The following is a 121896-nucleotide window of genomic DNA, read 5'->3' on the forward strand; positions in this document are numbered from 1 at the left end:
ATTTCATCTGAAAATATTGTTGTATATATGTCTAAAAGATAAGGGCTTTTAAATATCTATTATCATACAGAAAGTAATTTCTTAATATCATAAAATACCCAATCAGTATTAAATTTTCCAATTATCTGACAAATGTAACTTTTTTTATGTTTATTTCAATCAAGATCCAGGTAAGTTCTCTCTGTAGTCATTCATTGATATTTCTTTTAAGTCATAAAAAGAAGCCTTTTAAACTATAGTTTCCCTAGTCCATCTCACTCTTTCTCTTGATCTGCATTTAATAATCGCTTGATATATTTTAATTTACAAAGATCTGGCTAAATCTAATGCTAATTACATTCTTCCTTTGAGTCACGCAATTTATAACCTAGGATTGATCCAGCGCTTTAATATGATTTCTTCTTTTCTGCAGACTAATGGTAGAAAGCTTTATTTATGTCTGGGAAGGCATTCTCAAAATGTACGTTCTTAGGAATTCCCGTCCTGACTCAGCAATAATGAACGCACCTAGTTCCATGAGGATGCAGGTTCAATCCCTGGCTTTGTTCAGTGGGTTAAGGATCCAGCGTTGCCATGAGCTGTGGTGTAGGTTGCAGACTCAGCTGGGATCTGGAGTTGCTGTGGCTGTGGTGTAGGTTGGCAGCTATAGCTCCAATTCAACCCCTAGCCCAGGAACTTCCATATGCTGCGGGTATGGCCCTAAAAAAGGACAAGGAAAAAAAATGTAAATGCTTAGAGGCTGTGGAAACAGACATATGTATATGAAAGTAAAATCAGGAGCTCTCAAAAGCTGGGTAAGAGAATGAGAAAGCCAACAACAAGTGCCAAATTACTTTTTAAATCTAGAAATCGATCATGTCACTTTCTCTGCTTAAAATGTTGCTGTGATTTTCCATCACACTGAAAATAAATTCAAAACTCCTTACCCTGCCCTGTGTGATTTGGACCTGCCTTTGCAGTCTCACTGTGTTAGCTCTCACATCTTACGACAATTCAATCAGATGGCCTTCGCTCCAAACCTTTCCCCTTGGTAGGATTGATGCGCTTGCTTTGTCCTCTGTCTGGGTAGCACCTTAGCCTGACTTTAAACAAGTCAGCTCAGGATGGAGGACCAAATAGATGGAGACCACTCCCCAAGTTTAAAAACATTTAGCCAAACCTGAAAACAAAGACGCAGTGTTTCTGTGGCCACCAGGGTAGCTTAGCCCCGGTAATAAGTGGAAATCAAAACTGTGTGGCCCGGGAGTGCAAAATGGTACAGCCACTTTGGTAGACGTTTGGCAGTTTCTTACAAAACTAAACATGTTCTTACCATATGATCCAGACTCCTTGGTATTTACTCAGAGGAACTGAAAATATGTCCACACAAAAACCTGCATATAGATGTTTACAGCAGCTTTATTTATAATTCCCAAAACTTGGAAGCAACCAATACATCTTTCAGTAGGTAAATGGATAAATAAACTGGTACATCCAAACAATGGAATATTATTCAGAGCTAAGAAAAAAATGAGCTATCAAGCCATGAAAAGACATGGAGGAAACTTAAATGCAGATTACTGTGTGAAAGAAGCCAATCTGAAAAGGCTGCATACTGTATGATTATAATTCTGTGACGTCCTGGAAAAGGCAATACTATGAAGACAGTAAAAATATAATTGGTTACAGGGGGTGGGGGTATTGGGGGGATAGATGAGTAGGCAAAGCACAGATTTTTTTTAGTCAGTGAAATTACTCTCTGAATATCTGTCATTATACATTTATCCAAACCCTTAAGAGTATGTAACACCAAGAGTGAAGCCTAAGGCACATTCTGAACTTTGGGTGATTATAATGTATCACTGTAGGTTCATCACTTGTAACAAATGTACCACTGTGTTGGGGATGTTGGTTGTGGAGGAGGCTATGCACATGTGGGTATAGGAGAGATCTTTGTAATCTCCCAATTTTGCTGTGAACCGAAAACTTCTTTTTTAAAATGTGTTTTTTAAAAAATGGATGACTCATGTGAGACTATATAAGAAAATTCTTTTGGGATTTGAACTCATGCTTAGAAGTGGAATAATCACTCTTGTGTGTAGGTGGGTGGGTGTATGTGCGTGGGTGGTTTAAGACAAGAGAAATTGATTCTTTCTCCATTTTGGAGGCCCCAAGTCCAAAATGAAGGTGTCAGCAGGGCTGAGCACCTTCAGAGGCTCACCAGGCAGCTCTCTTCCTTGCCTTCTCCAGCTTCTGTTGGCTGCCTACAATCCTGCAGTGGGGACATAGCATGGAATCACTATTGTTGATAGTTCATTTGAGTATAGAGGTCTAGATTGAAATTTATTGTCACAAACCCAGAGACCAAGAGCTATTATTCTTCCCTCCCTTAAAAAAATATCAAAGAATAGGAGTTCCCGTCGTGGCGCAGTGGTTAACGAATCCGACTAGGAACCATGAGGTTGCGGGTTCGGTCCCTGCCCTTGCTCAGTGGGTTAACTATCCAGCGTTGCCATGAGCTGTGGTGTAGGTTGCAGACGCGGCTCGGATCCCGCGTTGCTGTGGCTCTGGCATAGGCCGGTGGCTACAGCTCCGATTTGACCCCTAGCCTGGGAACCTCCATATGCCGCGGGAGTGGCCCAAGAAATAGCAACAACAACAATAACAACAACAACCAAAAAAAAAAAAAGTCAAAGAATAGACAGGAAAATTAAATATGCATTGATCGTAAATAGCCTAATTACCTGGTTTAAACAATAATACCAGAAAAAAGATAACGTGAAAGTTGGGGAAGGGAGTTGATTTTTAAAGTATAACTTCAAGTGTTTGAGTTAAAATTTTGACTAACCACTAAATGAATATGGTCAAGTGAAAAATAGGAGATCAAAAATAAAAGACAAGAGAGTTCCTGTTGTGGCTCAGAGGAAACTAACCCGACAAGGATTTGGGTTTCATCCTTGCTCAGTGGGTTAACGATCCACCATTGCCTCGAGCTGCGGTGCAGGTCACAGACGTTGCTGTGGCTGTGGTGTAGGCCTGCAGTTATAGCTCCAATTAGACCCCTAGCCTGGGAACGTCCATACACCACAGGTGTGGCCCTAAAAATTAATTAATTAAAATAAATAAAAGAAAAGGGAATAAAAAGCATATGTCATTGGCATAAAATAGACAAATAGATCAGTGGAATAGAGGAGAACCCAGAAATAGACCCACATCTACAGGATCAGTAAATTTCTAACAAAATGTGATAGCAATTCAATGAGGAAGGTAAAGTCTTTTCAACAAGCAGTTAAGGAACAACTGGATGTCTGTATGGAGAGAGACATTAACCTGTATCTCTACTCCCACCAGCATGGGCTACTCATTGAGCCATGAGCTTAAGGGGTGTGTGTGTGTGTGTGTGTGTGTTTCTTGTACATGAAATAATGCTCAATTTTTAAAAGTCTCTATTATGGAGTTCTCTGGTGGCTCAGTGGGTTCAGGATCCAGTGTTGTCACTTCTGTGGCGCAGGTTCGATCCCTGGCCTGGGAACTTCTGTGCGCCATGGCAATACACACACACACACATATTAGAAATGATTGTGTCCACTAATTATGTCCACTAATTCCTTTGCTCTCAGCCCAAATGCCACCTCCTCCAAGAGGTCCTCCATAAGCACTCAAGACCTTCAGCACCTTCAGCTTCTGGATTTGCACTGACTTGCACCTGAAAAAAGGTAAAATGTTATCCAGCTAAGATTCCTCACCCTCCTGCTCTACCTCCATGCCCCCTGCTCACTCTCTCTTCTTTTTTTTGTTGAACCCCTTCTCATATACGTTTGCCCCACTCCCTCCCACTATCTCCAGCCTCAGCTCCACCCACTGTCTCCCTGCCTTCCCATCCCCATCTCTTCATCTTCCTCCACTAGAAATGCTTTCCAGGCTGCCTCCTCCAAGATGTTGAGGATGGCAAGGCGAGAGGTAATAACAACCACTCCTGGTGGGAAGCTTGGTCTTTGGGACCCCAAACTTGCCCTGCCTTCTGGGTGTCCTAGCAGAGTCTCTGGTTATTCAGAACCTGAAGCATTGCTGCTTAGGACCCAAAATCATTTCTGGTGACCCTGCAACAGAAGGCTTCACCAGGGAAGTGGAACGAAAGCTGAATTCCTACCTTTTCTTCTCCAATTGCTACCTGCTCATCCGCTGGGGTCTGGTGCTAACTTTGCCCTTGTGGGGTGCATTTTAAGGAAGGATAATAGAAACTGTCCTTGAAGATTGTAAAGCTCAGCAAGGCTGACACATGCGGTTGTACCGGTTGTACATTTCACGACACATTCTGCTACGGCAGCAATGACCTTCAATGGCCTTCAGTGACCACTCACTCCCTGACCAAGCCATGCATCCTTGGAACTGTGTCTAGTGGACAATTAGTAAAATTCTGTAGTAATCTGTAATAGGGACTGGAGTCTAGCATCCACCCTGAAACATAGTCTGGGGAGGACAGGAAGGGACACTGCCTTCGCTGGATTCAAGAGCCCTGCAGCCATTCAGGACCCTGATTTACAGGCTGCTCTGAGTAGGTGTGAAAGAAGGCAACCTAAAGGCATGAGCCAGTTTTCAATGAGGTCTGTTATCTGATATACAGCAAGCTCAACAGTATAAAAGCAGCCTCAGCCCCTGCCCAGCGGTTTCCATCCATCTGCTCAGCTTGGCCAGAGAGGCCCTCACACCCTCTTGAGCCTCTGCCACCTGGCCTGTGCCTAGAAGTTTTAAAATCACTTATCAGAACAAACTAATTCTGCAGTTTGTCACCTCAAACCAGAACCCAGGCTCCTCCTTGTAGTCCCAGGGCCTGTGGATCTGGGTGCTGAGTCCCCACTTTGGGGCTGACTTTACAGTCAGGCCGGGGCAGAACTGTGCTTCCCCCACAGGCGTCAGCTGGGGATGGGAGTCATACCTCTAGAATTTAGGAGCAGCAGCATCTGAGTTAGAGTGATTTGGAACATCAAGCAGCTATTCAGGGGAGGGCTGTTACCTCCTTTCACCTCCTAGGACCGAGTGTAAAGGGTTTCATCTTCTACTGGCTCCTTTTTTTTTTTTTTTTTTTTTTGGCCATACCCACAGCATGCAGAAGTTCCTGGACCAGGGATAAAACCCACACCACAGCAGTGACCTTGAGCCACAGCAGTGACAATGTCAGATCCTTAACCCACTGAGCCACCAGGGAACTCCTCTACTGGCTTCTTTTCAGAAGAGCCAGTGGTGATTGGAGCCCTGGTGGGAACCAGCTAAAATCAGGAACCCCTTGTGATAGGTCTGTCGAGCTTCCCACATAATAGCACTGATCACACGTTTACCCCCAACTCTTCATTTAGTTGCTGCATGTTTGTCTTCCTCATTATATCGTCAGTTCCTAGGAGAGCAGGGATCCATCTGTCTTGTTCCCAGATGTACCTGGCACAAGGCGGGAACTCAGGAAAAACTTGCTGAGCAGGAGACAGGGTTGGGAATGCAGCAGTTGAGAGATGAAAGCGAACACCCAAGGTTGAGCGGGGAGGGAAGACTCCCTCCTTTCAGCAGTGTCAGCCGGATGGGCCAAGTAGACAGCCCTGATCTGCCTTGACGTCGACACCCCAGGACGGATCAGAGAAGGCAGGGTGGCCAGGAATCACAGAGCAGAAGCATTTGGGCTCCAGGTGGCATGTGCAGGACATATAATGTGTGAAACCCTTCGAGTCTATTTTGTCTGGCATTGGTATAACTGTGCCAACTTTGTTCTGATCAGTAATTGTGTGATACATGTTTTTAGTCCTCTTACCTACAACCGTAGGATGTTTCTCTCGTTGACACTTTCTAGTTTCAAGGTCCTTGTGGATGCTGACCCTCAGAAGGCTGAGGAAAGCCTTGGTGTATTCCCGACACCGACACAGTGAGTTCTGGGAGGGCAAGGATGCCTTCTTGGCTTTGGGCCCACTCCTCCCTCCTCCGGCTTCTTACTTCATGGTCAGTGAAGTGGGGTTGTTTCTCACCTCTCAGCAAGGTAGCCATTTCCCTCTTAAGGACAGTGAAGCAGAAGTCACGAGATACCAAGACTCAGAGATGGGTCACGTCTTCCACTTTCCCTTTACTGCATAAAAATCATGATGCCAGGTGTCACCTGCTCAGCTTCCAGCCTCTGCCTCATGTTTTCTTATGCTTTTTCCCCAACTGACCATTCACAGCGGCCTGAGAGCGAACATTTCCTGTCTCTTCTTATTTTCTCTCAGGACAGAAATGAAACCCCGTGATGACACTGAATTAGTGTTCTCTTATCTTATTTGAAACACTGATGAACCATCTTCTCCCCAATTTTGCGTAGATATATAAATGTCAAGTGTAATTTTCAGGTAGGAGACTTTGTTGACAATTTAAACACTGTAATTATAAGAACAAACATTCCAACAAAGGGCCCTTGAACACTTTTTCATCCTTCTTCCTGCTGCACACAGACCTGCCTTTGTGGGCAGAGGCTCACAGGCCCTGGCGTAGCTCACAGAGGAAGCTTGTTATATGGTAGCATCTCGTGGCCTTTCTAGGGGAGAGACTCAGTAAATGAACTTGAGTAGAGCCTGGCACACAGTAGTGGTTGAAGGATGATTGCTTCTCCTCAGGAGCCTAATCTTCCCATTTCTCCTGATTGCAGCAGGTCCGTTCACTGGATGGATGGACCGCACACTGTGTAAATTTGCTGGCAGCACCTGCCGTAACTAAGAACAAAGCTCCCACCCCCTTCCAAGCGCCTCACCCATTTAACACAACTTTCTACACTGTTAACAGTCAAAACATTCCCATCAGTGTGAAATAAATGGCTCTGAAGCCACATAGCTTATCTATGAAATCCTGATCTAGGAAGAACAAGTGAACATGAGGGATGGAAAAACATTTGTTTCCTTTGACCTCTCACCTTTCAGTGAAAGATGATGCTTCTTTAGGTCTTTCGTCATGGCTAAGCCAGAGCACTAAGGCATTGGAATATGCTCAGCCAGCTGTGGGAGCAGCTTTCTGGAACTTCTAAACCATCCACCATTGTCATCAAGGGCTGTCCCGCAGATCCGGTTCCTCCTTTGCATCAGTCCTCATCAACTGGTCCTGGAAAAGCATCTGAGGCCTTTTCTAAAGCTTGGCAGAAAAGAATTTCTGATTGCTTAGCCATCCCTACCTTGCTTATTGTTACCAAAAAAATCACCCAGAACTTGGAGAAAAGACAAAAAGACATCTCTGATCTTTTTTGTATCACGTCAGCTCATTGTCTCAAAGCCCTTTAAGAACCACCCAACTCAAAGGAAATATGAATTTATATATTGACTAGGGATCCAGCATTGCAAGGGTAAATGGCAACTTGGGGAAAACTTGGTATAGACTATGTTTATGCAGTAGAGACGTGAATGATTTCTGATCAGCAGAGAATATAGACCCAAACAGTATGGGTATATTCTTGTTATAGAAGCTTAACCAGCTTTGTAGTTTTATAACTCATTTAGCAATCCAATTGTAGCATCCTTCTATTATTTTTAAGAGCACTGTTGTTTTATATATCACTTCTCACATCCTCTCTAAAGCCAGATCTGCCATCCCACTGGTTCTTTCATTAATCAGTCATATAAAACATTGGTGCATGCTCACTGTACATTTGTTTGAGATTTTAATCTTTTCTGTAAATTCTTCCTTGGTGGTATGGAAGGAGGAGGGAAGTGGCCTGGAAGTTGTGAGCTTTTTGTTTCTGGCCTGGAGTCCAGAGGACGAGAGGGGTCTGAGGATGTTGCTTTCACAGGCTTCTGTTCTGCAGTTCATCCCAGGCTCTCTATCTGCCAGGGACCCATCTCTGTAGGTAAAGATGCACATGTGTGTTATCAGTTGTCTGCTTAGGGCACCCAGTTATCTAGTGATTGGGGGGATCATGTTGCCTTTCAGCATCAGAGGAGATTTTACAGACCTAATGAAATCCCATCAACCTGCTGCAAGGAAGTAATGTATCACCTCAAGCCCACCTCAAAGTGAGCTTGAATAAAAGTTTATGTGGTCCAACGCCTTCTCCACATCCTCCACATCATAACATCTTTCCTGACGCTCTCATGTTCCAGCTTTCCTCCCATCAATACCATAGCACCTATGATTAGCACTATGGAGTAATTGCTAATGTTTGTTGTGTGCCTCTTGCTTCCCAGGTAAATTGTAAGTACTTAATCTAGATTAAATTATGTAATATGATAATCACTCTGTAAGATAGGCACCATTAATTGTCATCCTTTCCAGATGAAGATATTAGAAAAATGAAGTAACTTGCCCCAGGATCTCATAGCTCATTAATCACAGAGCTGAAATTTGAACCCATGAAGAATTTATGCTGTAACCACTGCAGAATAGGCTCCTTTCACAAATTAGAAGTTGCACAAACTCAGCTTCAAGGCTTAACTCTTGGGATGATGAAAAAGTTCTGGAAACGGATAATGGGGATAATTGCACAGCATTGTGAATGGGTACCTTATATGCCCCTGAATTATAGACTTTAAAGTGGTTAAAAAGGCAAATTAGTATGTTATATATATTTTACCACAATTTTTAAAAAGCCTCAGTTCTGCTACATACTGGTTGTGTGGCTTTGGGCGAGTTAATTAGATTTCTAAGCCTGATTTCTTATCTAAAAATGGAGCTGATAATAGTACGTGTGTCATGGGGTTGTCACAAGGATTGAATTGGTTAATTCATGTCAATTGCAGAGTTCCTTGCACATAGGAAGATATAAGTGATTGTTAGCTTAAAAAAAAAAAAAAGGCAGTAGCGATTGTTATTAGGAAGAGGAGGAGGTGTGAACTTCATTGTTTGTCCATGAAAGACTACCTTTCGCTCTTGTGGGAGGGAGAAGCATTAACCAGTCACTGTCCAGCACACCATCCAATCTCAACCTAGAAAGGACACACCAAGGTAACCTTATCTCCAGAGCAAACATGCTGAGATAGAAAGAAGAAAATACCAAAGGCTATTATCCTGTGTGTTTGGGGGTCCTCATTAAATGCTAGGCACTGGCTAATCCCTTTGCATTACTATGCTATCACCAGAGTAAACTTATGAGATTAGCATTACCACTGTTTTTAGAGGAAAAAGAAGAAAATGCCTTAGATGCAGAGAAGTTAAACAGCTTGCTTCAGGTCCCCCAGCTGTGGAAGAGCAGGCCCAAGATTCAAGGCCAAGTCTATGCGTTTTAGTCAGTTCTGGCTTTGATAACAAATTCCCTTACACGAGATGGCTTCCCCAACAAACATTTATTTCTCACAATTCTGCAGTGTGACAAGTCCAGGATCAAGCTGCCAGCAGATGTGGTGCCTGGAGAGGACTCACTTCCTGACTTGCAGATGGCCACCTTCTTGTATCTTCACATGGCGGAGACAGAAAAGCAAGCTCTCCCCATTCTCTTCTTCCTAGGGCACTAATCCCATCAGGAGGGCTCCACCCTTAAGACCTGATGTCTTCCCAGTGGTTCCACATCCTAATACCATCGCATTGCAGGGTAGGTTTTCACCATAGGAATTTGGAAGGGATGCATTCAGTCCATAATACTCGGTACCTCCAAAATACCCCTACTATACCACCTGGCTGCTCTGCCACCAAATATGTGACAGGTTTGGAGCCATATTAACCACAATTCAAACACAAAACCAAAATCATGGTGCAGGAAGCGGAGAGAGTGGTCCTTTGATCTTACAATGGAAGAGACTAGTAAAGTCTCCCCAGTTCTTATAAGCCTCCCTGGAAAAGTGTTCCTTCAAACACCCCTCCCCCTTACGTCTCCCACCTTGCCAGGTCAAATCTGAGTCTCACCCCTTGGTTTTAACCTGGAGCCTTCTGTCCAGCGGAGGCCACCCCACCACTTGGGGTTATGAAATTGTTTCTCACTGAAACCAGGAAGAAGAGATGAGAATCCAGAGCCTGCCTGAGTCCCCATCCTACCGCCTCCTTGCAGGTGGAGCAAAGTCCTAGACACAGCAAGAGAGGAGGAGAGAGCCACTGGGATGGTACCCAAGGGGAAATGCACACTCCATCCTTCCTTGTAGAGGGTGCATCCTTCTCGGAGCCATTCACCCAGGGACCCATGAAGCTGTGGGAGTGGGCCTTTGAAAACACTTTGTTGAGGAGGAAGAGGAGGAGATAAAATACTTGTGGTTGCAAGTAACAGAAAATGGGTTCCAACTCCGAACAAAATGGGAGTTATTTGAAGATGGAGAGATAGACGGATGGATGGATGATACACCGAATCAAGGCAAGCCTGGAAGACTAAGTTTGAGAAATAGAATTGATGGGGCCAAGTGTCTCCAAGGGTCAAGAAACAGGAAACACAACGACTGCCGTTTGTGGGAGACGCCCACCGTCGCTCTTCATATCCCTCAGTCACCATTTCATGTCCCAGGAAGGCCATGATGTTCAGGATGCTCAAGGCCCAGAGGCTAAGATGCTGGGAGAGGCTGGCTTCTGTAGTTGGAGAAAAGGCATTGCTTTCTACCAAGAATTCACACCTGGGGAATGACTTCCAGATGAGAAGGTCAGTGGGTGCTGGGCCACAAGACACCCCTCCCACCCCACCACCCCTGCCAAAAAAAATTATAGCCATTGGGATGGCAATGGCAGATATTGACCTGATCCTTTCGTAGCTTTTTTTAGTTACAATTTGCTACTCATCAAGGGTATTCAAGATGAAACTGTGAATTTCGTGTTATCCGTGAAAGTTTCTTGCACAGACATTTAAGTCTTACCTGAAAATCATACCCAGTTCAAAAAACAGGATCTTTCCAGGTAAGCCCTTCTCTATCTTTATATGGAATTGGTTCATATTGGATAGTCAGACGAGAGAACAGAGGACCAAGTCCAAGAGGGGTTACCTGGTAGCCAACAACGAAGCGTTACCTTGTATCAAAACAGGTAAAAGAACAGAAGGTGGATCTAAACAAAGTTATGTCTGTGGTAAAAATTCCTGGAGCAGTTACCTAATGGCCAGGAGGATACTCTGACGAGGATGGAATAACCAGAAAAGAACAAATAATTTAGGGCCAAAGCCTTCAGTGTCTTTGTTGATCTTCCTGTTCCCATGGTGAGCTGGGTTTCTCATTTCAGTCATCTCTCTTATTTTGCAATGTGTTAAATAATTTTTGTGATGATCCAGGACCGGGTGTCTTACCACAGTAGACGCAGTGTACCCAAAACTGTTGTCTTAGCCAAGCATGATTTCACTAGTCTAGAGTTGCTAGCGGTCAGCTGAAATCTTTGATTTATTCCTTTGAGTCATAGAACTCAGCAAGGATGTTGTGTCACCTTTTCCCAGAGGAACTATGGGCACAGACTTTGGAGATAAAATCCCCAAAGAAATTGTAACAGAAAAATTGCCTTTCTTTGGGAGGTGGCCTCTCAGTGGTAACATCATCCACCCTAACATCCTTTTTTTTTTTTTCTTTAATCTCATTTTTTTTTCCTCTCCTAGGATATTTCGGCATTGCCTGTTGCATCCATCAACTGTTACTTTATTCCTCGTGCTTCCCCGAATCCTTCCCTAGAGTATGTATTTGGGGTTATTGTTTGTTTGTTTGTCTGTTTTGTCTTTTTGTCTTTTTCTAGGGCCGTACCAGCCTATGCCACAGCCACAACAACCCAGGATCTGAGCTGCATCTGTGACCGTCACCACAGTTCAGGACAACACCAGATCCTTAACCCACTGAGCAAGGGCAGGGATCGAACCTGTAACCTCATGGTTCCTAGTCGGATTCGTTAACCACTGCACCACGATGGGAACTCCCAGAGTGTGTATTTGTAAGGAACTAATTCTTTTGCAAAAGATAGAAAACCCAACTCAAAGTAGCCCAAAGGAAGTGTATTGCCTTTCACAATTTGGAAATCAGTCCAAATGGTAGATGTACAGGTATAGCTAGATAAAGGGTCTCAAACTCTGTCATCAGACTTTGGTTTGTCCTCATCATAATGGTCTATTTTGCTCTCTCTTGGCTTCAGTCTCTACCAAATGCTCCTCTTAGTGGGCTCTAGAAGCTTCGGTTTAACATGGGCATTATGGGAGTTCCTGACGTGGCACATTGGCCTCTGGTTGGATTCCTCATCCTCTCTTCAGCCCCCAGCTCATGGCTGGCCACCCAGTGGCCTCTGATCCCGTAGTCCGCCAGCCTCGCTGCAGGTGCCTGGAGTCTTCATTCTGAGCTCTTTTCTCTGCTCTCTCCAGGAGCCTCAGCGACTTGTCCAGATCGCTCACCACCCAAACCCAGAGGAGTCATGGCAGGAGTGGTGGTGAGAGGTCAGTGTCTCCACCACATAGTCCCCATTGTGGTTTCTGTCCCTGTGAAGTAACCCCCAAGGTCGTGGGGAGCCCTTCTGCAGGGAAGCCAGCTAGGCGCTTCTCTGATCAGCATCCTCAGACCCATCTGGGTCTGTATTCCGCACCTTGTCCCCATGCCTTGCAAAGCCTTCAACTCCTGGAAGCCTGCAGAACAGAAAGGAGGCCCCACACTCAGGTCTCAACTTGACGCCTCCAGCTCTGTCCTCAAGGAGCTTCCCCCTCCTTCTGTGACCAGACCGCACAGCCCACAGCCTGCTTACTCTGTGGCCGAGTGTAGGGGCTCTCAAACTTGCGTGTGCCTCTCCCAGAGGGCTCCTTACAATAGAAGTTGCTGGGTGCCCTCCCAGAGTTCCTGACTCAGCTAAGTATGGTTGGTAGGATAATGCTCTGATGAAATGGCTAATGATAATGGCACATGAATCCCTGAAGCCTATGAATATGGGACTCTCACATGGCCAAAGGGACTTTGCAGGTGTGATTAAGATAAGGACCTTGAGATGGGGAGATTATCCTGGATTATCTGTGTGGGTCCAGTGTCATCTCAAGGGTCCTATAACAGCCAGGGCAGGAGGGCCCAAGAAGAAGACACAGAAGCAGAGGTCAGAATGATGTAGCCACAAGCAAGGAAATACAGAAGATCTCTGGAAGGTGGAAAAGGCAAGAGAAAGATTCTCCCCTAGAGGCTCCGGAATGAACACGGCTCTGCTGACCACTGATTTTAGCCCTGTAAGACCCATTTTAGAAGTCTGACCTCCAAAACTGTAAATTTTTTTTTGTCTTTTTTTGTTGTTGTTGTTATTGTTGTTGTTGTTGCTATTTCTTGGGCCGCTCCCTCGGCATATGGAGGTTCCCAGGCTAGGGGTTGAATTGGAGCTGTAGCCACCGGCCTACGCCAGAGCCACAGCAACGCGGGATCCGAGCCACGTCTGCAACCTACACCACAGCTCACGGCAACGCCGGATCGTTAACCCACTGAGCAAGGGCAGGGACCGAACCCGCAACCCCGTAGTTCCTAGTCGGATTCGTTAACCACTGCGCCATGACGGGAACTCCAGAACCTGCCTTTCTAATAGGTTCTCTGAAAATTAGATAACAGAAACCTCATTTTAAATGGAGTCAGGAGGTCAGAATGGGATACTCTCATGTTTGACCACTAGAGGCCAACTTCAGGTCCAACAGGAAGAGAGGTACTCTACATTCTCAACAGGAAGAAGGTTACAGCTTTACCACCCAGCAGGAGGAAGGATTTCTCCTTATAGGGCAATATCCCAGCCAGTAAGAGGTGGTCACCATTCAGCCAATGAAAACGCACTACACTTTTTCCCCAGTGGACTCTGTAACACTTCTTCCCAAACTGCTCTTCTCCTCTATAAAAGAACAGGTCCTCTCTGTTCTCTGCACTTGCCTGTGGTTTGCCATAGATTGCATGTCTCAAATTGCAATTCTTTGCTATTGCAGATAAACTCGTTTTGCTGGTAAAATAATAACTGGTCATTTTATTGTTTTAGGTCACCTGTTCTCAGGTGGTGCTGATGCTGCAAGTCCAGGAAGCACACTTTGAGAACCACTCTTAGAGCAGCTTTTAGTGAAACACACAATAATCCTCAGGCCTTCTCCAAACTTTGGATAGCAGGTTGTATAAAAAATTTGTTCTTTCAACATCCAAGTTATGGAAATGGAAGCCTCGGGCTTGAGAACTGTTATCTCCAAAAAGTGCCTATTTTTGGAAATCGACCCTTAAAACTTGATTTTTTTTTTCTTTTCTTTCTGTTCTGCCCTAAAGCAATGGTGTAAAACCACTGGACAGTCAGCATGACCAGCCATTAATAATGTATAGTACTAATATTTTATAACTATTTATCTCACTCCGTTGTTATTTATTATTTTCTTAGGGGGAAAGTCAGAGAGCATTGTCAGTTTATCTACTCTTCCAAAATCTCTGTGGGGTTGGAAAATAGAAGAAGAACCTTACATTCTAGAAAGGAAATGGAACAAAGGGAGGTTTGCCGCGAGCAAGCTGTCTGGACCTCTGCTTCCCTCGTGTCAAGCTGGTATTTTTTTCCTCATTCCTTTCTTGCCCTGTCTGCTCACCAGCTCCTCCCCTTTAACCTCCCCCAGGTGGACTTGGCTACACCTCCCTTAGTGGCTGACATTGCTCCCTTTACCTGGTTAATAATGCTGGCTCTTCCATCCTGGATGCTCAGATGGAGGCGACAAGAATGGTTCCCACGGACACCAATCCAGCCAGTCATATGCCCCGTGTCTACCAAAAGACCTCAGGGGCCCTCCTTCAGATGGGCGACCTTATCCTATTATCCCCGGGCTTCTGGCAGAGGAAGGGAGAGAGGTGCATGGAACACTGATTCCATGCAGTGAATCCACCACCCTGGATGCTATGCAGTAGGATATCAGTGCACAGTGAGAACGACTCGATTTGACAGGGTCCTGGCCATTTTCTCCTCCTCTTCACCATTCCCTCTCTCTTTTTCCTCTTCATCTCTCTTCCTCTTCCTCCTCTCCTGGCAGGCAGGGGAGTCCAACCTGAATTTTAGTTCCAGCTCTGCCTTTTGTTAGCTGTGTGACAATGAACTAGGAAGTTAACCTCTCTGATCCTTAATTCTCTTATCTCTTACATAGGGGTGAAGATAGCTACCTCCAGTCTCCAATGAGAACTGAATGAGAGAATATCCAAAATGTGTATCCAGTGAAAACTAAACCCAATTAATGCTCTCCAGGCCGGTCATTTCCACCCTGTAGTAAATCCTATTCAACCAACAGAGTTCACAGGGGATGCAAGGTAGGATAAACCACAATTTTAATGGGAAGCGGGAGACTCCCTTTCATTCCAACAATAGAACATTTCCCACTTATTTGCCTACATGGCCTCATTCTTCCAGTTAGCCTTGCTCAATGCTCTGGGCATTCCCCTTGTAAAACTATGTGAACTTTTGCTAAAGTAATCAAATAGCACAGTAGGGCTAAATGAAACAAAGCAGAGCCACAAAAAAGACATTTTTCCGGGCGTGTAAAATGCAAAGGGGCTCTTAGCAGAGATGGCGTGCTGGACATCCAGGAGCACTGGGGAGATATCCGGTTCAGAACTGTTGCTCATGAACTTGAGAAAACTGCGTTGCTTAAGGATATAGTCCTGGCCGTAGTCCTCCTGCAGGTTAGGGGTGAGGTCGTCCAGGATATTTTTCTCCAGCTTGTCCCACAGGTCACTCGTGCCTGCGATGTCTGGGATGCAAGAAAAAAAGAGGTTCAGTTGCTGGTAAGGCCAAAACAGGCATGTCCTCCCCCTCATTGGGAAGAAGGCCCTTGTGAACTGGCTTCCGTTGGGAAGGGTGTTCCCAAACGCCTTGTAAAGAATGTGCTGTATGATGGCATTTATTATATTCTCTTAAACATACATAAAGAACTGCGCAGAGACGACTAGTTTTCCACAAACTGAATAGCTCAGGTAACCAGCAACTAGTTCAAAAAAAGGACAAACCAGCCTGAGTCGCCTTCCCAGGAGCCACTGTCCCGATGAACAGAAGAGAGTAGTTTTACCTCACTTTAGACATTATACAAATGGAATCATATATCTGATGTTGTGAGATTCAGCCATGTAGTGTGCAGTAAATAGCTTTCCATTCTATAAAAATGCCATAAATTACTCACCCATTATACTGTCATGAACGTTGGGGTTTGTTTGGGTTTTTGTTGTTGTTGTGTTTTTTTTGTTTGTTTGTTTTTTGCTTTTGCTTTTTAGGGCCGCACCTGAGTCATATGGAAGTTCCCAGGCTAGGGATCGAACTGGAGCTACAGCTGCTGGCCTACACCACAGCTCACAGCAACACCAGATTCTATACCCACTGAGCGAGGCCAGGAATTGAACCTATATGGGTGCAAGCCGTATTCATTTCCGCTGGGCCACGACAGGAAGCCCAGCATTTGGGTTTTCAATTTGAGGCTCGCACAAATAGTGCCGCCAGAAACATTCCAGTATATATCTTTTCATGACTATTACATACAATATAAAAGATAATGTGTATAACATAGATTATCTATAAAATATGTATACACCTACATATATAAGTACACATGCAATTTTTAGAAATATGGCAGTAATGCCTGCTTCTGTGTATAAGATGAAATAATGTTAAACATCATTTTATCTATTTAATAAGTATAAATTCCATTTTAAATAATGTAGTAAATATCATTTAAATATCTGTTTAGTTTTAATATATAAGTTGTATGGGGTTAAATATATATGTGTATATTTAATACAGAAGTAAATTCTTGCTTATTATATAAAAGTTAATATCTATACATTTACTTTAAAATATAGTAGCACAAAGTCCACTCATTATATAGAGTGAATAACAAGGAGAAGCATATGGTTTTAAAGTTGATCTGCTCTGAGGTACTTCGTTTTGTGTGTTATTCTACTGTCCCTCCTTGTTCATGCAAACTTATATACACATGTTTGGCTTTGGTGTGATTTTATTTTACCAGGAACAAACAGAAAAGCAAAAAGGACCACACTCTACATATTCTCCAGGAATCTGCTTTTTTGTTTGTTTGTGGGTTTTGTTTTTGCTTTTGTTTGTTTGTTTGTTTGCTTAGTAAAAAAATCACAGACTTGCCACCTGGTCAACAGCTGTTGTGTTAAACCAGAGCAGCAGAATGTTCCATTGAGCAGCTTTTCATCACCACCTCTCTATCAAAGGGCTTCCCAGGTTTCACCATTTCAGGCGACGATGCTTTCCACTGCCTGGCACAGTACATCCTTTTGTGTCTCGGCATTTACTTCTGTAGGATACTGATTGCAAAGGGTGGCTGCCTGGTCCAAAAACACATGCATTTTGAAGCATAACAGCTACAGTCAGATCCCATTCCAGAAAGAGAGCAGCAGCCCACCCTCCCTCCTACAAATCATGTGGTTGCCCAGGGATCGCCAGCAGGGGTGACTCCTGGATATCACAGCTGCCTTGCTATGAAACGTAAGCCAGTGAAATCAGTGATGTTCATGGAAATGCAAACAGTTTCAGTTGCTCATTTCTTTTCAGGAAGGCGGGACACCACCTTGAAGAAATGATTATGATTTCCCAGACAGTTACAACTCTGGAGGCTTCTGAGTCGTGAAAAACAAGTTTGCAGGTACTCCTGTTCCTCCAGCTCCTTCTCCCCGTCTCTGTTTTCACTGGCTGGGGGACTCCTTTTCCTCTCCACGTCCTCCCTCTATATATATATATTCCAGCCATTCCATTCCTGAGTCTGTGTCATGAGAACAATCACATACACATGTGAAATAAAATTCATATTTTATGGCAAGACTAGAAATATTTAAGCATAATTTCTTCTCTGTCCTTTGGCCTCCTCTCTCCCCCCACTGTGCATTGTGTAACTGCTTTATGCATCAAGCAAACCTACCCCCATTGGTAGGAATACCTGCTCAACCATAAAGAGTAACATTCTCCTAGCATCAACAAGACAACGCCTTAAAAGATAACATTCGTTCTTGATCTTATCTCATGGTTACGTGACTCACCAGGGTGATGCTTAGATCTGGATCATGTAAGCTGTCATTAATACATCATTGTGATATATAGCCCTCTGTCTCAAAAAAACAAAAACAAAAACAAAACAACAAAAAAACCCTTAAATAACTGTGCTTTGATTCCTAACTGGTAGAACAGTTCTCAGAGATTTCTGAGGTGCCCTTCCTGGTTTGTAATCCTTACATTTTGCTGGAATAAAATTCCAGTATTTTCCTAGATGGGTTGGTTATTTTTTTTGTTAATACACAAATGCCACAGTACATGTGCTAGAAGGTCCATAGCCGAATTGTTCCACGCTTGTCCAAAAATGACCCAAATATCCCATCAATAGTAGAAAAATTGTAGTGTATTCACAGAGTACTATACAGCAATGAAAATGAATGAACCACAGCTCCACACAACATAAATGAATTGTGCAAACATAATGTTTGATGAAAGAACCCATACACATAGAAAGATGCTAAAGAATACATACACAAGGATTCCATTCAAAGTTAAGGAGTTCCCATCATGGCGCAGTGGTTAACGAATCTGACTGGGAACCATGAGGTTGCAGGTTCGATCCCTGCCCTTGCTCAGTGGGTTAACGATCTGGCGTTGCCGTGAGCTGTGGTATAGGTCGCAGACGTGGCTCGGATCTGGCATTGCTGTGGCTCTCGTGTAGGCCGGTGGCTCCAGCTCCGATTAGACCCCTAGCCTGGGAACCTCCATATGCCGCAGAAACAGCCCTAGAAAAGACAAAAAAAAAAAAGAAAGAAAGAAAGAAACAAAGTCCAAAAACCAGTAGAGTCAAACTATTGTTTGGGGATGGACGTATGCATGGGACACTGGAAAGAATAGCAAATAAACGATGGTTACAAAAATTAGGAGAGGTCGCACTTTGAGGGGAGGAGAGAGGGAAGACTAGAGAGGGTCAAATGGGGCCTTCTGGGAGCTGGCAGTGTTTTATTTTTTGATCTAAGTACGTGAAGTACGTTAAGCACTTGAATTTTTATAAAAACTTGGGTGTATATATTTCTCAATAAAAAAACAAGATCAACAACATCAGGAAGGAATTATGCAAAGTGGCTAGCACCTGATGAGAGCAGCTCTCCGCCAATGCTAGCTTTGACAAGATCGTTGAGTCCTTGGAACTAACTTAACTGCGGGGTTGCCCTCTGGCTCAAACAGAATCTTATATCCGTGTGTCGCCAGCCCTCAATCCTCCTGCCAGGTTCAAAATCACAACTCATCATTTTCCCCTGACACTAGCTATCAGGCAGCTTTCCTCTCTGTCTCTCAGGCTGTACCATTTGGCATCATCTTTGACACACTTCCTTCTCCATCAACGCTCCTCAGTTCTTCTCCCTACCCAGGGAGTCCCCGAGTTGGAAACCCTTCTCAAGGCTTCACCTTCCCTCCATTCCTACGGTCCTGGTCCAGCCTCTCAACCTGGGCGTCCCAGGTCTCTTTCTCTCTATCTCCTTCCCGGATGAACCCTTTTACCGAGTCTTCCTTCTCCTGGAAACCCTAGGATTTCCCAGCTGCCAGATGCTTCAAAATGAAGTTTTGGGAGTTCCTGTTGTGCCTCAGCGGGTCAAGGACCGAACATTGTCTCTCTGAGGATGTTGGTTCAATACCTGGCCTCACTCAGTGGGTTAAGGATCTGGCATTGCTGCAAGCTGCAGCACAGGTTGCAGATGCGGCTCAGATCCCAGGGTTGTCATGGCTATGGCAAAGGACTCAGCTGCAGCTCCGATTTGACCCCCAGCCTGGGAACTCCCATATGCCGTAAGTGTGGCCATGTTTAAAGGAAAAAAAAATTCTGCTTTTCTTTTTAGATTTTTGTCTTGCGCATTTGAATTAATATTCAAACTCTAGGGTTTGTTCTTTAGTGTGTTAGCAGTCCCTCCCAGTGTGTGATATTTATTAGACTTGCTTTTTTACATCTTCACTTAAACCACCAATTAGTTGTTTAATGTCCCAGAACTAAGAACTGAGCCACAGGGGTCGTCTGCATCTGCCCAGACTCGAGAAGTTAAGGAAGAGGAGAGGAGAGGAGAGGATGGCCATCTTTTCCTGGGGTGGAAGGAGATGGGTCATATCCTTCAGAGAGAAGGAGGTGGTATTTGAAAGATACATCACTTCCCAACTTAATTCCTTGCTGAAAGGAGGCAGGGGAGCAGCTGTGCACCGCAGATCCTGACACCTGCCCCTCGATGTTAAAGGAGCATACCATCCCATCCTCTCTTTGGTCCTCCTCTGAGGGTTCAGCTCCATCTGTGCCAGAGAGAAAGGCCTTCAGCATCCCTTCCATAAGGAACAGTGCAGGGCTTTGGGTTCAGACACCTACTTGTTTGGAAGCTTCCAGGCTGGATGACAGAGACTTTAACTCCCCATTTGGATAGCTCTATTCTCATGACTGCTGAAAACATGGTCAGAGCTGCCTTGGTTGAGCTGTAGGCCGCCATCTTCTCCATTGGAACCCCTCCTATGGGAATAATGGCAGAAAAAAAAAAAATCAAGTCTGATGTTTTCATTTGTTCATCCACTAAGTAACTTAGATGGCACCTACTTCATGCCAGGAACTGGTATCAGTGGTGATTAATGCAAAGGAAGACAAGGGCCCTCTGCACTCTTGTATTTTTGGTCCCCCCATTGTCTGGCTTTCTTTGCTCCTACTTTCCATCACAGCTGCTCCAATGACAAACCAAGTGTAAGGCTCAATCTGTCCCAGCTGCTAAGATAAATGTGATTTAAGTGAGATAAAGAGCATTGCCTCCCCAGCCTCTGACTTCCGGGTTTAGCCAACCTACATTCTGTGCTTCCAGATGGACATGTCTTTGGAGAAGGGAACGGGGGGAGAGTGGGCCCTAGTCAGTCCGTTACAGCACTTGTAATTGAGTTGATTGGGTTTGATACTTCTTACACCGAGGAGTAACACACACCATGGGGAATGGTGGGCATCTCTGTAAGAGGGTATGAGCAGAATGTCTGTCATCAAAAAGTCTATAAAAAATGAATGCTGCAGAAAGTGTAGAGAAAAGGGAACCCCATTACTCTCTTGTTGGTAATGTAAATTGGTCCAGCCATTATGGAAAACAAGTATGGAGCTTCCCTCAAAAACTAAAAATATGAGTTCCCATTGTGGGGCAGCAGAAACAAATCTGACTAGTAACCATGAGGTAACAGGTTTGATCTCTGGCCTCGCTCACGGGGTTAAGGGTCTGGTGTTGCCATGAGCTGTGGTGTAGGTTGCAGACGAGGCTCAATCCTGCATTGCTGTCTGTGGCTGTGGCGTAGGCTGTTGGCTACAGCTCATGTTCAACCCCTAGCCTGGGAACCTCCATATGCAGCAGGTGTGGCCCTAAAAAAAAAAAAAAAGAAAAAAAAGGCAACTAAAAATAGGAGTTCCCTTGTGGCACAGTGGGTTAAGGACCTGGCATTTTTACTGCAGCAGCTCAGGTCACTGCTGTCACGTGGGTTTGATCCCTGGCCCAGAAATGTCCACATTCCAGGGGTGCATCCAAAAAAACCCCTAAAGATAGAGCTACTATATGTTCCAGGAATCCCACTCCTGGATATATATATTGGGAAAAGATGAAAACTCTAATCCGAAAATATACATAAACTGCAATGTTCGTAGCAGCACTATTTACAACAGCCAAGACATAGAAGCAAATGAAATGTCCACCAACAGATGAATGAATACAGAAGATGTACATATATGCAATGGAATACTACTTAGCTGTAAAAAAGACAAAATATTGCCATTTGTAGCAACACGAATGGACCTAGCAATTATCATATTAGATGAAGTAAGTCAGAGAAAGACAAATATTATATGATATCATTTATATGTGAATCCACATATAAAACAGAAACAGACTCACAAACATAGAAATCAAACTTATGGTTACCAAAGGGAAAAGTAAAGGGGGGAGGGTAAATTAGAAGTATGGTAATAAGAGATGCCAACTGCTATACATAAAATAAATAAGCAATGAACAGGGAACTATATTCAATACCTTGTAATAACCTATGGTAGAAAATGATCTGAAATATATATATTTATATCCGAATGATTTGCTGTGTACCTGAAACTAACACAATACTGTAAATCAAGGATACTTGAAAAAAAAAACAAAACCAGATAAATTAGATGGTAGTTTAAAAACAGCTGAGAAGATCATTTTTTACCTAGAAGCTAGATCTGAAGAAATGACTGGGACACAGATGAGGTGAAAAATAGGAAAGAGAGGTATGATGGGCAGAATAATGGCCCTTCCAAAATGTCCACATCCTAATTTCTGGAACTTGTGAATGTGTTAGGTTATATGGAAAAGGGGGGATTGAGGTTGCAGATGGAATTAAGTTTGCTGATCCGCTGACTTTATGATAAGGAATTTAGCTTGGGTTATCCAGGTGGGCCCAGTGTAATCAGAAGGTTCTTATAAGTGAAAGGGGGGGGGGGGAGAAGAGCATTGGAATGAGATAGTTGGCCCAGTGTTGCTGGCGTTAAAGGCAGACAGATGGGACCGTGAGCAAAGAATGCGGGCAGCCTCTAAAACCTAGAAAAAGCAAGGAAATGGATTTGCTCCTAGTGCCTATGGAAGGATTGCAGCCCTGCCAAAACTAGTTTTAGCCCAGTGAGATTCTGCCCTACAGAACTGTAAAATAATACATTTAGGGTTTTGAAAAGGGGATGTGAAAAAGGACTTCTAGGAGAGCCAGGTAGGGCCGGGGCAGATGCTCTTTATCCCACCCGAGTCACATTCCTTTTAGAGCTGGGCGAGACCCAGCTTCAACTAGGTCTCTCAGGGACCAGCTGTGAGGGATGAGCTGTGGAAGGCAGAAGCAAAGAAAGCCAGAAAAGAAGAAGGAAGAAGGATCTCTGAGATGTAATTAAGGTACACATCTCTAGATGAGACCATCTTGGAGTAGGATGGCTCCTGGATCCAATGATGAATGTCCTTGCTAGAGACAGGAAAGCAGAGAAACGAAGGAGCAGACCATGTAAAGAGGCAGAGATTGTACGATGCAGCCACAAGCCAAGGAACGCCTGGAGCCACCAGAAGCTGGCAGAGTCCAGGGGGCCTTCTCCCTCCCAGCCTTCATAGGGAAGTGGCCCTCCCAGCCCCTTGATTTCAGAACCTCTGACCTTCAGAACTATGACAGAATACATTCCTGCTGCTTTAAGCCCCTCTCCTCTGTTACAGCAGCCCTAGGAAATGAATACAAGAGTGTTCCTGGTGTCCTTTCGCTGGAAGACACAAGACTGTGAAGGAGTAAACACAGTGGGGATTCAGAGCATCCCCTGACCTCATAAAGAAGCCAGGATGACTGGGCCCGTGACATTAGGGGTCCTAGGATCGGCAAAGATTTTTCTGGTCAAAGAGGCATCCCTTGGCTGAATGGATAAACAAACTGTGTTACAGCCACACAATGCAATACAACTCAGTCAATAAAAGGTCTGAAATAGATAAGCAGTATACACATGGCTATGTCCATAAGTGAGTATGGATGAGTCTCAAAATAATTACAATGAAAGAAAGAGACCAAAAAATGGTGTGTACTGCATGATTCCATTTATTTACATTTCTGGAAAATGAAAACCAATCTATAGTGATAGAAATGGACCCGTGGTTACCTACTGTGGGGATTGGGGAAGGATTAGAAAAAGGATACAGGGAAGCTTTGAGGATGAAGGACACGTTCACTGTTATGATTGTGGTGATGCTTTCCTAGGTACATACACACACCAAAATACATTTACCAAATCGTATCCTTTATTTTTTATTATTATAGTTTATTTACAAGGTTGTACCAGTTTCTGCTATATAACAGTAAGTGACCCAGTAATATATATATAATATATATAAAATTATGTAAATTAATATTAGGAAGGGAATGTATGTGTGTGTGTATATATATATACGTATATATATATAAATAACTGGGTCACTTTAGTATATACGTATATATTACTGGTGACCCACAAAGTGACTCAGTAATATATATGTACATTCCCTTTCTGATATTATCTTCCATCATGCTCTATCCCAGGAAACTGGTATAGTTCCCTGTGCTATACAGCAGGACCTCATTGCTTTTCCATTCTAGATGTAATAGTTTGCATCAACTAACCCCAAACTCCCAGTCCATCCCACTCCCTCCCCACACTTGGCAAACACAAGTCTGTTTTCTGTATCTGGGAGTCTGTTTCCTGTTCTGTAGAGAGGTTCATTTGTGACATATTTTAGATTCCACATATAAGTGATATTATATGCCATTTGTCTTTTTCTTTCTGACTTACTTCACTTAGTATGATAATCTCTAGTTGCATCCATGTTTCTAAATTGTGTACTTTAAATACGAGCCTTGACTGTATGTCAATATAATCTTATTTTTTTTGTCTCTTTTTGTTGTTGTTATTGTTGTTGTTGTTGTTGTTGCTATTTCTTGGGCCGCTCCCGCGGCATATGGAGGTTCCCAGGCTAGGGGTCAAATCAGAGCTGTAGCCACCGGCCTACGCCAGAGCCACAGCAACGCGGGATCCGAGCCACGTCTGCAACCTACACCACAGCTCACGGCAACGCCGGATCGTTAACCCACTGAGCAAGGGCAGGGACCGAACCCGCAACCTCATGGTTCCTAGTCAGATTCGTTAACCACTGCGCCACGACGGGAACTCCATAATCTTATTTTTTTAATTTAAAAAAAAAAAGGAAAATCTACCAGTTGGCTTCAAGAGACCATAGATATTTCAGCAAATGCCAGAGATGACTGCATGGGTATTCTGCCCTGCCTAAAACCCCCAGGGCATTTGCTCAGCTATCTAGGGATGGGTGGATGACCTCCAGTGTTCCCTGGTCTTACCTTTCCATGCATCCCAGTTCCACTAGCTCTTCTAGCCTTCACTGATTTTTACCAAACCAAACATGGGTCTAGTTTTGCATATGAGCTTGTCTTTAGTCTCCTGACTTCATGACTTTGCATAAGAATCTTTCTCCCTGCCCAAATATCTTCTAGCTGCTTATTATTCTAGCATGTTCCATTCATGGGAGAACGTCCTCCTAGCCCTGAGCTCTCTTGCCTGAGTCCTACCTCTATCCAACAGTGAAAGTTGGTAGCATGACCCTTTGAGACCCCAAAATCTGGCTCATGCGCACATCTAACATTCATTTAGGATGGTGTAATGAGGGATACTTAAGTCATCACCTTGCAGTATGTAGTGGGGAGGACAAATCCTTTTTTCTAAATAGCCTTTCAGCTACCTCCTCCTGGACCCTCAGAAAACGCTAAGGTCATTTCTGCGCACAGGCAAAGCACAACTGTAATGACTGTGGCCTGGTTTCTTAAAGGACAGTTTTAGCAGAGAGATTGGCCATTTGGAGCCACTTAATGAAACTGTGCCTTGAATTGGACTATATAGCCTCCATCAGAAAGCCATATAATGCAATTAAAAAGAAAATGGGATGACAAAATGTAGGGAGCCAAGTACACACAGAAGTACAAGTAAAACTGGGGAAATGTGAATAAAGCTGGTGAACTAAATCATTATCAGTACGTAGGTTATTTAACTCTATACTATACACCAAAATCTTCCCATAAGAGGAACTGAGAAAAAGGTACACCAGATCTCTCTTAGACTTCCTTACAACTTTAGGTAAATCTACAATGATCTCAGTAAAAATTTCAATCAGAAAAGCATAGTATTTCAATTATACTTTAATAATTTTTTTTAAAAAAAGCATAGTATCAAAAAAAAAAAAGAAAAATTTCCCGTCGTGGCTCAGTGGTTAACGAATCCGACTAGGAACCATAAGGTTGCGTGTTAGATCCCTGACCTTGCTCAGTGGGTTGATGATCCGGCGTTGCCGTGAGCTGTGGTGTAGGTTGCAGACGCGGCTCGGATCCTGCGTTGCTGTGGCGCTGGCGTAGGCTTGGCAGCTACAGCTCCAATTAGACCCCTAGCCTGGGAACCTCCACATGCCACAGAAGCAGCCCTAAAAAAAAAAAAAAAGCATAGCATCTGCACTGTCATATTCATTGCAGCATTATTTACAATAGCCAAGGCACGGAAACAACCCAAGTGTCCATCAGAGGATAAAAGGGTAAAGAAAAGGTGATATATATAAATAATGTTATTCAGCCATAAAAAAGAAGGAAATCCTGCCAATTGTGACCACCTGGATGGACCTTGAGGGCATTATGCTAAGTGAAATAAATCAGACAAAGACAATAATGTGGGATCTCCCTTATATGTGGAGTATTAAAAAACAAAGCAAAATAAAACAAAAAACCCTAATTCATGGATACAGAGAGCAGATTGATGGTTACCAGAGGTGAGGGGTAGTGGTTAGGGAAATGATTGGAGGTTGTCAGAAGGTAAAAATTTCCAGTTATAACACAAATAAATCCTGGGCACGTAATACACAGTACAGCGACTAGAATTAATGATATTCTGTTGTATGTTTGAAAGATGTTGAGAGTAAATTTTTTTTTCTTTTTTCTTTATGTCTTTTTAGGACCGCACCTGCTACAAATGTTTCCAGGCTAGGGGTCCATTTGTAGCTGCAGCAGCCACTCTCTGCCACAGCCCCAGCAATGCAGGATCCGAGCCAAGTCTGTGACCAATCCTGCAGCTTGGGGAAACACGGGATCCTTAACCCATTGAGCGAGACCATGGATCAAACATGCACCCTCATGGATACTAGTCGGGTTCTTAACCTGCTGAGCCACAAGGGGAACTCCTAAGAGTAAATCTTAAAAGTTCCTATCACAAGCAAAAAAAAAAAAAATGTAATATGTGAGGTGATAGATGTTAAATAACCATATTGTGGTAATTTTGCAGTATATACACATATCAAATTATGCTGTACCCATTAAATTAATACAATGCTATATGCCAGTTATATCTCACAGAACTGGGAAGCACAGGCATTGAAGTAGAGATACTTAGAATAGCTAATGTCAATTATCATCATTATTCTTACATGATTATTTCTTTATTTATTGCTTTTTAGAGCTGCTCCCACGGCATATGGAAGTTCCCAGGCTAGGGGTTGAATAGGAACTACAGCTGCTGACCTACACCACAGCAGCACAGGATCCGAGCCGCATCTGTGACCTACACTGCAGCTCACGGCAATAGTGGATCCTTAATCTACTGAGCGAGGCTAGGGATTGAACCCACGTCGTCAGGGGTTCTAGTCAGATTCCTTACTGCTGAGCCACAACGAAAACACCTCTTACATGATTATTAAAGCTTTGTTCTGGCTCACATAATTTCCTTCTGAGAAATTCTCATCCTTTCCTCTCTCTGTAGGGAGGCCGTCGGTGAGTGGTTCCGTCCTCAAGAAGGGATACAGACTGACCAATCATAATAGCCCATCCCCTGGCCATGGCGATTGGGTTGGGGCTGGCCATGTGACCTAAACTGAGCGGAGTCCTGATACAGATCGTGAAAGGGAGATGGTTTTACTGTTTCTTCCTGGCTACTTAAGTGTGATAATGGTGGAACACTGGAGCTCCCCGGGGCTTTTTTCCCACTGCCCAGGAGAAGGTGAGCAAAGGAAAGCAGAAGAGTGAGAAAAGGGCCTTCAGAAAGTTGGGGGGGGTTGTTGATGAGGGAAGCTGGGGTGGGGTGGTGGACGTGGGGAAGAATTCTAATGATTCCATCTTGAAGCTGGTTGACGAGTTAATAAATTCCTTTTCCCTTCTTTAAGTTAGAGGTTTGGCCCTGTCACTTAAAAGGAAGATTCCTGAGGCTTATTGTGGAAATTTGATTACTGCCTCTGTCATCAAACATTAAACTCTGGTTCCTGTGTTGCCACAGAGGGCAGCTGATTCTTATTTATGTTATTTTTAGTTTCACAAAATCCTAGCTCAAGATCCAATTCCTTCCTTTTTCTAGTGAGAAAGGCCAGAGAAGTTAAAACAGCTTGTTGAAAGTTGCACCCCACTTTGTGGGGTTAGACTGTTCTCACTTTGCCACAGTGTTTAGAGACGAGGTGAGCTTGGCCAGCTGGAAGGCAGGTTAGGATAGGGTGGCACTTAAGAGGCGGATTTCTGGAGCCAACATTGCCTTAGTTCAAATCCCAGCTCTGCCGTCGATTAGAAAATCAGTGGAGTTCCCGTGGTGGCATAGCGGAAATGAATCTGACTAGCATCCATAAGGATGCAGGTTCAATCCCTGACCTTGCTTAGGGGGTTAAGGATCTGGCGTTGCCATGAGCTGTGGTGTAGGTCACAGACGCAGCTCAGATCTGGCATTGCTGTGGTTGTGGCATAGGCCGGCAGCTATAGCTCCAATTCAGCCCCTAGCCTGGGAACCTCCATATGCCACAGGTGTACTCCTAAAAATACAAAAATTAAAATAAAAAATAGTATCAGTTGAAATTTGGAAAATGAGTTCCCGTTGTGGTTCAGCAGGTTAAGAAAGTGACTAGTAGCCGTGAGGATGCGGGTTCGATCTCTGGCCTCAGTGGGTTAAGGAGCCAACTTTGCCACAAGCTTTGTTGTGGGCCGCAGACATGGCTTGGATCCTGCATTGCTGTGGTGTAGGCAGGCGGCCGCAGCTTCCATTCAACGCTTAGCCTGGGAACTTGCATATGCTGCAGTTTGGTCCTAAAAAGGAAAAAAAAATTAGAAAAATCATGTGCCTCTTTCTTTCAATCTGTAAATTAAGAATAATGATAACACATGCATCACAGCGTTGTTGCGAAAGTTAAGTAAATATATTAGAACAGTGCTTGGCACAAACTAACCTCCCTATTAAACCTTCCTATGTCAAGTCAGGGATTTTTAAAAGCTCCCCCAGGTGATCCAAATGGGCAGATAATGTTGTTAAACACTTCCAGAGAATTTCTCTGAATTGCTTTATTTCTGACCCCTAGACATGTAAATGCTAACAGCTTGGATTTGGAAAAACTGCCATCTCTGTTTTGGCTGCAGAAGGTTCATGTGATCTCAGCTGGATAGTGACATGGCAGGGGTGTTTTATCCTTGATCTAAGGCTCACAGGTATGGGGCGGGGGGTGGGGAGATAAGAGACTAAAGTTACAAGAGGCTTCCTAATACTTGCTGGAAGAAGGTGGCTTTTTGGTTGTTGTTTGTTTTTCCCTTCAAATTACATTGAGTGAAAGCCAGTCTCAAAAATGTTACATCCTGTATGATTCCACTTATGTAACAGTCTTGAAGTAAAATTATAGAGATGGAGAACAGACTTGTGGCTGCCAGAAGTTGGGGATGGGTGAAGGTGTGGATGTGACCATAAGAAGGGTGTCTCAGGGGGTCCTTGTGGTGCTGGGACAGTTCTGTATTCTGTGTTAGTAGTTCCTAGAAGCTATACATAGGATAAAGTGGCACAGAACTATAAACACACTCATAAATGGGCATAGATATACCTGGTGAAATCTGAGTAAGCTCAGAGCATTGTGCCATTGTCAGTTGCATGGTTTTATATCATACTGTAGGCATGCAAAAGGTTATCATTAGGGGAAATGGAGTGAAAGGCAAGCAAAACTTCCTGTCCATTTCCTTGCAGCCTCCTGTGAATCTATCATTATTTCCAAATAAAACGTTTAAAAATGCATCCTCTCTTTAAGATATGTTTACGTTGGGAGGAATGCCCAGCTCCCATGGAGGTCTTTGGATGTACCCAGATTGTAAGATCTCCTAATATTTTGGTCAAATAAAGCTAAATATTTCAGTTTTTCTCTTTGACATGGGAGGTCAAAAAATCAAGGCCTGGCTAGTCTGAAATGTTAAAACATGAGACAAGCCCCCAAAGCAAGCTAGAGCTTTGGATATATTTTCTACCAAGGCTGCAACCAAGTTTCAAGTGACAATAAACTTCTTCTCCACCCCATCCCTATGTACCCCTATCACAGCCAGCCATGGCTAACGTAAAAGCAAGACCTTGCCCGTAGAGCACCACTTGCTTAGGAGATACCAAAATTGAATGCTGGGTTTCCCTACAGTGGATTCTCCGTAGCCAGTGCTGGTCAAGGGCTCAGAATCTGGGGGGACCTGTATTAAGACACTTAACAGAACACACAGTCAACAATGGCACTTGTTTTAACCAACCGCCCACAGCACTATGGACTCGTCTCATGCGTCATACTCTATCCCTACTCAGTGGAGCCGCCGTGAATGCAGCATCCGACCCCTTCTAGAAGGTACCAGCCTCCCACCCTGCTTTCTGCCTCAGGGAACTACCCAGTGAACCTGCTCCCTGCCAAGAATAAACTCAGCATTGACATTTGTTATCGCTCTCGTGGTCCTTCTCTTCCCTTTGACCTTATGGTATAGTGTTGCCCAAATTGAGGACAAGGGAGGCTTGAAGTTACAATTCTTGAGCTTACAGAACTGTGAAGACCCTCTCTTGCCCCAAGGGGGCTCAGCCCTGGTTTTTGCCTGACTCCTTCCGGTGCGGCATAAGCAATAAGATGGTAACATTCCCCAAGGGTCCATGTTCCTCATCTTCTCCAAGGTAACACAGGCCCTCAAACACCCCTTGTGGCCCTAACAACAAACAACTACCTGCACATCCTCTTTTTCTGGACCTAAAGCTAACTTCTTAGGGCCACGCAGGAATTACTGAAAAGAAAGGGCTTTCTGGAGTTCCCGTCATGGTTAATACATCCGACTAGGAACCATGAGGTTGTGGGTTCCATCCCTGGCCTCGCTCAGTGGGTTAAGGATCCGGCATTGCCGTGAGCTGTGGTGTAGGTTGCAGATGCAGCTCGGATCTGGCGTTGCTGTGGCTCTGGCATAGGCCAGAAGCTATAGCTCTGATTAGACCCCTAACTTGGGAACCCCATATGCTGTGGGAAGCGGCCCTAGAAAAGGCAAACACACACATACACAAAGAAAGAAAGAAAGGGCTTTTTGAGTGAAGGCTCTATTCACATAGTAAGCAGCAGAAATGCGGGGCTTTTCCGCCTGCAGCTGTATAGGTAGGGTGTGATATTTTGACTTGTGATAAATAATGTGGTCTGTTTCTGGCAAAGAGCTTCTAAAACCCTAGGAATTTCTTAAGCGAGTGCAAAGGTTAAAGAGGCCTCTTGTTATGTTAATGAGGGGACTAGGCCCTCACCTAAGGGTGGGGCTGGTTGCCTAGGATCCCACCTTGTGATTCAAGAATTGAAACTTTCACTCCTACTCTCACCCCCTCCTTCAGGGATTGGGGAGCAGTGGGGAAGGGCTGGAGATTGAGATGGGTCACCACTGGATCATGATCGAGCCAATCATGTCTCTGTAATGAAGCCTCCTTAAAAGCCCAAAAGGAGGGTGAGGGAGGTTGGTGAAGAGAAGGAGATTCAGGGGAGTAGTAGGTTCTGAACGCAGGGAAGTATCGCACCTTTTGTCTGTGCCTTGCCCTGTGTGTCTCTTCATTTGGATGTTGATTTTCTATCCTTCACTACCCTTTGTAACAAAGCAGCAATCCCATAAGTAAACGGGTTTCCTGAGTTCTCTGAGATGCTCTAGCAAATGAATCAAACCCAAGGACGTTGTTAGTACCGCTGATCTATAGCCCGTCGGTCAGAAGCACAGGCGATAACCTGGGCTTGTGACTGGCATCCAAAGTTGGGGAGGCAGGGGACAATCTTAGAGGACTGAGCCCTTAACCTGTGGGATCTGATGCTCTCTCCAGGTAGAGAGCATCAGAACTGAGTTGAAATGTAGGCCACCTGGCTGGTATCTGAACACTGCTAACTGATATGGGGAACTCTCCTCTCCTCACTGTGGAAGTAGGTGCAGGATGCTTTGTAGGGGAACCAGAGTCCCATCCCCCAGAAGCGTTTTCTTTCTGTACTGTCTTCCCAGGCCAGAATTCATTCGTATGACCTTGTCTCAGCAGAAAGAATTGAGGGCTCCCAGCTGGTTTTTGCCCCCTCCAAGGTCAACTGGAGTCAACTCAAGTTACAAAGTCCATTCCTTCCCAAGCTCAGGAACACAGACCAACCACCTGTCCCCAGGAGAGGCAGGTTTGCTATTCTCCTTTAGGTACAGAGGGGAAATTTGAGATTAATAGCATCCAATGTTCCCTTGAAATGTGACAGTCTCTGGGGATTCTACAAACTACTCAGTATTCAGATCAATGTCTGAGACCTTGGTGTTCAAAATGTGATAGAGAACGAGCCTGTGGGTTCTCTTAGAAGAACAGCAGCTGGGAATCTCTTAGAAGTGCAAGCCCTCAGGTCCCACTCCAGACCTGTTAAATCAGAAATTCTGGGGGTGGGCCGAATTTTTTTCTTATGGTGGTAAAATGCGTAAGACTTAAAATTCAGCATGTAACGCTTTTAAGGTGTACAATTCATTGCCTTTTGGTATGTTTAGAGGGTTGTGCATCCAGCACCGCTATCTAGTTCCATAATATTTTCAAGGTCCCAAAAGGACACACCACAGCTGTTGAGCATCTTGTCTCACGCTCCTTCCCGCACACCCCAGCCCCTGACCATCAGCAGTGTCTTCTGTGCCTATAGGTTTGCCTGCTTTGGACATTTCACATAATTAGGCTTATCCAAGAAGTGGCCTTTTGTGTCTGGCTTCTATCACCACAGTCTTCTCAAGGTCCACCCTTCAGTGTATCCATGCTTCATTCCCTTTTATGGATTTAATAATATAGTCCATTGAATAAAAAGACCACATTTTGTTATCAATTCATCTGTGGATGGACATTTGGGTTGTTCCCTTCTCTAGCTATTGTAAATAATGATGCTACGACTACCCAGGTACAAGTTTTTGCTTGAACACCTGCTTTCTTTTCTTTTGAGTATGCTCTTAGGAGCAGAACTGCTGAGCCATATTGTAACTCTAATGTTTGATTTATTGAGGAACCTCCAAGTGTTTTCCACAAAGATTGCACCATTTTTACATTCCCACTAGCAGTCCAGGAGGGTTCCAGTTTCTCCTCATTCTGGCCATCAAGTGTTGTTTCCTGATTTTTTGAGTATAGCCATCCTAGTGGGTGTGAAATATCTCACTATAGTTGTGATTTCCTGCAGTTGTTTGTTAAGTAGCCCTCCTGGTGATTCTCATGCATCTGAAGTTTGCAAAGCTTGTCCAGGAACCAGTAGCATTCACTTAGAAACTAGTTATAGAAATAAAGAATTTTCGTTCCCTCTCAGACCACCTCTGTCAAATTGTGCATTTTAACAAGATCCCCAGGTGATCCCTATCCACATTCATGTTTGAGAAGCCCTGGTGTAGGAGATGGCCCTAAATTGCTAATACTTCCTCATCATTGCTGAAACATACTAGAGTCTGGGGTGGGGGGGAGGAGGGGTGTTTCCCAATGTTTGCCTGGTGTGTTCATGTTTGGTAGTCCAGAAGAGTGAGAGGAGCACAGAATTTGGAGTGAAAGAGACCCCGTTACCAACCCTGACTCCACGGCATACCAGCTAGATGATCCTGAGCTAGGGTGTGCTTGATCGCAAAAGGAATTAGTAGCTGCATCCTGCAGATGTCAGAACTGAACACTGCAGGTGTGTGAGCATCCAATACAACTCAACACGAAGAAGTTCACTCAACCTTGCTCTCCCCAATCCCTCGGCCCTATGCTAGCCCTGGCTAGTGTGAGGAAGTGAATGTGAGCGTTGGCTTCCTCTCTCATCACTGAGCAGCTGAATGATTTGCCAGACACTTCTCTTAAGGCAGCCAACTTGGCCAGAAAGAGTCCAGGAGTGATCCCAGTGTCAACTTCTCTGGGCTAAGTAAGACCAGGCTCAAGGTTGGAACTGTGAGCTCTGCTGGATGCCTATACTTTGTAGACGTATAAGGCTCTCTGAGGTGACTTACTCTGATGTAATTTTACTGCATTTTAAACAGCTTGATGTCATGAGCAACTATTACTATCTCTCAGTAGAGAGGTCCCTTTTAACCAGGGTGCTTTCTACATACCAGTAACTACTCTAAGCACACAGAACCCACAATGCATTTAGATTTACAGTTGAGACCAGAAATTCTCAACTGGGGCAATTTTGCACCCCACCCCCACCCTCAGTAAATATCCAAAGGTGTGTCAGCCCTGTGGGCTGGGTGCTACTTGCGTCTAATGGGTCAAGAACACAGATGTTGCTGGGCATCCTACAATGCATCAGATAGTCCCCACAGAAAGAATTAATCTCCCCCCCAAATATCAATAATGTTGAGGTTGGGAAATGTTGCCTTAGACTCAGGTGCGGTGTCGCTCTATCATGACAGATGATAAAATGGACACGTAGTTAAGCGGGGAGACCTGCCTCAGATCACCCAGCTAGTAAAACAAGAGCAGGATTCAAAGCACAAACAGCTCAAAATCCCTGAAGCCCGAGTTGTTTTAAGGGTTACTTTCAACCATTCTCATCCAAGCACAGCTCACAACATAACACAGGTATTTACTCTGAAATTTCTTGAGGAAAACTGGCCAGAAAAGACTTTTAGACCTCTCAAACACAGAGATTTTTCACCTGCCCTTTGTACAGTCAATCAAAGAGTCATCTCCCATTTTCCTTTAAGCCTTGGTTAAATATTTATCAAACTGCCTTCCAGGATTTAGGTTAAAGAGCTCTTCTCTTTCTGTAGGAGGGATAATAAATGTGATTTCCGGGGGTGGGGGAATCCTCCCAGAGAAGCTGTGGTCAAATCTGGAAGTAGGGACCTGTTGGGCTTATCTGCCCAGGAGTGAGTGTGTGAGAGGGGGCAACAGGATGAAGCAGAATGGAGTGTCACAGTCATGGGTGGTGATGCCAGCATTTGGCGGGATTAAAAGCCACAGGTGTACAGAGAGCCAGCCTCTCCCCAGGTTTCATGGTGGCTGGCTTTTGGGTCACTAACTCTACGACACGCCGTGTAAGCAGCCTCAAACTCGTGTCACTTCATCTCATCTCACGATGGCCCTATCAAATAATTACTACAAGAAAAAGTTATTATCACCCCCATGATAAAATGAGGATGCAACTCTCATTGAAGATAAACCTCTGCAACTCAGAGGTTCAGGACTTTGTCACCCCAAAGGGCCCCCCACTATCAGTGATAAAGACAGCATCAAAGCCTAGGCAGTGTATCCACATGCTGCTTCCTGGCTTTCTCTCCTTTTTGAAGCCTGATTTTACTAGAAAGCTACATGGTGTCTCTCTTGCTCTATTTCTTGTACCTTTTCTTTAGGGATGAAAGCAAGAAGGAAGGGTATATTCATAATGTGATGGACACTTACGTGCATCTCCTAGAAAATTATGTAAAGAAGCAATATTTCTGCCTGGCCAGAGTCCTGAAACTTCCCATCCAAAAGAGTGGTTATGTTGACCCTTTTTCCACCCAGGAAAGGGGGTGAGGCCGGAGTGAGCAGGCAGCAGCGAGGTTAGTAGGAAGAGGAAAATGATGGAGGTGATACTTTGAGAAGCGCTCCTGCAGCTCTTGGCCTTGGGGTTGACATGGTAACACATGATCCAGGTGAATCAGGGGGAGAGGCAGTGAGTTGGTGCAGCAGAACATGGGGCGAAAGTTCAATCCTAGTTTTAGCTGAAAGGCGGTCATATAGCTGTTCTGAACCTTGGTTTTCACAACTACAAAACAGAGACGCTGAAACTTACTGTGCCGGTCATTGGGATCATGTTCCTGGCAGCCTCCAATAAATCCCTGAAGTCTAATGGATGCTTCCTAATAATTATTAATGTTTATTGGAGACAAGGCAAGTGTTTGGAAGAGGAAATTAGGTGCATGTGACCAGTTGTTATCAGAGATAATTAACGGTTGACATTTAGAAAGAGCCAAATCAGGGATTGTAGAACGTGCATGTATCATTGCACTGGGAATTGATGAGGGGGAAAGGTAGAGGAAGGATTGATGAACCATCTGTCCACCTTTTAAAGACCCTGGGATGAGCCCAGTGGTATTTGACTTAATATCCAGGCCAACCCAGGTGTATTACTTTCCTGTTGCTGCTATGATAAATTACTGCAAACTTAGTGGCTTAAACAATACAACCTAATTATCTTTTCAGTTCTAAAGACCGGAAGTCTCACTGGGCTAAAATCAAGGTGTCAGCCAGCCTGCATTGCTTTTGGAGTCTCCAAGCTCCCCTGACTTTTCCAGCTTCTAGAAGTCACCTGCATTTCTTGGCTCATGGCCCCTTCCTCCATCTTCCACCCTCTCTTTGACTCTGATCCTCCTGCCTCCTTCTTACAAGGATTCTTACAACTGCATCAGTCCCACCTTGGTAATCCAGGTTAATCTCTGCTTTTCAGATCCTTAACTTGATCACATCTGTGAAGCCCCCTTTACCAGGGCCACATATTCCAGGTTCCAAGGATCATGATATCCACATATTTGAGAGACAGCTATTTTACCAGACCAGTTACCAACTCACTGCATCTTGAGATACTTTCTTTGGAGTTATTTGCTGTGCAGCATTGGATAATTGGAACAGAGTTACCAATTTTGGCTCAGCTCCTCCTGGCTGATGCAAACTTCCATGATAAATCTACATCACTGAAATTCTTCTTATGCAGTGAGTGGCAGAGGTGCCAGGCTCAAGACAACTTGATGGGTTGAGGCAACCATGAGCTTCTTTTGGAGAACACTTACTAGTAACTGGCTACCTCTCTATCTCTCTTCATACCTGCATCTTCCAAATGAGAAAAAGACTGGGATGAACCCCCAAACAAGTACATTTACCAAAATAACTATCGTGTTAACTTTGCCAAGAGACACATCATCAAGTTGCTATCACATTGGATGTTAATTTCTGTGGATGGGTGGTTGCTTATATCTTACCTTTTATGCATGCCATGACTTTTCTGATTCTTGTGTTACAGTCTAGTTTCTTATCCCCTTGCTCAAAATCTTTTTCCATTTGTTTTGCAAAACACTCATCAGCAAAGTACTAGGGATTCTGCTGAATTCCTTTGCTTCTCATCAGTGTGGGGAACTGGAAGCATGATTTAAAATCTCTGGTTCCTGTTTTCTTAGAAACACCTGTCCTGTCTGGTCTATATGCTTCTCATATGTTCTGATTTCATGCTATTGGCTTAACAACTTTATAAAATACCATGAGTGGTTGGTGAGTCTTGCAGATGAACCTATTTCTAGAGTTGAGTCTCCTTGGAACACAAAGATTCAAAGCTGGGTGGGATGAGGAAGACTCCATACTTCATGGTGACTGATTGGGAAAAAAGGAGTGAAAGGCACAGGGAGAAACCAATCCCAGAAGGAATTCAAACCTCTGAAACCTAAAAGACCAAGAGAAGAAGAAAAGTCAGGAGACCAAGCTTTGAATTGCTGATAGCAAGTTTGTCTTCAGACATGTTGACTTGGTGAGGATAAGATAATGGAATGTAAACAGGCAGAGTGTAAAGAATTTTGCATGGCCAGTGGTGAGAATAGGAGTGAGATGGGTGATTTATTTTAATACTTGAAGATTTCCTCCAATGGAAATGAGTGACACGTCAGTAAAAAGTCTTGGCTCAGAAGAAGTTTTAGAGGTCAAGTTGAAGACGGATGAACAGGTGTCCTCTGTAGTATAAATTCATCACTCACCCTTTCATCTATCCACTATTCATTCATTTGCACACTTCTATTTTTCATTTATTAATTGAGCTTCTACTTCATGGCAGATTCTGGGCCTATAGCAGATAATGTGCATGTTAGTGATAAAGTAAAATCTAATGAATGAATGAGCTGCTCAAAGTGGAGAACAAAGAGAAGAAGAAAAAAAACTTCCTTGTCACTGCATCAAGGAGAAGACAATGATCAGTCATTTCAGTAAATATTTGTTGAGTGAATGAGGCAAGGGAGCATGTGGGACTTTTCCAGAAGTACCAGATTGAACCAGGGAATTGAGAAAGGTGAGGTTTCCCCAGAGGTCAAAAATGTAAAGGCTAAATTCAGAAGAAAGATAAGAGTGAAATATTGCAAAAGTGTTTTCTCAGGATTTGCTTGCTTCAGCAAGGTAGCAAAACATGGATAAGCAATGAGCTCCTGCTGTTTAGCACTGGGAACTATATCTAGTCACTTCTGATGGAGCAGGATAATGTGAGAAAAAAGAATGTATGCATGTATGTGTAACTGGATCACCTTGCTGTACAGTAGAAAATTGACAGAATACTGTAAACCAGCAATAATGGAGAAAATAAAAACCCATCATAAAAAAAACCATTGGAAATATTTGAGAGTTCTCATAAAAAGTTAAAACACAATACTTAATTGCTTTTAACCATCTTAGATGTCTCTCCCCCCCTCCTTTCTCCTCCCTTCCTCTTTTCCTTCCTTCCTCCCTTCCTTCCTCAGGCCAACTGGTAACGCTAGTGACACATTCACATAGCAGTTAAATTCAAGGAAATTGCTAAGTTAGGGTCAGTAAAGAAAATATGAGCAACAACGATGATTGTGTAGAAAATACAAAGAACCTCCTCTAAAAAAATAAAATAAAAATAAGGAGTTCCCGTTGTGGCTCAGTGGGTAATGAATCCAACTAGGAACCAGGAGGTTGCGGGTTCAATCCCTGGCCTTGCATCCTCAGTGGGTTAACGATCCGGTGTTGCCGCGAGCTGTGGTGTAGGTTGCAGTCGCAGCTCGGATCCCGCGTTGCTGTGGTTCTGGTGTAGGCCAGCGGCTACAGCTCCAATTCGACCCCTAGCCTGGGAACCTCCATATGCCATGGGAGCAGCCCAAGAAATGACAAAAAGAACAACAACAAAAAAAAAGGAGTTGCAACTGTGATACAACAGGATGGGCAGCATCTTGGGAGCACTGGGATGCAGATGGGTTATCCCAAGCCTGGCACATTAGGTTAAGGATTCAGTACTGCTGCAGCTCTGATCTGCCCCTGGTCCAAGGACTCCATATGCTGCGTGGCAGCCAAAAAAGAAAAAGAAAAAAAATTAATAAATAAATACTTGGACCCTTTATTTAAAAAAAAAAAAAAAATCTTACTCAGAACCATCTAATCCAGCAGTGAAAAGTGGTATTCCTCCATGAGAAGTCAGGATCCTGGATCCCACACCCTTGGCCTCCCTCTCACCCATGCAGTGGCCCAAAGACAACCCCATGGATATCACTCAAAGCTGAGTAAGGCTATGGGGACTCCCCATTTGGAAATGTCTGTTCTAGAAGAAAGAACATGACATCTTTTACCAGGGCATTTTTACAAAAGGGAGATTGTTAAACCCCAGACTGGAGCTGTTGACTATCTGTCCTTTGATATGGAGAGAGATGAGTCAACGCAGGTCACACCCTGACCCAGCTGCCTTAAGACTGCAAAACAATGGGAATAATCTTATGGAAAATACTAGAAGCGGCCAGCTGAGACAAGGGGCTCTGACAGTGCCAACAGAGTGAAGACATTTGCCTGTTCATTTTATGGGGAACAACAGAATATGCAAATCCAGAGAGGGTGGGAAACAGGTTACCTGTTATGCTGACATTAGCTATGCAGGGTTTCCGGTCTGAATTTAGGAAGCTTGTTCATTAGCAATCCCATTGTGAAGATGTGTGAGAACCCTAAATCCCCAGTAATGAATAGATGAGTTAGAAGGTAGGTAAGAGTTAGAACATGAAAGGAGAGAAAGGTTTAATTGTATTAAGATCAACAGTAAAAGCAGCTTTGACTAATCTTGACCCAGCCCTGCAGCAAAGTGTTTTGCTTTCTTGTTCAGCCCACAAAGTACACAGCAAGCCCCATCTTGCATGACTGGTGCCCACAGCCTCGTGGGGAAAAGCCAACTCACCTGCCATGCTGCTGATGTTCACCAGCCTGCCCTTGGATTTCCTAAGAAGAGGCAAAAATGCCTTGGTGACTTCCACAGCCCCGAAGAAGTTCACAGCCATGCATCGTTTGTATTGGGTCATGGGAATGAGCTCCCCATCGATTGGGAAGCCAAGGATCCCTGCGTTGTTGACCACAGCCCACAGTCCTGAGAACAGAAAGGAACAACTGTGAGGGCAAGACTGGAGAGAAGGAGGATTTTTTTTTTTTGTCTTTTGTCCTTTTTTAGGGCCACACCCGTGGCATGTGGAGGTTCCTAGGCTAGGGGTCTAATTGGAGCTGTAGCTACGCCAGAGCCACAGCAACGCCAGATCCAAGCCACGTCTGTGACCTACACCACAGCTTATGGCAACGCTGGATCCTTAACCCACTGAGTGAGGCCAGGGATCGAACCCACAACCTCATGGTTCCTAATCGGATTCGTTTCCGCTGCTCCACGACCGGAACTCCGAGAAGGAGGATTTTTTAATCCTTCAAGCTCTAGAGTCAAAAGGGCCCCTTTGGGATTTAGGATCTAGGAAGATTACTTAAACTCTCAAACCTTAGTCTCCTTGAATACTTGTGAAATATTAGGCCGAGGCTTTTTGGAAGTATATTCTTTTGCCTCAAAGCCCTTAAGCCCTTTCCTCCATCCAGGCAGTTTGATCTTTGTTCTATCTGGGGAGAGATGACAGCAAGAAGGATGTTTAATAAAAGTCTACATCCTGTTTTTCCTTCCATGGAGTGTGTGGAGTCAGAATGGTATCCTTGAGATATGAGATGATACATCTTAGATGCAGTGCAGTGATAGAAGATTCTGTCTTCCCTTTTACTAGAAAACATTCCCTAGTCTAGGGAAACAGAAAAACTAGAGCAGAAGGGCCAAGAGCTAAGCAGATAGCAGAGTCCCTGAGCCCTCTTCCCTTCCCCAGCCAGTCTGATCCCCTTGACTGACCAGAATCACCAGGAGGGTTTGTTCAAGCACAGATTGCTTGGCCCTACCTCTAGAGAATCTACTTGGGGGTGTCTGGGGTTGGGCCTGAGAATCTGCATCTCTAAAAAGTCTCCAGGTAAGGCTGATGCCGCAGGTCTGGACTGGGCTTGGAGAACCACTGTCCCCCCTGCCAGTGATTGAAATTTCAATCTTGGCTGCACATTAAAATCATCTGCCAAGCAGAGTTCCCGTTGTAGCTCAGTGGTTAACGAATCCAACTAGGAACCAGGAGGTTGCGGGTTCGATCCCTGCCCTTGCTCTGTGGGTTAAGGATCCGGCATTGCCATGAGCTGTGGTGTAGGTTGCAGAGGAGGCTCAGATCCTGCGTTGCTATGGCTCTAGTATAGGCTGGTGGCTACAGCTCCGATTAGACCCCTAGCCTGGGAACCTCCATATGCCATAGGAGCAGCTCAAGAAAAGGCAAAAAGACAAAAAAGAAAAAAAAAATCATCTACCGAGCTTTTTAAAACCCCAGGAGTTCCTTGGTAGCTCAGCAGTTTAAGGATCTGATACTGTCACTGCTGTGGCTCTGGTTACTGCTATGGTGCAGGTTCAACCCCTGGATCAGGAACTTCTGCATGCCGCCAGCACAGGCAAAATAAATAAATAAATAAATAAATAAATAAAACAAACCAACAAACCCAGGCCACACTCCAGCAAGTTAGATTAGAAACGGGGAACTTTTGGGGTAGTGGGATCTGAAGCAGAGGTGAGTGACCTGTGTCCTCTTTATCCAGGAGAAACAGAGGTGACAGGATCCAGGCTATGTTCAGCTACATAGACCTGCAGCAGATCCTCTGAGTTCCCTGAGCCTCTGCATGGTTTAGACCAGTGGTTCTCAAGGTGGGGTCCAGCACCACCAGTATCAGCATCAGCAGCATCTGGAAACTTGTGAGAAATGCAAATTCTGGAGCCCCACCTCAGATATGCTGGATCAGAACCAGGTAAGCTGAAACGGTTGTTGAAGCTCAGCATTGTAATAGTGTAATGTAACGTGCCCGCCAGGTAATCCTGACGCACACCCAAGTGTGAGAACCTGTGAGATGTATAGGAGCAGAATGAGCCTCGGTGCCAACAAAGGCACAGACATGGCAAGAGGCACCAGCTCCAACAGTGGCTTTCTGATGTCATCCAAGAAGCAGCCAACCTGCATGAGGACTGGACGGGGCACTGGACATCCCAGCAGAGTCCAGCATGAAACATTGAGCATGAAGGACAAAATGTCCCATCCCCAGGAATTGAAGGCACTGGGGAAATGAGGTACAGCTCAAAATGCCTGAAATGATTTTCGGCGCATGGGAGAAAGATGGCTCCAAATAGAAACTGAGTTATAGAAAATGAAGTTACATTTATAGTATCCGTGAGGATGCAGGTTTGATGTGTGGCCTTGCTCGGTGGATTAAGGATCAGGCATTGCCCCAAGCTGTGGTGTAGGTCACAGATGTGGCTTGGATCTGGCATTGCTGTGGCTGTGGTATAGACCAGCAACTGAGTGTCTGATTTGACCCCTAGCCTGGGAACTTTCATATGCCATGCATGCAAATGTAAGAAGAAGAAAAAAAAAGAGAGAGAGTGAGAAAGAGAACAGCATAAGAATGAGAAAACAGCTCTAAAAAGGTAGCATGGGAGTTCCTCTTGTGGCTCAGTAGCAATGAACCCAACTAGTATCCATGAGGACAGGTGTGGCCCTAAAAAGATAAATAAAAATAAAAAGGTGGCGTGAGAGAGCCCGGTGGTGGTGGAGCACTTCTATGTCTTATCTGTGGTGATTTTAGCACAAAGCTTCACATGCTAAAGAATTATAGACACACACATGTGCACACATAGACATACTTACATGTATAGCTGGTAAAACCGAAGCAACTCTGGGGATTATGCCAATGCCAATTTTCTGGCTTCAATATTGTCCTCTAGTTATGCAAAATGTTAACTTTGGGGGAGGCTTGGTAAAGAGTGAAGCTACAATTATTTCAAAATAAAATGTTAAAAAAAAAAAAGCAGGCAGAGCCACAGCTTGCCATCTCCTGCCATAGAATTCTAAGCTGGCCAATAAGCCTATTAGTCCTTATAGGACTTAATAATAGTTTTTAAATAATGAATCTTAATAATAATATGTTCATAACAATTTTAGAGTATGCTGTGTGGGAACACAGCACAGTTGCTGGTTCTCTTACAGGAGCTGATAATTTTCTGGTTTATCCACATGACCCAGAGGGTTCTTCAGGAAACATCCTTCTCAGTAAGTTTAAATTCCCCTTTTGCACGGCTCTACTTTCTCTTTGAATGGAGAGGCTGAAGTTGAGCGTGAATTTGAGGGAAGCAGGTGATTCTGTGTTGGTACTGAATTGATATATTGGTAATTCTGTCTCAGAGGAGGAGTGCTCTCCAGATGCGGGCCCCAAAACGGCCTCGGCTCGCACCTTAGAAAGGGTCCTCACTGGACCCCTTCATCCTAGGATGCTGGCACGGTGTTAGCACATCAAGCACCCCTACTTTATCATTCAGCGTGGTCAATACTGTCCCTCTGGGCCTCTCCAGACAGGTCTGTACCGAATATCTTCTAATGAGACACCATAAAGTCAATCACAAGGGGGACAGTGTCCACCCTATCAGACAGTAAAAGACCAAGCCAGGAGACCTACCTCTCTCCCAAACAACCACACATTACTAAACTTGCTAAAAAAATTAATCCCTAACAACAAACCATCTATGTTTCTCCCCTCCTCTCATTTCTCAGATGTTTGCTGAGTATTTTACTATATGCCAGGTCCTGTGCTTAATGTTGAATGAATGCAAAATAGGAGTCCTTACTGACTGCTTGCCTCCTGCCAGGACTCTTGTAAGTGCTTTGCATATAATAACCACTCCTTCAACTACCAAATCAAGCAGATCATATTACTCTCTTTTTGCTGGAAATGTCAGGTGTCAAGAGGATGGCAGCAGCAAGTGCTCGAGGCCTCCATGGAAAAGCCCCAAGTGAAGTTAACACAGGAGAGAAGAGCTCAGAAATAGTGACTGGGTCCTGACAAGCCTGACAGTGCTTAAGTGCCTGGATCCAGACATGCCTGAAGCCAACTGGTTTTTTACATAAACAAATACATTCCCTTACGGCTTTAGCATGTTTGAATTGTTTGAATTGCATTGTGTCATCTGCATCTGAAAGGATCCTGTTGGAAAGAGTTCTGGTTCTCAAGGTACCTTGTGGTAAGGAGTGGGAGGTGGACAGGTTTGCGTAAGAGTGCAATAATACAGGTTTGTGCAAGGTATGATAAGCGAGGGTCCAAAAGAGGAAGCAAACGATGTAACCTGGATTACCAGGACGGTCATGCAAGAAATGTTACCTTTGGGCTAGATCTGTGGGAGAGGAGTCTGCAAAGGCAGAAGCCTAGAGAAAGGGAGTGGAGGCAAGAGGGAAATTTGGGTAAAAGGAAGCTGGATGTGCAAAGATGTAAACTAGCACATTCAAGTCTGGAAACCATTCAGAACTTACTAGGCAGTTCCTATTGTGGCTCAGGGGTAACGAACCCAACTAATATCCATGAGGATGTGGGTTTGATCCCTGGCCCTGCTCAGTGGGTTAAGGATCCAGTGTTGCCATGAGCTGTGGTGTAGACACAGCTCAGATCCTGAGTTTCTGTGGCTGTGGTGTAGGCCAGTAGCTATAGTTCTGATTCAATCCTTAGCCTGGGAACTTCCATACACTGCGGGTGTGGCCCTAAAACAAACAGAATTTACTAAGTGAACCAGAAGGTATTGCAGATTAAGGGCTTGGCAAAGGCCTTTATTCTGAAAGGCTTCTAATCCTTGTTAAGGTGTTTGGCAGTGGCTGGAGAAGCACAGAACCAGTCAATGAGACAAAGCATAGGCCTGGCTCATGGGAAGAACCCAAGATGTGGAGGCTTTGTGTATCGAAAGGTTTTCAGGAAATGGATGATACTGTGAGGTATGCATGTTTTGAAGATCACTTTCCACTTGGAAAGCAATGGGGAAGGAAAGCCTGGTTGCAAGGAAGCCATTGTGGGAGCTTAGGTGGGAGATGAGGGCCTGAGTTAGGCCACAGCTGCCTGGAGGTGATAGGAAGGGGTGGGACAATAAACATCTAGGAGATAGAATTGACAGGTCTCAGGACCACTAGGGTGCAGAAATGGAGGGTCAGCTCCAGGTCCAAGTGACCCCTAGGCTGCTGGCTTGAATGACTGATTGGGGGACAGTGTTGGCATCTGAGCCAGCATCCGAGTCGTGAGATGCCGGAGGGTAAACAGATTTGTAGACTGGCAGCAGAGGGAGCGATAATGAGGTCAGCTTTTGACAACTTGAGGTGGGACATCTGGTAACCAATTTGAATGCATATAGGTCCGGATGCTGGGCAGAGGGCTAGGTTGGCAACACAGATTCAGAAGTTACTGGATTAAATCGCAGTGTTTCTCATCTCTGGCAGAACATCAGCATCATCTGGGAGCTTTAAAAAATGTCCTGATACCTGTGACCTCCCAATAGGATCATCTTTACAGCTGACATTCCCAGCAAAAGGAGAGGAACAGTACCGGCTCTCACTGTGCAAGGCTTATCTGAGTTATTGTCTGTAGGTCCTGATGTAATCCCCTGGGGAAGGGTCCCCAGGCTGGGTGGGTATCATGGATATGAAACCTAGGCAGTCACACTGGGCCCTGTGCTTCAGCAAGTTCTCATGCTTGGTTTAATTTTTTTACTGGCACCACCTTAACGTCTTAAACATTTTGTAAACAAGGGGCCCCATGTAATTGTCATTTTGCACTGGGCTCCCTAAGTTATGTAGCCCATCCTGAGTCCAAGCATAGGCATTTTAAGACACTTGCCAGGTGAGAGGTCCTGGTATAGGGAGAGAATAGCATCACCCAGGAAACATGGAGTGGGAGGTTTGGGAGTGGAGCCCGTAACAGTCACATCTATGGGGGAGGAAGAGGTTCGTACAGAAGCAGCAGAAAGAATGATCAGAGAACTTTGAGGGCAATAGGGAGCTGGAGATCCCAAAGCCCAAGCAGGGGAGCGTGATCCACACATTGAAATACTGCAGAGAAATTCAGAGCTTGGTGTTTAGAATAATACTGACTTGCTGGCCAGACCATAGGGAGGTATGGCGCGAAGTACAAATGGCGCAGCAGGGTTCCAAGAGCTTGGCCTTGAGAGAAGGGCAAGAGAAAGGCAGTTGCTAAAGGAAAACAGTGATTTGGAAGCTTCCTCCACCACCACCATTTTTGGCCACCCAGAGGCATATGGATTTCCCAGGCCAGGGATCAGATCCAAGCTGCAGTCATGACCCAAGCCACAGCTGCGGCAATGCTGGATCCTTAACCCACTATGCCAGGCCGGGGATTGAACCTGCTTCCCAGCACTCTCAAGATGCCACCAATCCTGTGGCGCCACAGCAGGAACTCCTGAAGCTATTTTTTTTTTTTAAGTCTAATACATGCTAATATCACAGAGAGGAAAGAAAGGAGTAATTCATGGGAGAGTGACTGGCACATGTTGGAGGGAGTGGGGTGGATAAGTCTGTAAGTTCTGAGGATGGACCACGTCTGACTCATTCCTCATGTCTTCATGTCTAAAAGAGGCCTCTGCATGTGGCAGGTGCTCAGTACAGGTGTGTTTAGGTGCAGCTGGCAACCAGAACAGATTAGAGTTCAGTGATGATTAGAGGCTGGAACAAATGTTGGGCATTTTCGAGGAGGGTGGAGGGCAGTCGAGGGCACAGGTAGCTGAAGGCAGTACCTCTGTTCTGCACCTTTTCCATCACTTTGCTGTGAGCATCTCTTATCTGCTGCGAGTTGGTGATGTCCAGCTGGAGCACAGACAGGCGCTTGGAGCAGGTTCTTCGTAGTTCCTCTGCTCCTGATCCCTTTTCATCCAGAACTCCAGCAAATACTGTGAATCCCAGCTTATCCAGATACTTGGACAAAGCATGGCCAATCCCAGAATCACCACCTGCAGGGGTCAAGGCAATACAAAGTGGGCTCAAACCCCAAAATGGCAGGAGAAATTAAAGTTTAAAAAGTCCCTGCTTGCTATTCATCATTATCCATGTTTGCTGTAATGAGTAGGTCTTAAGGAATTTTTTTTTTTTTAATTTGCTAAGTGGGGAAATGGGCAGAGAAACCACAACAAATTTCTCTGTATAAAAAGGCGAGGGAATGTAGAATCTGAGATGACGGTGTAAGTGGAAGAAGAAATGGAGATGGCGGGCAGGGGCAGGTTCTGGAATGGCTGGTGGCCAAAGAACATCAGAAGGAAAATTCAGACATCTCATGGAGGCTTTTTTATTCATCTCTGCTATGTAGTATTTATTGTAATAACCTCCTTCACTCCATAAAATCTCCAGCAAAACATTTATTACAAATGAACCCTTTGGAGTTGGTTTTGCTTTTTAAAGAGGTAACAAAATGTCAGGTCTTGCTTCAGAGTGGACCCAGGACAATAGCAGAGGCTGCCAACAGGGGCCAGTTCCTTCTGGATTATGAAAGATGAAGGCTCATAGCCACCTGCCTTTCTCACCTCCTCAGAACTTTTTCCCTAGCCAAGACCTTCTCCCAAGCCATTGCATAGACATCAACCCTGGGAAGACAACTGCACCAGAAAACAGAAATCCCTAATGGCATTGCTTTGTGAAACATCGTATATAAAATATGTGCCAAGCCTCTCAGAATTTGAGACGGGGGTTTACCCAACCCACTCTGGAGGATGTTATGATCCTAGAAGACTTGTTTTGCAAAATGTAGGTATCTGAAATCCTGACGATGAAGACAACATGGGCATAAGATCACTCTTTGAGCCATTCCATAATAAGTATGTAATAATTCATGTATCGTTACAGTTCTAAAGGAGCAGTCTTCCCATTGGCTGTGTCATTGTGTTCTTTCCTGTAAACCTTGGGGGAATCAGTCTTGTCAGCAGTCTGGAGCTATTCAGGCATTCCCTTAAGAATCAGAGATTCCAGGAAATCAGCACTCTGATAATCAACTCAAGGATCAATATGGAAGCGGTCGGAAAAGATGTCTGGCTTTCAAGCTAACAAGACCTGCCTGGAATCTGACCATGAGCATGGTGAGAGTTGCAGATGTGGCTCAGATCCCACATTGCTGTGGCTGTGGTGTAGGCCGGCAGGTGCAACTCTGATTCAACCCCTGGCTTGGGAACTTGCATTCACAAGTGCAGCCCTAAAGAGAAAGAGAAAAAAAAAAAAAAAGACAGAGAGAGAGATTATTTTCCCATTTTATAGATGGATAAACTGGACATTAGAGGAGTTCCCACCGTGGCTCAGTGGTTAACAAATCCGACTAGGAACCAGGAGGTTGCGGGTTCGATCCCTGCCCTTGCTTAGTGGGTTAAGGATCTGGCGTTGCCGTGAGCTGTGGTGTAGGTCACAGACATGGCTCGAATCCTGAGTTGCTGTGGCTCTGGCGTAGGCCGGTGGCTACACCTCCGATTGGACCCCTAGCCTGGGAACCTCCATGTGCCACGGAAAGCGGCCCTAGAAAAGGCAAAAAGACAAAAAACAAACAAACAAACAAAAAAATGGACATGAGAGAGACCAACGTCACAGGATAGTAAGGATGGACCTATATCCCAGTGCATGACTCTTCCTCACCCTAGACCAGCCGTCTTCTCCTTTATCTGTATAGGCAGAGAAGGGAGCTCTGGGGAAGCCAACGCCTGAATGAGCCTCTTGGGGCCCAGCAAGGAAGGATCTGGATTAACCTGAAAATAGCTCACTCAGTACCAGATTAGAGTGAAGAGAGGACCTGGAGCCAGGTGATGCACACTCTGCTGGGTGAGACCAGGCATTCGCGGAGGGCCCCTCCTAGTTGTGACGCCCCACACCCTGGGCTCCTCCCGCGTGGTTGGCATGACTGGGCGTGTTGGGGCCATGGGTTCTAAAGCTGTCAGTTCCCCTGACAGGTTTGTGTCCTATCAGGATGCTGGCATGTTCCCTCTGTGCAGATATGTGGAACCCCAGCCCAGTGCAGTGTGCTAAAGGATCTGGTGCTGCCACAGCTGCTGCTTGGATTCCATCCCTGGCCTGGGAACTTCCACAGGCTATAGGCCGCAGTTCAAGGGAGGCCATTTGTTCATTCTTATCCAGGAGGAAGAGTAGCATATAGGCCTTGTGTGAGCCTAGCCCCACCATCCCTACCTGTGCTACCCTGGTCAGGTTGTTTAGCCTCTCTGTGCCTCAGTTTCCTCATCTGTAAAATGGGCTTAGTAATGGTGCCTACACCAGTTAATATTTGTGATATGCTTAATAATGCCTGTTGCAAGTAATCACTATAATAGGTCTTTTTTCCCCTGAATATCTTTATATCATCCTTCCTGACCTTTAGGCCTTTACATGCATGATTTCGGTAGATGGGGAGTTTGCCGCTGCTGATAGTCTGCTAAATATCTTGGTTAAAACTCAGACCACCCGATTCTGCCTTTCTCATGTATGAGCCTTGGGAAATGTTACAAATAGCTGTGTGGAGCCCCCGCCTCCTCATTTGGGCAGTGGGGTTACAACAGTATCTCCCCCTCCCTAGGCTGACCTTGGAAGTTGTCGGTAGCGTGGCTCTAACCCAGACAGTGTCTCTGATTTACAGTGTAAGTGATCAGGCTCTGCTGGCCCTGGGGTCTGAGGGCTGTGAGCCTGTGCAGGGCTGAGAGAGCCCTGGGAAAGTCCATGGCTGGGGAGCCACTCCCTGTCAAGACAGAGTAACCCTTATGCCCTCCAGAAACCCTAAGACAAGGCGGGGGGCCTTTGTGAAAAGGTAAAGTGTTTCCCAAGTTAACCAATAGCAGCCTCTGAAAATTTTCATAGCTTGTATAACTTGAATGCTTACCAAGGTCCAGTCAGCCTCACATATAGTAACTCCCACCCCCGGGGAGACAAGTCATTTTACTATCACTGTTTCACAGAGGAGGTAACTGAAACACAGAAAGATTAAGTCGTTCAGCTGGATGTGGCAGAGGTAGGCTGGAACCCCGCAGGGCTTGGCGTGTAAACATCTAGAATGTAAAGTATGCTATTTTTCCAGCGCACAGGGCTTAGCATATAGTAGGTGATCAATAAAAAGGATGTGTTGGCTCACTGGGCATTTAAGAGGGCACGGGCCTTAGTGCCTTAAAGATGCAGAGAGAGGGAGTCTTTTGTCACTAGCGTTGAGGATTCCTGGCTCAAAGTAAGTCTCAACAAATGTTTGTTGAATTGGATGCCTGCCCCAGTAGAGGATGGGGAGATGCTGGGGTTTAAGCTCTGCCCTTTGGGATGCTTCTCTCTCTAGTGACCTGGAAATCCATCATCGTGCAGCAAACAACGAGTACTAGACTCCCAATTTTGCAAAAATGGAGTGAATGCGAAATAGTGGTTTATTCTAAAATATTGATGAGGTCTCTGTTGATGTGCAAAATGGAAACTGTGAATCACTTTAATTCAGAAGCCTTCAGACTTGAATAGTTTCCAAGCTGGTGGGCTAATTGTCAGCGGATTTATGCTCTTACCACATGGGGGCGCCGGATTAGCTGGTGAAGATAAACATCCCTCTTTTGTTGGGTCAAGTCTTAAATGAAGCAAGGTGAGAATAATTTGAGTTCAGGAGTTCTTCAGGACTAGGCTCCTTGAATGAAACCCACCCACCCTGTAAAGACAGACTACATGTGCTCTTGGACACAAGCTGGTCCTTTGGAAGCTACTTTCAAAGAGAGGAGTGAAGGGGGTAGAATTTGCAAGCCAGAAAGAGTTTATCATCATTAAAGCCTCACATGAGTAATAAAACTTTAAGAGCAACAATGAGATAAATAAAAGAAGAAATTATCCATAATGTCACTAATCTAGCATAACTTTTATAACTTTCATGGTTTTCTTTCCAGACTTTTTTTTTTCCCTACACACTGTTCCTTAACAATTACACATGATTTGGCAAGTAATTTTTAAATTAATATTATATAAACCAATTGTATGCATTTCTACATAGTTTCTTCAAAAGCATAAATCAGGTTTTTCTCACTACTAGAGAAACTACCCCCTACCAAAATGCAGCAGAGAAAGTGGGATGGATGGGGAGTTTGGGGTTGGTAGGTGCAAACTATTACATTTAGAATGGATAAGCAATGAGATCCTACTGTATAGCACAGGGAACTATTTCCAATCTCTTGTGATAAAACATGGTGGAAGATAACATGAGAAAAAGAACGTATGTACATATATGAGTGGGTCACTATGCTGTACAGCAGAAATTGACACAACGTTGTAAATCAACTATACTCCAATATATATATTTTTGTAATGAAGCAGAGAGAGACATGATGAGAGCCTGGATTCTGAAACCAAGATTGCTGGGTTCAAATCCTGGCTCTGCCACTTACTAGCTGTGTGACTTTGGCCTCAGTTAACCTCTCTGGGCCTCAGTTTCCTCCTCTGTAAAGTGGGGTGATACGAGGACCTGCCTTATCAGGTTGTTAGAGGGATTAAATGATTTGATATACTGAAGCAGTTGGAACAGAGCCTGGCACACAGCAGTTGCTATCCAGGTATTTGCTAAATAAAGGGCAATGGGTTTTTTGGGTTGTTTTCAATCCATGCTTATCCTTCCACCAGCTACTTCTAGTTCCTGGAACCCAAAGGATTCTCTGTTCAGTTCTTATCTCACAAGGTCATCACAGCTGTTCTAACCAAAGGGATGAATCAGCCAAGAACTCTGCTTTCTGCCAGCGGGTACCTCTCTCCCAGACCCTGTCCCTAAGCTCCTCGATGGCTCCTTTTGTCAATATCTTTGAACAACAGCAGCCTAACGCTGACTTTCTCAGGGGCTGGGCCTTCCAGAGCCACCGAGGCCCATTCCCACAGTGGAAGTTCACATCTCATCGCGAAATGGACCACCACATATTGAGGACCTACTATGTATCAAATAAGACGACGCCGTCTGAATGTGCATTTTGCTTGGCCCAACAGTGTATGTCGTAAAAATTTAAACAAACATTTAGAATGCGGCAATTTCACCTGCACGTCCAGATCGGTGGTTTCTCTTGATTAACCAGGAGAGGGGCCAGCTCTAGGCCTGTGTTCCTCCAAGGAACCCAGGAGCTGAGGCTGGGGTCCCGAAGCTGCCCCTCGCCCGGGCCAGGTTCCCTGACGAAGGCTCACGCCTCCGCTAGTGTGCATGTGCGTTTCTATCGCCAGCATTCCTCATGAATGTGACCTGCCCCACCGCCTTAGCCTTTTGAGCCCAATACACCTGCCCTACTTGGTCCAACTTCCAGAGGTCATCGGGGGATGTTTACCTGGAAAACAAAGGAGGAAAGTACTTTCCCCTCCTTTTTAAGAGTTAAGCAATTCGTCAGATCGCCGCCCTCATGTTGACACAGCCTGTTCCCTATAAAATAGATAAAGGTATAATAAAGTGGTAGATGAATACACTAAAATTCAAGTGCACTTAAAACTTGCACGAGAGCCATACAAGTCTCACCTCCTAATCCAGGGAGAGCAAATACTGACACCCCACCTCCTCTGCCCGAGGCCCTGTTAAAGGAGAGTAGCTGTTGGATGGTGAGGCCCTGGGAAATAGCTACATCTTTCATGTCAATTTATTTTTTTTCTTTTGGGAGTTCCCATTGTGGCTCAGTCGAGAGGAGCCCGACTAGTATCCACGAGGATATGGCTTCAAGCCCTGGCCTCGCTCAGTGGGTTAAGGATCTGGTGTTGCCTTGAGCTGTGGTGTGTAGTTCACAGAGGCAGCTCAGATCTGAGCATTGCTGTGGCTGTGGTGCAGGCTGGCAGCTGTAGCTCCAATTAGATCCCTAGCCTGGGAACCTCCATATGCTGCGAGTGCGGCCCTAAAAAGCAAAAAAAAAAAAAATCTATCAAATGCCCACCGCCTCAAAAAGAAAAAAAATAGGAAGAATCTATTCAAGAGGTGGTATCCATGACTATTAAAAAAAAAAAAAAGTTGCTCTGGCTTTCCTTTTATGCCACTTTTTAACTTCTGACACTTTTGCCTGCCTCTCTTCAACTTCAGGCATTCATACATTTTTCTCATTTTTCATTCACTAAGGGATCACCGTGTTAGGTCCTAGAAATGCCTCCATAAAAGAGATATCTCCCCACCTTCACGGAGCTTCCTGCCTAGCACAGGAGTTCTCAATTCTGAGTCCCACTAGAATCTCTAAGATACTCTTTAAAAATGTGGTATCTGGGCCCCACCCCCAGAGAGTCTGAGTTGGTTGGTCTGGGATAGAGTCAGGCACTGGCAGTGATTTCTGAAGCTGTCCAAGTGATTTTATTGTGCAGCCGGAGTTGAGAAACACTAGTCTAAGGCAGGGATCTCAGTCAGGGGTGAATTTGTCCTCCTGGATGTTTGGCAATGTTAGGCATTTCTGCTGTCATAACTTGACTCTATTGGCATAGGGCAGTAAACGTCAGAGGTGCTGCTGAATATCCCACAGCACTCGGGGCCGCCCTCCCACAAAGAATTCTCTGGCCCCAAATGGCAAGAGTGCTGAGGTGGAGAAATTCTGGTCTGGGGGAAAGATAGACATTAGGTAAATCATTACGAAGGAACTACAGACCATAGATCTGTTTACTGAGCATGCAAAGTTCCCCCATAGAGTGAACACCCTATTGGAGAAGAACACAGGCAGGAAAGAGAAAGAACTAGGTCACCTACACCAGAGCAGAGGATCTACTGGGTTTTCCAGTTCACTGTTCAATCCCCTGTGCCTGCAGCAGTGCTGGGATCTAGGTCCCCGAAATCTGAGAGCCTAATGTTCATATACGTTATTTAATTCCATCCCCAAGATCTCAAGGTAAAGTGAGTCTTTTTTAAAAAATTAGATTTTAATTTTTAAGGCTGTTTTAAATTTATAGAAAAACCGGGAAGAGAGTGAAGAGAGTTCCCATATACCCTGCATCCAGTTGCCCATATTAGTAACATCTTATATGAGTATGCTACATTTCCTGCAATTAATGAACCAATATTGATACATTCGTATTAACTATATTCCATACTTCATACAGATTTTCTTACTTTTTTACTTAATATCCTTTTTCTGTTCCAGGATCCCACATTCAGTTGAGTCATCCTGTCTCCTTAGGCTCCTGTTAGCTCTAACATTTTCTCAGACTTTTCCTTGGGTTTGATATTTTTGATGGTTTTAAAGAGTCCTGGTCAGGGATACGGTAGGATGCTCTGCTGTTGGAATTTGTCTGATGTTCTTATGTTTGGACTGGAGCTATCAGTTTGGGGGAGGAGATCACAGGTAAAGTACTATTTTCGTCACATCGTATTAAGAGTACATACTGTCAACAAGACTTATGAATGTTGTTGTTGCCATTGACCACCACAATGAAGTGACGTTGTCAGGCTTCTCCACTCTAAATTTAGTCTCTATTCCCCCTCTCCCATACTGTACTCTTTGGAAGGAAATATCTATGCATAAATATCTAAGAAAATTATTTGAAATTCTTCCACACGAGAGACTTGTCTCTTCTCCCTCATTTATTAATTTATTGAGTTATTTTTATCTTTGTGGTCTTTTGGATACTAATTTTATACTTTGTGTTGTAATCCAATACTAATATATATATTTTTTGCTCAAATTATTCCAGCTCTGGCCATCTGGCGCTCTTTCAGGTGGCTCCTGTGACAGCATATCTTTTTATTCCCATTTTACACGTGAGGAAACCAAGCTTCAAAGAATATAAGGTTTCCACTGTCACTGAACTAACAAGAGCAGAGGTGCAATTAAAATCATTAGATTCTAAAGCGCAGGGTTTTGTTGTTTTGTTTTGTTTTTTTCCTATTCACCATTTTCCATCTGAATAGAGTCAATCTTTGTAAGTCAATGACTTTTGTATATTTCACCTGATGGAGTTACTTAAGGCAATAACAGTTTTGAGACTATCAATCTGCAATGTACATTATAGAGAAAATTCCTTAGTTCTTTTTTTTTTTTGACTTTTTATAATGTACACCTTAATGAATTTTCACAGAAGGAATCCACTCATGCATCTGGCACCCAGATCAAGAAACCAGAAATCTCTCTTATGCTTCCTTCCAGCCATCCCCACCCCTTAAGTTAGCATTATCCCGGCTTCCAACAGCATAGATCGATTGTGACTGATTTTCACTTTAAATACATGGAGCCACACTTTACTCCTTTTTGAGGCTGGATTCTTTTGTTCACTCTCCTTTGTTTTCATGTGGCTTGGTTAGTGGAATTTTTTTTAAAAGGTTCCAGCCATGTATTTCACAAGAAAAGTTACAATCAAAGTAACACTTGTAAAAACATGTTACACAACTCTATAAAAACTCGCACACTACTACAGAAGACGTAAATGTACTTAAAATGATTGTCACACAAAGAAGGGGAAACTACCTGGGGATGTAGCTATATTGTCCCATTATCCCAGCTTGGTTTAATTCCTCCTCCTTGACACTGTCTACAGTTTCATCAACAAAGAATTGCCGTGATAACGTCTCTGTGTGTCTTTTTCACAGGAAAGGTGTCCCCGGACGGACAGGATGTCCCTCTTGCCAACACATAGCCAAAAACTCACTTGGCCACTTCTAACGTATCATGGTGCAAGAGGCTACCTGCTGAATTTGGCTAAAATATTACCCAGAAATCCAAGAAACCTCAAAATTACAGAGGTTCCCTATTTTCTGTTTCATTAGCAATCATTGCCAATAAATGACCTAGTCTCTTCCAACAGGGATGGCAAATCCTTGATGTCCCTGCCACCACAGCCCTCTGGTGCCACCAAGGACACTGTTTATTGCAAGAGCTCTCTCCCTTCGAACCCCAACACTCCTAACCAGCCAGAGATAACACAGGAGAGGAAGCTATTTGCCTTCCCACTCACACACAAAACACTGTGTTCTTTTCTGGTTAGGTCCAGGCTTTCATTCTACTGTTTTCTAGTTGGAGACAGGCTTCTGATTTCTTTGTAATCTTTACCGTATGTCTCTCCCATTTATGAACCTCCTCTGGCTCCCACTTGTCTGATAAGTAATGGATGAAGTACCCTGCCCAGATTTCAATAATCTCTATGATTTGTTCCCACCCAACCAAGTCCGAGCACAGGCTCTACCTCATTTTCCAGTCAGACTGCTTCCTTCATCAGCCCACACGTGTCCTGCTTTTCCCATCCTCTGTGTTCCTGCCTATCCTTCTAAAAATCACACATGTATCCATTAGTACATCCTTTCAGCAGCTGTTTTTTAAATACCTACTGTGTTCTTTGCACTTTTCTTGATCATGGGGGTAGAGCAGCATGGAAAACCATCCAAGTCCCTGTCCCCTGGAGCTTACATTATAGAGGGAGATGTGTTCAATAAATACACAAAGACCTGCCTGTGGTATTAAGAGGGATGAACACTGAAGCAGAACAGTGATGCAGGAGGAGGGTGCCAGGTTCTATATGGAGGTCAGGGAAGGCAACTCGGAGCAGAAAGCTGTTGAACAGGAGTTCCCGTTGTAGCTCAGCAGTAATGAACCCGACTAGTATCCATGAGGATGTGGGTTCAATCCCTGGCCTTGCTCAGTGGGTTAGGGATCCAGCAATGCCGTGAGCTGTGGTGAAGGTCATAGATGCGGCTCAGATCCTGCATTGCTGTGGCTATGGTGTAGCCTGGCAGCTATAGCTCTGATTCGACCCCCAGCCTGGGAACTTCCATATGTCACATGTGCAGCCCTAAAAAGCAAAAAGAAAAGAAAAGAAAGCTGTTGAACAGATATCCCAGGGAAAGCTGTACAGGTACAGGGAAGAGCAGATGAGAAGGCCCTAGGGGACATCTTTGTTAGAGGAAGATCAAGGAGGGCATTTTATTTTATTTTTTTATTTTTTATTTTTTTAAATTTATTTATTTATTTATTTTTGTTGTTGTTGTTGTTGCTATTTCTTGGGCCGCTCCCGCGGCATATGGAGATTCCCAGGCTAGGGGTTGAATCGGAGCTGTAGCCACCGGCCTACGCCAGAGCCACAGCCACGCGGGATCCGAGCCGTGTCTGCAACCTACACCACAGCTCACGGCAACGCCGGATCGTTAACCCACTGAGCAAGGGCAGGGACCGAACCCGCAACCTCATGGTTCCTAGTCGGATTCGTTAACCACTGTGCCACGACAGGAACTCCAAGGAGGGCATTTTAATCAGAACAGAGTGAGTGAGGAAGGGAATGATAGGATGTAAACCGGAGTGAGTGGTTGTGCAAGACCAGTTCGTGTGGGCCTTTAAGCCACTGGTTCTTACCTGGGGCGAGTTTTCCCCTACCCCAGGGGACATCTGACAATATCCGGAGACATCTTTGGTTGTCACAGTGGGTGGTACTACTGGCATCTAGTACACAGAGTCTAAGGATGCTGCTTAATGTCCTGCAATCCACAGGGCAGCCCACAGTAAGGAAGCAGTCAGCCCTAAAGTCAGAGGTGCCAAGGTAGAGAGACCCTGCTTTAAACCTTGGTGATGACTTTGTCTTTTCTTCTAAGTGTGATGAGAGGTCATTAGAAAGTTTTGAACAAAGGGGTGATGTGAACTAACTTAGATTTTAAAAGGATCACTTCCAATACTGGGTAATAAATCATAACTTGAAAAATAAGAGTGATATAAAAGGCTACCATTTATTGACCGCTTATTATATTTGAGAGACTATCCCATACACCTTAACTAGTATATCTTGGTATTTTTCTCATCGTTCCTATCACTCCCTGACATTGTAGGACATAGCGGTGCATTAATTCTTAAATATTTGTCTTCCCCAATAGAATGCAAACTCAGTGAGGACAAGAACTTGGCTCTGTGACCCACTGAATCTCCAGCACCTAGGACAGTGCCTGGCACACCCTGGGCGCTCTGTATTTATTGATTGAATAAACAGCTCCTAGGGTCAATCTGTTTATCCTCTTTTCACAGACAAGAAAACTGAGTTTCAGCATTTGTTGCCTGAACCACAGCTATGAGAAAATCTCATTTGTGTTAAGTGGCCCACTCCCAGGAGGACAATCTCCAAGTTTGGTGACAATTCCCAGAAAGAAAAGTTCCCGGTGGATAAATTCTAGGTGAGCCGTTTAAGTGTCTATTGCTACACCTTAATAATTTTTGACATCATGTCTATTTGGTCATTCATTTGCCAGGTTTTTACTGAGTGCCAGGCACTGTGCTAGGCACTTGGGATATACTGGGGTGCCCCAAAAAGATGAAAGGGGAGTGACGGGGATGGAAAGTAATATGTCAGAAGGTTGGGAAGCTGAGTTGGCAGAAATGACTAAATGACGTTTGAAAAACAGAGAAGTCTTCTAGTGGTTTTTTTTTTTTTTTTGAGGGGGCCTATGAAAATATGGAATTAGACAATGGTGATGGTTGGATAACCTTATGAATATACAAAAACCACTGCATTACATACTTTAGATGGTAAATCTCATATGTGAATTATAGCTCAATAAAAAGTAAGATACAAAAAGAAATAGAAAAATAGAGTGGCTTAATATCTACTGTGTCTGCTATGACAGAAGACCCCCAAGTCTTCTGGAAAGCTTTCTACTTTCACCTTATTTGTATGCTCTTTTTTTTCCTTGGTGTGTGGGTTGAGGGAGAGTCATTAAGGAAAAGGGGCTCTTCGGTGTTTGGGTGGAAAGCCGGGTGGAGAACAAGAGTTTCCCATCACTAGATATCAGAGCCGGAAGTCACTTGGAGAAAGGTGAGCTTGGGAATTTGCAAACATGTTTTGAAAGGCATGGATGGATCTCTCACGGGGTATCCATAGGGACTCAAGTAGGTGACAAATTGACCTAATGCAGCAGGGTGACTCTCCCTGATATGGGAGCTACTTTGAGTATTTGATTGATTAAATCAAAATGTGAACTTCCATTTGTGGTTCTACATTCTGGTTAGAACCTCCTTGAGTCATGCCAAGGGGCTACCCTGGCCAGGGGGCACTCTCCTTGTCCAGTTTTGCACTGGTTCCGCAGCAGCAACCAGAGGCGAAGCTTCCTCCAGGGACAAAGCCGAGAGTTTGTGCATAGTCTCAGATTTGATTGACAACACCTTTAGAAGCTGACTGCAACCCAAGGGTCTCTCTCATTAATTCACTCAGCTTTTCTCTGCCCCACACTGGGTTGAGTGCTGTGGGGAGAACGGTGACCAAGATAGACCCTGCCCTCAAGGGGCTTACGGTCTGGTGGGAAATTCAGAGTCCATGGCTGGCACAATGGACAGTTCTCATTCTGCTAAGTTTATCATTGGTTGGGCTGGTATTTGCTATCTTAGTTTGTAGTCCCTGTCATCGTTTTTAACTCAGGAGAATGAAAAATAGTGATGATTTCAGTGATCTCTCATCTCTTCTGTAGACTCTGCATGGGGCATGGTAATCTCAGCCTGTTTGAAATGTGTGCCTTTTCCCAATCTCTCCTGCTCTTGGTGCTTTTTGGCTTGGCTGCTTCTCTCTGTGGTCCAAGTCACTAAATCCCTGATCTGCATGGACTCTGTGGGCTCTTTGTATGATTTCTGCATCTGCAATGCAGCCAAAGCCTGTGCTGCTAGGAGAAGTGCTTAGAAAGCACTTTAGTTACTGAGTTATGACTAGATGAAAGATCATAAGAACATGGAAGACTGGAGGTCATAACCAAGAGATGTGGTTTAGCACAATGTTTATTTAATCAAGAAATAATGGTAGGAGTTCCCAATGCGGTGCAGTGGAAACAAATCTGACTAGCATCCATGAGAATGCAAGTCTTATCCCTTTGTTGCTCAGTGGGTCAAGGATCCGGTGTTGCTGTGAGCTGTGGTGTAGGCCCAAGATGCGACTCGGATCCTGCATTGCTGTGACTGTGGTGTAGGCCAGCAGCTGCAGCTCTGATTCAACCCCTAGCCTGGGAACTTCCAAATGCCGTGGGTGTGGTCTTAAAAAGAAAAAAGAAAAAAGATAGAATGGTAGAATGACAACAACAAAAGACAAAAAAAAAAAGGTAGAATGAGCATTTCTTAGAAGTACAGTGAACATCTGTTTTTTGCCATATAAGGGGGATACTTTGAGTAAAAGGATAGCAAGTTGAGTGATTGGAAGTCAAGTCAGTAAGGGGTATGGGGAGGGTCAAAGGCCAGTAGGGTATCCCTGGGCCCATAAAGTCAGCATCCCCTTTCTTAGGCCTCAAGGGGCACAGGGAGGGATTAGTTATTGGAATCTAGAGACTGAACTGTGACCAAGGGAGTTAGGCAGCCCCCAGTGACCTTGCGGGGAGGGCATCAGGGGGAATAATCTGATTTCATGCTTCTTCCTCCCTACAACCTCCGACCCTTGTTCGGCTGAGGTCCAGGGCAGAGAGCAGAGTGGAGAAGACAGACGGGGAAGGGTGGGTACAGTGTGGACTTGCCCTCCACAGCATGTCCTCTCGACATCCATCCCCTCTTCTTCTTGTAATGGGACCTTGCTTTGATTGGAGGGGATGCTGTGAGTCGAATCGTGTCCCCCCGAAAGATATGTTTAAGTCCTAACCTCTAGTAACCTCAAAATGTGACCTTTATTTGGGATGGGGTTGTTGCAGATGAAGTTGGTTAAGAGGACGCCAGTCTAGAGTCATCCCATCTGACTGGTGTCCTTCTAAGACGAGGGAGATTTAGATGCACAGATGGAAGACAGCCATGTGAAGATAGTGGCAGAGATTAGAACTCTAAGCAGCCACAAGCCAGGTATCACTGGAGGCCACAGGATGCTGGAAGAGGCAAGGAAGCATCCTCCCCTAGAGGCTTCTGAGGGGATGAGGCCTTTGATTTTGGCATTCTGGCTTTGGAACTGGAAAACAACTTAAAACAACTATTATGTAGATATAAGCCACCGAGTCTGTGGTTCCTTTTTACAGCATCCCCAGGACACGGTGGAAGGGCCTGCACCTTCCCTACCATAGGGCATCTTGGCTGGACGTGCCAACCCTGCCTGGGCGGAAAGGAAAATTCCCCCTGGGCTGTGGGTTTTGAGCATGGAAATAGAGATACAGGAAAGATCTAGATTCAGTTCCCCTCTTTGCCACTTGCTGGCCTTGTAGGACCGGGATGAGCTAGTCCCAAGGGCAATGCATATCCTGGGGGTGAGCCTCTTCTTGAGCAGGTAGGATGCCTCAAGGGATTGCCTCCTTAGGGATTGCCTCATGTTATGAGCAAACCGGAAGTCACTGGCAACTCTACTCACAAGGACTCTTTGCTAGAACCATCTTGGAAACACAGAGAGTCCCTTTTCTAATGAATAAGGAGGAGGGCGTCACTACTGCCCACACTCAGTTCACTGGGTCTAAGAGAGAGTCGGACAACATCATCATCAAATTCATTCTTTTCAAAGCCTGGAGAAAAAGGAGGAACAGAGAAGCAAAACAGAACACCTGTCCAGTCCCGCGTCCAGACCCAACTTGGGATGGATCATTTTTCCCAGGGAATAGCAACGTGGGGATCATTTCAGCACATTGGCCACCTTGTTGTCATTAAAATGTGGATACAACATGATACCCAGTGACACTGCACAGAGGTCATTAGCTAAGCACTTAGGATGTGCTTGGCACCAAATAAGGCCTTGAGGGTACAGTGTTTGTGCCTGTCCTTGGCAGCAGTGAGCTCTGATAAAGACTTGCTCCAGGTGCCAAGGGCATGGGAAGATGCCTCAAAACAAGGGCATAGCAAGGCACATCAAAATCACCTGGGATCTGGGGGAGAGCAGGAAGGAATACACATCTGATCAAACACTCAAGGATAGTATCTCTGGTTTGTAGGTGATTAAGTTACGACTCTGAGGTGTTAAGTAAGCTAATCCATTACACAGAGCTGGAGAGCTAGAACTTGCTGGCTCCAAAGTCCATGACCTTTCTCCTATGCTAGATTACCTCTCATTCCAATCCCAGGAATCCAGGCTTACATATGCATTCATTCACTCATGTATGCGTTTGTTCAGTGCCTGTTTACTGAGTATCTACTGTGGGCCAGCACCTGTGTTAGATGCTAGTCATACAGACTGAGAGAAAGAATTAAGGTAATCTATTGGGAAGAGAGGAGCACTGATACTTACTAGACAAATAAATGTATATTTAATTTCCAGGTGAGATAAGTATTATGAAAGTAAGAAATAGAGCTTGAGAATAGCAACTGGAGACTTAAAGCCCAGATACTTTAATATTTAAACCAATAGTATTTTAAGTAGTCAGTGATTTTTGCCCCCATGCCACTGTCTACACATGTTTTTGATGGTCACAACCAAAAATGGGGGTAGTTTGCTATTAACATCTAGTGAGTAGAGGCCATGGATGCTTCTAAAGATTCTACAATGCATAGGGCAGTCCCAACAACAAAGAATTTCCTGGCCCATAGTGTTAATGGCGCCAAGACAGAGATTAGACTAAGAAGTGAAGTAAAGAAGATGACAGCCCGGTAAAGGGGATTGTCCCACCCAAGCATTCCACATGAGAGGAGCAGCCTGTGCAAAGCCCGTGATGCCAGGAAGAGGTAAGGAGTATCTCAAGCTAATGAGTAGAAGAGAAAGTCGTGGGATGAGAGGCACCAGATCATGCAGAGCCCATGGTCTTGGGCAGAATTTGGGTTTTTATTCTTTACCATGCAAAGCCTTTGAAGGTCTTAAACCAGAGAGGGGCACTCTGGCTACTCTGCAGAGAATGAGCTGATGAGGGGGACAAGAGGGGGAACTACCCAGGAAGAGATGATGACAGCTTTGACTAGGGCAGAGGTGGTGCAGGAGAGCAGTGGGTCTATCAGTAGCAGTTACAGTGCTGACAGTGAACCAGATCTGAAAGGAGAAGGAGGAGAAACAGGGATTCTGGTTTCAACGAGATGCTGGGTAGTGAGGCTCTCCAAAGTGGGGAAGTCTGAGCCAGAGCCAAGTAGAAGGGGGCCCCACATTAAAAGCTCACTTTCAGACATGCCAATCTGAGACACCCAGTGGAATTGGGTTCATAAGCTGTTGGAGAGAGGGAATGCTTATAGGAGGCTTTGAGCTGTGCTTTGTTCTCAAGGTAGGGCTACATCTTAGCTTTGCCTGGGATGGAGTGCTCTAAGAAACACCCATGCGCCAGACCCGTGCCTTAGATCAGGTAAACCTGAGCTCTGGGAGTGGGCACCCAAGCATCCTTAAGCTCTGAATACCACAAAGATGATTCCAAAGCACAGGGATGGCTCACATCCAACAGGCTCATACAGCTGCCCCTCCTTGGAGACCTTCTCTGTTTGCATGGTGGCTCTCAGCAGGCTGAGAAGCCTCACCTTTGTGCTTTACCAAGAGAACCCTCTCTGTGTTGTGTCTATTTGAAATTCTATCTCTGCTGCTTCGGTGGTTGGCTGAATTCTATCTGTCAAAACAATGACCTGCTCGTAGTCTGGGATGTTCTTGCGTCACCTTCAGTTCCAAACCCTTTGTTCTGCAGCTTTCTTGTTTACAGCAACGTCAGTCTCCTAGCGAAGCCCCAGGACAGCTACATCTCATCCATCCCTTTGGGGACAGAATATTTGCCATCTTCTTGGTGAACTTTGGTTCCAGACAATTCCCAGCACCCTCTGCCACTGTGTCCTCAAAGTGGAGGAAAATAATTCAGATCTGGCCATTCCTTCTTTTTTCTTTTCCTATCTTTTGACTGCCTTCATCCAATTCCCCCTTCCCACACCCCCACCTCTGGTAAATTCGATCTCTTTTTCTATGAGTTTGTTTGTTTTTGAAGTATAATTGATCGTAAACATTATGTTATTTTCTGTTACACATCATAATGATTTTGCATTTCTGTACATTTCAAAATGATCGACACAGTGTCTAGTTACAATATGTCACCATACAGGGAGTTCCCAATGTGGCTCGGTGGTAATGAATCTGACTGATATCCAGGAGGATGCAGGTTCACTCCCTGGCCTCACTCAGTGGGTTAAGGATCTGGCGTTGCCATGAGCTCTGGTGTAGGTCATAGACGCAGCTCTGATCCCGCATTGCTGTGGCTGTGGTGTAGCTGGCAGCTGCAACTTCAGTTCAACCCCTAGCCTGAGAACTTCCTTATGCTGAGGGTGCAGCCCCAAAAAGACAGAAAAACAAACAAAAAACCTCATACAAAGCTGTCACATCGTTATTGACTATATCCCCCACATTGTGTATTTCATCCCCGTGATGCATTTATTTTGCAGTTGGAAGTTTGTACCTCTTCATCTCCCTCACCTGTTTCTCTCATTGCCCACCTGTCTATTCTTTGCATTTATAATTATGGTTCTGCTTTATCGTGTTTATTTGTTTTGTTATTTAGATTCCACATATAAGTGAAATCGCACTGTACTTATCTTTCTCTGTCTGACACTTATCATAATACCCTCTAGGCCCATCCATGTTGTCACGAATGGCAAGATTTCATTCTTTTTTATAGATGAGTCATATTCCATTGTGTATATATGTCCCATATCTTCTTCGTCCACTTGCTTTTATTATTATTGGGCACCCATAGCATGATTTGCTCTGTACCCGGCACTTGAGGACACTGTAATCATTGAGAGTAATACAGCCCCTGATCTCTAGAGCTCACACCCTCGGACAGGGTATCTCAAACTCAGCACTATTGACATTTGATGTCTAGTAATCTCTGTTATGGGGGCCATCCTGTGCATTGTATGGTGTTTAGCAGCATCCCCGGCTTCCACCCATTAGATGCCCGTAGATTGTTCCTCAGCCCTCAAGTTGTGAGAACCAAAAATTTCTTCAGATCTTGCTAAAATGTCCCCTGGGAAGCAAAATCGCTTCCAGTCAAGAGCTACTGCTCTAGAAGGAATAAGACATCCAACAAATACTCGTAAAAGTTGATAAAGGTGATGACAGGAGCATAAACAAGAGAGATAGTGACTCAGTTGAACTTGGCAGGAATGGAGAGATAAGAGCCCATCATGGAGACTACCTGTTCCAGCCCAGAAAAATAGCTGGCATTACTTCCAACTTGAGGCTTTTTCTGATTCCTTTGTTGTCTTTTTTTCCCTTTGTTTCCTACAGTAGCCTGCAGCTAGGCACAGTACTAAGCATTTGGCAAGCCTGTGTCATTTTATTTTGTAACTACCCTATAACCATAACTGGCACCACAAACCATTGAAGATTCACTGTGTAAGTAAATTGAAAGTGAATTGAATGAAAGCTGAGACAGTGACTGCCTCTTCTTCTTCTTCATCCCCTGGGCAACAGCCTCCCACTTCACCAATTATCACGATCCTTTTTGTGCTGTCAATGACTTCTTCATTGAGTCCTTCCTTTGGGGCCTCCAAAATCATTCCCCATAATTTCTCCCTCCACCAAAGCTCTTCTTTTGATCTCACTATCCCACAGAGCTAATCGCCCATCTTGACTCTTCTCAAAACTTCACAGTTGCCCGCTAACACCATCTCCTCACTATCCTTGCTTTGGGGCTTCTTCTCATGCCCTTTACTGAAACAATTGTCTCTAATCAGTTCTCTCAAAGCACTGAATCCGGAGGTACCTTGGTATCCCAGTCAATCTTCCTCCATATTGGATGTTTATAACTCTCCTCCTTGGAAGGTTTGTCTTCCTTTGGAGCCCTCCACTATTCAGGTCTGCTTTCTACCTCCACTGCCTGGTTACCTGTCCCAATCTCCATCTCTGCTCCTCTCTCAGATGTTGTTTCAGCTTTCAGAGCTTTATTTATCCTACCTATGTGGAAGACTAACCTAAATGTATCTCTTGGGGCTCCTTTTGGATTTTAGCCTCACTTTTCAAATTCATCTGGACACCCCACCAAGATACAACCTTGACATCTCAAATTTTAAAAAAAAAAAATGTTATTTTCCCAATACATTTTTTTTTCTACTGTACAGCATGGTGACCAGTTACACATACATGTATACATTCTTTTTTCTCACATTATCATGCTCCATCATAAATGACTAGACATGGTTCCCAATGCTACACAGCAGGAGCTCATTGCTAATCCATTCCAAAAGCAATAGTTTGCATCTATTAACGCCAAGCTCCCAGTCCATCCCACTCCCTCCCCCTCTGCCTTGGCAACCACAAGTCTGTTCTCCAAGTCCATGGTTTTCTTTTCTGTGGAAAGATTCATTTGTGCTGTAGATTAGATTCCAGATATAAACGATACCATATGGTATTTGTCTTTCTCTTTCTGACTTACTTCACTCAGTATGAGAGTCTCTAATTCCATCCATGTTGCTGCAAATGGCATTATTTTGTTCTTTTCTATGGCTAAATAGTATTCCATTGTGTATACGGCATCTCAAATTTAACATGTCTCAAACAAAAGGCTTTATCTTTTCCTCAAAATCACTTCTTTGACCGCAGCCTCGCAAAATCTGTTGTTCCTCTTAGTAATAAGCGTCATTCTGTACATTCGTTTGTTCACTAATTAATTTCTTGAGCCTATTATGGGCACTGTGCTTTATACATTGCCTGCACTTGTGGAGCTCAAGGTCCATCTGGTAAGACAGGTGGTCGGAGTTCCCATTGTGGCTCAATGATAACCAACCGGACTAGGATCTGTGAGGATGCAGGTTTCGTCCCTGGCCTTGCTCAGTGGGTTAAGGATCCAGCATTGCCATGAGCTGTGGTGTAGATTGCAGACTTGGCTCAGATTCCACATGTCTGTGGCTGCGATGTAAGACAGCAATCATAGCTCTGATTCAACCCCTGGCCTGGGAAGCTCCATATGCCACAGGTGTGGCCCTGAAAAAAGAAAAAAAAAAAAAGGTATATGGTCAAAACGCATGATAAAGGGCTTTGATGAGGGTCATCGTAGGGAAAGTCTAATGTGCACTGAGTCTCTCTTCTTCTCTACCTAGATCCACTGAACTATTAAGTCCTCTGATTCTCCCATCATCAAGTTCTTCCCATTAGCTGCTTTCTTTACAAACTTCTGGCCTCTCCCTGGACTCCAAGGTGGTCTTATCCCCTCTTACTTCTACTCACTTCTCTGAACTCTCACATGTTACATTGCTTTATCATGTCCTGTTTCTTGTATATCCCCCCACCACACTGTTTAGTTATTCTGTCTAAAGAATGCATGTTATTTGTCACTGTATTCCCAGTACCCAGCACAGAGCACTCAATAACTATTGGTGAACAATCACTTGTGATAGAACATGATAGGAGATAATATGAGACAAAGAATATAAACATATATGTGTGGTTGGGTCACTTTGCTGCACAGCAGAAATTGACAGAACATTGTAAATCAACTATAATTTAAAGCATTTCTAATTAAAACAAATTATTGGTGAGCTAATGAATGGAATTTAATGCCCTTCACACTACCAAAAACTTCCCAAAACTCAACAGTACAGAAAGTATGTTTGAGGTAATATCCTAGAGGTAGCCAAGGGACAGTCCCAGGACACAGCTGGGATGGTTTGCGAAACAGGGACTGACTCCATGAGCAACAGAAAGGCACCTTGAATGGGGCACTAGTGGCTTCCCACTGGAAACATAATAGCCCTGTTATTGGAGAGAAACCCGGGAGGTGACCGGTTGTTCAGTCCTCAAGAGTTTCTAGGGCTGCCAAGGTGAGCCTCTCGGGTGATAAGAGCTCTCCTTCCATTGCTGAGAGCCGGCATGACCATCAGATCCTGGGTCTGGATGTGGATGCCAAGGATGCTTGGGGCATCTTAGCAAGTCTGAAACACTTGGCCCCCGTTACCCCCTCCCCCCAGAGGAGGCCATTCCCCTATCTACACTGCTCGTATCATCTCCTTAAACAGAAAGAGGGGTAGACTACTTGCATTGAAATTCTAGCACTGCCACTTCCTTATTTTCTGTTGGATGACCTTAGTTGTATAATCTCTTGAAAGCGTCAATTTCTTCATCTTTGAGTGAGATTAATAACAGAAATTATCTCATCAGTCTCTTGATTGTGATTTTAGGATATGAGTATTGGGCATGCTGTGAATATTCACTCTACTTTCATGTATTTAAAGATTTTCCTATATTTTTAAAGTCTATTGTAAGATATTTGTGAAAAGTAAATGAAATTAGGCATGGAAAATGCTCATCAGGGTGCCAGACACAGTTCCTAACACACAGGAGGCCTCCAGTACAAGGTCACTCTCAGTAGCATTAGAAGGAATTTGCTCTCCATGCCATCAAAGCCTTGCAGTGCTGAGGTTGTCCTCTGTACTTAGTGGTTGGTTTGTATTGTGTTTTTCTCCCCTGGAATTGAGCTTCGTGAGGGCACAGACCCTGTCGGTCTTCACTCCCCACTGTATGTCAAAAGTGTCCGTAGGCAGTTGACAAGTAGTGACCAGAAACATGAACTGTGAAGACCACAGCCAGTTGTGCCTCCCATCCCAGCTCAAATCAGTCACACATCCTTGTCACTCTCAGCACCCCCCACCCCAGCCTAGAAGTCTCATTTAGAGATGGAGTCTCAGGACCAGAGGCAACAGCTGAACGTGTGGCCCCGAGCAAGTTCTCCTAATCCAATGCCTTCCAAAGCCTCTCTCTCTAATCGAACTGAAAAGACAACACAGAGCAAAGGACCAAGAAGAAGAATCGGAGTTCCTGTCATGGCTCAGCAGTTAGCGAACCAGACTAGCATTCATGAGGACATGGGTTCCGTCCCTGGCATTGGTCAGTGGGTTAAGGATCCTGCGTTGCCGTGAGCTGTGGTGCACGTCACGGATGCAGCTCAGATCCCACATTGCTGTGATTGTGGCGTAGGCCTGTGGCTGCAGCTCCAATTCCACCCCGAACCTGGGAACCTCCATGTGCCACAGGTGCGGCACTAAAAATACAAAAAATATAAAAATAAAAAAGACTGAGAAGAATCATGGGAGGAAACCCACGAGCTAGAGTGATCACAGAGCAAACTCTTAGGTGAGGCCAGGGCTTAAAAGGGTAAGAACCAAAGGTAGATACAGCACAGCACTCAGGGTCCTGACACAGGAGCAGCCCTATCCATGTAAGAAAAGACTAGTCTGAGGCCTGTAGAAACAAGTAAACCACAGAAAGAGAGCTTGTCGGGCTAGCGGTGCTCACAGTGAGAAAGAACAGAGGAGCAGGCAAAACGGAGTGAGTGAAGTAGCCTCCACGAGCAGTACAGAAGGAAGAACTACCAGGCTCCTACTGCGCATTCATCTCCTTGGCCCAGGGGATCATTGGACTGGACAAGATGGGGAGAGATAAAAACCATTATATTTCAGGAAGGATCTTGCCTGTGCCACACAGCACATTTCTGTTTGTAATCTTATTTAATCCTGAGAAGAGGTATCAATCATGATTCCCTTTCGCCACATGAGGAAAACTAACCTCAGAGAGGTCAAGCAGTTGTTCAAGTGGTGTAATACTTTCATTCAGATATCGTGCATCTTGAGAGTGTAGGCGTGTGTGTGTGTGTTATGGGAAAACAGCCTACCATTGACCCTATTTAAGGTTGCAGTCAAACCTTTCTGGACCCCTATCACATAAGCCACCGTTCAGATACAACATCCTCCATCGGGTGAGCTGGTTTCCTGAGCCTAATATTAGGGGGGGACACTTCTTCTCCACTGCCCATGCTTCCTTCAGTATGGAGGGATATCTGTCAGTGTGACACGGGCCCTTCTGTGTTTATCCCCCTCTCCTCCCCCTCTGGGGGTGGAGCAAAGCATCTGATTGGTGAGTTTGACAGCAATAATTTTACAAAACCATTTCACTGGATGTAGCGGTCTCTCCTCTCTCTAACAAAAGAATCGAAAGGACAATTCAGAGCAAATGATCAACCTGAGAAGTATTGGAGGAAACTCAAGAGGCCAAAGTGTTACATGGAAGCCCTCCTCTCTTCCTCAGCATCTCCCAGCCAGCAAAATACCTGTGCCACTGGACTGTGATAGGCTAGTTGTCCAATCCAAGCTCTGCCTTGTGGGCAAGGCTTGAGACTCTTCAGCCCTGCCTTGACTGGGTGCACCATTACTACCACATATCTCACTTTCTTGGTGTTCCTGTTGTGGCTCAGTGGGTAACAAACCCAATTAGTATTCATGAGGATGCAGATTCAATCCCAGGCCTCGCTCAGTGGTTTAAGGATCCAGCATCACTCTGAGCTGTGGTGTAGGTCGCAGATGTGGCTCGGATTTGGCATTGCTGTGATTGTGGCACAGGCAAGCAGCTGCAGCTCTGATTTGACCCCTAGCCTGGGAACGTTCCCGTGCCACAGGTGCAGCCCTGAAAAAGCAAAAAAATAAAAAATAAATAAAATAAAACACTTTCTCCAAGTCCTTTATCAGGAATAAAGCTGGCATCTTGACTTTCACCACCATGTTTTCCTATCTTAATTAGTGGAGAACTCAGCTGGGGATATGAAAAAGGAAGTTATGCATTGCCCCACCAAACCAACAACAACCAAGGAAGAACCTTGCACATATATTGATTTAATTTCACCTCATTAGTCCAATCTGGTTTGTTCTGCTCATACTAAGATAGTACATGATGTTAAATCTGAATCAACATCTCAAAGGAATATAAGAGATTGGAAATGGTCCAGAGAAGACTGAGTAGAATGGTGAAAGTTCTGGAAACCAGGCCATGGGAGGAATGTTAAAAGGAATGAGAAGATTTAGTTCAAAGTAGATTGGGCTATGATATGATGCTGTCTTCACATTTTTCAAGGGCTGCCAAGCATAAGAGTGATTTAATTAGATTATGTGACTTCCAAGGTTAGAACTAAGTGCACTGATGGATGTTCCAGTGAGGCATATTTTGGCTCATTATAAGGAAGATATTTACAACTATTAGCATTGGATAAAAGTGGAAGGATTTTCCTGAGAATGTAATTAGTTTTCCATCACCGGGGTCATTCACATGACCCCACTGGATGCAACGGATGATCCTGGAACAGGCATTCAGGCATTGGGAGATGGCTGGTCAAAACGAAGTTCATCCATAACTTCTGTAAACACCAAAGTAGCAGAAAGAGATGTTCTTTCCCCCTCATGACTTTCTCCACCCAGTATCACGACTGTCCTGTTGCAGATGAGTCAGGCCAGGGGAGATCCCTTGCACGTGACCAAACCTTGCCTTGGGGAACAGGGTGTGGTGGAAACCAACCCTTACATCATTGTCCCTACAACAGCATTTCCTTACGATGAGTTCTTGGTTAATTATCTGCACGTGAACATACACTTCCTGTGGCTTATTCTAGAACCTTCCCTCAAACTTTGAGTGAGAAAAGGTATGGGTATTGGGTGGGAGGAGCCTGAGGAAGTGATTCCGTCCAGCTCATATTTTAGGACCTGTTATAATCACCCTCATTCTCGTTTGTTTTTTCCAGAGCTGGGGTGGCTCTTTCAGCAGCTTCATCCTTTGACTATGCGGTCACCACCTTCATGGTGCCCTGGTTGGCTAAGAATGAGAGTTAAGATGGCTCTCTATGTGTATTATCTCATTCCATCCTGGGTTTGATTAACTCAGTTTTATAGATAAGGAAACTGAGGTTCAGACAGGTTAACTGACGTGCCCTGAGTCAGAAAGCCGGTAAGTGGCAAGGCAGGAGCTGAGCCATATCAGTCATTCCCCTAAATGTGTGGTGTGAAACCCTGTAACCTACTGCCCACCCTGAATGACAGTGACAAGGCCTGAACTTAGATGCACATGTGTTGTTTCAAGAGGAGAACAGAGTTTTGGTTTTGTTTCTAATGCTCGTCTTAATGAAGCCCAAATGTGGTGTAACTCCATAGGCTACAGGACCTCAGTAGATGTGAGTCTTTAGAAAATAGGATTCTATGAAACCCAGGTCCCTTTCCAGTGTTTCAGTTGACCGTAAAAGTGGAATTTGGGTTCCATTCAATCCAAGACAGTGTTGGACACTGAGTGTCTCAAATTAAAATGCACCTGGCCCAGTCTCTGGACCTTGAGCCCTCCACACACAAAGCATATTCAACATGTGGTTCCTAATGGCTTCTGTTCTCGAGTTTTAGAATTTCTTTTCCATGGACATGCATCTTTTCAATATCCTGTTTATGGCATGAAATTCATGGACGATATCAATTCTGAGCACAGAGGAATGAATTCTTGTGGATTCTGTGTGAAAGAGGAGATGTCACGTTGTGATGGTGGTGAATGGGATGGATGCCAAGGGGCCCTGGATCATCCAAGCCAGACCTGTTCCTCCTTTCCACTCCGTCTCTGCACTAGACTTCCTCGTGCTCCCTGCTTATCTTGGCCCCCATCTAGTCCTCTCTGGCACCCGGATTTGCTGCCTTCTGTCATTACCAGCTGTCTGTTTATCTCCAATTGGTTCATCACAGTGGAACTATCTGAGCCATCTACCCATTAACCTGGTATCTCCGGCTTTGCTTTAGAACATTTGCCTACATCATGTCTTATCGCATGTATATTGACACCTCATGAGCTAGTCTAATCGCCAACTCTGAGGGCCCAGCATTGAACCCCCAAATCAGGATGGCAGAGAATAAGGCAAAGGAATAGCTTCTGGAAAGGGTTCATCTTTAAGAGCATAAGGAGAGGACTCTAAAGTCTGTGGGGTAATCAAGGTTCACAGTCAGATACAAACAAATGGACAAGGCAGCTTTGGCCATGAGGGTGTAAGCAAGGATAATCTCTGATTGCTTTTTGAGATAAGAACATTTTTGTACCAGGAACCCTTCTGAAGAGGGCTAAGGACAGAGCCATGGTGGCCACCTAGCGAGAGGGGTAGGAAGAAAGATCTGGAGAAGTCAAAGGATAAAGAAGTGGAGGAGAAGCATGGAAATGTATTATCCTGGAAGGCAAAGGAGACCACGTCAAGTTGCAAAATATGGTCAGCAGTTCCGGAGCAGAAGCCAAGCTCTGGGGGCTAGGAGGGCACCTGTGATCTTCAGCAGTCTGGTTCTAGGGGCGGGAGGATTGGGGGGGTGTGACCAGAGGATATTCTGTTTGTGCCACATCCTGGCTAAGCAGGAACATGCTTAGAACCACAGAGCCCTGTCCAGAGCAAGTCACCAGTTAGGCCTCTGTAGAACAATGGGGCCTCCATAGCTTGGCCACGTCACTCTGCCCTTTCTACACAGGTGACCCCAGTGAAAAGAACCAGCAGCGCTAGGTACCTCAGCAAGTGGGCAGATCAGGACAACACCATGTGTCCAGCCAATGACCACAGAAAGGGGAAGACATTTCACCAGCTTGATTTGTTTACTCACGGCTCACTCTCTCATCAACATTGTGTTGGGTCTAATGTGCTCTGAGACTGAAGAGGGACATGGTCATAAAAGAGATCTGGCCCCTGCCATCAAACAGCTTATGATACATTTGGGGAACATCATTCCATGAGTATATACACCAACTTAAACACCCCAACTAGAATGACTAATAAAGTCACCATTCAAACTTTTATAAAATGACCCAAGTTGGCGGCACCTTTTTTTATGCCTCTCTGTAGAGCGTTAAGGTTAGGCTTAAACTGAATGATAAAAGAGGATATGTGTTCACAAGAAAGAAATCCCATAGACTGACTGCATTATAGACTCACGGAGGACTGTATTGATTCCTGACAATATATACCAATGCCCTCTTCCCTTGCAGCACTAAACATCATTGTATTGCCTGTGTTTTCTCTATCCTCCTTCTCCAAACCTAATCAAGATCTAGTTCTGTGTTTCCAACTGCCAGTGATTTTTCACCTGCACTGCCTGCCCCGTCACAGCCCTCAAACTCAAACCTGAAGTCAAATGCACCACAGGGCCTCTCTCAGTTATCATCATTTCCAAACATCCTAAGCCCTGTCCATGTGCTTGGCCTTTATAGTCCACTAGTAACCATGCTTTAACGCTGATAAAGACAGTTAAGAGCAAGGCTTTGGGTGGCAGACAGGCCTGATCTGGGTTGAGTTCCATCTCCGCTGCTTAGTGGTTCAGGGACTGTGGACACATAGTTTCCTCGTTCACAAGACGTACATTATAAGAGTTGTGGGAATCGAATATAAAATGTATATAAAACTCTGAGTGCAGAAATGTTATGTCCCTCAGTCCCTAGTCCAATATTTGTCAATGTTTATCCATTTCAAAATTCTAACATTAAATTCAAAGGAGCCCAAATCCTAAGCTGGTGCCGATGGTGTTCCATTTGGGAATCTTCATTGGACTATTTAATGAGTCCTGGAAAGGCATCACCATCCACAATGGACACCTCGTTTGGAGCATAAGGTAAACACTTCCATATACAACACATTCTTCTTCCGCTCCCTGATCCATCCTCCATTGTACCCACTTTTGAAGATTCCAGTTAAGCATTTATCCAACCCAACAAGTTTTAATGAGTGCTAGCTGTGTGTGTCATAGCTGGTTAACCAATTAGCCTGGAAGACCTTCCTGTTTTTCTCTCTAGAAAGCGACTTTTCAATTCCTAATGAGGCCCTTCCTGCACCCAGTACCAGGCTCCACAGCATCCTGGGAATCCTCCTGGAGGCACACGCTGTGCCCCATCTCATGGCTATGGTTAGGTGTGGCCACATCCCTCCCAGTGGAGTGTGAAACCCTCCAGGTGTGTGCCCTGCACACAGTAGATACCAAATCAATAGTTAACCTAGATAAGAAAGACTGGAGGGGCCAGGATGAAAGTTCTGAGGGTGGAAAATCAGAGTTACTATGCTGCTTCTACCAAGTCCAAAGGGTAGACTAAAAAGGACAGCACACAACCTCAGAAGAAGAGGAAGGAACCCCAGGGGGTGTGGGTCCAAGTCAAGCCAAACTGGGAGCTCAGATCCCATCACCTGACAACATGGCAACTGCATGGTCTTTAATTTTCTTCCCCCGTTGCTCCCGGACAATGCATGGCACATAGCGAGGACTCAATAAAATAGTTGAATAAATGCAATGAGTAGGTGAATGCTTCTTCTTTCTCTTTGCCAGCCTTCTTTTTCTTGTTCTCTTTTTATTCTCCCCTAACCCACTCTTCACCCTCTCCCCCCACCATACCAACAGAAAAATCACCCCCTCTCTCCCTCCCTCCCCCTCATCTACTAACTCCGTCTATGACTGTGTGTATGTGTATGTGTGCGTGCGTACCATTTCCAGTGTACAGAGGAGGAAACAAGTCCAAAAGCCTAAAACAGGGTAGTTTCAGAGATCATACTACCAGTAAGAGGTTTGTAGCAGATGTCAGCTGCCCCAGATCCCTTGACCATTTTTTGATGCTCTGATTCATAGAGCACTTCCCTCCCAGCAACCAGAACCTGTGACTTTGTCCACTGGCTGCCCAAGATGTGGGAGTTCTTTTTGACAATAGCCACAGAGAGCCAGAAATGCCTGGAGCTTAAACCTCCCCTCCTCCCCACCAAAGAGTCCGGGTGTCAGCCCTAAACTAATGATTGACAGGTGTGAGGATAAGAGTACAGCTCCCTGGCCCACCTGGGGACAGCTCTCACCTGTGACCTCAAATGCCCCCAGATCTGCCCCAGGCACTTAAGTCAACATGGCCCTCAGCAGATGTCCCTTGATGCTGAACCCAGGCTTGGCCTCCTCCCCTTCCCTGTCCACCTTCCCTACCTCAGGACCTATGTTCCTTGGAAACCTTCCTAATAAGCCGTTTTCACACACATCTTCAACCCAAGCCCTGTCCCTGGATAATCCACCCTAAGGCAAGGTAATGCAAGATTCAAACCCACGCCTGTCAGACTTCAACATTGCTTTTCACTATGCTGTGCTTGAGATGCTGTTGCAACCATGCAGGTCTGCTTGTCAGTAATTTTGGAGTCATTTAAAATATTGAATGGCTGCCCTAACTTCAGGGACCTTGAAGACAAACGTGTTCAAACGCCCTATGCTTGCTTATTTTTTCTTCTTCCTATAATTATATGTCTCAGAGACAAAAGACCTTTATCTTAGCAAAATTAAATATGGGACTCCAAGGAAAAAAAGTTTTTGAATTTGTTCTTGTAATTGTCCTGAATCTGGGTCCACAGTTAGGTAGGCACTAAAATGGACTTTATCTTTTTAATGTGATCTCTTTGGTAAAAATTTTTTTATGTAAGTAATATATTAGAGAAAGTCTAAGAGAAAAGCAGATGCAAGTACTCCAAGCCACCCATTCACTGACTGTGTCCTTCTGGAGCTTTTCCTATTCATGCGACATGGATGTAGTCTTTTCCAAACACCTGGATCCTCTGAATGTTTCCCTTAGTTCAGTTTCCATGTTGTAACACCATCCCATGGTTGTCATTTTTTAAATGCTTGTCCAGTGTTACGTGCAAGGAAATGCCATGATTTGTCAGCACTTCAGGCTTTTTTTTTCCCTTCCATTGTTAATGACATTTATTTTTTTCTTTCTAACTCGACAATGCTATCACCATTTTGATTGCTTTTGATATTTCACCACTTTGAATACAGCTGAACAAACTTGTGAATGTGCCCTTTTGTTTTGCATCTATCCTTTTTTTTTTTTTCCACATTTCGGATTATTTCTTTAAGAGAAATGTCCAAATCCTGAATTACAGGATAAAGGAATAATATTTACAGTTTTGATGCACACTGCCACATTTCTCTGTGTCTCTCCGTGCACACACTAAAATGTGTCCCAATGCATAACACAAGCCAGCTTGAAACAAAGATTATCTCAAGTCATGATAATTTATTTTTTAAAGAGTTCTGGTCTAACTATGTGCATTCATTGAACATGTCCCCATGGAGTACGAAAGTCTTGAAAAGTTCTCTAGATTTATATTGAATCTACAGCATTCCTCATGAAAATGACAAAGAGCCTGCAAAGCATATTTCAGTCGCCCTTAATGTATGTAGTTCCTTTCTTAATTCTAAGCTTTCGAATTGCTAAGCATTTCATCGAGGGATTAGTCATTGGGCTCGATTTACCTAATTGAATCAGTCATTTTTCCATGCCACTGAACACAACTCAGGACATTTCAACGACTGATGTGGGCTGAGCTGGGTATGTATTTGCTACGTTTCTGCACGCCTACAGCTTCCTAAGCAGAGGGTAAAGAACAGTAACAAGACAAGCAAGAGACAATTCCCATTTTCTCAGTTACCTTGAAATCTGCCAGAGTTTATCCTAAGCTTTTGTATTCTTAACTTAGAAGTGCTGCCCCCTGAAATTGGTTTCCTAGCAATATTTGGACCACCAGGAGATCATGCCATTAGTGCCAACCACAGCATCATGATTAATTTTTTTGTTTGTTTGTTTGTTTTTTTGTCCTTTTAGTGCAGTGCCTGCGGCATATGGAGGTTCCCAGGCTAGGGGTCTAATCAGAGCTACTGCTGCCAGCCCACACCACAGCCACAGCAACGCCAGATCCGAGCCACGTCTGCAAACTACACCACAGCTCAGAGCAACGCCGGATCCTTAACCCACTGAGCAAAGCCAGGGATCGAACCCGCAACCTCATGGTTCCTAGTCGGATTTGTTTTCACTGCACCACGACGGGAACTCCATTTTTTTTACTATGCTTAATTGTTCTGTCTTCTTTCGTGCAAGTGGAAAAGTACAAAACATCAATTTGACCTGGAATTACTCTGGAGACATGGGTGCTTGCTACTACCCTCGGAACAGAAAAATGCATGTTGTTGTTATAGCTTTTCACCCACTCAGCCCCGGAGAATTCAAGTGAAACATTGGAAAACCCAGACAGTCTTCTGGATGCCTAATTCCAGGTGATATCAGACATTCACGTAAACAAACATCCCATGGATCCACTGAATTTTCTATCTTTGAACTGTTTGGGTCCTTTTCTTTTTTTTTTTTTTCATTGAAGAAGCTTGTTTTCTGCAGCACTTCAGAACACCAGCAAGCGCCAACTTGCATCTCGTTTTAAGAGAGAATTTCACTATTGAGTTAAAGTAAAAGGCAAGAGAGACGAGTCACTTTCCAATCCATTTCTCAGGGAATTAGGAAACCCCCTGATTTATTTCCATCCACACTCGGTGTTTGCCTTCTCTCCTGAAGGTCACGGCCTGCGGGTTGGGGTGGGTGATAACCTCCCCGCAAACGATTCTGCATTTGATGTACTAACCCTGGCAGGACGTTCTGGGTTAGGCTAACACAGGGTAGTCCTAATTAAAGCCCTATCCAAGCTCAAACTTCACAACCAAACAAACCAGTTTCACGACACACAGGAATATAATTTCACTTCACACTTGCAGCGGAAAAAGAAACACAAAGGAAGGAAAAAGCTGGCAGCTCAGCCCACAAGCAGCCGCCTTCTGGACACACTACCAGCTTGATCCAATTAGGAAACTTTAGCGGTCCAGTGACAGATCTGAAAACAAAGGTTCAGAGGAGACACAAGAGTCCTGACAGCAGTTGGGGAAATCACAAAATCTCCAGCCCAGGTGAGTATCTTTGATATTTAAAAAAATGAAGCAAAGTATAAGGAGGATTCTTGGCCTCAGAGTTCCCATCGTGGCTCAGTGATTAACGAATCCGACTGGGAACCATGAGGTTGCGGGTTCGGTCCCTGCCCTTGCTCAGTGGGTTAACAAGCCGGTGTTACCGTGAGCTGTGGTGTAGGTTGCAGACGCGGCTCGGATCCCTCGTTGCTGTTGCTCTGGCGCAGGCCGGTGGCTACAGCTCCGATTCGACCCCTAGCCTGGGAACCTCCATATGCCTCGGGAGCAGCCCAAGAAATAGCAAAAAGACAAAAAAAAAAGGAGGACTTGGCCTCATCAGCTATTTTTTTTTTGCACATTTAAGGAATAAGAGCCCAAGTCTAAAACATAGCCTGGTATTAATCTCAGGATGAAATTTGGTTTAAGCTTTAAAACAAAACCAAAACAACAACAACAAAACCGTATGGAACTTTCTTGGTTGCAAACAAACCGCGCAGGCATATTTGTATATATCCGGGGAAATTAACAACATCCGAGGCTTAGGTTTGAGTCCCCTTCCCCTGTCCCTCCCACCACCAGCCCCTCCAAGCGCACATCCTAAAGAAAGCAAGCCAAAACAGGGTAGTGAAAGGCACTGGGGAGGGGCTGCATGCCAAGCAGTTTCTTTTTTCAACGGAATTTGAAAAAAATCCCACTAAGGCTCAAGCCCTGCTGAGTCCTGCCCTGAGTGAGAACCACAATGCCGCCCGCTTACCTGTGATCAGCACCGCCTTTTGATCCACAGGTAAAAACTCTTGGCCAGAAAAGTAAGCATACATGAGAAAACATGACAGGGAGAAGAGGATCAAGCCCCAGAAGAGAGAGAGGCTGAGCAGGCAAGCCCCTCCCCAGAGGCCAGCCAGGCAGACCATCTTTCTGCCCTCCTGCCTGTGGTTCTTCTTGAGTTTGCAAAGAATTACTGCTCCCAGCACTGCCGTGACAGTCAGGCAGAGCCACCCTGTCTCAGAGAAGAACGTGCCCATTCTCAGATTCTCCCTGCACCTCTCCGTGCTCAGGGCCAGCAAGTCAAGTGGGCAAAGGCAGGCTGGAGGCAGCGGAGGTTATATGAACCGGGAGGCAAGGAGGGAGGTGGAGAAAACAGCCCTGGCTCACTTTCAGTGAGCATGGATTAAGCATACTCCTACAGCCACATATTTCCTGGTGGGTAATTTAAACCAGTCTGCAGTTTAATGTAAATACCAGAGCACTTCCTATTTGGTTGCTCCCCCTCTACACCCACTGCACACATGACACATACGAACCCATAACAAACGCGCATTATTTTTTTAATGACCTCTGGAGAGATAACAGGTTGGGTAATAATTGACAGAATTCAATCTATGTGAACAGTGAATAACAAAACCTCTCACACACAGGAAATCTCTTCTCCGGGAGGCTGTGTTTGCTGCCTGTTGAGCCCTTTTCCTGACTCATGGGCGGGTGCGTGTGTATGGGTGTGTGTGTCCGTGTGTAAATTCAGGCATCCAGTTTGGAAGGTCAGGTCTGGAAGGAGAAGGTGTCACGGATTTTGTCCTTGACGACAGGACTTTTGCTGCCTCCCACCAGAATCAGCCTGAAGGGTTAGATGCAGAGAGAGTACAGAAGTGAGGGAAGAGATGCTTGGCAGATGGGAAGCGCTCCGGTCCTACCAAAGGAAGGATGTGCCTGGGAGAGATAACATAATGATAAGAATGTGAATAATGGTCACTATCTCTTGGTACTTTTTCATGCCAGCGACCATGTCCAGCCGAGACCGTATTCTCTGCCAGGCTCTGCCCCAGACACTGGCTCTCAACAGTCATCATGCGCAGTCTCTTTGAACTCTGTGTCCCTATCAGGTAGGTCCTATTATTGTAGCAGTTTTACAGGTGAGGAAACTGAGGCACAGAGACGTTAAGAGACTTGCCCAAGATCACACAGAAGTAGAGACAAGCAGCCTTGTTTCCAAACGACGGCCTGCCTTAGGCAAAAAAATAAAAGACAATTAGTACAGGCGTTCCTGCTGTGGTGCATGGGGTTAAGGATCTGGTGATGTCTCTGAGGTGGCTCTGGTTCGATCCCCAGGCTGGGAACTTACATATGCCCCGAGAGCAGCCCCCCGCCTCCCCAAAACTTAGTACATTATGCACTCACCCTTCCTTACTTCAAAATCCTCATTTGAACCATGACATATTTCAAGGTGGATGTTATTACGCACATTTTACAGAGAGGAAAACAGGCTAGAAGAGGATAACTTACATGAGAGTGGTGGGTCCTGACTCACCCTCATGACCTAATGGGCTCAAAAGTCAGCACCCGGAAGCCTCATCTTACTGACCAGCAGTGACAAGGGCGACAGCCCCAAGAGGGCGCTGTCGGGTACCCGGCTGGGAGGGAGGGATGCAGAATCCCGAGGAAGGCTCGTGCTGGCCTATCTGGAGAGGCCAGAGGAGTTCTCCCTCTGAGGGCGGCTGCCTCTATTCTAATCCAGTCTTGGCTCCTGCCACTCACTAACTAGGTTGTCTTGGGCGGGTCCTTCATCTCCCTAAGATCCCATCTCCTCCTCTTTAAAGTAATAAAATTGCCAAGGCAAGGTCCCAAGCACATCCTGCCCCACACGCCAGAAGGAGCCTCGTAAACGCTGGCCGTGTGTGTCTTTCAACCAAGAAAGGAAGAATGAGACGAAGAAAACCAGGCTCCCGGTGGCATACAGACTTGTCCCAAACTATGGCTGCACATGCTGAGGGGTGGGAGGTGGAGGGGAGAGGACTCTGATTATGGATGACAGGAGGTGGCAGCCGCTTATCACATAAGAAGTTGGAGCTGCAGAACAGGGAGTCAGGAAAACTGGTTTCTGGCCTCGGGTGTGCCTGAGGTGAACCATGCCCTGGGCCAACTCACCTGTAAAGGGGTGTGTGGAGGGAGGGCTATAGGAGAACAGAATTTCTGACCCTTGGCCCTAAGCTCCCTGGCCCAGAGCCAGCAGCATCTCCCCACCTGAGGAGTCCGTGTGGCTGGGAGGGCAGACAGGAGGTGCCACTGCCCCACTGAGACCTCCTCGATAGCTTTGTCATCACCCCTTGCAGTCCCGCAGCACACTGAGGGCCATGCTCTATCTTCCTGGTGATGAGCCCTTCACAGGTGAGCTGGTCCAGGGCAGTGGTTCACCTCAGGCACACCTGTCTCAGGTGGTGGTCCTTCAGGGTCCTCGTGGCCTTCTCAGCCAGGAGGATTCAGCTAGGCTAGCTCTGGTGTCAGATGGCTTCTAGGTGAGGATGCTGGACAGGTAGGGCGCCCTCGGCACTTTGTCAGCGGCTCCCACGCAGGGGATGGAGCCAGACACCCATGTAGGTGTCCTGATGGGGCATGCCTGCCAGAGACGGAGCAAACTTTCTCCTGATGGCAATTCATGTAGCTTCCCAACTGCTCAGCCATGGGGCTCCCAGAGAGAGGGCAGAAGCTGATGTGACATGGGAGTCTAGGTAAGGCTGTGATGAACATAGGGGAGCACATACCTTTTTGAATTATTTTTGTCCAGATACAGGCCCAGGAATGGGACTGCTGATGCATTATGGCAACTCCAACTCCATTTTTAGTTCTTTGAGGAACCTCCATAGTGTTTTCCTGAGTCGCTGCACCAACTTACATTCCCACCAACAGTATAGGAGGGAAAACCATGAGCTTTAAGACCTCATAGATCTGAGTTTGAGTCCTGACTCTGCCAACTTAGTAGCTGGGAGGCATTGAGCAAGTAACTTGCCCTTCCCGAGACTCAGCCTCCTCCTCTGAAGGAAGGTGGATTATGGGGGAAACCAACTGGCAACACAGACAAGGAGTTTCAGAAGGTCCAGGTGAGAACTTGCCCAATCCCATCCTATCTGAATATCCTCATTCAGATTGAGGACTTCAGGGTCCCAGTCCCTCTAAGGGCTACTCTGCCTCTGAATGAAGACCTCCTCCACCTGTCCGAGCTGAACTGGGTCTCCTTTTAGTCCCCATCATTCTGTCCTAGAGCTGTCCTTGAGACCATCATTGCTTGGCCCATGTCCCATTTCTGGCAAGCTGTCGCTTAGCTTCTTAAGGAGAAGGAGCCAATTAGATTGATTCATTCTTGCTAATGATGCCAGTGAGTCAACTTGTTGCTTCCTTCTGCCAGTGGAGGTGCACTTTTGAAGGTGCCTTCTCAAGATAAGGTATCTTACCCTAAAGAGGGTTTCTCAGCCCAGGAGGGAAAAGATATTGAGACACCTGGAATGTATACTTTCTTAGAACCCGTAGCTCTTGGGTTTACAGGGAATTTTTAGAAGGGACTTCCCATCTAAAAGAGGGATTCTCTCTGTAACATCCCCACCAAGTGAGCATCTCATCTACTGCCAGTACACCTCTTACAACAGCCCTGACAAGGTCTCTGAAGCTGACTTTCCAGTTCAGAGCAGCTGGAATTATTAGAAAGATCTCCTCTAGGCTAAGCTTGGTCATGTCATTTGCCCTTCCTTTCCCACACGAAGTCACACAGACCAATTTACCCCCTATTTTGTTCAGATATTCGAAGACTGCTAGCACGTCTCCTCTTCTCCAGATGGATGGTCCTCAGTTCCTTTGCTTGCCCCTTATATGTGGTAGAATATGGAGTATATGGTGCTAAGTGCCTGAAGCAACCACATTTTAAAGAGCGCAAACATTTAAAAAGTCACGTTGTTGTAATAACTGAAGAATACAGTGTTATGGTGACAACATGATTCATTGAGAAGAGAATGACTATGTATTGATGTCAGCATGACCCAAACTTCAAGATTTGGTCAGGGTGGTGCAAGTCATAAGAGATCATCTCACAGACATCGTGGTGGTCTTTCCGATAGCACAAGTTTTGTTATGATTTTCAAGCCTTTGGATGATACTTAATGTTTTAAGCGAAGAGATGTAATTGTGTAGTTATATACCTAGTCTCTATTTCAGAGATTGGGAGGGGAAAAGGACCAAGAGAAGACAACCAGATGTTGGGGTTGCATCAAGTCTTTTTTGTCACTGAAATACTGAGGGGTGAAAATGTCTAAATCATTCATTCCAAACGGATCAGTTCTCAATTTATTGAATAGGGTTTCAAGGATCCTTAGCAGCCTGGCCTTTCTTAGAATGGAATCCAAGTACTTACTTACTTCTTCTTCAAAAGGTTAGGCCCAGAAGAGTCACCAAATTTTCAGTACAATGCAAATAGCACAGAATAGAGCAAGATTATCACCTCCCCTATCCCTGAAGTTATATCTTTATTTATATGTCCAAAGACCCATTTGCTCTTTTGACAGTAGTGTCCTATGATATACTCCCATTCTGTTTGCTATCAAGTAAAATTTCACTTTTTGTGGGAGTTTTCTTATCATTAAAATTTTTTGTTGTAAAATATAATACATGTGGAGAAACTGTTTAAAATAGAAATGTAAGTAAATAGCCAGGAGTCCATATGATATAGATAAATGGTTGAATAAATAAACAAGGAAAGACAAATCTCCCATGCAGAAAATTTCCAAACAATTTATGTAGCTATACTCATTCAAGGAGGTGAAACCTAACTCACACTTAAGGAATATGGGCTACACATAGTGACTTCCTTCCAAAGAGCAGAGAATGGAAACTGAGAAAGAAAGTAACTTGACCTAGAGAAAACTGACGGACTCCATCTCAGCCAGGTGATCACGGTCAGCATCACCAGTGATAAGTCATGTGATGAAAATGGCTCTGTTATCATTGCAGAACATTCTACTAAATACCCAACCAGCACTCTTCAGAACTGTCAAGATCATCAGAAAATAAGCAACTTCTCACAACTTAGAATAGATTTACAAGGAGATCCTGCTGAGTAGTATTGAGAACTTTGTCTAGATACTCATGTTGCAACAGAACAAAGGGTGGGGGGAAAAATGTAATTGTAATGTATACATGTAAGGATAACCTGACCCCCTTGCTGTACGGTGGGAAAATAAAAAAATTATATATAAAAAAAAAGAAAATAAGCAACTTCTAAGAAATGGTCACAGCCAAGAGGAGCCTAATGAGACATGACAAGTAAGTGTGATGTGGGATCTTGGATAGGACCCTGGGACAGAAACAGAACGAGAATATCAGGTAAAAGGTATGGACTCCAGTAATAATAATGTACCAGTATTGGCTCATTAGTTGTGACAAACACTCCACAGTAATAGAAGATGATGATAGTGGGGAAAAGTGGGCACACAGATAAAGAACTCTATACTATGGTCATAGTTTTTCTGTTAATCTAAAAGTTTATCGAAATATACAGTAATGTATAAATGTAACTATTAAAAGATTATATCAAATGATGGTATATATTATAATAAATATATTTTTATAATAGTTGATGTGCCTATAGTTATAAATATATCTTTTTTTTTTTGCTTTTAGGGCTGCACCCACGGCACATGGAGGTTCCCAGGCTAGGGTCCAATTAGAGCTATAGCTACCACAGCCACAGCAACTCCAGATCTGAGCCGTGTCTGCGACCTACACCATAGCTCACAGCAACGCTGGATCCTTAACCCACTGAGTGAGGCCAGGGATCGAACCCACAACCTCATGGTTCCTAGTAGGATTCCTTTTCACTGTGCCAATGATGGGAACTCCATAAATATATCTATTTAAATAAGCTTTTTATCTTAGAGTAGATTTAGAGAAAATTATGAAGAGTACAAAATTTTATTTATGTATACACATACACATATAGTGTATATATAAGCATTTATAGTGGTATATTATGTGGCAAGTATTATATAAAATTTTATGTATTATATAACATATGATAAGGTAATTTATAATTTTATATATTATAAAATATGTATCTCCCAACAAATGAGAAATAAACTGTAACACCTCCTTGGTCAAGAAGAACATTTTTAGAAACCCCCAAAAACCTTTCTCATGGCCCCTCTCAGTCACTGTTCTGTCTTTCTTAAAAGTAAGCACTCTCCTCAGTTTTAACACTATCATTTAGTTGTGCCTGTTTTTTAAAATGGCATGTAAATGTAGTGGTACAGTAATTAATATTCAGCTTTATCACTCAGCACTGTGTGGATTCATTCTTACTGTGTGAGTGATTCATTTTCATTGCAGAAACCAGGGGTCGACAAGCTGTAGCCTAAAGGATAAATCTGGCCTATTACATGTTTTTGTAAATGAAGTTTTTTGGAATACAGCCAAGCTCATTTATTTACTTATTTCTGTGGTTGCTTTTCTGCTACAATGGCAAAGTTTAGCAGCTGAGAAAGAGATCACGAGACCTGCAAAGCCGAAAACACTATCTTGCTCTTTTTTTTTTTTTTTTTGGCTTTTTAGGGCCACACCTGCAGTATATGGAGGTTCCCAGGCTAGGGGTCCAATTGGAGCTACAGCTGCTGACCTACACCACAGCCACAGCAACACAGGATACAGGCTGCCCCTGTGACCTACACCACAGCTCACGGCAATGCTGGATCCTTAACCCACTGAGTAAGGCCAGGGATTGAACCTACAACCTCATGGTTCCTAGTTGGATTCATTTCCACCGCCCTACAACAGGAACTCCAACACTATCTTGTTCTTTACATAAATATTTTGCCAACCTTTGCTGTAGAGCATTGGACTGCATAAATATACTGCTATTAACTTGTCCTTTCTGTCAAAGGGAAACTGAGTTTTTCACATTACTGGCTATCATGAATAATGCTGCTAGCAATGTCTCTTGAGGCACATGCATATCCATTGCTCTTGAATATATCCAGTGGAGTGGAATTGTGAGATCCATAGGCTGTGCATACATTCAACTTTAGCGCTGACTACCTTCAAAATGGCTGCACCAATTCACAGCAGATTATGAGAATTCCAACTGTTTTACCTCCTTCTCCAAGTTTGTCATGATCAGTCTTGATCAGTCTTCCTAGTTTTAGCTGTTCTGACAGGTTTGTAATAGGATCTAAATGAGTTTTCACTTACATTTCTCTGATGACTAATAACTCCAAGCACCTTTTCCTATGTTTATTAGCCATGTGATATGCTCTTTGTGAGATGCCTCCACTGAGTTGCTTCTCTATTTTTCTGACTTCTTTAGATGGACAGTTTTTAAACCTTTTTCTTTCTAAACTATACACACTTTAAGGCTATACAGTATTTTCTAAGTATATCTAAGCTGCATCTCCCATGCTCAATATGTGCTCGTTTCATTACTGTTCACTGAAAAATACTTTACGATTTCCATTGGTATTTGTTATTTGTTCCATGAGTTATTTAGAGGTGTATTCTGTAACCTCCAAACACATGGGTAATTGTAGTGATCTTTTTATTGCATTTCTAGATTAATTTTACTCCAATCCCAAACCATATTATGTTATTGCATATGACTGCCGTCCTCTGAAGTATCCTGAGTCTTGCTCTATGGCCCTCATCATAAGTCAATTTCTGTAAATATTCACATGTGCTTAAAAAGAATGTGTCTACTACTGTTGGTTCCATTCTTCCATGCATGTTCATTCGATAGTTTCCACCCCTGTAGTTTCCATTTTGCTGCCTTCTTATATTTCAGATATGTCTCTTCAAACTACTACTTATTAGGGTACTTTTAAAAATTAAGCCAGTGTAATAACTGTTGTCTCTTAATCAAATAATTTAGTTCATTTACATTAAACACGAGTGTTGATATATTTCATTTAAGCCATCTTTTTACTGTTGACTATTTTAATCCCATCTAGTCTATACTATTTTTCTTCTACTTTTTGACTTCTTTCAAATGGATTACTTTCTGTTCGTGTCTCTTCCATTCTTCTCCCTCCTCACATTGACAGTCTTTTTAATTCTTTTTATAATTACTTATGAGGTTTATCAAAGTCCACCATGGCTTCATACTTTGGCTCCTTTCCTGCCTAATGCAGGACCTTTGAACAGTCTGACACCATTCCATCCTTCCTGACTTAAATGCTAGTATTGTCATAAATGTTTTATTATCCAGCTATGTCATATCCCAGGTAACATTACTGTATTTGTTTTATACAGTCAGTGTTCAGTCAATTTGCCCATAAAGTCATGACCCTTTTGTGGCTTCTCATTCCTTTCCGTAGCTCTGCATTTACTCCTGATGTAATTTTTCTTTGGTATTTCCTTTAGCATGGGTGCTGGTGAGGAAATCTCTGCATTTGTCCTTCTGAAAATGTCTTTATTTCACCATTTTTGAAGGGTTTTTTTTTTAAACTGGCTGTAGAATTTCTAGTGGGCTGTTGTTTCCTTTCAACCTTTTGATCCCTTTGAGGAGATATGTTTCCTATTTTATCTGGCTCTATTTGATAAGCTCTCCGCAAGAGGGCTGATCCTAATTACCTGGTCTGCCATTACCAGGAGCAAAGTTCCTGAGTCCTTTTTATACCTTCTGGCAAGGCTCAGCTCTCCTTGTCTTCGTAAGATCTATTATTTATGTAAAAGTGGAAGTCTTGTTAAACTTTATGTAGTTAATATTGGGTCCCCTGTTCTAGCCTTCTAGCTACATGTCATGGGAAAAATCTACATGTGTCTTGGATAGCTTCATCTAAGTGCTGAAGCAAGACATTTAATAAGGCATTCATTCATTCATCACATGTTTATAGAGTTCCTACTATGTGCCAGATGCTGTTCTAAGAATAGAACAGTGAATAAAATGGTTTGGTTCATGCCCTCTGAGAGATCAAATTCTAATTAGGGAGACAGACCAGTAAATAGCTAATGATAATACAGCTATGAGAGAGGTACCACTGGAAATCAATTTCTCAAGTTGACATTGAAAATCATCTGACAGTTCTTTATCTTGCCAACAGTGATATCAAAAGTGACCTTGCCACATCCCTTGCTGAAATCCAAAGTCGGTATGTTTATTCATTCCACCAATTAGCAGAGCAATTCTAATCTGACATATTTATTTACTGGTCAGGCATGTTTATTCCTTTACCCAAACCGCTCTTTTTATAAGACCCATGATAAGAATCTAATTCCCTCTTCTGATCCATGGTTTTCAGAAGACAGTTTCTTTCCCTTTTTGAAAAAGACAAAAACTAGGAGTGTAGGGCTTTCAGAACTCAGAAGAATTTCTCAGGGTAATTAATCAATAAATGAAACAAAAAGATACAAAATATTATATCAGAAGCCACAGACATGGGGGGAGTGGTAAAAATGTGGGGTTATTAAAATGCATTTGAATCTAAGAGATCAGCAACTCAAAATGACCTAAGATAATAATATATGTACATGCATACCTAGTAAACTACAAACCAAAAATCTATAACACATAAGACAGAGAAAAAAAAGAAAAGTTTCCAAAAATAACACTAAAAATAGTCATCAAATAAGAAAATAACAAAAGAAGACAGGAACAACAACAAAAAAGAACTACCAAAAAAAAACCACCTCAAACAGTTAACAAAACGGTGATAACTACATACCTATCAATAATTTATTTAAATGCTCCAGTGAAAAAACATAGAGTGGCTGAATGAATACAAAAATAAGACCCGTATATATGCTGCCTGTAAGAGACCCACTTCAGACCTGAAGACACACACAAACTGAAAGTGAGGGAACAGAAAAAGATATTCTGTGAGAATGTAAACGAGGAGAAAACTGAGGTAGCAATACTTACATCAGACAAAATAACTTTAAAACAAAGACTGCAACAAGAGACAAAGAAGCACGTCCCAAATGATTAAGGGATCAATCCAAGAAGAAGATATAACAACTGTAAATATACGTGCACAGCAGTGTTCACTGCAGCATTATTTATAATAGCCAAAATATGGAATCAACCCAAATGCCCATCAACAGATGAATGGATAAAGAAGACATGAGAGAAAGAGAGAATGGAATATTACTCAGTCATAAAAGAGATTGAAGACTGATATTTTGCCATTTGCAACAAGAGGGATGCCCCTAGAGGGTACTGTGCTCAGTAAAACAGGTCAGACAGAGACAGACAAATACTGCATGATTTCACTTATATGTGGAATGTAAAAAAAAAAAAAAAAAAAAAGATCAAATGGAACAAAACAGAAACAGGGTCATAGAAAGAGAGAACAAACAGGTGGTTGCCAGAGGAGAGGGAAATGCAGGGAGGAAAGAAATAGGTGAAAGAGATTAAGAGGTACAAACTTTCAGTTGCAAAATAAATGAGTCATTGGGTATGAAATGTGCAGTGTGAGGAATATAGCTAATAATTATGTGATAGCTCTGTGTGGTGACATATTGTAACTGGACCTCTTAGGGCAATCATTTTGAAATGTATAGACATGCTGATCACCAGGTTGTGTAATAGGAACTGGCGTAGTGTTACAGTCCATTATACTTCAAAAACGAAGAAACAAAGAAACTCATAGAAAAAGAGATCAAATTTGTGTTTACCAGAGGTGGATGGGGGGAGGGCAAATTGGATGAAGGCAGTCAAAAGGTTAAAAACTTTCAGTTGTGAGCGTTTCCACTGTGGCTCAGTGGTTAACAAATCCGACTAGGAACCATGGGGTTGCGGGTTCGATGCCTGGCCTCGCTCAGCGGGTTAAGGATCCGGCGTTGCCTTGAGCTGTGGTGGAGGTTGCAGACGAGGCTCGGATCCCACGTTGCTGTGGCTCTGGCGTAGGCCAATGGCTACAGCTCCGATTAGACCCCTAGCCTGGGAACCTCCATATGCCTCGGGAGCAGCCCTAGAAAATGGCAAAAAGACGAACAACAAAAACTTTCAGTTGTGAAATAAATAAGGACTAGGGATATAATGGACAATGTGATAAATAAAATTAACACAGCTCTATGTTACATACGAAAATTTGTTTCTATTTCTTTGACTTTGATCTGTACGAGATGATGGATGTTCATTCACTGAATTTACTATGACACTCATTTCATGATGTCATATCATTGTGCTCTTCACCTGGAACGTATATAGTGCTCTATGTCAATTATACCGCAATAAAACTAGAAGAAAAAATATTTAATCCATGACTATGCCCATTGCATCAAGGTCGTTCGTACGTAAAATCCAAAGCTGGATCTCAGCTTCATAAAAGGAAGGTATCCTATCTTTAAGGTTAGTAAGATTGTATTATATTTTTAGTTGTTAGGCTGCAAAAATACTTCCTGTGTAATTTTCCTAGAAAACCTTTGCTGTCATTCCAGCTGATATTTTTCCTGGGACTGTAACTAAGTAACTGGACTGCAACTTAATAAGAAAATTGCTTAGATGAGTCGTTCCCAAATTATGCCTTGTAGACCAGTAAAGTGTTTTTAAAAGGAAAAAGATACACATGGAGTCACCAATTTTTTGCCAAGTGAATTAAGAAATCAACTACTGACAGTCTATATAAGAAAAGATATTTTAACCCTGAAAAGATGGACAGTCTCAGAATAAAGTGTGGTCTCATACTGAGTAATTTTAACTTTATGAGAAACTTTCTCTGTTGCCCTCCTTTTTCAGTATCACCCCACAAAAGTCAAAACTTGGTCACCTACTGGCAGCACACAATGGATTGCTACTTGGAACCAAAATATGAGGCCTGAGAATGGAAAAAGTCCTGCTCTTAAGACAACAGAATTTCATGCTCAAGAGATGTGGGGAACAAGTTATGTATTCTGTGGATAGGACACAGTATGTGAAATTCCAATATTTTTATCCCTGCTCTTGTTTGGGGATGCGTTCCTTTCTCAACTCTTAGCACTGACCACAGCAAGGGGCAATAAACAGCAAGCACCAAAAAGCAAAAAGCCAAGTATAAGCACACACACACACACACACCATTTAAGTTCAATATGTATGTTTAAGCAGATGACAAGGTAGTTCTCCTGCCAGGGAGGTTTATAACCTCAATAATAGATTTAAATATTCCTCTGCCACCCTGATGGTAATTTTGTTTTTCTGAACACAGAGATTTTTTGTTTGGCCATGCCCAGGGCATGTGAAGTTCCTGGGCCAGGGGTCGAACCCGCGCCACAGTTGCAGCTGCGCCACCACTAGGATCCTAACCTGCTGCACCACAAGGGAATTTACCACACAAATTTATAATCTGAATATTCCTAACTCTTTGGCCTCTCTCATAAGGCTAGAGCCCTAATGCATCATAAAGAACTCTACATTATCCCTGAGGATGTGGGGGATTTAATTTCTCATAAAGCTTTTCCTGCCACCAGCAGGTCTAGGGAGATCTGATTCCTACTAGCAGTCAGTTCCCTTGGACCCCAGCCATTCCTTCAGGCTGCTGCGTGAACTCTGAGCTCAGAGCCTTCTCTTCACACAACAGAACCAGCACCACATTTGTCCTCAGCGAAAAGCTGAGTTGGGACAGCCTGCATGCACTAGTGTGCCCCACTAGGACATCAAGGCTCTTTTGTATAACCTTCCATCTCCCTGGAAGCTGCAGGGTGGAAGATGGCCACTAGGGGGCGGCACAAGGAATACCAGAGCGTTGATGGCTCACCATCAGGGACAGTGAAACTCCTTGGCCCTGCCTGGCCCTGGAGCGTTTTCTCAGGCTGACCCTTCTCAGGACTCTACAGTCTGCTTCCAACACTTGTGTGCTAATGAAATAATTAAGTGGAATAGCAACTGGTAAGACAAAGGGAAGTTTAGCTGTCTTGGTTGAAGCCAAAGTGAGGTATGAACTGTTGCCAGGCCTGGTTTCCCATCACCCCTGAAGCACCCCCAAGGCACTGCCTCAGACCCAAGGGCTCTTGGACCCATGACCAGATGGTCACTGATTTAATCTCAACTTGCAGTGAGGAACCTGAGTGAGAGAGAGGGGTAACACTTGACTGGGGTCATACAGACAATGAGCATCAGCATTTGGTATATAACCTGGGTTGTTGCTGTGTGTGTGCAAACAAGCGCATGTCTGTGGGGGTATATGTGTGTAGGTGTGAATATATTTGACTGTAAAATTGTGTGTCTCTGGGCATAAGTGTGTGCATGCATGTGTATATATGTGTGGGTGTGTGTGATTATGTGTATGTGCACATGTGTGTGGGTATGTATATATGTGAGAGTGTATATGGTATGTGGGGAGGTGTCTCAGCGTGTACGTGTGTGTGCCTGCATTGTGTATGTGGAGGGCTGATGGGGTTCCATCCTGTTCCATTACAGCTCTTCAGCCCCCTAAGCATCTCCGTGGGCTCTGTAGTCTGTAGATTGGAGGTAATAGTAATATTTCCCTCAGTGGATTCTTCGGGGGATCATGTGAACTCAGTGCTGGTTAAGCATTTAGTGCAATGTCAGGTCCAAAGTGCTCGTGCAATAATGGTTGACTTCAGGGAGTTCCCTGATGGTCTAGTGGTTAGGATTCTGTGCTTTCACCTCTGCAGCTGGAATTCAAACCCTGATCTAGGAACTGAGATCCCACATCAAGCCACTGCGCACTGCAGCTACAGGAAAAAAAATGCTTGACTGGTTGACTTCTGAAGTCTCAACTTTACTAGTGGGTCAGAGGCCATCCTGACGTTCGTTTTCTTTATCTTTTCTTTATCCGTGGAGACCATACACAAGCCATCTTTGCCTTTATGAGCCACTTATGACCATGAATCTAATAATGAATCAGTGAGGGTGGAGTGGGATGGGCAACTAAGATTAAACAATAACAGACTGATGCAATAATTAGTTTTTGTCTATTTCATGGTTCATCAAGTATTTATTAAATGTACATTCCGTGCCAGTAATTAGAAATGCGGACCCCTCCTTGTCCTGGAGGAACTCAGGTGTGAGTAAAGGAGTGAATGAACTCATGGAACCATTGTTCTTGCCTCCCACGCATTGTGTATCAGAACAATAATATTAGTAAAGAATCAGCTTGAAAGATCCCTAAGTTCTATCTTGATTTACCTACTTGGAGACCAACAAGGGTTCTCCAGCTCTCATGAATACATTAAGGGATCAACCCCCAAATATTTCTGCCCATGGATCTACCCATCTCTCTCTCTTCTTCTTCTTCTCCCTGAAATGTCTTGAAAAGTCTATATCCCCTGCCTCCACTTCCTTTCCTCACTCTCAGAAAGGGCTAGAGTGTGAGAATTCTCCCCTGAGTGGAGGAGGGTGATGGTATGAACACCTTGCTCTCACTGGGCTGAATGTTTTGCCAGCTCCTTCCTGCAGCATCAGGGAGGCGGTGAGTCCCCTTCCATGTTGATCAGCCCAGCCAGAGCAACCACAGTGATGACAGAGCAAAGCAGTGATGACAGTGGAACTTCCGGTAGCAGTTATTAAATACGGTCTAGAGAAAATGCCTACTTTTCACTGGTCCAGGGAGAGATGGTGATCATCAGCAAGGACCATGTGCTGAGGTTTCACAAGATGGAATGCCTTTAACTTCAAGGATTATCTTTGGAGCTTATGGCCTTCCTCTCTTTGGGGCATTAAACTATCTATTCGTGTATGAAATGGTGGTGATATCACAGTTTGGTGGTGGTTTCTGTTTTGATGCCCTTACGTGGCAAAATTAAAAGTTGGCAAACCATGGAGTTCCCGTCGTGGCGCAGTGGTTAACGAATCCGACTAGGAACCATGAGGTTGCGGGTTCGGTCCCTGCCCTTGCTCAGTGGGTTAACGACCCGGCGTTGCCGTGAGCTGTGGTGTAGGTTGCAGACGCGGCTCGGATCCTGCGTTGCTGTGGCTCTGGCGTAGGCCAGCGGCTACAGCTCCGATTAGACCCCTGGCCTGGGAGCCTCCGTATGCCGCGGGAGCGGCCCAAGAAATAGCAACAGCAACAACAACAACAACTACAACAACAAAAGACAAAAAGACAAAAACAAAACAAAACAACGACAACAAAAAAGTTGGCAAACCTATGTGTTTCCCCAGATTTTGATCTGAAATCTCACCTGTGTTCAAAATTCAAAAATGTGGGAGTCCCACCAGCATACAGCATGGTGGATCCGAGTAAGAAAAACCTTGGGGAGAAATCTACCTCTGCTACTTTCTTGACTACGTGAACTGCTCTCCCTTCTCTGAGCCATGTGCTGCTCACCAATAGTGGGATAATAATTTGTACCTAATATTGGTTACAAAGATAATTTATGCAAATGGTCTGCCATGTCAGAATTTTCGATGGCAGCCATTGTCACAAGAATCTTTTCAGCCTCAGCAAAAAGTTCTGCAATCTAATTCTGTCGGTATCTGTCGCTCCTTCTTGGGACTTAGAGATTAAGAAATGGGAGCTTCAGGGAGTTCCCGTTGTGGCTCAGTGGAAACGAATCTGACTAGCATCCATGAGGACACAGGTTCGATCCCTGGCCTCGCTCAGAGGGTTAAGAATCCGGCATTGCTGTGGCTGTGGCATAGGCCGGCAGCTACAGCTCCTATTGGACCCCTAGCCTGGGAACCTCCATATGCCACGGGTGTGGCCCTAAAAAGACAAATGACAAAAAAAAAGAAAAAAAAAGAAAAAAAGAAAGAAAAGAAATAGGAGCTTCAGGCAACCAACACAGTTTGGTGTGACTTCTCTCTTTCAGTCATGGCCCCCAGGCTGTCGCAGAAGGCAACATGCTGGCATCTGTATCTCCAGAAGGGAGATTAAACCTAGGATGAGTCTATTAGAAAGAAGACATTTCAAAATTCGGAAGCACAGCTGAATACCAAAAGTAAATTACACCATAAGCCAGATGTTTCGGCAAACTCTTCTCCGTCTTTTTTGCCTGGAGGAAAAGTTTTAGTTCATAAAGAAAACAATGAGCAGAAATAGCTATCACAGAATTGTTCACAGTTATTTAAAATGAGAGCATTTGAAAATAATCAAAGATGCGCACAGTGATTTATAGAGAAAGTTGTTCACTTCAGTGTTATTTATCACATGTGAAATGCAGAAACATCCTAAATGGCTTACCATAAAGGATTTGTTATATAAATTATGGTACTTTTATTTGATGAACTGCTATATAGCCATTAAAAATCATGTTGTTGGAGAATATTTAATGACTTGAGAAAACATTTGCAATATTTTCTGAGCAAGGAGAGCAGGTTACGAAGTAGAATACATAATCTGATCATATGTTATGTCCTTATAAACCAGCTATCAGCTAGAACTTTGTAAGCTTTGGGATCCAGATAAGATTGGCTCGTGGAGTTCCCCGTTAGGGCACAGCGGAAATGAATCCAGCTAGTATCCGCGAGGATGCAGGTTTGATCCCTGGTCTCTCTCAGTGGGTCAGCAATCGGGCAGTACCATGAGTTGTGGTGTAGGTCACAGATGCAGCTTGGATCCCGCGTTGCTGTGGCTGTGGCATAGGCCAGCTGCTGTAGCCCCTATTGGACCCCTAGCCTGGGAACTTCCATATGCCACGGGTGCAGCCCTGAAAAAAAAAAAAAAGAAAGAAAAAAAGACTGGCTCAAATTCCTAATCCCACAGCCTGCAGAGATAAAAGCCTTACCAAGATATCTTCAAGATCCCAGGGACCTACCTTCTCATAGTTCCTTCTGTTTCTTGTAATTCACTGCTTCTCTCTACAATTCTGAACTCATTGTGAAACTCAACTTCTCTTTTCTCTTTGCAAAACCAAACGTAAAGCAGTCAAGTCAACTTTATTGGTGTTCTTGCTACCTTTAGTGGCTTTGGAGTTTGGGAGGGAGAGGAGGGAACTCTACTTACTAACAGAGGGACTGTGTGTCTTCCCCAGTCACCACTGACAGCATCACCGACCTCAGAGAGGCTTCTTTGAGAGTCTCTCACTCTCTTAACCCCCTCCACTTCCACCTTCCCCTGTTGTTCCCCAGATGCAAACGTCTCCTTCCTCTATTGTGCAGAGCTCTCAGCTCCCAGTTCACTCCAGTGGCCCAATGTACATGTTCCAGACTTGCTCCACTGTCAGCCGTCCCCATCTCAGGGAGGGCAACACTGTCCATCTGATTGTGCAACATACAAGCCTTGACTCAAACCTTTGAACCAACCCACCACCAATCCATCAAGGAGTCTTGCTCACTCTACTTTCAGAACATATCCCTTGCCTGATGACTCCACTGGTACTAACCTGGTCCAAGCTGCCATCACCTGCTGCCTGGAGGACAGCAACAGCCTCCTAATAAGTCCCTCTTATCCCACCCTGGTCTCCCTGCAGTCTGTTCTCAACTCAGGACCAGAGAAATCCTTTCATCATCTTAGTCTTATCACATCACTCAACTGCTGAAAACCTGGCAAGGTCTCCCCATCTCACCCAGAGTAAAAGCCAAAATCCATAAGTGGCTCCAAGCCTGGAAGATCCGGCTCCAGGAGCTCTTGGTCTCTGACTTCTAGCCTCTTCTTTGTTCCATTCTAATCCCAAAGACCTCCTTTGTCACATCTTGCTCCCACAGGCACAGCTCTGCCTTGGAGTCTCATTTTGGCTCTTCCTTCTGCCTGGAACACACTTATCCACTCACTTCATCCCCTCACCTTCTGTAATTCCTCCTTGGAGGTTTCCTGCTCAGTGCACCCTGCTCCCACCTCCTTCCCCCTCACTGTGCTCTAAATTTTCCCATGAAAATAACCTAAGTAACAAATTCATGACAACAATAGAGGCTACAATCTATCTATCTACCAAAAAACGAAGCAGTTGTCTTGATCTTGCTGTGATGTTTATTCAAACTGAAATGTGAAGTCACATTTCTTCCAACAGATGATCATTAAATATAATTTGAGGAGTATAACTCAGAAAGAATTCAAATACTTGAATCTGCCCAAATGATTTCACCATGGGCAATGATTTTTCCAGTTATATGATGAATATTTGCCATAAATTGAATGAGGTAAATCTTCAGTTAGCTATTTTAAAATATATATAAGACATGGGATAGGATTAAAGTATTTTATCAAAAATGTTGCACTCGCAATATTGCATCTGTATTGAAATTGTGAGAATTAACATACGTCTTTTCTGTCAAAGGAAGTCTGGGTTACTCCACTTTGTTCCTGCTTCATCTGAGACACCCTCCTCCCCCCTCCTCTTTCCTTCTTCTCCCAGTAACAATTTGTTTCAAATTAGCCAACAGAGTAGAATGTGCACCCTGACCTGACCAATGGAAGGGGACAGATATACCACCTGTGTTAGGGATAAAGGGGGGGGGTCTTCCCTCTTTCACGCGTGCTTTTTGAGCACCCGCGTCCTTCTGCAAAAGTAAAGAGCCTTGTCAAGATCTCCCCGTGTTCATGTGTCTCACTTTCCGACACCGACGATCCAAGCCAGAGTCACTTTTCCCCAACAAGATGAATAGTACTTTGATGTGCCCAGTTCTGAGGACACCTAGTTAAACAACATGCTTCTGAATGAAAAAATTACAGTCACTCCACAGGGCCGCCCCACTGACAGGCAGGAAACCTTTCCCCTGGTGTCTTCCCTCTCTCTTCTTCTACATCCCCAACTCCCTAGGGTCCAGGTTGTGCCTTTTGTCCCCAGCACCTTCCCCTGTATTGTCTCATTTCATGTCTACTCTCTTACCTAAGGTTCTCTTTCACCTTCATCTCGTTCCATGGGACTTGAGATGTGATACAGGATTGAGATGTCTTTGGATCCCGGGAGTGGAAGGAGGGAGCAGGAAGGCAGCTCTGTGGCCTGGCTTAGGATCGACTGTCTAAGAGATGACCAAACCTTGTAGACCTCCAAGAGTAACTTGCTGACATTCTGGGGTGTTCCTCTCGTTAGGAAGCCATCAGGAGAACACAATGGAAGCAGAAGGGATGGTAAGAGAATGAATCCGAGGGACTTGCAAGACAAAATTAAACTGACGTGAGAATGAAGGAAAAGAAGGGAGGTCTCAGAATGGTACGGCCAAGGCTAGGTATTGCTGGAGATAAGGGATCCACTTCCGGACATCACATTAAGATACATGGACCATCTCCATAAATACTTCCCAATGCCAAGTGCATTTATATTTGGGAATCATCAGTTCAGGGTTCAGAGTTGATACCAAGAGAAATGAAGAGGTCTTTTAGGTGAAGAATGTAGACATAAAAGAAAAGAAGCCTGAAGGCTCAAATCTTAGGTTTTACCCAGTTAGGAGCTGGGAAGAAAGTACAGAGGATGGGGATTCCCTGGTGGCTCAGCAGGTTAAGTAACCAGTGTTGGCATGGCAGCAGTCAAAGCTAGGGCACGGGTTCAATCCCTGGCCTGGGAACTTCTATATGCTACAGTTATAGCAGAAGAAAAAGAAAGGATGGGAGGGAGGAAGGAAGGAAGAGAGGGAAAAGAAAAAAAAGTACCAAGGAGGCAAGAAAGAAAATGGAGAGGAAGGGATGGAGGAGGAAGAAGGGGTGGGGGAAGAGGCAGAGAAGAGCGTAAATCAGAAGTGTTTGTTGAAGAAGAAAGGGATTCTACAGGAAAAGGTTAGGATACTGTCCCTAGCAGAGTAATCCAAATGCATGGCAAGAGAGGGAAGATTCTTTGCAAAAAGGCAAATCTAAACAAATTGTAAATTTTAATTTGTCTTACATAACTAAAGACCTAAGGAAACATCTGTGCAAGAATTGCATTTAGTATCATGCAATGAACTTCTAGTATTCACAACACTACCTTTGGTTTTATAGATGCATCTCAATAGTATAGACACTGCTTTTCAAGAAATGCCACCTGAATGTTTGTCACCAACAAGGATGGAGAAATAAAAGGAACCCCGTCTCTGCACTGTGCACCACCTTTTCATATTATATTGTCCTGCCGTCGTCTCTGAGGGAGGAAAACATTTGGATCTGCAGTGGGTTAGGTAAACGCCCACTAAATATTGATGCATGCATAATTAAAATGACTAAAATAATCCTGGCATAAAATTACCCTTGCAGTCAGAGGAGAGACAAAATGAAGTAATTTGATCAGGAAAATTAATACAAGTCGACTCTCAATTTTCAGTGCAGCTAATTGAAAACCACTTATTATTCAAACCTCACTTTCCCTCATGGTTTGTACTTTTTTCTCTTTGCCCGGTGAAAAAGGGACGTGAGAGGAGCATCCCAGGGGAAAAGCCATCATATTGAGATGGGGGAGCAAGAGAAGCATGTTTGTTTTTCTAAGGCAATGGCTCCTAAACTTTTATTACCTCTATTGCTTTTGCCATCCATGACCCACTTCCATGGGCATGTCCAGTGTGATAGGCCATCCCGTCCTCTCTCCCTCAAACCACATTGAAATTACGACACTGGCATGATTGTGGTTGTCATCTTTTTAAAGTGACAGTTTTACTGAGATATAATTCTCAAATATGCAAATCACCATTTAAAGTATAGAGGTCAATGGCTTTTAGTGTTCACAGAGTTATGCAAACATCGCCACATTTCATCACCCCCAAAAATACCTACTGGCATTTCCATGGGTCACATACCAATAAACCACCTGCGCTTGAGTCGTTGCCTTGCGTTCTGCTTCTGGGGAAACTCAAACTAGGACACAGTGGTTTTCTCTCACAATCTACTACCAGGATTCCTGGCAAAGCCTCTTCGGAAGAACATCAGCCCCTCTTGAGAGGAATAGTCATACACAAGGATGAAATGGTGATGGGGTCCATTGTTCTTTTCCTGAAGGGAATTCAAAATCAGCAGGTCTGCAGAAACAAAACAAAATCGATAACAACAAAAGAAGCCAGTCTGGAGCCGATGTCTCCTGGAGGACCCGTCATCATGAGGTTGAGCGTTTTTACAGCCAGGTTGTTGCACAACAATAGGGAGTAGGCAGTAGAACTCCGGCCGCATGAAACACACAACCACTGTGGTGGTCATTCCCAGGATTGTCTCACCTCTCCTGCCTTGTCCCACACTCGGAATGATGCTTATTACCCAGCAAGGGCCCAATACACGCTATCACTTAATAAAGATATTCTTGGCAGATTAAGCTGAGTTCCATCCACACTAAGGGAGGAGAGAGGGCAAGCGATTTCTTTTTCTTCTTCTTTTTTAGGGCCACACTTGTGGCATATGCCGTTCCCGGGCTAGGGGTCCAAGCGGAGCTACAGCTGCCGACCTGTGCCACAGCCACAGCAGTGCAGCATCTGAGCCACTTCTGCGACTTTCACCACAGCTCACAGCAATGCCGGATCCCTGACCCACTGAGCGAGGCCAGAGATGGAACCCACATCCTCACGGATACTAGTAGGATTCGTTTCCACTGGGCCAGCACAGGAACTCCAGCAGTTTCTTTTTTAAGCATGTGATGCAGACATTGCAACACATCACTTCTACTCACTCTGTGTTGGCAAGAACTAAGCCACGTGGGCATATCTAGCTTCAGGGGAGGCTGGCAAATGTTTTTATTCTGGATGATCATGTCCTAACAAAACCCCATTATTATGGAAGAAGGGAGAGAGATATTTTGGGTAACAGCTAGCAGTCTTCCACAGAGCACATGTTGATTTTGTTGGTTGGTGTCATTCTCTGATCATGTGCCAAGAAACCTTTCTCTTTAGAAAACCACCTCTGATGTGTTTTATAAGAGTCTTGCCCTGTCCAATGGTTGGGTGGAACCGAAGTAGGCTAAATAATGGTCCCTATAGATATTCAAGCCCTAATCTCTGGAACCTGTGACTATTACCTTCCATCACAAAAGGGACTCTGCAGATGTGATTAAGGATCTTTAGACAGTTAGAGGACCCTAGATTTCCAGGGTCACCCTAAATGTAATTGCAAGGGTCTTTATAAGATAGAGGTAATGGAAGATTAAACTGTAGGAGAGAAGGCCATGTGAAAACAATGGAAGCAAAAAGAGATTTGAAGCACTATGTGGCTGACTTCGAAGATGGAAGAAGGGGCCATGAGCCATACAAAAAATATGGCTCTATAACACACAAAAGGCAAGGAAACCAATTTTCCTCTAGAGCCTCCAGAAGGAACCAGAACTGCCAACACCTTGACTTTAGCCCAGTGAAATTAACTTCAGATTTATAGCCTTCAGAAGCGTAAGAGAATACCGTGTACGGTGTAAGTCACCAGGTTTGTGGTAATTTGTTACAGCAGCTACAGGAAACCAATGTCCCATCTTAAGGTGGATGATGATCCTGTCTCAGTCAATCAGAATATATATCATCTCCAGCTACAGTGATTGGTTAAGAGATAATCACATGACCCATGACCATCCAATCAGTCTTTTCTGAGACTTTAGCTGGAAGTAACAGGAAACAAGTAGTTTTTCTCAAGACTCCAAGGATGAGGAAGTTGTTGGCTTTGGTTGCCAATGAACCCCATCTTGTTGCCACAGGAAGAGAATCAGTCAAACAGTCGTAGGAAGAGGTGCTGAGAGATGGGGAGAAAGGGCTCTGATGTTTGAGGCCCTGAAGCCAGATCCAGCTTCTGAGCTTCCCGTTATAGGAGCCAATCATTTTCTACTTTTGATTTTCCTATATTGGGATGGATTTCTATGATTTGCAACCTGGAAATCTGACTAACATGGTTGACATCCACATTCTTCAATGTCTGAAAACAGTGAAGAACCAAAGTGGCAGAGGTAAGCTTTGCTTTCTCCAAGGGTCCTTTGCGTCCTTCTAAGAAATCTCCAAATGCTTGAGCCCTGAGCAGAGAGCCCTTGACTGCGATACTCAAGATGACATGTAGTTTTAATCAGCACTATTTAAACACTTAGTTTAATAAGAGAAGGAGAAAGAAAAACCATTGACCCAAATAGGATGCTTGATAATTCTGAATAAGTGCTATAAAGGCTTATAAAAGAATGTTAAGATGCTTAATTGCTGAATAAATGAAGTATAAACATTCGTTTTGTTACTTGGAGAGTTCTTTAATACGTAATGGGGAAAAACCATGTATCAAATGAACTGTAAGTGATAAATGCTTGTTTCCTTTTCTAAAACAAATCAATTCTTGGAACCATTAACCACCATTTAAATGTAACTCTATTTTTTCACTTTATTTCTCCCATTTACATTTTTTTCATTAGTGGAAGAAGATAGGTTTATCCAGCAGATAGAGGAGCATAGTGGAACAAGCATGGAATGGCAAGGGATTTGGAGTCTGAAGCCTTGGCTTTTAACCTCAGCTCTGACAATTACTAATCCTGTGACCTTCCATAAACCACTGAACCTCTCTTGGCTTTCAGATGTAGCATGAAACTACTGTCAGGAATCTCTTACCCAGGTCTGAGTGTTGCAGTGACAAACACCTTTTAGGGCAGTATCTCTGTACTGTGCATAGGAGTTCTCTGGGGCCTTCCAAATTTTGCTAAAAATTTTATAAGAATTTTGTGTATTTTCAGGAGTTCCTGTTGTGGCTCAGTAGGTTAAGAACCCAACATAGTGTACAAGAGGATGCGGGCTCGACCTCTGACCTCGATCAGTGGGTTAAGGATCTGGCATTGCCATGAGCTGTGGTGTAGGTCACAGATGTGGCTTGAATCTGGTGTTGCTATGGCTGTAGTGTAGACCATCAGCTGCAGTTCCGATTCAACCCTTAGCCTAGGAACTTCCATGTGCTGCAGGTGCAGCCTGAAGGAAAAAAAAAAAAAAAAAAAGAATAAAAAAAGAATTTTGTGGATTCTTATTATGGTTGGAGTGGGACCCAAGATGTGCATTTCTAATAAAATTCAGTTATTAGAAAGCACCCAATTGATGTTAACATTGCTGCTCTTACCTGTTTGAGTAACAAGGTTTAAGGTGTCTTCCAGGCTCATAATGATTTTCCTTCTTTAGAAACCGCCCCAGTTTTTAGTGGTGGCTAGTAACTGCTGTTCTTGTGCCCCCTGGCCATAGCTGACTATACTAGTGGTGCTTTCTGATCCAACCTGGACCCAAAGAAAGTCTCACCTGCAAATCTGGTTTTGAACAGAGACAATCAGAGATGGGACATTCAGTCACTTGCTCATCCATTCAGCAGTCCTTTTCAAATTCTCTCTATACCAGATACTATAATGAGCATTGGAGACACACCAGTCAATAAACCAGGTCTTGGAGTTCCTGCTGTGGCGCAATCGGTTAAGAATCTGACTGCAGTGGCTCCAGTCACTGTGGAGGTGCTGGTTCGATCCCCAGCCCAGTGCAGTGGATTAAAGGATCCGGCGTTGCCATTGCTGTGGTGTAGGTTGCAACTGTGGCTTGGATCCAGTCCCTGGCCCAGGAACTTCCAAATGCTGCAACTGTGGCCATAAATTTTTTTTTTTTAAATTTTAAACAGTAGGTCTCTGTTTTCATAGAGCATTCCTCTAGTGATGTGCAAGATAATTTCACATACGCTAAGTGCTGTGAAGTGCCTGGAGAATTTACGGGTTGCTTTAGACCTACTTTAAACGAGGATGTTGAGGAAAGTCAAGCACTTGCTTCTCTTTCTACAGGGACCTTAGAGGCCCCATGTTGAACCCAGTGGTAAAACAAATAAAAGAAGGCAGGGTCCCTTGTGAATGTGTGCAGCGGGCCACTTCCCCTTCCCTGTGGTGAGAGTGGGAAGTAAACTTTCATTGCATTAAACCAGTGAGATTTCAGGGCTTACCTATTACAGAAGCTAGCACTGCTTCCCATAAATACATAAACTGTTCAACTCTTTCTGAGATTCTAAAAGTCCAATGGGAGCTGCAGCTTCCACCCTATACCACAGTCACAGCAACTCGGTATCCAAGCCCCATCTGCAACCTACACCAGAGCTCAGAGCAATGCGGGATCCTTAACCCACTGATCAAGGTCAGGGACTGAACCCACATCCTCATGGATACTAGCCGAGTTCATTTCCGAGGAGCCGCAATGGGAACTCCCTTTCTTCCCTCCCTCCTTCCTTTCCTCCTTTCCCTCCTTTCTGGCCACCCCATGGCATATGGAGTTCCTGAGCCTGGGATCTTGTCTGAGTCACCCAGTGGATGACTACTAGAGTAGCAGCCTACTCAGTAGCTGCGGTCACACTGGATCCTTTAACCCACTGTTAAAGGCTGGGAAAGAGAACCTGCGACGTGGCGCTGCAGAGACACCTTTGATTCTGTTGCGCCACAGCAGGAACCCCTAGAGCTATTTTCCACTACTTGAAACCTGAAGAATCTTAACAGATACAATTGCGATGAGAATCTGATGAGCAGGTAGGTGTAGTAAAACCTGGAGTTTGTACATCAGTAAGGAATTATTACTGCAAACCGATTTTTCTGAGATGTATTCACTTTCTGGATGTCTTATTAGGGAAAAAAAACTAAAAAAGTATTGACATGGACTCATACTGCAGTCCATTTCTTTCTTGGGTCATTTCTAAGCGTTCTTGTTTAGACCTCTACAAAATCAACTCGGTAAATTGCAATGGAAACTGAGGAAGTAATTATAAAGTTTATAATTTTCCCTTAAAACTTAAGTGCTTAGATTTTTAAAGAGTCCTCAGTGGCACAAGAATATTAACATTTCAATTTGCCACACTTCTTCTTATGGGCTATCAACATGCAGTAAATTTGGATGTTCCTTAGAGGATCCTGAAATGCCCGGCAAGGAAGTCTGTCTTCCAAAATGCTTCCTCAGAGGGATCTTCCTTGGCTGCTGGTCCCAAGAGTATGTTTCTGGTCACTCCACCCCCTCACTAGCTCTCCTCTTCCCCTCTTCTAATCTTTGTGCAAATTGTGGGCAGCCAGAGAAAAGCTGTTCCTTAAGACTCCATAGTACAACCATATCTCGGTCTCCCAAGAATTATGGGATCACATAATTAGAATCACTGTATTAGAATCACTGTAAACCGATAGGCAAGATAGACAAGAATCAAGAGAAGAAAGTATGAGGGAGGCCAACACATTTCGCTTTCCTCACACAGCTTTCATGAATGTTTATATCCCAGGGCTGGAGGTTTTCCTTGTGACCTCAGTGAAGCAGTAAGTAACTTACTTCATATGAGTCTCTTTGAGTCTGAATGTGGTCAGAACAGTATGAGAAGTGAAAACCCCATCCCTTGACCCGCCAAAATGAAATCGTCCCCAGCTCTTGATCAATTCGTGTGTGTGTGTGTGTGTGTGTGTGTGTGTGTGTGTGTGTGTGTGTGTGCAGAGCCTGCAGCTTTCCATAGAACCAGACTCCTGACCAGGAGACAAAAGATGGGCCTATTGGAGACCTTCGAATGAGGATGCCAACGATCCTTTCTACATTGCTTTTAAGTCTGTGCTTCCTGCAGCAACAAAGGCTAATCTTAGCATCACTGTCTGTGCAGTGATCCAAAGAAGTGGAACTAGAAAAATAGGGAAATGGGGATACGGGAAAACATACACGTAAATATAAATGTGGAAACTAAGAGATAAATAGAGATTTTAAAAGATACGTGAATATTCAGGAGTCTGGAGGGCCTCATCCATCCATCCATCCATCTATCCAATCATCCAAGCATTAACTGCTTGAGCTGAGGCCATCCTGTTTTAACAGGCACTGTTAAATAGTGTTGGGGCACATAAAGATGGAAGTGGAAGTCTAAAAACAGAAATTGGAGGTAGGTACCGCAGTAGACGGGCCCTGAAAGGGCTTCCCCGAAGTTGAAACACATGGGTTGGACACGTCGGGGAGGCTCATGGAGTGACCGTGATGCCCCAGTACAGGCGATGGTGGAAGAGAAACCTGCGCATCATAGAGATGCCGAGACCTCCGAGCTTCCTAGAGAGGCCCGGAAGTGGCTCCGGGAGGCCAGTACGACGGCTCTGGCGCCGAGCGGGGGCGGTGACAGGTAAGAGACGTCTGGGCTGCTTCACCAGGACGGTCCTGCAGCCGTCGTTGTCTGCTGCCATTGTGAGTGGGCCTGGGTTGGGAGGGCCGCCCCTCTGCGGGGACCTGGCCGGGCTGGCGGGGGCGCCCAGGCTCGCACGCGCGTCGGAGGACCGCGGAGAGCACACCCCCGCCGCCCTCCGCGCTGGTACCTGCGCTGGGTGGCCACTGGTACAGGGCGCGGAAGTGAGTGATGCTGACCTAGATTCCGCCCTTTGTAGTTCCCTCGGATTCCAAGGAGCCAAGCTCAGCTAGGATTTGTAGAACGTCACCAACATCTGCTAGCTTCTGTTTTTCTCTTTCTTTTTAACATGGCAGGCCCCAAGCCCGGAGCTATCAACAGGCATCTGTATCTGGCTGGATCTTTTATTTTCATCACACCTTGGGGGGAAAGACTACGTTCTCTTGATGGCAAATAATTCCGGTTTTCCATTTAAGTGGCCATGTAAGGTTCCCATTAAAAACGAACGTACTTACCGATAAAAAGTAAGTGGATGTAAATAAAACACAATAGGTGAATAATAGTTCCAGAGATACCAGGTGTGACAGAAGTTATGAAGGTAGTAAGGGAACACTGCAGTGTACCAGCCCAGCCGGGGGCTCCTACAGACCAGGCTTCAAGTCCTGGGTCCAGCTCAGCCACTGACACCTGCATAATTTGGGAGCCAGTTTCTATTTTTCTTTTTTATATATTTTCCTAGCTCTATTGAGATATAATTGATGTTTAACACTGTGGAATTTTGAGGTGTACAACGTGATGACTTGATACATGTATATATATTTTGTGAATTGATAACCACACTAAGGTTAGCTAACATCTCCATCACCTCACATAATTATAGTTTTTTTGTGTAGGGCGAGATCTTTAAAGATCTCTTTTAGCAGCTTTCAAGCATGTGATACAGAATTACTGACTGTGGTTGGTCCAGTGCTGTGTATTCGGTTCCCCAGATCCCAAATCTGTCTTGTAACTGGAAGCTTAGACCCTTTGACCAACATCTCTTTCCCCTCACCCCCCGGTAGCCCCCAGTCCCTGGCAACCCTACCCCCCAGTTGCTGGCAACCACTATTCTACACTTTATTTGAGTTCGCCTTTTTTTTTTTAAGATTCTTTCTATGTGATATCATGCAGTATTTGTCCTTGTCTGATCTATTTCACTTAGCATTATGCCCTCAGGTTCCAATTGTATTGTCGGTAATGGTAGGATTTCCTCCCTTTTTTTTTTTTTTTGTCTTTTTGCTATTTCTTTGGGCTGCTCCCGCGGCATATGGAGGTTCCCAGGCTAGGGGTCCAATTGGAGCTGTAGCCGCCAGCCTACACCAGAGCCACAGCAACGCTGGATCCGAGCCGCGTCTGTGACCTACACCACAGCTCACGGCAACGCCGGATCGTTAACCCACTGAGCAAGGGCAGGGACCGAACCCGCCACCTCATGGTTCCTAGTCGGATTCGTTAACCACTGCGCCACGACGAGAACTCCGGATTTCCTTCCATTTTTATGGCGAGATAATATTCCATTGTGAGTGTGCATATGTAGATAGACCACATGTTCTTTAGCCTTTCATCCATTAAGGGGCACTTTGATTGTTTTCATGATTTAGTTATGGTGAATAATTCTGCAATGAATGTGGGGGTGCAGATACTTTTTCAAGGTAGTGATTTCATTTGCTCTGGATCATATATATGTATCGGCAGATCAGGTTCTTAAAAGATTGTCCTGAGGCTCCAGTGGTCAACCTTTAAGTACCCAGCCTGTAATAAATAGCAAATGTAGCCATAGTGGTTATTTTCATTTTAGCAAGGAGGAACCAGGGTCACCCGGGGAATAGGTGAGAGAACCAAGTGTAGGACCCAGATTTTTCTCACCTAGGAAGCTTAATCCTGCCTCCCCACTACCTCTGCCTCATGAGAGGGGATGGGATTCCTCCTGCCTCAACGCTGGGAATTGGAAGGGCCCCTCTCAGGTTGCAGAATACATTAGCTGTGAAAGTCCCTGCAGGACTCAGGTCAGCATAGACTTGTTTGCTTCCGGTCAGGGCTTGGCACAGCCCTGAGTGCTTGTTGTGGTTGAGACAGAAGCTGTGCAGTCAGATGCACCTGGATTCCAGTGCATACGGCTCCCTGCTCTCGCACTTACTAGCTGTAGTAAACAGGATTAACAAGTTAGCACCAGCCTCAGAGGCTTGTTAGGAGCATCAAGAGAGATAATTTGTGGAACAGGCCTAGCACCATGCTTGGCACACAGTAAGGGCTTAATGACAGCTGACAGTACTTTGACATGTTGAAGTGACAGACAGGCTGACCTAGAAGGGAAGAAAGTACAAGTGTAATACTTGCAGGTACAGCAGAAAAGGGCACTGGAAGAGGCTGCAGAGTTCTCACTGCACTGGAACTTACTGGGTCTACCATCTGCCACATACTCGTCCCTGCAGACATCCTGAAGAAGTGGCCTGTGCTTGCGTGGAGTTTACATGGCACTTTGGGAAGCAGTTGGGAAATACCTATTATAAAATTAATTGTTCCATAAGTATCATGAATAACTGCAAGGATCTTTTGTGCAACAAATATCTAGGTAAAAGGAGTCTGAGTGGGTAGCTGGACAAGATAAGGTGATGAGAATTATGCAGCTTTCCTGCCATCTTCACATATATTCAAAACCGTGTGTGCAGATACCCCTATTGGTTTTTGTTTGTTTTGTTTTGGGCCGCACCTGTGGTACTTGGAAGTTCCCGGGCCAGGGATCGAACCCATACCGCAGTTGCAACCTGCACCTGCAGGTTGTGGCGGTGCTTGATCCTTAACCCGCTGCACCACACAGGAATTTCCCCTCTTTGTCATTACTCCCGAACCAAACTTGGGTCCGCTGGCCTGCGGGCAGTCAAGCCAATCTGCTGACACCACATTGTGGTGCAGGAAAATGCAGCGTTTGTTGCAAAGTGCCACACAAGTAGTCTGGGACAGCTAGTGTTGAAGAAGCCTGAACTCCCTGATGGGTTTCAGGAAAGCATTTTTAAGGGCCAGGTGATGGGGGCAGGGGGCACTGGTTTGAGGGTGAGGTGTTGAGGTAACGGGGCCGTGGTGCAGAGTTTCGCTTCATGAGTCCTGAGGCTGCAGCAGGCCTGCGGGCTCTGTAGGTCGTTCACATCTTCCATCTGGTGGTGGAGGTAGGGGGTTCCTGGAAAACAACTCAGGAAATGTGCATCAGATACTATGGTGTAGGTGTTTCAAAGAGGAGCTAAAGCAGAAGATGTGGGAGAGGAGGCGGCTCCCGGGGGATTGGGGGGAGACACCCCCCCCCGAGGGTCCTGCTGAGTTCCATTGTGAGTCCGTTTTCCACTTAACGCTGTGCCCTTAATTTTCTTCCCAAGTGTGTTTGGCCTTTTAGGTTTCCTGCCTCACATCCGTGTTACCTGTATCGGGGGGACTCTCCTTTCCATCCTTGACTGCTTTGTATTCAACACCCATCGTTTCCAGGTCACCTTTGGAATTTGAACAGCACCCTTTCGAAACCGTCCAGCCTCGGTTTGCCTCCTCGGTCTCAATCCAGTAAGAACACAGTTACCTTTGGCCTCCAGGCAGCACTTGGGCAGCAGCGTAAATCGTGCCATCCTAGGGTTAAACGTCCAAAAGATGCTATCAGCCTTAAAGTAAATACAGTAAGCTTTTCTCTTCCTGAGAGCCGTCTTCCCTTCTCCCCACTGTCCCCTCCTCCAGTGGCGCCCCAGTTTGTATATTGCTTTCTGATATTCTAATACCAGAGCGTTGGCGCGCCATCCTCCCCAACCCTCGGGGCAGAGACACTGTGTGCAGAAGCTGTAAGGTTCTTATTACTGATCCCTTGCATTTAATTAGGTCTTTGTAAATCTAAAGTATTCCTAGTCATTTTTATGAGTTTCTTCTCATAACTTCCCTGTGAGATGTCAACTTATTACCCTTTCTATCTTAGTATTATCAAGGGGTCAGGCAGATTTTAACTTTCATCTTTTCATGTTTGTAATTAAGATTTCTTTTTTTCCTTTTTTCTTTGCTTTTTTTTTTTTTTTCCCCCTGAATCACAGACTTACCCTTAACCCCTTAACCGTGTCTGCTAAAATGACTGCTCTGGTCAAATGTGACCCTCCTTCCCTCTCGCCCCCCTCCCCACCCCTGAAAGCAGTTACTGAACAAAGCCGAGTTTTGGAAGAGCCTTAAAGCAATTGAGATTATAAAGTCTGGTCTGAGTGCCCAGCCCTAGACAGAATCAGATGGAAACACATAAAACAGAAGCCACGAAATACAAAAAAATCAGGCAGTTGACTGAAGGAAAATTGTGTCTACTCTTTTTCTCCCTCCTGGCTTCGTGTTCATGGGACTTTCTTTTGGTTGCCTGCGAAATGTGTCTGCTGCGATTTTTCTGTGCTGGTTGATGCGGGAGCCAGGGAAGGAGGAGGTGGCTTCGGGGTGATGCCGTTAGTGACTGGGTCATCCAGGAAGGTTTCACTGGCCTGGTGGATGGGCTTCTTCGCACTGCTGCTTGTCTTGCTCAATTCTTAATTTTTCCATACTCATTGCCACTCGTCTGACCCTCCAGATCAGGTCAGTTACACAAGTTCTTGCCCTAGATCTTTCTGGAATGAGATGGAGGGTAATGAAGAGTAGCATGACCAGGCCTGACAGGTATTTTGAAGCATTAATAATTTGAACTTGTACATTCCTGGCGTGATTAATGCGCCCATGAACCATGATTGACCTGTGGTCTTTGAACCGGCCTGGAATGTGTCGTTTTAAAAGCAAAGAATAATTAGAGATTAGGAGGAATTTCTCTTGGAAAATTTTTAACTGGACTCTTTGAGGCCATATCCAGATTTTTCTGATTTCTTCACAGGGGAATTCTTGTGCAGATGTTCAGACTGTCTTAACCTTTGTTATCTGGCATCCTCATAACCAAACATCTTAACCAAACATTTCTAAAACCTGTGAGCTATTTCAGTTGGTGACATCACCCACCTCACTTGTCACCTGAGTCCTGCCTGCTGCCACCTCCCTCATCCTCATTTGAGCCAGGCCCTCTGGCCATCTTTCAAAAGGACCAAAGCAAACCTACGCTCTCTGTTGTCTCTAGGATAGAGTCCAGGCTCCCCCTAAGGCGGCCCCAAGCTGTCTCCAAGCATCCGGCCATCTTTCCGCCCTGAATTGCCAGCCACACACGTCGGCTTCAGTTTGCACAGCACCAGCCCTGCCTGTTGCTCTCCTGTTCATTTGTGCTGCCCGCTCAGCCTGCCTCCATCCTCCTGTGGTTCCAGTGTGGCTCTAATGCCCACTCTCAATGACGTCTCTGCAGACCTGCCCTTCAAAATCAGTTTCCCCCACCTCTGCCTCACCTTGGCGCCCCCATGGCACCCTGTCAGTACTAACATTATTGCAGTAATCCTGGTTCCTCCTTTTTGCCTGTACTTTGAGTATTTGCAAAAGCGTCTCTCCTCCAGTGCATGCTGCAGAATGCAGGAATCTGTCTCGTTTCACTCTATTTTCTGTCATTTTCATGCCAGAACATTTCTTCTTAGGTCATCAGTTAAAATGGCAGCTCTGACTGGCATATATAACAATGGCTTCTAGACACTGCAGGGCCCTGCATAACTTGTGCCCATCGTAATTTTACCAAACTGGATGTGTTTCCCAGTGCTCAAAATCATCTGTAAGTTGGAGTTCCCATTGTGGCTCAGTGGGTTAAGGACCCAGCATTGTCTCCATGAGGATCGGGTTCTATCCCTGGCCTTGGTCAATGGATTAAGGATCCAGCAGAGGCCAGCAGCTGCAGCTTCGCTTTGACCCCTAGCCTGGCAACTTCCATATGCTGCAGGTGCAGCCATAAAAAAGAAAAAGAAAGTCATCCGTAAATTCAACAAATACTTGTTGAGTATTGTGTTTTGGGTTCTGGTGGGGACATGCCAGTGAGAAAGGCTGAAAGTCTCCATTCTCTTGGCACCTACATTCTCTTGGAAGGAAGTCAGTAGTTCAAAAGGAAACAAACAAATTTAGATAGTGAAGTGTGCCATGAGGAAAACAAAACATCATTTAGGTAAGAGAGGATTCTTCCAGAAGGGGTGATCAGAAACACCTCCCTGCGTTGAGTCAGTGGCACTTGAACAGACCTAAATATTGAGAACGATGCAGCCAGGTGTCGATATGGTGCCAGCAGTGGTTCACAATGAGGTGAAACCAAAGTGCGTGTGGTCCTCAGGGCACAGGTGAGGTGAGCATCTCTAAGGAAAGGAGGCAAGCCCACGTGCTGGGAGAGGAGGGCACCGGTGGTGGAAGAGCGTGCGTTGAAGTCAGAGACGGATGTCGCCACCAGGTCACGGTGGTGAAGACAAGAGGTCTGGGTGGAAACGCCAGTGACTGACATCTTGTGTGTTTGGAAGGAGCATCTGCGATGAAGTCACGTGATTATGTTAAATGACAGAATTGACAACATCTAGTTGTATGGCTACTTCAAACCCAGATGGGAGTGTGCCTACACTCAGGGAATAATAGAAGCATAAGGTCATTGCTGGGTGTATTGGAGGGATGCCTGAGCGTTCATTCCTTCTGGATTTTCTTGTGGGCCCAGCAGCGGCAATTGCTGGTGGGGATCCATCAGCCATCTTCCACGTCATTGTGCTCAATTCCCCTAGTACTTCTCACTTTTCTGCTCACCCTCAAGCCACTGAGATAGTTGCTTGCTGAATCTTGTCTTCAGCTGTCGCACCAACTGATTTCTGCACAAATGACAGGCAATCACAGCTCCTTAGTACGGTTATTCAGAAGAATCTGACAAACTTTTCATATCCTTGTGCTTTTGAGAGACCTAAACATGGTACATGGGAAGGCAGAGAAAAATCAAATCCCCGAACTCTGGAGCTTGAAGAAAATGAAACTCAAGCAGTGATATCCGTGGAGCGCCTACACTAAGTCAGATTTTTTGTTTGTTCATTTTGTTTTTAGGGCTGTACCTGCAGCGTGTGGAAGTTCCCAGGCTAGGGGTTGAATCAGAGCTGTAGCCACCGGCCTAGACCACGGCCACAGCAACACGGGCTCTGAGTCACATCTGCAACCTACAGCACAGCTCAGGCAATGCAGGATCCTGAACCCACTGAGGGGGGCCAGGGATCAAGCCTGCGTCCTCATGGGTATGAGTCCGGTTTGTCACCACTGAGCCACAATGGAAACTCCCACATCAGGTTTTTTTTTTTTTTTTTTGTACGCTCTCCCATTTGGTCTTGTGGGCCTGCGAGCTCATCAGCTCCACTTTATAGCTGTAGCACCCAACTCAGAGGATGACCTTGCTCAAGTGGTGGGGCTCCCAGTTGCCTGCAGTCTCCCTGCCTAACCACACCCGAGGGTCTCCACGGACTTGCGTGTGCCTCTGAGGACCTGCCTGCCTCCTGTTTAATTTCTTCCCGAGTGTGAAGAGTTGTGTGGCCCCCCTTTGGCTTGTTTTGACTTGTTTTTGAGAGAAGGGGTCTTGAGTCCTTATTAGCATAGAAGTGGAGGGAGGGAAGCGAGATGCCCTCAGGCGTTGAGCATGTGCAGAACTGGAGGATTTCCTGGGTAGGGGGACATGGTTTGCTACATAAAAGATGTTTCTCCCCCCCAACACACACCCTTTTACACATAGGGCTAATAAAATACCAGTGTTAAATGGTGCTGCAGTGTGCCATTTTATTCAAAAGATGTTGGAAATTTGCTTTAAAGTTCTGTCCTTAATTTTTCTGGGGGTGTTGGGGGGGAAGTGCCTCTCCCTACCAGATATGAATTCATTCTTGTCAAAAAGACTCTAATGTTTTCCAAGGATTAAGAGTAATACCTTGCAGGAGTTCCCTGGTGGCCTGGCGGTTAAGGATCTGGCATTGTGACTCCTGTGGCCTGGGTCACTGCTGTGGTGCGGGTTCAGTCCCTGGCCCGGGAACTTCTGCATGCTACGGGCACAGCCAAGAAAACAAAAAAAAATCATGTCTTCCATTTGAAGAGTGCCTTGTGGTTTTCAGAGCACTCCCAAGTCCACTGTCTTACTGAGTCTTCACATTGACCTTGTCAGGCACTCAGTATTACCATATTACCCAGGAAGAAATTTGAAGCTCAGGAAGTGAAAGGAGAGGGGTGGGGAGGAGTTGACTGTTGTCCCGAAGCCATGACAGGAACCCAGGTCTTAGCGTTTCTTTCTGCTCGAGTTTATCGCCTGTTTGTTTTTATTACTCCCAAAGAAGGGCAGTCGGATTTGGATTTTCTTCAGTAACAGGATGCATACTTCTTTCTTACAGGTCCGGTTATCTGAGTGCCATACATGGACTCCCCCAGGTCTCCAAAGGAGACAGTCCTCATCACGGGAGGAGGTGGCTATTTTGGTTTCCGGTCAGTGCGTCTGTAAAATCTGTCCAGGGAATTATTTTACTGGTAGTTCCTGGGAAAAGGATAGCTTTCAACTCATATTAACGCAGTGTAGACTTTTCCGCGTCCGTGTAGTGTTAAACCCATGATGAGCCATGTTGCCGACCGCTCAGATACTGAAATGGAGATTTAAGAAAGACTTAAATTTGGAGTTCCCGTCTTGGCTCAGTGGAAACGAATCTGACTAGTATCCATGAGGATGCAGGTTCAATCCCTGGCCTTGCTCTATGGGGTTAAGGATCTAGCGTTGCTGTGAGCTGTGGTGTAGGTCAAAGACACAACTCGGATCTGGCATTCCTGTGGCGGTGGTGTAGGCTGGCGGCTACGGTTCTGATTCGACCCCTAGCCTGGGAACCTCCAAATGCCTTGGGTGCGGTCCTAAAATGCAAAAAAAAAAAAAAAAAGAAAGAAAGAAAAAAGAAAAATTTAAATTTAAGAAAAATTCTTTATAAAGCCATTGAAATGGGGAGGGGAGCTATTCACACCACCAAAACCAATTTAAAATAACAGCTGTTCTTGGAGTTCCCTGGTGGCCTACCAGTTAAGGATCGGGTGTTGTTGCTGCTGTGGTGTGGGTTTGATCCCTGGCCCGGGGATTTTTATAGGCCACCGGCGCAGCCCACCCAAACATAGAGCTATTCTTTCACAGTTAGGTGACTGTTCACAAATATTCCAAAGAATGGAGGGTGGGTCTCAGAACAGAGGGGAGAAAAATGTCCCCTGTAGACACCACTGTCTTTGAAGATAAAGTCCCTCTCATTGTAATTTAAGTAAATGTGGGGATTCTCTTCTTTGAGTATTTGCATAAGTAAGATTTGCATCAGCGAACATGTAAGTGTGGAACGGATATACCAAGAAACCTTGGCCAGACTTTTCCCAGGCATAACGTGGCAGCGATTCGATCTAACGTCTCCTCTCTGTTATTTCAGCCTGGGCTGCGCTCTGAACCAGAAGGGGCTCCGTGTGATTCTCTTTGACGTCAGCAGCCCTGCTCACACCATTCCAGAAGGAGTCAAGTTCATACGGGGAGACATTCGCCTCCTCTCTGACGTAGAGCACGCCTTCGAGGATGCGGATGTCACCTGTGTGTTCCACATCGCCTCCTACGGTATGTCAGGGCGCGAGCAACTGAACCGAAGCCGGATTGAGGACGTCAACGTCGGGGGCACGGACAACGTCCTCCAGGCCTGCAGGAGCCGGGGGGTGCCAAGGTTAGTTTACACCAGCACCTTCAATGTCATCTTCGGAGGTCAGGTTATCAGAAATGGCGATGAGTCTCTGCCATACCTACCTCTCCACCTCCATCCGGACCACTACTCTCGAACCAAATCGGTCGCAGAGAAGAAGGTGCTGGAGGCCAATGGCACAGCCCTGGCTCGACGTGCTGGGGTCTTGAGGACCTGTGCTCTGAGGCCGGCCGGCATCTATGGGCCCGGAGAACAAAGGCACCTCCCCAGGATAGTGAGCTACCTGGAGAAGGGCCTCTTCAGGTTTGTGTATGGAGACCCCAAGAGTCTGGTCGAATTTGTCCACGTGGATAACTTGGTGCAGGCTCACATCCTGGCCTCAGAGGCCCTGAAGGCCGACAAGGGCCACGTCGCCTCCGGGCAGCCCTACTTCATCTCTGACGGCAGACCCGTGAACAACTTTGAGTTCTTCCGGCCTTTGGTTGAGGGCCTGGGTTACAAGTTCCCCTCCATCCGCCTGCCCCTGCCCCTCATCTACTTCTTCGCTTTCCTCACAGAGATGGCCTACTTCCTCTTGGGTCGACTCTACAACTTCCAGCCCTTCCTCACCCGCACCGAAGTTTACAAAACCGCCGTCACACATTACTTTAGCCTGGAGAAAGCCAAGAAAGAGCTGGGCTATGAGGCTCAACCATTTGACCTCCAGGAAGTAGTAGAGTGGTTTAAAGCCCATGGTCACGGCCGCAGTCCTGGCAGTCAGGACGCAGAGTTCAGTCTTGTTTGGTACGGGCTGCTGGTCTCACTCTTGGTTATAGCAGTTCTCACCTGGCTGCCGCCTTCTGTGATTCTGTCCCTGTGAAGCAGGAGCTAGAAATAAGGAGCTGATGACCCTTGCTGAGATGGAGATCCTTGGTGGCCTAGCAGTTAGGGATTCAGCATTGTCACTGCTGTGATGTGGGTTCCATCCCTGGCCTGGGAACTTCCACATGCCGTAGGCAAGATTGATCGATAGGTAGATGGATAATAGATACCTCGTGCCAAATTTGGGGTCTTCACATTGCTACTTAAGAATAGATTCTTGAGTTCCTGTTGTGGCTCAGTGGGTTAAGACCCGACTAGTGTCCATGAGGATGTGGGTTCCATCCCTGGCCTTGCTCAGTGGGTTAAAGATCCAGCACTGCTGCAGGCTGCAGTGTAGGTTGCAAATGCAGCTCGGATCTGGCGTGGCTGTGGCTGTGGCATGGGCCCCAGTTATAGCTCCAATTCAACCCGCAGCCTGGGAACTTCCACATGCCACAGGGGTAGCCCTAAAAAGAAAAAAAAAGAATAGATTCTTGAATTGTCACAACGGTGTAAATCAACTATAATTAAAAAAAAAACAAAAAAGAATAGATCCTTGGCTTAAGTCTTCATTCCTTACCTCCTTGCACAAAACCTGAAGGAAGAAATGGAGGCAAAGAGAAGTTTGCGATTTAGTTCCTTGGGTCCTTCTTCTTTAGACGGGGACAGTAGAAGTCCTTTTGGAGCCGCAGAACTAAACTTACTAATAACTAAGACCTGCCGCAGGAGGGCTTTCTTCCTCAGGATATTCTGTTTCGAGGTGTTGCTGCTGCCGACTTTCTGGAAAGCCTTTGTGGTGTGCCCTTAGAGTCTGTAACAAGTGTGTTCACATCTGTTCGGGGTTCCTCAGGTTCAGCCCCCTGAGCCTAGACGAAGGTCTAGGAAACAGCTGGACGTCTGATGCTTAATAAGGATGTTCAGGCTCACGATGCCATTTGTCATTAAAAAGTGAAGCACAGCACTGAACTGCAGAGACTGTTTTTCTTCCTGGGAAGAATGTCCGTTCTCTGAAGGCTCCTCCCGCGAGGAGTGCCCTGCTCGACGGCCGCCCCCGGGGAGGCTGTAACAACATTCACGTTGTTCTGTGTCGGAACCGAAGTGGACAGGAGCGCCCTTCCCTGCGCCACGCCGTGAGTGCAGCTACAGAAGGGACCCGTGTTCAGATGCTGTAAGGACAGCTCGGGGCGGAAAGGAGTGTGAGAGCCGTTGTGCAAGTGTGTCGGGGGTTGGGTGGGGGGGTTGCTCAGTGAGGAGCCCCGGGCCGTGCCGCCTGGGTGTTTTGGAAAAAGTGCTCAACTTGATACCGGAAGACCAGCCACCAGGAATCTCTTGTGTGGCCTTCACCAAATAGCTGAAGCCTCAGTAGGCCTCTTTGCCTCCTTTGGGAAACAGGAATGACTGTATTTTCCCTTTGTGTAAATCCACCCACTCATCTCACAGGGTTCTGAGCATTAAATAAGATGCAGAGAAAGTACTTTTATTTTATTTTATTTTTTTATTTTCCTACTGTACAGCAAGGGGATCAAGTTATCCTTACATGTATACATTACAATTACATTGTTTTCCCCCACCCTTTGTTCTGTTGCAACATGAGTATCTAGACAAAGTTCTCAATGCTACTCAGCAGGATCTCCTTGTAAATTTATTCTAAGTTGTGTCTGATAAGCCCAAGCTCCCGATCCTTCCCACTCCCTCCCCCTCCTATCAGGCAGCCACAAGTCTCTTCTCCAAGTCCATGATTTTCTTTTCTAAGGAGATGTTCATTTGTGCTGGGTATTAGATTCCAGTTATTAGTGATACCATATGGTATTTGTCTTTGTCTTTCTGGCTCATTTCACTCAGTATGAGATTCTCTAGTTCCATCCATGTTGCTGCAAATGGCATTATGTCATTCTTTTTTATGGCTGAGTAGTATTCCATTGTGTATATATACCACCTCTTCCAAATCCAATCATCTGTCGATGGACATTTGGGTTGTTTCCATGTCCTGGCTGTTGTGAATAGTGCTGCAATGAACATGCGGGTGCACGTGTCTCTTTTAAGTAGAATTTTGTCCGGATAGATGCCCAAGAGTGGAAGTTCTATGTATAGATTTCTAAGGTATCTCCAAACTGTTCTCCACAGTGGCTGTACCAGTTTACATTCCCACCAACAGTGTAGGAGGGTTCCCTAGAAAAAGTACTTTTAATGTATAAATTGCCACATAAATATGAGATGGTGTGATTTTTTTTTTTTTTTTTTAGTAGAACATGAGACGCTTTTGCTTTTTAGTCTGGGGTTCACTTGTATGAGCACCTCCAATGCATCTAACCCTCCAGGTGCTAAAGGGAGGCTGCTCTGCCCTTTAACGACGTAACAGTCCATTAATGACACCTTGGTCCATACACAAGGCGACTGAGACCAGAAAAGAACAGTGAGACGTTTAACCGCTGTCATTGAAAGGTCTCACAGACTTTGAAAAGATGTGTTTTTTTTTTTGTTTGTTTGTTTGTTTTGCTTTTTAGGGCCACCCCCGCAGCATATGGACGTTCCCAGGCTAGGGGTCCAGCCAGAGCTGTAGCTGCTGGCCTACACCACAGCCACAGCGACTCAGGATCCGAGCCGCGTCTGCAACCTACACCACAGCTCACGGCAATGCCGGATCCTTAACCCACTGATCAAGGCCAGGGATGGAACCTGCAACCTCATGGTTCCTAGTTGGGTTCATTTCCACTGTGCCACGACGGGAACCCCTGAGAGATGTTTTTAATGAAGTCTTTCTAAAGAATAATCAATATTTCTCAGTTTTCTTGAACCATGTATACCGAGTACAGTGGGCATATTTTTGCTTTCCAGCGTCAGGGTAGCCAAATGAAATTCAGGATTGATATATGGGCTTTATTGTTGTCCAGGTATGGGATGTTTTGCCATTCCACAACATCTGACAAGTTGTGCCCTCTCACCTTGAAACAGCGAATTTACTTTTCGTGAACTCACATGCTTCTGGCCTTGTATTATTTATTTCTGGCTACATAACACATCACCTCAAGACGTCATTTTAAAATAACAGACTTTACCTTTTACTTTCGGGTCTGGTATTTGGGTGTGGTTTCCCTGGGTAAGCTCTTGCTTAGGACCAGGAAGGCCCTGAGTGAGGATGGTCTGATGTCACCGGCGCTGCAGAGGCTGGAGGGTCCCCTTCCAGGATGGGTCGTCTCCGGGGCTTTGGCAGAAGATCTCAGCTCCTCACCATCTCTGCAGGGCTGCTTGAATATCCTCCTGACACGGCCCTGGCTTCCGCCAGAGCAGGTGGTTCTAGACAAGGTGGAAGCTGCCCTGTCTTTCAGACTTAGCCTCAGAAGTCACCCACTGCTCTCCACAGTATACGGTCTACCCAGGTCAGTCCTCAGTGTGGGGAAGACACCACCCAAAGGTAGGAACACCAGGAGGAAGGGGAGTAATGGGGCCTCTGACTCATCCTTCCTTTTCCATGAAAGGGTTAGAGTTATTCTGCAGATACAGGTATTTTGAACACTTGATGTGTCTCCTCTGAGTCTTACTGCAGTTCACTCCATCAGGCAAAAGCCCTACCCACACACTTCTTTCAGATACATTCTTCTCTACCTTGGGCTTCTGCTCAGTCGGCCGAGAGACGATGCCTTTCAACTCTTTAGAAGCCTTGTTGTTTGAATAGCCCTTTGAGGCACAACCTTGGCCATGGACTGTCATTTCCATAATGTACAGTCTCTACAAGTTAGCCCTACCCCACGTGGAAGGAGACTCGGCACAGATACAGGAGGTGGTGGGGAGGGTCACTGGAGGCCACGCTGGCGTCTGATGCCGCACTCCTGCTTGCTTCTCATCAGGTTTCTTCTCTCCTCCACACTGGCTTTAAATGGCAGATTTTTTCAGTGCCTCTTCTCTCCGCATACTTTCTCACCAAGTGATCCTGTCCGAGCCCCTGGCTTTAATTTCCACCTCTTTCCAAATATATTCTACTAGATGTACCTTTCCAGCCCAGACCGTTCTATCCAACGACCTCTGCCCCTCCGCCTGGTTATTTCACAGGCACCTTTCGTCAACACATCCAAAATGGAATGCGCGGCCCCTCCAAATTTTTACAGGGTTCCTTTCCTTAATTGATAGCTAGTGCCAGTGTTGAAGTTCTCATGCCAGAAATCTGGGATAATCTTTGATCCCTGCTGCCCCTTAACTTGACACACCTAATCCACCATTAGCCCTGGATCTTACCTTCTGCTTATGGCAAAGTGCAGGTGTTTCTTCTCTCCTGTAGGCTCCAGTAATAGCCTCTTTTCCATCTGCATCCACTCTGTGTCCCTTCCATCCACTCTCCGTGTGCCAAGCAGAGTGGTCCTATAAGGAGGTAAATTTATGTCACTTCCCTGCTCAAAACTGTAGTTTTAGGTCTAGAATCATTGTAACCCAGGAGATTTGGCCTGATGTGGCCCCGCCCCCTGCTCCCCAGTCATCTCCCACCCTGCTGCCTTCTCTGCCCAACTCCACTGGTTTCTTGCAGGTTCCTGGGTTCTGAGCTTTTCACACCTCCTCCCCCACTTCTCTAAAATGTTTGGTTCATGTTTCAGGTTAAGTCTCCTCCAGCGGCCTTCCTTGATCCTTACAACTTAGGCTCGGTCCTCACTCCAGTTTCTCATAGCGCCCTGCTTTTCCTTAATATCCTGCATCACAACTGTAGTAGTTTGAGTAATTACTGATCGAATGCCTGTAAGTTCCATGAGGGCCGGAGCTTCGTCTCACTTTTATTGTATCCCTGATGCCTAGCCCAATGCAGGAGTTCAACAGGTGTTTGTTGAATTAATGCTATTTTTCCTGCTGAGAGTGAATTCCCCCTTCTGAGGCGTACATAACTTACTGTTTCTCATCTCTCAAAGACTGGAAAACTATCCAACCTACTAGAACGTTGTGTTAACCAAGTCAAGACTAGATGGAGCCCAGGAAGTGAGTAGGGTCGTTCAGCTTCTCATGTGGTGGTGCTCCCTTCTTAGCTTAAAAACCGAACACCTTAAAGAACTCAACCTATTATCTGCGAGACAACTCCTTTCCTTTCCAAGGTCAGGGGATACTGCAGTCAAGGAATGCCATTATTCTAAGGTTCCCAGCTTTGCTCAACCTTGGGTGCAATCTCCAAACCTGCACAGAGCTATAAAATGATGCTCACACCTGTGGATGTGGGGGTTGTGCTAGACCCTAGCACATAAGCCACCCAGCAGTACCACCCTGGCCACTGCTTCCAAGGAGTTATCCATAAGCCTGTGGGAGGATCACACGTTTGACAGTCTTGCATGGCACCCCAAGGTAATGCCCAAACTGCCTGTGTCTGCAAAAAGGAAGAGGGGACTGGCAGGCCTGCTGAAATACTTGATTTCCTTATCGCTGCTCCAGTCGTGGGTGGCAGAGGCTACCATGTTAGAACAGTAGTAATTTCTGAAGGGCCAGATGGCTAATACTGGCAGCAAATTACGTAGGCTATAGTATTTCTCAAGTGTAAATGGTAGGCCTAGGGATCCTTTTCAAACAAAGGTTGTCGTTTCTAAATTGCCTAACGTGGTGATTTTAAGAAAGCCGGTTTGACTTTGCAGTAGACGTAATCGGTTTACTAACAGCTGTTGGGCATCTTCTACTCTTCCTTCCTTCCAAATCTCCAGCAGTTCAGGTAGTTTACAGACAGGGTAGAAGAAGTGGCCAGCGGAATTCTGCCTCCCACCCCAACCCAGCTGGGCACCCTGGGGCTAAAGGCTCCCCTGCCTTACCAAAATCGAGTCTTATCAAAATTGTCACAATTTGCTAGCATACTCTACTGTGGAGGATGACAACCCACTCCCTTTTATCGGATGCAAGGAACGCATTCCCAGCCCTTCCATAGGGCTGACCTCCGCATGCAGGGCCTGGCAAATCAGAAGGCTGCCGTCCTTCTGACCGCAGTCATTGGGCCAACGTGGACCAATCCGCGTC

At 44.8% G+C, this 121896-nt stretch overlaps 2 protein-coding genes and 1 long non-coding RNA gene across 13 annotated transcripts; 2 read left to right on the forward strand and 1 right to left on the reverse strand.

Annotated features, from left to right (window-relative positions):
- Nucleotides 1–13344: 13344 nt before the first annotated feature.
- LOC125132809 (uncharacterized) lies at nucleotides 13345–27539 on the forward strand. The gene is made up of 5 exons (XR_007136326.1): nucleotides 13345–14376; nucleotides 14963–15122; nucleotides 17383–17473; nucleotides 19388–19644; nucleotides 27185–27539. It is a non-coding gene; the product is annotated as an uncharacterized LOC125132809 (long non-coding RNA).
- HSD17B2 (hydroxysteroid 17-beta dehydrogenase 2) lies at nucleotides 15124–79078 on the reverse strand. Its single transcript, XM_047790547.1, has 5 exons — nucleotides 78610–79078; nucleotides 46329–46541; nucleotides 39570–39755; nucleotides 20207–20344; nucleotides 15124–15562 (listed from the first exon to the last, which is right to left on the reverse strand). The coding sequence occupies exons 1-5, from the start codon at nucleotides 78875–78877 to the stop codon at nucleotides 15201–15203; spliced, it is 1167 nt and encodes a 388-aa protein (XP_047646503.1). The 5' UTR covers nucleotides 78878–79078; the 3' UTR covers nucleotides 15124–15200.
- Nucleotides 77608–116237, forward strand: SDR42E1 (short chain dehydrogenase/reductase family 42E, member 1). Of its 11 annotated transcripts, none has more exons than XM_047790538.1 (5): nucleotides 105417–105454; nucleotides 105811–105978; nucleotides 108968–109149; nucleotides 113773–113863; nucleotides 114829–116237. In XM_047790538.1, exons 4-5 carry the CDS (start codon nucleotides 113796–113798, stop codon nucleotides 115943–115945), a joined length of 1185 nt encoding a protein of 394 aa, XP_047646494.1. In that variant the 5' UTR covers nucleotides 105417–105454; nucleotides 105811–105978; nucleotides 108968–109149; nucleotides 113773–113795; the 3' UTR covers nucleotides 115946–116237. The 11 variants fall into 11 exon arrangements, with proteins under 11 accessions (XP_047646502.1, XP_047646500.1, XP_047646495.1 ...); XM_047790536.1 differs by lacking the exon at nucleotides 105417–105454 and adding an exon at nucleotides 105461–105516; XM_047790539.1 differs by lacking the exon at nucleotides 105811–105978 and having other exon boundaries at nucleotides 105414–105454.
- The last annotated feature ends 5659 nt before the right edge of the window (nucleotides 116238–121896 follow it).

The sequence above is a fragment of the Phacochoerus africanus genome, chromosome 8, assembly GCF_016906955.1.
Source record: "Phacochoerus africanus isolate WHEZ1 chromosome 8, ROS_Pafr_v1, whole genome shotgun sequence".
Lineage (NCBI taxonomy): Eukaryota > Metazoa > Chordata > Mammalia > Artiodactyla > Suidae > Phacochoerus > Phacochoerus africanus.

Excerpts from the sequence above, each read along its gene's own strand:
- HSD17B2 (XM_047790547.1), bottom strand. The coding sequence starts at position 78,877 with ATGGGCACGTTCTTCTCTGAGACAGGGTGGCTCTGCCTGACTGTCACG. Across the intron at positions 20,345-39,569 it reads GAACATCAGCAGCATGGCAG|GAGGGGTTCCAATGGAGAAG; the intron begins GTGAGTTGGCTT and ends TTATTCCCATAG. Across the intron at positions 15,563-20,206 it reads GCCTGGAAGCTTCCAAACAA|ACATCGCAGGCACGAGTGAC; the intron begins GTAGGTGTCTGA and ends CTTGCATCCCAG.
- SDR42E1 (XM_047790546.1), top strand. The coding sequence starts at position 113,796 with ATGGACTCCCCCAGGTCTCCAAAGGAGACAGTCCTCATCACGGGAGGA. Across the intron at positions 113,864-114,828 it reads GGTGGCTATTTTGGTTTCCG|CCTGGGCTGCGCTCTGAACC; the intron begins GTCAGTGCGTCT and ends CTGTTATTTCAG.